Source organism: Xenopus tropicalis, chromosome 10 (genome assembly GCF_000004195.4).
Source record: "Xenopus tropicalis strain Nigerian chromosome 10, UCB_Xtro_10.0, whole genome shotgun sequence".
Taxonomy (NCBI): Eukaryota; Metazoa; Chordata; class Amphibia; order Anura; family Pipidae; genus Xenopus; species Xenopus tropicalis.
In genome coordinates, this window is record NC_030686.2 from 30,690,993 (window position 1) to 30,813,400 (window position 122,408).

The following is a 122,408-nucleotide window of genomic DNA, read 5'->3' on the forward strand; positions in this document are numbered from 1 at the left end:
CAAGATTGCAAGCTCTGGTGAATAATTAAAAACAAAACAATACAGCATTTGTAGCCATTTGGAAGAGCACTGTTGTTTCAACAAACAGGGATAATTCATGGTGAGCAATACACTGGCAGAAGATGCCTCCAATGAACAAGAGCATTCCGTGGGGAGAAGGCAAACTTTTTCACACTTTTACGCAAATCCACTTTGTATGGACATCATTAATCCACCCCTGCTGCTTATTTGCACTTTGGAGAGACAGCTGCTTTTACTACAATGCAAAATTAATTAATTAATTAAAAGGTTTTGGTCATCCTGATTTGGAGGATTTTTATCCTGAGCAACAGGGAGAAAGGATATCTAGACGGAACAATTTTTCCATGAAGAACAGTGGTAGCATAGTGCAAAGGAGCTTCTCTAACAATGTTGGACAATGTATAAGCTATTGCACAAAAATGATTTCACCTCAATTGATTTTCGCCTTCCCAATGACTCTAATGCATTTTGTCACAATTTTGCAGTTTTGTGAATTTTCATTCCACATAAAATGCCCTAAATTCACTCATTGGAGCAGTAGACTAATAGATGCTGCCCTCTCCCAACTTATTCAACTTATTCAACACTGCTTGAGTGAGGACCACTGAAGGTTTTTGAAATTCACGAGTGCTTTCTATAATTATTAGTGTTTGGGTTTCATATTATGGAACCTTGGGGTGCAACCAAATGTGATTCCATGTCAACCAGACATGATAATGGTCTTACATCACCCACAATACTACTGTTCACAGAGAGAAATAACCAACTCCAACTCTTTGATGATCCCAAAATGAGTCTTCATAGTTCTACCTTCAAAATGCTTTGCCGCTAGATCTTTCTGTAACCCAGTGATACATGTGTGTGACTATATTTCAGATGATTGCACTATGTGGTCCACTCCACACAATATTTGTTCAGCAAAGTGTACTTTTCCTACATAAATTATGTCTGCAGGGGGCGACGTGATGTGAGTTCCTTTGTATGTATCAGTCTACTGATTTTGTTTAGTCCTATGTTAGGACATAGCATTTCTGGTCCCTCTAGCAGTAAGGGATCTGTATTTCCTCCCCCACTTGTCTTTATCTTTCACATCTGTCTCTGGCTTCACTTCCAGCTCCCTCTGAGCCATTTCCATGACATGTGAAGCTCATGCTGCTATGAACTTAATGAACAAACAGACCACATTTGTCCTGCAAAATAAGTTGTCAGCCAGTTCAGATGAGTGAGGGAAACAGGACAATATGTTTCAGAACAAGAGTGGTTCCTGCCTGGCTGCCCACATTGTGTTTATTGCCATGTCACCATGTAAATCTGCCTCTGGATGAGTGTGTGTGTGCTTAATTATATACGCCCTATTTAGCAGTAAACTGTAGGATGCTTCATTATATTTCAACAGGATATGCCATTTTACAGCTGATTCCATGTTTCTTTAAGAATGTGTGCCGGCAGTATAACTAGAATGTAAGCTCTATATGTCAAACACCTTAATGCCACCATAGCATATCCATCCTTAGACAACATTGTGGTATGATTGTCCTAGAAGTTCTGTACAATACCCTTATGCACTTTTAAAAAGTGCATACACTAATATTTATTACATCATATTTATGGTGTTTGGAAGAAGACACTTATTTGACTAAAATGCCTGAATTCATGGGACATACAGGTGCATATGCCCCATATACACACTGTAAGCCTAGCCATTGTAATACTCCATTGCTGCTAGGAGACACTTATCCTGATACTTCTTATCTTGAGAAGACTGTAAGTTCGTTAGATACAGAAGCACTCTGCCAACTTCAGTTCTTACTTACACTTTTTAACACAGAAATGATTTTTCAAACTCAGCCCTCCGCCTTTCCCAGAAGGTTATTCAACGTATTCATCTGTCTTTTACTAAACTGATCTTTCCCTCCTTTGCATCTCTCCTCTAAACTGTGAAAATTGACATGTTTTAACTTAATGAATGCCACATTTTATTAATTATTAACATATCCCTACATGGGTCTCTCTGTGAGCTTCACCCCTAGCTAAACACAGGGTGGCCAGTGGTATACTAATAATATGCACGGCAGAGGCGTCAAATAGTCCGTTTGTTCCCTGGCCAATAATGATGCAGAAAGTGATAGAAGTTAAGGATGCATTGTCTTTCTGACTATAGAAAAGGCTTTCCCCTCATTTCTGGAATTCTTATTAGGGGTACATTCCAACAAGCTTGCTACCATTTTCCTTCATAAAACACCCTTATTTATGCCAAAATAAACCTAATACACTGCATCTTGGTCTTAAATCTGCCTCCCTCATTTTCTTAGGAATAGTTTTTCTGGTTAATGCTTTGGTCCAACATGGCAACCATCCTTGACCATAGTAATTTAGATAAGGGGACTGAAAGCACAACACATATTATTAAACGTATTAGACGTCCCCCCCCACCACCACCAAATGGGCTGTTGAGGTTGCTAAAGCCAAATTCCGGCCTACTAATCTTCTGATCTATGACAGAGATTGTCTAGGAAAATATCCCCAAAATTAAATAATTTGTACAACCATATGAATTATACAGTGGCCCTGTATGGTAAAAATGTTATGATTATGAACAATTACATTAAAAGGCCTGTGTTTATAAGTAAGAAAATGCATACTGATCATTTCTTTGCATGGCTTATATGATGTTAATAAAGATGGCCATACACGCACTGATGATATCGTAACAAACCTTGTTTCGTACGATATTCAGTGGGTATATGGGGGCTCCTCATTCGGGCAGGTTAAAAGATATTGATCGGGGGCCATTGAAGTTTGAAAATCGCTGCGTGTATGGCCACCTTAATAGCAGAAGACTGTATATAACATGTATCATGGGTAGCTATCATGTTTGACATATAAATGGAGCATATTTTTTCCCATTCCAAAGTCTACTAAATGCAAGCTTTTCTTTGTTCTGTGTTTTAATACTTTCCTTTTGGCTTTAATTACATGGCGTTGTTTTCTCTTTACATTAGTCCCCTGCAGTGCGTTTTTCATTTGGAAGTGGGAAAGATAGGTGAGGGTCTAAAGCTGGCCATACACGCACAGATAATATCATAAGAAACCTAGTTTCGTACGGTATTCTTTGTGTGTATGGCAAGTTGGCGAGTCAACTAATATCACAGCAGGCTGCTGATATCAGTCGACTCGTCGATCGGCCAGGTTAAAAGATTTTGATTGGGCGCCATAGCAAAATCTGCCGTCAGGGCTGAATGGGCAGAAGGAGGTAGAAATCCTATTGTTTCTACCTCCTTATCTGCCATTTCAGCCCTGAAGGTTAGTGGCAGATTTAACGATCTTTCGTGCGACCATCGATCGCAAATCGCCACATGTGTGGCCACCTTTACGGGTGTGCAAAGAATGCAGTGAACCCAGTGTATTTCTGTTTTTGGCAGTTTTAACTATAGAAACCATAGGTATATGTGTTAAACTGCATTGGTGCCATTGTAGTTTTTACAACTGGTAACAATGTATATATACAGCGCAATATATGCTTGCAGCAAAGCTATAGAGAGAACCCCCCAAAAAAGCATATACATTGTAACATAGTATATTAGGTTGAAAAAAGACACACGTCCATCAAGTTTAACCTTTTATATCTGTATAAAAACCTGCCTAACTGCTTCCTGTGCATCAACTGGCAGTTAGGCAGGTTTTATATAGACATAAAAGGTTGAACTTGATGGACGTGTGGGGTTCTTTATAAAAGTTTGCTGCAAGTATATATATTTGGGCTGTTAGTTTGAAAAAAGAGCTGTGAAGTTGTCAAACATGTTTTGTGTTAGGCTTGAAACCCGCTGCTCTGTATAAGAATAAGGACTATAAGTTGCATTGTACATGGCTAGAGATATGACATTAATCCTGTAATAAGTTGTGCAACAGTATACTGCTTATCATCAGCTGCATTGATGAATGAAGAAAGCACATATTTGGCAGGTGTTAACCTGTCCAACTTTGGTTAATGCTACACAATGAAAAAAACAAGATATATTAACCCACTCGTCACCAGCTTGCAGATAAAATTGGTCACCTGTAAACATAACAAGCAGAAAAAAAGATAATATTGATATTTATCAAAGTGTAGGTATTTATCAAAATATAAATTTGCACAGTATTCCCAGGTAACCCCCTCCACCAAAGTGTCCCAATCCCCATAGCAGGCCAGAAGAATGCAAGCTTTGTTCTAGCAAAGACAAATCTGAAAATGATCCCGAGCAGAAGGCTGGCCAGTGTGATTGTTATCTGACGACTTCTTAGTGTCTTTGGCTGGTGACATTGTCTTGTAATTTAAACTTCAACGTGCTTATTAGAAACCTAAGATAAGAGCCGTACAATAATGCGAATGGAAAAGAAAGCTGCTGGTTCTACCATAGCATATAATACTGGTGCAAATGCTTTTCTTTTACTCCTACAGTCTGCTCTGATTCTGACTTCACTTAATCCACTTAAATGAAATGTACTAATCCAAGACAAACCCTCGGTAGTGAGTCCCTTCAGAAGAAAATAGGTTACTATTACCAAGGTAGAGTAAAACCACTGAAACTGTAGGATTTTTTTAAGACAAGGCAAGTGGTCATTCCTCCATGCAAGATTATTTATATTGCAGACCAAATAGGCTGCTTGTTGGCCCAAATATGGGACCTGCCTACCTTCTTCCTACCAATATCTTCTGACAAAATCAACCAACTCTCGTTAAGTTAGAAAGAACAGTTGATCCTCTCCCAATGGGTCACCTATGCCATTTTGAACCAATTGTTGGCTCAGGGCGTTAGTGGCCAAATCTGTTAAGATCTTCTTGTTTGGCGAGGTAACCAAATGTGCATATGTTACAATGTATGCCCTACTTAACCGTATCTTTCTTGTGATGCCAAGGGGCTGTAAATAATTATCCATTGCGACATGAGAAAATCAAGTAATTGTGATGCTGTCTTTTCAATAGGGGACCCAGCCTGAAACCTAATTAGGTTTAATGTCTATAATATTATAGAAAATGACTGTTTTTATTTAATTGTAATTTTAAGCTATTAATGTCTCAGGTTGGGTGGCTTTCATTGCCCAGGTGTCCCCTTCTCTCTCTTGCTGTTTCCCTGTTTGTCTCCCTCTTTCAGTGACTTTAAAGAAAAGTAAAAATGTTGGCACTTTGTAGAGCAAATGCATAATAACATCCTGTTTTGCCTCCAAGAAATGAAGGTAGTGGCTGCCATTTGCATATCGGCACCAGAGGCTGTGAGGAGAGAGGGTGGGGTTCCATGTCAGGTGTGCTGGGATGCTCGCGGTGAAAGGGCACGATAGGCTGAATAGGCATTTGATTCTATGCTTGCCAAAATCTGCTGAGCATCATAGGTGGTCACAATATTGGATTACATGTCTGTTTGGGGTCAGGCTGTGTGCTTCCTACCCCGGCAAGTTTCATCCCAATCTTTCTAAATATTTTGTTTTATTGTGATTTATTTCACAATGTGTTCCTGTGGAGTCTGTCCTGATGAGGGTGAACAAAGGCTTGCAAGGTCCAGCAGGCTCCACTGGGTATATAAATACACTTGAGGTCCAGAAGTATCACTATTTCATTTTTTTGCCCATAGAAGCTTCCAATAATTCCAATCTCATCATCAACACTTTATTTTATAGTCACAATGTTTTGTGTGCTGTGGGTCATCTATCCCTCCCAGGAAAAGTTACAGGCTAGTGTTTCTTATGTGCAACATCTAGGAAATCAAATCAGTTTTTTTTTTCTTTTTTTCAAACAACCCTGATAACATGAGTTGCAACCTCTCTAATATTGGTGCCTGTATTCTTACTTTCTTACCTGAACTCTTACTTACCAAGATCTCTAAGGCATGTAATGTAGGCACTCACAATAGGCACAGGGAGACACCTGCCTGAGTTGTGAATGCCAAAGGCACTTTCAAGAAAAGACAAAAAGCTGCAGGTTTTTAGGGTGATCAAACAAACAGAGGTCGGACCCCTCAATAAATCTCCTCTACTACAGGCTACTAATCTTCTGAAATTGTTTTCCCACCAGCAATAATATCAATCGCCAGTGGTAAAACATATGCATTGCTTTGGCTTCGCAAAGTAGCCTGAAGTTGCCTCACTGGGAAACTTCAGGCTACTCCAGATATTGTTTATACTACCTTATTGCTTTGCACCTTCAGAAGTGTTGCTTTAAAGGAACAGTTACATCTAAAGTGTTTTAAAGAATGGCTATATAATGTACTGTTGCCCTGCAGTGGTTAAACCAGCATGTTTGCTTCAGTAACACCACTATAGTTATTATAAACAAGCTGCTCTGTAGTCATGGGGGCAACATTCAAGCATAGGATACACAGCAGATAACAGATAAGCTATGCAAAATCCTGTTGTATACTATAGAGTTTATCAGTTATCTGCTGTGTAACCTGTGCCTTTCTCCTTTTTGTCTTTGAATGGATGCCCCGTGGCTACACAGCAGCTTATTTATATAAACTATAGTAAAGTCTCTGAAGCAAAGACACCAGTTGTACTAGAGCAGGACGACAGTACATTATATTTAATTACTTTACAACACTTTTGATGTCATTTAATGGCGTTACTGTTCCTTTAATAAGGTGCTCTTTTTAGTATATGTTCTTTGTACTATTCACAAATATTAAAATGTTTAATTTTTCATAAATATTATACACTGATGCACACAATATAAATTTCTAGGACCAGTGTCGGACTGGCACACCAGGATACCAGGAAAACTCCCAATGGGCCCTCCTTCTCCTGACCATTTGGCCTGCTTCATGGTCATTCTTTATTTCTAGATGGGAAGAAAGAGGAGAAATATTTGGAAGAATAGATGCTAACATGTAAATAAAAGAGACTAGGAGAAAGGTTGGGTGGGGAAAGGAGGAAAATAGTTTGGAGAGGGCCACTGGGTTCCCAGTCTGACACTGTTTAGGACAGTACGGTTATGAGAGCATGTAGTGAGTATCTGGCTAGGATGTAGCTTGACAATACAAGTTTGGATACAGAGTATGGCAAATGTTTGTGTTATAAAAATGAGCTATGGGTCACCAATTGGATATTCAATGAAACAATACATTATTTGCCCAGTTTTGCATCATAGTGATGTAGTAACTGCAGTACCAGCCTTAGCAACTCCAGCATAACACTTCCCTTGTCATTTCTGCCTGGCAGCCATTAGACATTATCTGTAGGATTCAAGTTTGTCTTTTGATCATCAAACACCAGGCTGTAACAGTGCCTAGTAATGTTATATAAGAGAAAGTTATGCATTAACATGCATAATATGCATTGATATGTGTTCACAAAGCTAACAAGTTCCTGTGCAACTTTATTTTTTTCACACACCTGAGCAATGGCATAATGCCCAGCTCCTCTGAACTGTTCCAAAAGTCTTATCAGCACCTTGTTTTTGTGTATCAATCATCAGCCTGTTCCAGGTATCTTTCAACTGCTGCCTTTTCCACCAGAGCACGCTGGCAAAGGCCAGAAGGAATTTATTTCTTCTGTCTCTCATTCATTTGTTTATTGAACTGTAATTATAGCCTCCGAGCAAAGTGTTCAGTTTGGGGATAATGAGCCAAAGCATAATTATCGCTCATGGCCCGGCAGTGCTAAAAGACTTTGGATAGTATTGACAAGTATGAAATATGAGATTCTGCACAGCTGAGACTGTCGGAGCAAAACATGGCTACTAAGATGTAGGATATTTCACAAGAATAGTTAGTAGTGATTGGTTATGGTCACCATTGTGCATATAGCACATTATTTAGTCCACAGTGGTTCAATATCCTATGTGATCTCTGCAGTCTTAATTATTACATGATTTTTGGCCCTTAGGTCTATGGAACACATGATATTTCACATAGGAAACATGGGGATGTTTCATCCAATACTTATGCAATGGTCATGAGGATTCGTAAAGAGCCCAGGGCAAATTATGTATGGCTAAATGCACTTGCCATATAGTGGCTTGTGGCATATTCTAGGGCATGACACTATGGGGCCAATTCATTAAAATTTGTGTTTTTACCGCAATTCTAGATTTTTTGCGATAAAACGATTTTGATTTTCCAAAAAGCAAATGTTCAAAACATATTGTATGCAAAAAAAACTTGAATGTAAAATGTTGGCATGTAAAAAGCTTGCGAGTTCATGTAAAAGTCAATGGGAGTTATCCTAGCAAAATTCAAGCAATTTTTCATTTCGAGCTGTTTTTAATAGTTGGTAGATTCATTGAAAATGATGAGTTGAATGCAATTGTGCTGCCCTCAAGTTTCTTTTTTTTCACCTTTTTCAATTCAGGTTTTTAAGTAAAGTGCACATTCGAGTATTGTGAGATTTTGTGAGTAGTTTAAAATAAACAAAATGCCAAAACATTGAATTCTGATGAATAAGCCCCTATGCAGAGATTGGTAACGTTTAGCTCTATAGGAGCAAAAATAAATTTAGAGCTATCACATGTAATCACATGATTACCCTCTGCCCCACTAGGGACAGATACTGTACCTACCTACCTGGGACAAATATCTTCACACATTTCCAAATAGCAAAGCTCTCTGAAATGCATAGGAACACACCACATGACAACCACATTTCAAAATACCCATAGATATGTACCCATTAAATCCTGTGAGTAAGTTACTAATTACTGCACCAATGCCCTGTGGATGCTTGCATATGGAAGATCAAGTCACCAGATCCTTCTCTCATTAATTGTTTATTTAACATGTATGTTTTTCTTCAAAATCCAAAGGAATTACTTTACATTTATGAATACAGAACCTGTTTATATTCGAATTTCTCTGTTTCTCTGCAGATTGGAAACATTATTTTGGGCGGTGTTGACTCTTTGGCAAGTACAGGGTGAATAATACAAATTTCACTTTCTTTTCTGGTGCCAAACACATCACCTCTCATATGGCAAATGCTGCTGATATTCAGGGCACCCCAAATGCTCTTCCACAGTAGCACAGATGGCTCATCACAATTTCCCATACTCTTTGTATTGATTATAAATTTGCTTTTAAAAATGTTGTCTTCTTTTCTTGCACTCTGCACTCTGTGTTTATCAGCCGTAATGAGGCCAGCTCTGTTTTTAATTGCCCAAGTCCATAGTTTGGTGAAGAAGAGCCATTTCTGGGTGGTTGTCTTTTCTGCATTGACAATGACCTGTCATTTCTCAGCATGGTGCTGTCATGTGCTCAGCAATCAGCAGACCAGCTTAGTTCATACCATCTGTCCACCAAGCTTAACTCCTTACCTCCAAACTTTTTCTAAGGTTCTATCCAAATGTGATTGGGTGCTACAATTTTGTCATGTGGTCAAAGTACGGATGGATAAGTCAGCTGCTAGGCCTACTCGCAGCTTTGTATGGATTTAAGCATCCGATAATGAAAGCAAAAGGCAAAGTTGCTCTTCACAAAGACCAGTAGATGTATGAGTATGCAGTATTTATGTACAGGACTACAATATTATACAAGCTAACTCAGCTGCCTGCAGTAATCTCTGTTAGTGTATGCAGGTCTAACTGCACCCCATTTTGCTTTATAGATTTCATACAATGATGGAAAAAATGATTTGTTATTTTTTTGTTTCATTATTTGCCTTCTTCTGCTTTTTCCAGATTTCAAATGGGGGTCACTGACCCCAGCAGGCAAAAAACTATTGCTCTGAGAATTTTTCTGTCATTGTTACTTTTTATTGCTTATCTTTTTGTTCAGGCCCTCTCCTGTTCATATTCCAGTCTTCCATTCAAAGCACTGCCTGGTTGCTAGGTTAATTTGTACTCTAGCAACCCAATAGCTGATGAAATTCCAAACTAGAAAGGGGGTTAAACAAAGAGCTAAACAAAAACCACAAATAATAAAAAATGAAGACCAATTGATGGTTGGCTTAGAATAAGTTTTTCACAAATTACATTTTGTCCTTAATGTCTTAAAACATTAGGTTGCTTTTTATAGCCAAACAATGCAACTAACTTGTCCATAGAACCCCTGGACCTCAAAATGTTGTTGCCCATAGGCATGAGTTTTTACTGGTTACCAGCAGCAAAAGTTTTTGCCAGTCTGTGCTAGAGTTGTGTATTGGTAGAAAAAATGTAGTCTATTGCACTGGATAAAAAAATGCTAAAAAAAACCTTTGTTGTCATTATTATACTCCCTTGCCTTCCACATCAAACTGTGGGATCAAAACTCTCCCCAGCCCTCCCTCTGTCTATCTAAGCAGCTGTCTGAGTGCCGTGTTTGAAACAAATTAGCAATATGGAGGCCTTTTTTTCTATGAAGGACAGTTGTAGCATAGGGGAAAGGAGCAATGTACGGCAATGTGCAGTATTTGCTATTGCAGAGCTAATCTTAACCTCAGTATGCGGATATTGGCAAATTAGTACACCAGTTTTGTTTATTACTAGTTGCCATAACCAGACCATCATGGTGGTGGTCATTGTTTAAGTACAAAACACTATTTGAATATTCATTATACAACTGGAAATTGGAAGGAACACTTCTATCAATCGATCAGTTGTTCTATCAATGATGCTGAAAGCCTGAATTAACTGTGGGTTTTAGGGATTTATAGCAAGTAGATTGGTCTTTCCTTTAAAGGGATACTATTGTGATTTTTATGATATATTTATTATTTCTAAGTTACACTGTTTAAATAGCAAATAATTTACTCTACCATTTAAAATTTTATTCTTTAACCAACAAATGTATTTTTTTTATCTGTAATATTGGTGTGTAGGTGCCATCTCAGTGCATTGTGCCTGAGTCTGAGCTTTCAGAAGGAGCCAGCGCTACACATTAGAACTGCTTTCAGGTAACCTATTGTTTCTCCTACTCACATGTAACTGGAGGAGTCCCAAGCCGGACTTGGATTTCTTACTATTGAGTGCTATTCTGATACCTACTGGGAGCTGCTATCTTGCTCCCTTCCCGTTGTTCTGCTGATCTGTTTGTGTTTTTGAAAAAATGGATTTCAATGCAGGATTCTGCTGGATAAGCTCTATTAACTGATACATTTTGAAAAAAAAAGCATGTTTTCCCATGAAAGTAACATTAAACATTAATTTGGGATAGTCAGTGCATTCTGCAGGAGATTAAAGGGAGATTGTATGGGTGCTGCATAGAGTACATGAAACTTCTATAAGATTGTGTCTTCTTGTTCAGAAGTTGAAATAAATCTCAGGTTTAGCCCAAGTGAAATGTATCCCACCCCACACACCCCCCTCCCATCTTTGAGTTCCTTGGGAATCTTGTAATTAATTCAGGAGAAAATTAATTACTGTCGGATTATGCAACAAAAGGATGCTTTAGGATTCAAGAGGCCCTAGACAACTAAATCTGCGGAGCCTTTATCCCTTCAGAACTTAATTTAACCCATTCCCTGGCATGGCTCGAATGTCCTACTGGGCGTGGGTAACCGCTGCAGTGAGTAGCTAACCAGAAACAAGGACGTGGAAGCTCTGTTTCTCATTCATAATAACCTCTTCTCTTCCTGGCGATTGATACATGGCCTTTTTTTTCTTTAACTTGAGAAATTTAAGGTTGAGAAATAGGACAATGTTATCCACCTAAAAGCTACACAACTTTTTTTCTGTTTCACTGGTCCATGATACTGTGTGGCTGTGAACTCCCCTCTTATCCTCTCAGCATGATGCAGCCCCCTCCTTCTCTGCACACCCCTCTAATCTCATGTTGTGTTTGACTGCTATTATCCCCCTCACACACAATGGCTAAGCCCAATTAGGCAGAGCAAAGGAGGTAGGGGAAATAAGTGCCCGGGTGTCAGTCAGCCTTACCTGCCTCTGAGTGTAGCACTTGTACTACTGGGCTTGCTGAAAGACGCCTCTGAATTTACTTATAAAGCAACGGGTTCTGCCTTCAGAATTGGCCAATGAGTTGGATCTCCACCCAAACCCCAGTTTGTTTCCAAATGATACAGTTAAGGAAATAAAGGAAAAAATGACTAAGAAGATTCCAAGGCAAACACTCAAAATGGAGATTTAAGACCTTGGTTGCTAGATTGGTACTAGGACAGTTATATAATATGTATTCTTAGATGTTTTCGATAATAACGGGTTTCAAATTTTGCCAAATCAGAGCTTTGTTAGTTGTATATATATTGAAAATCTGCTTGTAAATGTTTAAATTGTCTTTTTAACCCAAAAAACTCTTTTAATTTGCAGCAGAGGTGCCGGTCAACCCTGGCAATGAGATGGTTAAACAAAATATTTGCTTTGTTTATTTATGCCATCCACCCGCCCCCCATCCTTCCCCGTACCATCCACTTTCCCATGCCTGAAGCCTGTAGACTGCTGAATTAGTAACCATGACAACAGTGTTACCCCCAAGGAGCGGAAAAGACAAAATAATAATATAAAAAAAAAGTTGGAGAGAGCTCATTTTGGCAGAAATTATTCTCACCACCCCCCCCCCAGAGCCTGGCATCCAATCAGATTGCTAGAATATGAGGTCACATCTTCCCTCCATCACCTGCCCTCCCTTGTTTGGGAAGTCTGTTCCTCACCAAACTCTCAAAGCCACTTAAAAAAACCAGTTGTACTGAGATTTGTTTTTGATATGCTCATTAACCATTTGGGTACTGGCGGGAACTGCAAAGCTCTGGGAAAGCTGAGATATCATATGGCTATTGCATGATGGGTGAAATTAAGGGATCTTTTTAAATCAGAACTCTTTTGGGAAATTGCAATGCAGCCCAATGATAATACATTTTCTTTTCACTATACAACATACAATAAAGATAAATAAAAGGGTTAATGAAAAATGTTTTCAGTAATTTAGCTGGTTAATTGTAAATCGTTTGTGAAAAGTTTTTTATATTATTGTGATTACAATATTGAGCATCACAGGGCAGAATTGTACTTAATACAGAGAAACACAAATGCCGATATCAGTGGCATATACAAGAGCGTATGGATATATGGTATATGATATATTGTCTCCTTGTGCCCTATATTTTACCACAGGTATGGGATCTGTTATCTGGAAACCCGTTATCCACCAAGTTCCGAATTATGGGAAAGCTGTCTCCCATAGACTCCATTATAAGCAAATAGTTCTAATTTTGATAAATTATTTCCTTTTTCTCTGTAATAATAAAACAGTACCTTTTACTTGATCCCAACTAAGATACAATTAATCACTCCTGTTGGGTTTATTTAATGTTTAAATAATCTTTTAGTAGACTTAAGGTATGGAGATCCAAGTTATGGAAAGATCCCTTATCCAGAAAACCCCAGGTCCCGAGCATTCTGGATAGTGGGTCCCATACCTGTACCACATGCCTGATTTCTGGCCCCTTTTCCCTCTATGTACCTTAACCCCTGCATATATAAATGCACATTAGCCCCAGTTTTCTTTAACTACTAATTGAAAACATTGGGCCACCCCAGTGCAATGGCAACCCCTGTCCTCCCTTGTAGTCATGTTTGTGTGTGGTATAGTGTTATATCATTTGTATGTAAAGGCTGTGAGTAAACTTGGAAGGATCTATGTAAAATAAATTCATTCTGCACTTTACCCAGTGGCGTAGTTGGGACCTACAGCCCCCCGCAGCCAACCTTACCCCCAGACAGCACTCCAGCAATACATGTAAAAGCAGATAATCATATTTATTTGTGCTTGTATGGCCAACATTAGTGGAACAGCATGAAATCACGTTGAATTCCTTTCCTGAAGTCAGTTGGCAGTTTATGAAAATAATAACACTGGAGATTTTCATATGTTTCTTACCTAAAAAAAAAGTCTATATTGTGCACTATATATAAACAGATGTTATGAAGTATCATGGACATTTTAGTCAGATGAATGTAAATGTCTTTCAGACATGCATTAATGGTTTAAGTCATATTTATAAAAAGGTAAAATGGATTCTATCCCCAGTAGGACAGTGGGGAAATTCATTTGCTCTACTTTCTACTGGATTTTTGCAGGCATATTTATTAAAGGCTGGAATGTTAGAGAGTTGTGCTTTTGTCTTTCATCAATCAATGTGATGCCAGTAGGGCAGTTAGGTCCTTCTATCTAATATGGTGACTTATTTACAATAGGTGGACTGATATAAATTGTCAGATCCTGTATATGTCTTATGTGACCACCTTGACCAACCTTGTTCTATAAGTGTTAATACTAGGAGGCTTGTATTTTGTGATGTGCTAAAACACTCCCAACCCTTTGCCTGAGATTGTGTACTGTAGCTGTCATTAATATAATTGCAGGAAATATATGCCACTACTTCTAGACTGTACAGCAGTGATCCCCAACCAGTAGCTCTGGGGCAACATGTTGCTCCCCCAACCCCTTGGATGTTGCTCTCAGTGCCCCCAAACCAGGGAGTTATTTTTGAATTCCTGACTTGGGGGCAAGTTTTGGTTGAATAAAAATTTCCTACCAAATAAAGCCCCTGTAAGCTGATAGTGTGCATAGAGGCTGCCTAATAGCCAATCACAGCCCTTATTTGGCTCCTCCATGAACTTTTATGATGCTTGTGTTGCTCCCCAAGTCTTTTTACATTTGACTGTGGCTCACGAGTAAGAAAGGTTGGGGACCCCTGCTGTACAGGATATGCACAAACTTAAGGTGGCCATACACGTAGCAATAATGATCTTTCGTGCGACCATTGATCATTCCCACCCTCCACTGACGTTCAGGGCTGAATCGTCAGATATGTAGGTAAAAATAATAGAAATTCTACCTCAGTCCTGAACGTAGATTTTGCTAATCTTTTAACCTGGCCAATCAAGAGACGACCAATATGCACAGCCTTTTGCGATATCGGTCACCTCTTTAAACTGCCATATATGCACTAAATCTCGTACCATATTATCGGTACGTGTATGGCCGGCTTAAAGGTGACCATACACAGGCCAATAAAAGCTGCCAACTCCGTTGCTCCAGACACATATATGGGGCCGACTGATTGGCCCATCTGTATGATATCAGGCAGGTTTGAAAGTCCAGTTGGACAAGGAGCACATTAAAGCTTTGGTGTGACCCTCATCCGATAGGTGGCCAAAGGCCTCACTTTCGGATCTGATCCTTGGCTCTTGGGAAAAATGGCCCTGCCCAAAAGAGCTTGTGCTAAGCACAACCAAATCCAAGTACAAAGTAGCCCCTAAAATAATGGGAAGGGAAGATTACCCATGACAACATCACTGAGCACTATTAATAAGCATATACTCAGGATATTCATAAATTTTGTGAGGGGTGTGGATAAATAGGAAATGTCAGTTGTTTGTACAAGGCAGGTAAGGGTTACTGGTGTTTTGAATCTAATACTCTAAAGAACTGCTAAAAAACTTAAGGGTTAGAGGCCAAATCCTTTTTTCTGACAGTGCACCTGAGAATGCAGGTTCCAGGTAGAGTTAAAGAAGGTGCATCATTGAGGAATGAATTAGCAATATAAACAATCTGCCCTAATCACTCATCACTGGGGCAATGTCACGTTTGGCTTATTCCTCTGTATCTTCTCTCCCTCCAATTCCCTTTCAGGCCTCAGCCCGTCCTGCCGGCTCTGCTCAGTAGCTTATCCAAACACCATGGTTCCTTTCAGAATTATCAGCTCTTTATCTGATCCGCTGTGAGGGGAGCATCTGGGGTGGCGTGGGGGGGGGGGGGGGGGTTGGGAGGGGGATACAGAACTTTAAGGTAGAACGGTTTGATAAATCTAATTAAGGCATCAAGTTCACCAGCAGTTCAGTCATTCTAGTTTGGCAAGCACAGACTCACTTACATGTCCTGCTGTGTCTAAACATTTGCACTGGCTCCATCTTGCCATTAACTAAACTATTGGGGGCCGCCATTAGAAATAATGCTTTCCTACCTGGTTTGGAAAAGAGGGTAATGTTATAGTTTCTCCGCACTGGTACCAGTAGCCCATTTGCAATGATTTTTTTCAATTAAATTCACATTAGGGAGGTGATTTGATGTAAATCCTGCTGTAATACAAATGATTGCTTCTTTATTTAACTGCTTTGAAAGCCAATAACATTGCTAATATTTGGAATGTACAAGAATAGACATTTAATTTATACATACCATATATTGTGTAAATGTTTTAATATGTTATAAAATGGCATGTGTTCAGATGTGTTTTGTAAAGTGCACTACCCGGGTCTGTGCACTTTAAAAAGCACAGGAGTTTATCCTTTGGGTGAGCAATAATATTAGCTTTAATAGCCACCTTTCTCTTTCTCACATTCGGTATATACAAAAGTAAAGTGAGTGAGAGGTAAGGAATAAAAAAACCCTAGCAGCAGCATAACTATTCCTAGCCAGGTCCCTCTGCAAATAAATCTTTGGAGAGGCCACAGAGTAGCAAACTCTATCAGCCCTTGGCCTCCTTCCCTCACCCACTATCTCTGATCCCCCAGCCTACTCGTGTATATCTCCCTGCCCACACTCCTATCTAAGAGTGGGCAGGGAGTGGGTAGGGAGGCAGGATAAAGCTGGCCTGGGGGGCGGAGAAAGAGAGGGATGGGATGTCAGAAAAAGAAGCACTCACTTCCTTATCGTCTGAGCAGGTAGAAACATCCCACCCACTCTCTCCTGTGACTGCACGGTGGATTGATAGATACAGACGCTACTACTGCTTGTGCTAGGTGACAGCCTGCTTGGATTTCCTGTCATTGAGACACTGCAGATCCAGGACCAGCAAAAGGGCTGCTGAACTTCTCTCATGGTTGGTGATGCAGCTCCTGCTGGTAGCAAAGTTTGGGGCTATCCTTTCTGTTAGGTAGAGGCAGCCTAATACTCATTCAAGTCAGCGAAGAACGGCAAAGCACAGTAGCGGCCTCTTATGGAATTCTGGCTTTAGAATGTTGCCTCGGGTTAGGCTGGCAAGGTCCTATTTAATTTATAAAATGTGAAAAAATACTGTGGCCATTTTCTCCATCTCTGTCTCCTGGTGTTTCATTAAGGTATGTAACCAGTGGGGTGCCTTAAGGTGAAGGGTCAATTGAAGAGTTCCCTTGTCACATGTTACCTTACATGGCAGGAGTTCCGTGATGCTTTTTAGGACTAGCTGGCCATTAATACCTGAAGGAAGAGGAGAAATATCAGAGCATAAATAGACAATGACCAAAAATTATAAAAGGCATTTCAGACTATTTTTCTTTAACCGGCTCCAGCACTTTCCATCTTAGTTGGCTCACATTATGTTTGGCTTCAAAAAATGTCTCAATACTGGGGTTTCGTTATGTGCATCAGGCTCATCGTTTCTAATGGCATTCTTATGTTCCTTTGTGTGTGTGTATTAACCGCTCTAGTGGTTTTGCCCACATACAGCATAGCGCAGGGACATTTCAGTATGCCCTTAGTCAGATGGTGGATATTTGGAATCTTAATTATTGATATGCAGCAATTAAAGTTCAAACAAGGGAACGTACCCAAAAAGGCCCCCTTTTATAAGCAAACTGTGTGAGTTCTTTAAATAAGTGCCCATATTCCTTATCTATCTGCTGCAGTGGCCAATATTGCCCAATGATTGTCTCAGTCTTATAACTCACATATTTATTTACAAATGTTAATCCATTGGAATTTGTTTGTTGCAGTTTTGGCCTCTGTACAAGTAAAGACTCACGTGTGGTATCCCTTACCTCACTGAGCACTTTATTTATTTTCTGGTTAGAGTAACCCTTTGCTTTAAATTGTTTTGTGAGATCAAATGCAGCTTGTTCAAACAGTACTTCACATGAAGCGATTTCTTAGCCCTTCAGTACTGCCCTATCAGTATGGCTTTAATAATTCTTGGATTATGAAAGCTTGTAGTGTGCAGTAAATTGTTACGATCCATTGTTTTATGATATAGCATACTATCAATAATTTTCACATTTACGTCCAAACAGCTAAGCTCAGTTTTGGACTGTTCTGTTGTAAATCTGCCTGTAGTATGGGCCTCATTGGCTACTGCCACCATCTGCTCAAACACATCAATAAGACCCTTACAAATTACAAAAATATTATCCGCAAACCAATGGTATTTCTTAATATACTGTAAATAAAGGTCCCCATACACAGGCCGATAGTAGCTGCCGATATCGGTACCTTGGACCGATTCGGCAGCTATTTGGCCCGTGTATGGGCATTACCGACGGGCCTGCCCGACTGATATCTGGCCTGAAATCAGCCAGATCTCGATCGGGCAGGTTAGAAAATCTAGTCGGATCAGGGGCTGCATTGGTTCGTTGATACGGTCCCCGGACTGACTTTGCCTATACCCGTCATTATAATTCAATTGTTTGGCCCCAGGGCCAAACAATTGAATTACCCTGGATTCTCCCGATATCGCCCACCCGTAGGTGGGGGATATCGGCAGAAGATCCGGTCGCTTGGCGACATTGTGTATGGGGACCTTTAGGCTGTTTCAAAAAGAAATTGGTCTCTATATAGGACATTATTTTTTTTTTACAAATGATGGAGCTACTGCAGAACCAACTGAAGTATTGCTGTATTATTAGCACCATGTTATTGCTGGGGTTGATGCATTACTAGCCCAGTGTTACTGCTGGCGTTGGTGCATTACTAGCCCAGTGCTTCTGCTGGGGTTGGTGCATTACTAGCCAAGTGCTACTGCTGGGGTTGGTGCATACTAGCCCAGTGTTACTGCAGGGGCTTCCTGCATTACTAGACAGGGACCTGAGCTTTAAGTTCCTCCGCAAGAGGGGGGCAGGGGGAGCCCCAAGCAGGGACAGGAGACAGACACATCACCTTGTTGTGTGATTCGTAATCACCCAATAAAAAGAAAAGTTGGTTCCAAGTGTCTTAAATGCAGTCACGGATCTCAAAGTCCACATTACTTTTCCACATGAAACACACAGATGGACATGGTGCCCGTTGATGCAGACTTCGGAGTTAGGGTTGCTGCCAGGGGCCGTCATGAGCTGAGAAACTTGCAGCCCAAGTTACCAGGGGTGGCAAAAAGCCACTCATTGGAACCTGAAGAGCTGAAATTCCAATTTTTAAATGAAAATTTTGGTTCTAGTAGTGCAGAGATCTGTTGCATTCTTGCTGCAGTAGTGATGCAACCCTCCTTGACCCGCTCCGAAGTGAAAAAATAGAGCATGGGAAGGTGAGGGGGTTGAGTTGCCAGCCTCAGGGCGGCACTGAGCCCTGACATGGTGCTGGTTGCCATCTTTTCTGAAAAAAACAACTAAACATTAAATACTGGCCTTCTTATAATTAAATGTTTTTCTCCTGTTGATAACATTGGCATCAAGCATCATTTTTCTAACCAGGCTGTTAAAATACCTGTCAGCGGAATTTCTATCCAGCGCCGGATTTCTGTTTAGGTCGCCCAGAGACTACCCCCATTCTCCGCCTCCCCTACCCCTCAGGATGCACATTCTTTAAGCTCACATACAGAGCATTGGGGACAGGACGCACTCAGGCCCGGATTTTGGGAGAGGCCCAGGCCTGGGCCTAGGGACGCAAGATGTTAGGGGCGGCAAACAGACCCAGTGTTCCATTGGTGATCAAATTTTATGTGCAGCTGGGCGGCATGCTGCCCCTAAATTTATGCCACCCTGGTGGCCTCGCCGCAAAATCCAAGCCTAACTCTATCCAGAGTGGGCTGAGGTTAGTGGTTAAGCTGTTTCTTGGCCTGTGCTTTTAATGCAGGCCGATAAACAGCCCATATATGTCTTAATATATGTCTTAACATACAGTTTGTCTCTTGCTTTGCCTACTGTGAGACTAACGAGTGAGAATTCTGGGTAGCACACACTTGAGTGAGGCGTTCCAGGTTACAGAAGAACCCTATCTCCCTCATGTACCTAAAGGAATGTACCCAGCCTCCTCCTGCATCAGCTCTTTTTGTCATCCGTCTTGTTCTGACTTGCCAGTCTGCTGATCCAGAAAAACTTTTTATTTCTGCCACATATAGTTCTACTCCTATCTCTTATCAATGTCTTCTGTAAACAATCCACACACTTCACTGCACAGATCTCACGCTCAATCTGGTTTCTTCAAACTTTAAAGGGCCAGTAAATTTAAACTAAACCAAGTGCACAATGAAAATGTATTTAGTAACATTATATTGCAAATATTATTTCTGTGTTGTTTATCCTTAAAGAGATACTGACACCAAAAATTAAACCTTTTTTACATCTATTATAACACTGTCTTTGTATGGTATTTATAACTTTCCCATAAAAGTATCTGCTTTTACATTAACCCCCATGTTTCTCTATGAGGGGCCGGCCATATTTGTCCAGCAGGAGGCCGTTAGCATTAGAAGCTATAACTGACAGGCTGAGAAGGGACCGTCACATTGGCAAAACAGTCAGGTTTAGGGACTTCAATTAACAATAACTTACAAAAGCAGCCCTATCGGCTAAAAACGATCAACATGGCCTATAGGTAACTTTTAATGTACAATTATATTTTGTAGTTTTTTTAAGTAGTTTTGAAGTCGTTTTTGGTGTCAGTATCACTTTAAGCCCAGCTTGAAGGTGGTGTCATTTTTTCGCAGCACCTTTCATGTGTTCTTTACTTGTGTTTGATGGAATCAGTGACACAAGGCATTTTTTTGTTGTATTATGATAAAATATTTCTTGGATGAGCCATAATGTTTGTTTTTGCTTTGATCCCTATATTTACATCACAAAGTTGTGATAGCCTTGCTGCTAATGTTAGACAGCCATGTGTGTTGAAAGAAAGGGAGGCTTCCGGGGACATAAACACAGGGGTTACTAAGACAGCATACATTTTATTTCCACCCTTCTCCCTAAGCAACAACACAGCAACAAAACAGAGCAGGTGAGTCAGTGGGCATCTGTAGCGCAGACATCCCTCCCTCCCGATCATCTGCAAAAGTCTTTAAAAGCAGGAGGAGGGAACCTTCAAGCACTGGAGAAAAACAAATCGACCAGAGAAAATGCTGGAAAATTTCAGGAGACTTTAAGACAAAAGGCAGTTCCAATCTGAGGAGCTGAATAGTGTTAAGGTGGCCACACACGTGGCGATTTTAGATCTTTCGTGCGACCATCGCACGAAAGATCTTACAATCTGCCACTAACGTTCAGGACTGAAACGGCAGATATGAAGGTAGAAACAATAGGATTTCTACCTCCTTCTGCCGATTCAGCCCTGACGGCAGATTTTGCTCAGGCGCCTTCTATGGCGCCCGATCAAAATCTTTTAACCTGGCCGATCGGCGAGTCGACCGATATCAGCAGCTTCCTGTGATATCGGTCGACTCACCGACTTGCCATACACGCACAGAATATCGTTTTGTACGATATTATCGGTGCGTGTATGGCCAGCTTTAGGCTTTATTGGAGACTGTCGGGGATTGGTAAATTGAAGCTATGGCTAGGCATAACTGGGCATGGCCAATGCAAAATAGGGTCTGCTGTGCTTTTAGTAGCCCACTGGGAGCTGAAAATAAAACTAATGTTGGGCTGTCTCTGTGTGGTGAAAGAAAATGGAAATGTTACCAATATTGTACTTGGCCTTTCCATCTGAGGTGCCTGAGGTGTTGCTTTTGAAGAACTGAATTGAAAATGGTGTCACTGCAATATTTTTAGATAATTTTAGGTGAGATTGTCTTCCTTTGCTGCTCATCATTAGTCGGTTCATCTGTGCATACACAAAAACATTTTTTTTGGGGGGGGGGGTATGTTTGTTCTCACCAAGTAGGACAATATCTCAATCACCATTGGAGAACTCTACAGATCTACTGTGGTGAATAATCGGTTTCCTGATAAATATGATTCCACATCCATACAGTATGAAATGTTCTTTAAGTACCACCCAACTTGTTAAACAGCTCTCTTTGCTTTTATATACAACTTTACTTTATATACTTTGTTGGTTTTGCAGAAATTAATTCTGTTGTGATTTGCTATGGGTTACTGCCCACATTTTTCCATTGTTAGTAAATCATACTTAGGGTAGGAAACCTAATCTGGCTACGAGGCATGGCTCACCTCAAAATAATAGAACAGGGTGTATCTATTAAATGGCACCTATCACCTAAAAATTGTTTCCCTCACCCAAGGTGCAGGCTAACAGAGCCCTACCTCTGGATGGGGGAAACAATAGTATTTTTCTAAGAAAATCCCCCTATCAAGAGGTTTTTCTTTGAATTTACTATTGTATAATATACTATTGTTTCCCCGTCCATAGTCTGAGATCTGTTATCCCACACCTCTGGTGGGGCAAACAGTTTTTATATGATGGGTGCCCTTTAACATCATTCACATAGGCGGGGGGATGCTCAACCTGAAAGCCAGTTAGAATGAGAATAGGGGGGGCATTTGATCTCCTAGATATACCTGAAAGCCCAGATTGAAGGTCAAACTAGGTTGAGCTTTGGGGTGACAATGTTTTTATGTCCTAGTTATTCTTGATAGCGTTGAAAATGAATGATGGATATGCTATTATTTTCATTTCATGGGCTAAGGGGGTCATGACCAAAAGTTGGACCTTAAAGGGGGACCATGGCCAAAGGTTGGACCTTTAAAACGGAAAAGATTTGACAATTGCTGCTTTAGGGAGTACATTATAAAGTATAAAAAGTACCTGTAGACCAGAACATTTTCTGCTTTTGTCTGGTTAATGTGCAGGAATGAGCAGGGGACAGACAAGGGTTAAGGAAACTGCTATTTAGTCCGACTCACTACTAACAGTTGCACCTTGGGTAAGTGTAAGCTGCTCATTCCTAAGGAATGAGATCAGAGGTGGGGATTTCCATCACTCGCACATCAAATACACAACCTGTGCAAGCAAAGTATCTACAGCACATATCACATGCCACAACATCCAGCTGTGTGGTCATTGTCAGTGGCCGAGTCTAATAACCACCATGATGTTCTAGCTTGGTGGGCATCCATCTTCATCATGCTAATATTGTATATTACGATGATACTAATATTAGTATCATTCACTTTGTAAACATTACTTCCTATACAAAAGTAAAGGCTCCCAGGCAGTTCCTCGATGCAAACATTTTTATTAAAAAATACACTTCAAAATTCTTAAATTGGTTATTTTGCATAAGGGTAGCTCTCCTACCGTGGCTAAAATTATACCAGCTTTAATGCTTTTTTAGTACTTGTGATAGTAGGGACATGACGTACCCCCCTTCCCTTAACACACACACTCAGTTCTCTGCAGCTGTGCCAGTCTCTGTTATAAATGACCATGAGGGAATAATAAAAACTATAGCAAGTTTCCATAGCAAGTACTGCAATGCAGAATAGACCCAGTGTGAATACATACATACATGCATCTCTTATGTGACAACAGTTATTCAGACTGCTTGCAGGGGCACATCCACACAGACTATGTGACTGAGTGTCAGCTCACTTTTCCCAGATCTGCATAACTCTGCCACTCTGGTGTGGTGGCGCAAATGGAAATACAAAGATACAGAAAACACACAAAAACAATAGAAGGATTGTGTGCCGGGGCACATTGATAGGCTGTGTGGGTTCAGCGTTGGGGGGGGGGGGGGGCTGAAATGCATTAGAATCAGTGTCAGTAATGTTTGTGCTGGTGGCAACAGGGCAGTGTGCCGAGGTGGCCACAACAGTGGTCCCACAGCTTGAACTTTCCGGTGGGTGCCACCTCCCCCAGTCCAACACTGAACAACAGCTATTTAATTTTTCATTTATTATGCAAGAAAGTATACTGAAGTAATAGACCAACTCCCAGCATCCTCATTGGCCTTAGGCCTTTAAACTATTTTATGGATATCATTAGAAAGCGGCACCTAACATTTTATTTGATTGACCAGGTGTAGCCTCTGTTTGACTGCTTTTCTCTTCCTGCTGTTCAGATCATTCAGATGGCTGCCCTAAACAAATGGAACAATACAAAGGTGGCCAATGATTGGCTGAATTCTGTGCCTGGCTGGCCCATAGAGGGCACCTTTAGTCACCCTTCTGGGTTCTAGTCATAGAACAAAGAGGGGGGTGGCACACAGCAGCCACCCTGTATCTTAAGCAATATGCATGACAATACATAAGTATTAATTCAATCATTTTCTATTTTATGCTTGACATCCCTATCCCTACCCCCAGTACCATCTATAACCCTAGAACCCTATAATCCTGAATGACAGTTATGAGTGAGGACAGAAGTGTTTGTCAAAGACCAATCCCCAAAATACTGAGACATTCTGAGAATTCCAGCCTACATGACTTGTTCTACCACTTGCCAGGAGCATTGCTATAGAAGAGGCAGACCTGTGACTGCTTGGGGCCAATGAGTATTAGGGGGCCTTGTGGGACACTTGTTCATAAGCTGATGTTGTATATATACATAAAAATGTCTCATTCCCAAAGTTTAATAGGTTTGGGGCCCTAAACTGACTTTGTTGTGAGGCCCAGTAAGCTTCTAGTTACCAGTGATACAAGATTTTGTCCTATCATGAGCATCTCAGATAGTTCTCCAGTCACAAATATCTGTCGCGGTGCATTACCCCCAAAGCCTCTGGTTTTTAGAAAGGCAGAAGGGGAAGGAACTGTCTGTCCCTCATTATAACGCTCGGCTAAACTGGTAGGTACTGAATGTTTTAGTTAGAATCTAATCTCCTTTAATAGATGAACGTTACATTTGCTCAGCTCTCCAGCGTGCTGCAACTAGCTCCGTTTATTTATTTTTCAGCACTTCTTTTTCCGCTGGCTCCCCTTAATTAAAATGACACCTCACCCGGCAGCTTCGGATGTTAATTATTGAGTGCCATGGGTGAGTCTCAGGCCGGCACGTAGGCACTGACAGTTGTGTGAGTGGATCTGGAGGCACGCCCCTGTGCTGGGGATGCTCACCTTGCCAAAATCTGAAAGGTGAACAGAAATCCATGAAAGAAAAGTGGAAAAAATGGCTTAATCATCCTGTTAATCTGCTTGTTTGTCTTCCTTCTGTAAATACCTTGCAGGAAAATCTCACCGTTGACCACAAAATCTCCTCATAAAGTTAAAAGTAATTTCAAAACTGTACCCCACCACCTGTGTTAATAGCACAACACTCTGTATCCCACGGATGGGGGGCGGGCTTTGGGATTAAGCTTTTTTCATTTATATATTATTTTCAGGTTGAGGTTACATTTCTCCTACCCTCTTCTGTAGCTACAATCAGGCTGGGTGATGCCAGTGTTAGTAATAGGCAAGAAACACCCATGTCTATGGTACATTTTTATGGCAGCATTTCTAGCTGCCAATTGCAGAATCAGTTCCATTCATGCCACTTTGCATTACAGTTCAGAATTAGAAGTGGCCTTTGGAAACCATCCCATGTCATGGTCACAGCTACCCAATCAACTAATCCAAAGCTGGCCATTCAAATACAAGTAAAGAAATACTTTCGAAATGCATGTGGTGTCCCAACAATCCTGAACAATATCTATGTGCTTTGAATATCGGTCAGTTCTTCAATCGGTCAAGTTTAAAAATGTTGCCATTGCATGAAGCATCTTCTGTAGCTCATCTTCACTCCCTGCTGTTCTGGTAAATTGGTTGAATATGGTACATGATTCGTCCATGCAACCAAAGTCTGGATATAGTGCAAATCCTTAAATAAATGCAGTCAATAACTTTATTATTAATAACTCTATTCTCACACACTGGGCCAGATTCAGCTGCATAAGGAAAACCTTACTTGGAGTCTGCTGATGGAGAAATTTGTTGAAAAAAAAAAGTGAGAAATGTTATGTAAACTTATGCAATCTCATTCACTGTGGTTTATAAAGATTTCCAGATAGAACCAGAAAAGTGTAAGCATGCTACTGTTGCTCTGATATACAACTTGATACATACAGAATCAGGGTTTGCCAGAGCTGTGCCTTGTATCTTTAATCTTTTTTGTGCTGTGATTACCAGGACCAAGCCTTCCCTAGAGCTCTGAAAGAACAAAGATGGAGGCGAATCCAGAATGCAGAAACAACAGATTGAGGCCTATAACTTCTATGTTCAGCATTGGTCACCCAGCCCTGGGGGTGAAACTGTAGGCATGACTGGTACCAACTGCCACCCATAGTAGCACCATATGGCACCCATAGCATAAATAATAGCCACAAAGTGATAAACTGTATTTCTAATCTCTTCACTTTTAATTGGGCCCAAAAAACGTAGGGGCCCACAAGGGTAATCCAACATAATGCTCTTATCATTTGGGCCCAGCTGAATGATATTTGATAAACTCAATACTAATTGCTACCGCTGAATGCTGGCAGCTGAGTGTCCTTCAAATGCAGCTGAAAAGAGAACCGAGCATAAACACAGAACCAATTTAAGGATTAGCGTCTGTACCGCAGTGTGCTGGCTGCATGCTCCCATCTCCCAGCCTGGCACACTGAGTAGCCCTCTCTGCTCTGCATTCCTCTGATAATGATATGTAATTTTGAGGAGGAGGAGAGGGGGAACTCCTTGAAAAGTTGGAGAGACCGTGGGAAACAAAGGTCCTCTCCATATACTGTAACACTCAAATAAAAAGTCAGAGCGTCTGTAAGATAAATCTGCGGTTTGTGTACCTGCCGAAACATGTTACAGGATGTGTAACTGCTCTTAGTATGCTAGAACCTGGGAGAACGACAGCATAGAGCCTGTAAGGACCACTGACTGTAAATCCACACAACATGCTTGCTGCTTGTCAAGGCTGATCCTGGGTGGCTGGCCATCTTACCTTTAGGGCTTGGCTCTTTGCATGCCTACCTGTGCTCCAGTGCATTGCAATGCATTTTGCCATAAACACATAGACGCAAGGGGACCATTGCAATCAGACATCTAGCCTTATGGAGATGCAGCACAACTAGTTTAAGAATAAAAAAAAAAAAATCAATAGTGAAGAAGTTATAAGTACTGTATTTTGCATACTTGGGGGCCCATTTAGTATACTGTGTAAAACAAAATTAGATGGTGTAAAAAGTTGTGTAAAATAAATGGCAAATTTATCACGGTGTGTTTTATTATATGCCGTTTGAACGCCAGATTTGACAACAGTATTTCCAGGTGGAAGTCACTCTTAGAAAAAAACAGGTAAGAAAATAAATTTGCCCCATAATATTTAAATAATTTAAAACCTATCCATTAAGAAATCTCACAGCATAGGCTAGGGTTGACACCTTGCTGCAAGTAAACTCCGGAAAGGGAGGCTGAGCATGACGTCACTGGGCAGGTCAGTGGGGCTGGGCTATGATGTGGCGATCGGCAATTGGCTAATTGTCACGTCAATCTTTTCCAAATTGGGAAAACAGGGCAGGCAGTTTTGGCCTGGACAGCTTGGTCAAAACCAAACAGGTGCCAATCATAGCAAAGGCAAAAATGATTGCCTAAAATATTACCTAATCAGTGGTGTATAATATAGGAGGCAGATGGGGGGACAGGGGAGACCAGGTATATAAATCCCTTATTCCTGCTGGCACTCATGTAGGAGAGTGGATGCCTCCAAAGATTTATTTGCGGGGGGGCGGCTGGCACATCATAGTTACGCCACTATAACTAATGTAACTGAACACGCATAAATGCTGCAATATGGTTTGCAATATGGTGAAAGAACTTCTAAGTAGGATAAGAAAAATCATCCACTATACGGACATTTTTCTCAAACTATGCAAATCAAAGGTACCTGGTACAGAACACCTATAATGTCTAGTGCTACAGTTTCCATATGGCACAATGACACAATAGCTCCTTTGTAATCGAACAGGGAGACCCATTTTTCTCACCCATTGCAAAAAAGTAAAGGCGTTGTTGTATCTTCTTAGCGAGGGAAGAGGAATTTACGTTCCACGTAAAATCTTCTGGGATATGAACTCCTAAAAATCCAATATCGCTAACATTGCCAACAATGGAGCCTTTTATGTGAGGTGGGCAATGAACTGGTTGGGATTTCCTAAAACGTAAGATCATCTCTTTAATTTTTTTGGCATTTAATCACAGATTGTCACCAAAATCACACCACTTTGCCAGCAGTTAACCTAATATTTATATGCTGGCTCAGTATTAGCACTGATGAGTCTAAATCCAGTCGTATCATCTGAAAATGTAATAATATGGTTAGAACTAAACTGTGCAACACAATCACATGTCAAGAGCAATGGTGAGAACAGGCATCTCTGTGGTGAGCCAGTACAGTCCATTCAGTTCAAGTCCCTTTGCACCGTACATTAATCAGGCAACTATATAACCCGGACACTGGTGGTAGAGTCCTGCACTGGTTCCAGTACCCACAGGATTTGGGGGGAATCCCAGATGTCCTGCCCTTTTGGGTGGTACAGGGGTATTCAGGTAGGCTGCAGGCAGTAATAAAATTCATCATGTGGCTGGTGTAAATGGCCACAGACCTGTAATCTACCCAAGTATTGGCAGCTTTGGAAAACACTATAGGGGTTTTTACTTGACAGAATGCAGTGTGCAAAAAAGGCTTCAATTGGCCATTTCTTTGCACTTTGCACAGTTTCTTCTGTTTTGACCAAAGCATCCCTCAGATATGGCAACCCCCTTACTTAAACCCTCTCTCGTGGTTATTGGGTTAGGGCAGCACATCTACCGCAGTAATTACAGACAATTTCTTTAATGCCTGCCTTATTATTTTGAAGTTCATCTACTTGAAGTTAGTTCTATCAAAAATCTCTTGAGGGAGTTGTGACCCAACAATGGGATCTTTGCTCTGGACCTGCTGATACCTTAAAGCAGTGCTGGGCTGACAGTATTCATTGGCCCCTTCATTCAGCACACTACAATGGTAGCCAAATCAGGTAATAGCCTCTCACTTGGTGATATTGCCAGACTATCAGGTATTTATTTGTATGGCCAGTTTTATATGGGTTGCAATAACACAGATAAGATTCTATTGGGACTGGAATAGAATTAATGCTTCTCACCTAGAGATCCCAGGTTAGAGTGGCCAGTTAAAGACCCCTGCCTGCCCCAAGGCCCTGGATCTCATTAGTAATTCAGTAGTTTGAACATCTATGGATGTTTTCATATCATTGCAGATTCCTTTCTACAGCCCCAGGGCCAAATATGTGTATTGCAGTTTATCTGGCAGTGTATAGTGCAGTCGCCTTTATGTTCCAGACTGTTCTGCAGGTATGTACAGATTGTGGGAAATCCAAACTACAGTTTATTTATGAAGATGGATTTTCCTTAGCACACTAGAGGCACACCAACAAAACAAGGCAAGTACAGAGGAGCTTAGATTTGATAGATAATATTCCAATGTATTTGTCATAGCGTAATAGATGTATTTCTAGGAGGATGAGGGTATTTATCAGCTCTACTATCTGTTATTCTACATACTGAATGTGAACTTATCAGACTGTTTGCCGAGGGCAGAATTTAAAGGAAACATGAGTTAAAATACAAAGTGCATTTGTAAGACACAACTATAAACAGATCTCTTCTTGTATTACTGCTCCTTCCTTATGCCTTGCTGAATACATAGGGGCCTATTCATTAAAGTATGATTGAGTCCCAATGGAAAAAATCGTATTCTTACTAACTTTTAGAACTGTGCGTATTTTCTGCGATTTTTTCGTTAATTTCCACGACTTTGTCGTGCTTTGCAACTATTTATGCAACAAAATCGTATTTGTCATAACGAGTACGAAAGTTTCGCATTCATTCAAACTTCGGTATCGTGACTTTCCTTGGGCCAGGTTGGAGCTGCAGAGTGCCATTGAGCCCTATGGGAGACTTTCCTTGGGCCGGGTTGGAGCTGCAGAGTGCCATTGAGCCCTATGGGAGACTTTTCTTGGGCCGGGTTGGAGCTGCAGAGTGCCATTGAGCCCTATGGGAGACTTTCCTTGGGCCGGGTTGGAGCTGCAGAGTGCCATTGAGCCCTATGGGAGACTTTCCTTGGGCCGGGTTGGAGCTGCAGAGTGCCATTGAGTCCTATGGGAGACTTTCCTTGGGCCGGGTTGGAGCTGCAGAGTGCCATTGAGTCCTATGGGAGACTTTCCTTGGGCCGGGTTGGAGCTGCAGAGTGCCATTGAGCCCTATGGGAGACTTTCCTTGGGCCAGGTTGGAGCTGCAGAGTGCCATTGAGCCCTATGGGAGACTTTCCTTGGGCCGGGTTGGAGCTGCAGAGTGCCATTGAGCCCTATGGGAGACTTTCCTTGGGCCGGGTTGGAGCTGCAGAGTGCCATTGAGCCCTATGGGAGACTTTCCTTGGGCCAAGTTGGAGCTGCAGAGTGCCATTGACCCTATGGGAGACTTTCCTTGGGCCGGGTTGGAGCTGCAGAGTGCCATTGAGTCCTATGGGAGACTTTCCTTGGGCCGGGTTGGAGCTGCAGAGTGCCATTGAGCCCTATGGGAGACTTTCCTTGGGCCAGGTTGGAGCTGCAGAGTGCCATTGAGCCCTATGGGAGACTTTCCTTGGGCCAGGTTGGAGCTGCAGAGTGCCATTGAGCCCTATGGGAGACTTTCCTTGGGCCAGGTTGGAGCTGCAGAGTGCCATTGAGCCCTATGGAAGACTTTCCTTGGGCCGGGTTGGAGCTGCAGAGTGCCATTGAGCCCTATGGGAGACTTTCCTTGGGCCGGGTTGGAGCTGCAGAGTACACTAGTGTACAGTGTAATTGCCCTTTATGAACTGAAATAGCCACATTTGGCTCTTGACATCATTGCTATAACAGAAAGCAGACCATCAGGTGTTTCTATGATTTATGTTCTAGCTTATTGATGCTATAGGTCACTGCTCTATTTTAGCTTAGTTCCTATGTTTCTAATTGATGACTCTAGTCTTTATATGACCTGTGCTTATCTCCAGTGGCCCCAGTTTTCCAACAAGACCTCAGGCTGCAATTAGAAGGTGCTCAAGAAACTATTATGTACGTTGGGTGGGTGGAGCTTAACCCTTTGACTGGCTATGAGCAAACTCTTTTTGTATAGTTGGAAGTCGGTCCGTTGGACCAGACTTTTTTTATGCACTAATTTAACTAAGTAAGGGAATATAAATCCTGTATAACAATGTTATCATGATGTTCTATTATAGTTAGAAAAGACCATGGTACAGTTTACTTGTAGGATATTGCATATCATTCATAATCATTTTTTAATTCAAAGAAATACCTGGGGTTGTTAGGGTCACAGAGCCAAGCAACCTTATAAAAGTTAACTTTAGTCTAAAGTTCCCCTTTGACCAAGACAGAAAGTGCCCTGTATCCGATTCAACCAACCCGCCGATTTGAACATTTGGCCCTCAGTACAAATCTGTTATGCAAAGAAAGTAGAGCTGAAAAAGTAGTTGAAAAGATTAACAGGCTCACCTCACTGCTGGCTTACTCTCCTCAACCAGTGGCAGGTATGGATAATCAGATGTTTGTCACAGGGGATTCCCCCCACCTAAATGCGTTAGGTGTTATGGGTATGCACTTTATACTGTACTGATTTTTGCTGTTTTTAATTTGGAAGAATACATGTTAATGTTTGAGAAGGATATGGATTCGGACTGAAATAGTGACTTTCGCTTCAAATTTGTATTTTGGAATCTGTAAAAATGGTTCTCAGCCAATGGCATTTCAGATATGGCCCCTGATAAAAATTGGGAAGGGTTCCATATACAGGCCACTGGACTGCTGAATGACATTGGGTTTTGAAAGTGACTTTTAATCAATATAACAGCACTTCCCAGAATGATTAAAAATCATATCAATATAAAAGTAGTAAAGGTCATGTGTACAGGATAGACAACGTTCCAAATCAATTAGGCATTAGAACAGAGGCAGCTGAGTTTAGACTCAGGGAAGTCCTTTTGCTGGTAAATGAATGCAAAAATATACATTTATTTGTATGATATGCAGCGTCTGGCTGAATAATACATGTGTGCCTAAATATATCCAAAGGGGCCACCATCGGGGGCAAAAAGAGATTTCTGCCCATAATTTCTTCCTGCTGAAGCCCCAGTTAATGACACAAACACACACTTTGGAAATGAAAAGGTGTTGAAAGCAGCTCATATCTGTATTTTCCTCCAACAAACATCCCTACATCCTGCAGAAAAAGCAAGAGGGAAAAAAATCAAAGCCTCTGCCTGGCATCCTGCGTAGAGCTATCAGAGTGAGGACTGAATGTTAGGATCAGGTTCCTTGAGCTACGGACGTGAGGGAGATTGCAGGGGCTGTGCAAGGCATGTCTGCGGCGCTCCTGACAGCTACAGCTGGGGAATGGCGCCTCTGAAGAAGGCCCCAGGATCTGCAGGGAAGCCATTAGGGGAAGGTGAGAAATCTGAGTCAACAGAGCCGGCGAAAATGAATAGCAGAGGAAGTCGATGGAAAATGAAAACCGGCCATTTGGGCACTTGCTAATCCCTCAACATGCTGCCGGATAACGTGGCCCAAATCATAAATCTGGAATACTGGACAGGGTATAGCTTTGCCAGGGTTCTGTGATGAATAGGAATCCAGAGAAAAGGGAATAATAAAGCAGGGTTAGGAGCGTGCTTGTGTTTTGCTGCACTATGGGCGGTAGCTATAATTTTGGAACATGCTGCCAAATTGTTCCCCAAAAAGTAACATTGAAAGGGAATTGAAGAACATTTCTGTGCTTTACACCAGGCCAGGCAGTATAGCAGAATGGAGAAAAATTGTGGGGTGGGATTCAGTCTTATGTATTGTACTGATGTTTCCACTAACTACCTTATTCCTGAAATAAAGCTTGGTATTTCATAGTCAAAAGGCTTCTAAAGTGGTATAAATAAGTTCTGCTCTACTTCAAACTGAATTATCTGTCAGTAAACAAGATGGAGTCGTTTAACAACTACAGTATATGTTCGTGGAAGCCAAGATTCAATTTTAAATGGATATCCAATTGTGGTCATGCATTCTGGGTATCATGGGCATAGAAGGCTACATAGAAGCATGTGGAGCCAAGACCAACAGCCGCATTGGGATACACACCTGGACATTCCATAGACTGTAAGCTCTTTGTAGCAGGGCCCCCATTCCAAGTGTATTTTAAAACTCCTAGCATTTATATCCATTAGTTTAATTTATATTTACTTTAGATATCTTTGTTTATGTCTTTTTAAGCATTGTGAACACTTGTGGTGCTAAGTAAATAAGTAACACAAAATAATATAGAGGTAGCAATGAAGAAGCCTATACTCTGACTAATAACACCTGCCAACTCGGCCCCAACAAGCCAAGTCGGAATCCTATTGGCCTGTGTATGGCGCCCTCGGGAGGTCCTATCTGATTTTTAGCCAGACATTAAGCAGGTTTTGGAATCTTGATGTTATCATGCAGTTTTTCCAGAGGGATCTTCATAGACTTATATTATCGTCCAATAACTGACCAGGGGGACCAATTTAGCCTGTTGAGTAGGTGACAAAAATTGGGTAAAGATCCACTCCTTCGACTTAACAAGCTTAATTGATCTAATGTTGTTCTTACTTACAATTTTTGTATATGCCCTCTGTAACATGAATGTCAGGATCGGACTGAAGGATAGTGAAAGCTGCATGTAAAATTACTGGGGATGCACCGAATGCAGGATTTGGTTTGGTATTCGGCTGAATCCATCAGGGTGGGTTCAGGGGTTTGGCCGAACCCAAAAAACTGGGCTCGGTGCATCCCTAAAAATTATATTAAGGATCCATTCATTTGTCAATGGTCGGTTTGTACAAACACGATGCATCTGGATGCCATACAGCCCCTGCTACATGAAACGTTGCTAAAAGACAATCACCGGAGAGCAGAGTTTCTGTGTTTGGCTGCGATGAGACGCTGCGTACAGAGAGACTGATTAGCATGAATATGCCCCCTCTGGGATGCCAGCCCTTCCTGTGCGAGAGATGTGCGCTCCTCCTGACAATTTCCTCCTACACAGCAAGGGGCTCATTTTAAAAGCAGGTCACCGGGACACATGGAACTCTTTTTTTTCTCAATGTTTATTTAGTATTTCTTACAGAAGATCCAAATCATTGTCACAGAAAAACAAAAGAAAATCAAGTTTTAGTCAAAACAGTGGTACAAAAACTGATCCTGGAAGAAGTGGTTGGATAACTTTTCACTTGGTACAGCAGTTGCAGACAGCTGAATACCACAACAAGGGTAGGGCCCCATATTACAGGAACAGCAACATTATCACAGCTTTATGCTGTTGATTGATGCAGAGAAGCTGCATACAAAATAATCCTCCAATGAAAATCCCAGCTGTTCAACTGATGGCGGCCCTTTACCAATGAGAATTTTACTGACCAAAATCGTAATTACAGATGCAAGAGAACTGACCAATGAGAACACTGATTCCCACTACTGACAGCTATCTTGCTGTTATATTACATACAGAGAAGATTGTGTTAGTTTGGCTTCATTATATGACACTAGAATCAGACATAGAAATAAAGGACAGACTTATTCAGTGCAGGGAAACTGTGCTTAATGCCCTCCAATTGTAGAAACAAGGAACAGGGAGCTAGATTTATACAGATCAGATGGGTTTCTCGTTGGAGGATTATTTTGCATTTTAATGCAGTTGCCCTGGAGAGCTGGATCTTCCTATCATTTGCATGTTAGTGTGACAACATGGCTACCCACACTGGGAACTCCCTCTTGTTTTTGGTGGCATAGTGCCTGTCAGGAGCATTTTTGCATTAAATGAAATTGTTTCCCCCAACCAGAGTGTGGGCTCTATAATTCTGCACTTCCAGTTGGGTAAACAATTTTCCACTGATAGTTGCCCTTTAATAGCAGCCACAGGGCTGGTATGTAGTTGGGGAACATCACTGCTCAGCCCTAAAGTCCTGACTGTGAGTATTATGACTCAACCGTATGGAAGGCAGATTGGTTTGGGACCCCGGGCCTGATATAGCAGCATAGAGGCATATGGGGAAGAGAATAACACACCTTTTTTAATATTTCATTCACATAAATAACTCTCTAGAACAGAATGATTTGCACTGTCCACCTTTTTCTTGCAGATCAACTTCTGTTACAATGGTAATGTCTTACATGAAGCTCTTGGAGAATAGTAGCCATGAAATCAATCTGGAAGGGCCCCATCTGGCCCCTGGCCCTATAGCTGGTTAGATCTGTTGCACAGACTTTACTTGTGAACACCATCTGGTGTATGTGATTATCTTGCGCAGAGTGCACATGGGCATTTAGAGTTTAACATAATTAAAACACTTATTCCTCTCACTAATTAATATGACCCTACTAGTAATTAATAGACCTGCATTTTGCAGTCGCAAAAGATGAACTCTTTCGTAGGTAATATTATGTGCTATCTAACTTAGCCATGCCCTACTGATTACCCTACGCATTACTCATTTCTCTCCTCATCTTATTCTGTATATCCACACATCAACAATGTTCACACCAAGAGAGTATAAAACAAGCTCTGCATCTCTTTCAGCGGTTCTGCTCACTTAAGCTTACAATCCATGGAGGAGACACAGTTACATCAACATAACCAAAGGCTTTTTGTGTTCTCAGTAGTGGAGAAGCCAAACAAGCTTTCCCAACTGATTTAGCAATCTTATTCCCAAACTTTCTGTGGTCTCCATATCCAGGGTCAGACTGGCCTTCTATAGTATCAGTGGATATACCTGTAGGCCCCATCCAAGGACAATTTCCATCAGCCCATTCTTTTTTGCACCCAAGTCTATATGACACCTGTTACATTTTGCCCTAGCCACATTAAACAAGAAGGAAATGTTAAACCACTTGGGGGGAGGCATTTCAGCAGAAGTTCTTTGGTGTGATCCATCTTCCTCTTCTCTTTGCCGGGCATGGGCATGAGTGAATGGACATGAGTGAAAAAGCCAGTTTTAAGTTTGGCTTTCACTTTTCTGCACATGTGCCTGCCTGGACCAAAACGAGAAGAGGACAGAAGAATCTGAAGAAGATGGCACTGAGATTCTTCTGTGGAAATACCCTGGGCTGGTGCATATTGTAGCGAACAGAACATCGGCCCAGGGTATAAAGCAAACGATTTTAATCATCGGGGGGGGGGGGTGCCTAACATTTTAGAACCCCTCCAGTGATTTAAGCTTTAGTTCTCCTTTAATTGTGGTGAAAGTAGGCTCTCCATCATGTGAGATAGTCTGGCAAACCCTAGGAGCCCCAGTCCAACATCATTAATATAACATAATCTGGAGGATACAGCAGGCTGTGCTGCTGACTTGCTGAGCTCTGTATAGGAATGCAAAAAGTGAATACTTGAATCTCTGAGCTGCCCTAGAGGTGTGCACGCCTAGTGACCCCTGTTCTACCATGTTTACTCTGCAGGATAAAGGAGTGGTGCAAGATGAAGTGCAGAAAACAGTGCAAGAGCAGCAAATAAACTCGTAGGCTTTGCCCCCGCTCCTTGCACACTCTTATCTCAGGTTCAAGGCGCCAGGCGTGGAGAGAAGCACAAAAGTAAGAGTGAAAAAGCTGAGAATAGCCAACCGACTGCTAATATTTGACTTTGCCAAAAGCAAACTAATAAAAAGCTTTCTCTGCACTGCGCTGCTTGTGTTTATCAAAGCCACAGGAAATCAGGCTAGTTAAACATATCCAAGCCAGGTATCTTAACCCTGGAAATGCCGCAGGAGCTGACAGCCTACTGGGGGAATTCTTGGTGTTTTGCTCAATACCAATGTGCTGGATTTAACCCAAGACAGAGCGGACAATTTTAATATTATCCATTATTCATATATTTCCAAAGTAACTCTTCAAAAAACTTATACATCATTCACATTATTCCCTGTCCCAGTGGAGCTTACAATCTAAGTCACACACTCTATGGTTGCTTTCATGAGGAGGCAATTAACCTGCCTGCAAGATTAAAATAAGGTCACACTGTATTAACACAGTTTATTTGTTTTTGTGGAGGTCCAATGTGCTCTTGTCCAGAGTTTGTTGTATTTAACCACATACATTAAGTAAAAGGGACTAGGGCCCCATTAGGTCCCTGGTAAACCTTCAAACCCCTAGGAAGCCTCAGAATTCATAATGGGACATGGTTATAAAAGCTGCAAAGTTTGCACTTGGTCTAGTAACCCATATGAACCAACCATAATGATCACTAAATGCTACGTGCTGATGCAATGGATGCAAAATCAACTTTTATTATGTGACTCCATTAAACTAGAAGTGATGATCCTTATACGCAAGGCTTTCTTACTAACCTAAACGGACATAAGGTGCCATGCATATAGTAGATCATTCTAGCCAAATCTTTTGTTGTGCTTTACTCACCCTTTAATTGCCAATCCCTTTATGAGCTATGAGGGCTCATCACATTAACTATAATCCCCTACACTGCAGCCAATGCCCTCCAGCCTGGCAATCAGTGAGTTTAAGAGGCATAGCAATACTTGGGTGTAACTGCGTGGGACACGTCACTGCGCTTCCCGTTGGCATTTCAGTCTCATTTAAAGACCCTTAATGACTGGATTCATTAGAATGGAGGGTACGTTTAATGAAAGAATTTTTCCTTTTCCATTTGTTTAATGAAAGATTCACGTAAGAAGCATTTTCAGGCATAAATGTTGTGTTAAATGCTCAACGTTTACTTTACAAAAAAATTGGGAAGATTTGCTTGTTGTTCCTGTTTATTCAGATATGGGGCAACGTGAGTCACAGAATGGTTCCAGGAAAGTATATGTAGTTTATATAATGAATCCCCTAATGATGCAAACTACTTCCATAAATGATGCCATTTCAATGTGTTTTATCACAACATCGTATGACCCATGAGCGCAACCGCCTGCCCACATAATTGTTAAAAAAATGAATGATAGGTGTAGTTTTTTACCTGCTCTCAAAGCTGGCAACGGCCTGGGCAACAAAATGGCCCATGTTGCCCAATCTGCTATGCTTTACCATTGGCTGATCTGTCAGCTACAGTACAGCAGTGATCTGGAACTGTGGCTCCTATTACCTGACTTATGTACTCAAAGCCAAAGATTTGAATTCTTAGAGGCACTAATGTACTGCACCTTCTGTCGCCTGGCAGTCCATTAGCCAATCACAGGCCCTATTTGGAGCTCATGGTTAAGAGGTTGGGGAGTACGTAAAACGGTATGACCACCTATGAAAGTGAGCAGTAACCAATGGGTGTAATACAGGGGCGATGGTTTTAAGTTACAGTTTAAGTCGAAGTGACACTTCAGCCACATCAAATAACTGCAAGAACACAATTGTTTTTCAATACAAAATATTTATTAAACATATTGAACGTTTTTTCTAATTCACAGACAGAAAATACCTACACAAAACCAATGTGCTTATAAGGATTTGCCACAGTATTAATATTTATTAATGAGGGCAGAATGTGCCTAAATAGGGCAATAATTATGTATAAAAGAATGATTATAATAGAGACTTTTGCAAGGGGTTAACTTGAGGGACTTATTGATATTTCAGATTCAGCAACTTACCATATATATATATATATATATAGTCCCACAAACAAACCCATATATTGTATATATGTTGTGGTGTTGCCGCCTGCATTTCACCCATTAATATATATCTCTGGAAATGCTGTTTTTTACTGACTGTGAAAGTGCCAAAATGCTTTCTTGATTAAAGGATCTTTTACTCCCCAACCACCCTTCTACAAACACACAACCCTCCCTTTAACAAACACTTCATGCATCTTCACTTTCACTGGGCAATGTTAATATAGAAAATAGAAACCCAGAGTAGGGCTGAACTAAGGCTAGGCAAACATGGACCCTAAAAATTATGATTCCATTCCAGTGTCATGGGTTATCAGAACCTTGTGGTCATATGTGGTATCTAACCTTGGTCTTCACAAAAGCACGACTGCTAGGCCAAACGTATTTGAGACAAAGAATCTCTCTGCATACACCACCTGTAAGAAGAGAGAACAGGTCAGTTAGTGTTCAGTCTACCCAATCGTATAATAATGATGAACTGTTCAAAAAATGTTTAACCAACTGCTTCTCAAGGCCCACAACCTGCACAACTACCCTATCATGGATTAAAGGTGTCCATACGCTGGAATAACAGCTCATTTTGCAAGGTTGCCAAACGCAGATCTTTCCCCGATATAGCCACCTTGAGGTGGGTGATATTCAGTTGATCTGATTGTTTGCCCTGAATCATACTGTTATGATGTAGGTTGTCAGGGTGAGGATCGCATCAATGAGCCAATGCTCTCCTTGCATTGGCTCGTTGATGCGATCCTCACCCTGACAACCTACATCATAACAGTATGATTTGGATTTTTACACCTGCCTGATTTTTGCCAATAAACTGATGACTTTGTCCGTCTTTATCAGCCCGTTTATGACCACCTTATGTCACCAAAGTGGAGGGACTCTGCTTGAAGTCTGACCTTTCAACCACCCAAATTCACATATTGGGGCCACTTTCTTGGCCTAAACTTGCCGGCTGTGTTTCATGTTGGCTGTCATCTCTCATTTTCTCCACAATCCAAACACCGCAGTAAAAAAGATCCCCAGATAATAATCACATAGAGCAGTGCTGTCCAACTGGCGGCCCTCTGTGTGGCCCCCCACCTGCCTGGCTGCTTTGATGGCTTACTCTTGTGTAAGCTTTAAATGGGTATCAGGACTGAGATTAACTGCCCCCCCTGCATGGTTCTCACCTCAGATTCAGGATGTAATCCCCCTGTATTGTTTAAATATGTAATCCCCTGTGTTTTTCACACCTTTTAATCTCTGCATTGTTCACCCCCTGCAGTGTTCACACCTCAGGCTCAGGCTGTAATCACCCCCATTGTTCCCCTGTTCACACCTCAGGAGCAGTAGAAACCCACAAATAATCCCTGCACACTACAAAAAGAACATATACTGAGGTGGTACTTCAATTAAAAAGTTTTTTAATATATAGTTATTGTGCAGACTGTAGGAGCAGTGCCAGCATTGTGTCACTGTAGGCTGCCTGTGTGTGCCATACACACAGGCATCATAGGGCAAGCAGAATATGGCACACACAGGCAGGGTAGGGAAGGCAGAGTATGGCACACACAGAAAGAGTATGGCACAGGCAGAGTATGGCACACACAGGCCAAGTATGGCACAAACCAGCCAAGAATGGCAAACACAGTGAAAGTATGGCACACGCAGGCAGGGTAGGGAAGGCAGAGTATGGCACACACAGGCAGGGTAGGGCAGGCAGAGTATGGCACACACAGGCCAAGTATGGCACAAACCAGCCAAGAATGGCACACAAAGTGAAAGTATGGCACACAGGCAGGGTAGGGAAGGCGGAGTATGGCACACACAGGCAGGGTAGGGAAGGCAGAGTATGGCACACACAGGCAGGGTAGGGCAGACAGAGTATGGCAGGTTTTTGCTGTACTACAACAATTAATATGGGTATGGTCATGTGATAACATGGGTGTGGTTTCAAGTGGGTGCGGTTTCAAAAAGGGGAGTGGTCAAAACTGGCTTCCATTATCGGCCCTCCACCACGTAGGTCAGAAAAATTCCGGCCCTCGGTACAACAGAAGTTGGACAGCACTGACATAGAGGAATGAGTAATGTTAGGGGGCAGTTAGTCCTTAGGGAGCTCCAGTCATTCTCAGAACAACTCTGCATACAGCCATTCTTACTGTGATCAAAAACCACAAAATGTGCTTGCCATTTCCTAGCATGGGTCCAGTGCAGTAACCCATAGCAACCAATCAGATATTTAGTCTTATTATTCTGTCTACACTAAATAGAAAAACACTCTGCTCAGGGGCAAATATACACCCACATTATTAACGAGCGCCTACAGTTTGCCTTCACTTACAACAGATACTTTTACAAATGGTCACTCGTTTCTGAATGTTGAAATGTAGAATTGCGACATTCAGCAGTTAATTGCTTGAAGTGGAGCCATTACTTAATTTGAAGGTATTTTTCTACATTTTTTTAAAGAAATGTTTTAATTTCTTTTTCTCTAAGTTCCTGCAATTAATTCCCCCACATAGAGACAGCGGTTGTGCTGATGGTTTGGAATCTCAGGAGAAGCCCCAGTCATCAACTATGACCACACTACTGTTTTTAAGTAGAAAGATGTAGTACAAATCACATAATGAAGAAGTGAACTATCACTAAAAAAACATTAAGAAGGCACCATTTTAGTCTAAAAACATATTCTATAAAACATTTTTATTTTGCTAAGAGAATAGAATTAAAATATAACCTTTAAAAGTGAATGGGACGCTCAACAAGTGATGGTCCACAATTTGAACAACCAAGAATTAAATGAACAATGGTGTAGAGCAGTAACCTAATGCGCACAACAGCCCTTAGGCTAAAGCCACACAGGGCTTATTATCTGCCTGCATATAAGTGCAGACCAAGAATCAGATGATCTCAGGCATTAGCTCAGTTCTGTGTCTGCACCCAGAGCCACTGTGCTCAGTGGCCAACTCAGTGGTTCCAGGTGCTGGCAAAGAAAGCTGCAAATGAGTGCAGGGGCTGTTTTTCAGCCTGCATTTATACACAGGCCAATGTAAAGTCCTGTGTGGACTTAAGGTGGCCACACACGTGGCGATTTGCGATCGTTCGTGCGACCATCAGTCGCACGAAAGATCGTTAAATCCGCCACTAATCTTCAGGGCTAAAACGGCAGATAAGGAGGTAGAAACAATAGGATTTCTACCTCCTTCTGCCGATTCAGCCCTGGCGGCAGATTTTGCTGAGGCACCTTCTATGGCGCCCGATCAAAATCTTTTACCCTGGCCGATCGGCAAGTCGACCGATATCAGCAGCCTCCTGCGATATAGGTCGACTCGCCGACTTGCCATACACGCACCGAATATCTGACGGAACGAGGTTTCGTACGATATTATCGGTGCGTGTATGGCCAGCTTAACCCTTGAGCTGCTCTTACATATACCAAGTATAATGTGGCCCAGTGATCCCAACCAATAATCTTGTATTACAGGTATTGGTCAATTCAAAGATTGAGCTTGGTTGGAAATCTAACCTGCAGTTGCACAATATCTGTGAAGCAAAGAAAAGTAACAGCTCAGCTCGGGTACTGAAACCATTGGTTTGGTTGTCAGGAATATTGGTCAGATACTAAGCATAATTAGCCATAATGCAACAGGCATTATAAAGAGCACAACTGTCAAGTCAGTAAAAAGCCACACATATGGAGGTGAAATGTACAAACTTCACACACACCATGCCCCTCAGCATCAAACCAGAAACCCAGTGTTATAATGCAGCAATGCTCCTCACTGTGCCACAGAGCTGCCCCATGGTAAGAGGTATCTGAGTGGCAGCAAGGGCCATAATATGCTACAACTGAGAAATACAGGCCCAGTGAAAAAAGTGGATCCAAAATAGGTAAAAAAAAATGTAAGTTCTCTTTTGTTTTTTTTTTTAAGTAACATCACAAATCTATGGAAATAAATCATCACTTTGTGCCCATTGAGAAACCCACAAGAAATGAGCCTTACTGAGGTACCACAGGACTGAGTATTTAAAGCAAGTCCAGTAAGCCGACAGTGGGTGGAACAAAGCTGCATATCATAAGTTTGTTTAGAGAGACACAAGAGGCCACCACTCAGCCTGACAGGACTAACAAAGAAACGGAATCCCAAGTAAACAAGGGAATTAAAAGGGCTTCATTGAGGTTGCCAGGAGACTAGAATTCTTGGCTTAAGACTGCACTTGAAGCGCGCACGGTTTAATGATCAGGAAACCAACACAGGCTGCATCATAACAGCCGGCGCATATTGATTCCCCTACCCTTTGGCTGCCAGGGGTTTTTCAAACAAATACAATTGTACGCCACTCAAGAATTGAAAAGGGCTTATCTTAAACTCCATTACAGTTATGGGTTTTGGAAGGAAGTCTGGTGACTGAGGAATCCATGTTTACCTTAAGATGCAAGAACTCTCCAACCTTCTTCAAGATTCTAAGGCAGAGGCCTATTTTGCCTTTGGCCCCCCAATCATTTAGTCAGGTCCCCAGCACATAAAGAGGTTACAGATATATGGAAACATGATTATAATAACTTTTCCTATAGTTCTAGTGATATTTGATATCCAAGGCTCCCCCTCCAGCTGGTATGGGCCTCCTACCCAGGCCCTGACTGTGGATTCTGGCAAATGCTAGAGAGGCTGCTGTAAGATCCCATAGACCAGTGCTGTCCAACTTCTGTGGTACCGAGGGCCAGAATTTTTCCGACCTACGTGGTGGAGGGCCGATAATGGAAGCCAGTTTTGACCACTCCCCTTTTTGAAACCGCACCCACTTGGAACCACACCCGTGTTATCACATGACCATACCCATATTAATGGTTGTAGTACAGCAAAACCTGCCATACTCTGGCTGCCCTACCCTGCCTGTGTGTGCCATACTCTGCCTGCCCTGCCTGTGTGTGCCATACTCTGCCTGCCCTATGCTGCCTGTAGCCTGCTCCTACAGTCTGCACAATAACTATATATTAAACTTTTTAATTGCAGTACCACCTCAGTATATGTTCTTTTTGTAGTGTGCAGGGATTATTTGTGGGTTTCTACTGCTCTGAGATGTGAACAGGGGAACAATGTGGGTGATTACAGCCTGAGCCTGAGGTGTGAACACTGCAGGGGGTGAACAATGCAGAGATTAAAAGGTGTGAACAACACAGGGAATTACATATTTAAACAATACAGCCTGATTACAGCCCGAATCTGAGGTGAGAACCATGCAGGGGGGGCAGTTAATCACAGTACTGATACTATTTAAAGCTTACACAAGAGTAAGCCATCAAAGCAGCCAGACAGGTGGGGGGCCACACAGAGGGGGCCGCCAGTTGGACAGCACTGCCATAGACAGTCACTATTTAAGGTGACCATGCATGTTTTGATTTTAATCATCTCACCACAAACATTTGGATATTATCTGTACGTTTAAATGCAACAATCTAAAACTACCATTCAGATGGAAATCGTAGGATTAAAGTCCTACAATTAATTGCCAGACTTATGGTCTCAACGAAAATTGTTGGGACCAAAAATCAGAGCCCACACACAACCCCAAAATACACTTCTGTGTGTATGGCCAGCTTTAGTTTAGTGGACCTGTGGGGGACTGTTTGGGCCTCTGTGTACTTAGAATGCCAGAGTATATTTTCAATCCCAGTAAAGGCAAACTGGAAATCTGGGCGGCTAAGTGGCAGATGAGATTTAATGTGGATAAATTTAAGGTCAAGCACCTGGGATGTAAAAATGTGCAGCCACTTATACCCTTAATGGGACTGCACTAGGCAAATCCATAATGGAGAAGGACCTTGGAGTCCTTGTAGATAATAAGCTTGGCTGTAGCAAGCAATGCCAGGCAGCAGCTGCAAGGGCAAACAGGGTTTTGAGCTGTATTAAAAGGGGTATAGATTCACGGGAGGAGGGGGTTATTCTTCCCCTTTACTGAGCGCTCCATCTATAACCGTTTTGGTCTCCAGTGCTCAAATGGGATATTACTGGTAAGAGGTATGGAAAGTCTCTGTTATGGGGAATAACTGACCAAACTGGGTCTGTTTACACTAGAGAAGAGGCACATAGTTATCAACGATAACTATGTATAAATATAAAAGGGGATAATATAACAATCTTTCTAATGTCCTTCCAGCGGACACAAGGGCACCTTAGGTTCCACCTAAATATTCAGAAAAGGTTTTGGGTTTTTTTGCCTTCCTCTGGATCAACTAGCAGTTAGGCAGGTTATATAGCAGGCTGAACTTGATCAAAGTCTTATCAACCTAACTTATTATGTTACCAAATCCCAAAACACAGGACAATTTAGGACATTACCCCAAGTTCGCCTGGCCAGGCCAAGTTATGCACTCATCCAGGTTCCTTTTCTGCTGGGCTTACTGGATAATAGACTAATAGGAGGTATAATATTGACTGTGGATGCAGATAATCGGAAGCAATCTTCATTTGATAAAATATAAAAAATTCAGGTAGCCATTTTGCTTTGAATCAAGGCAAATCATTTTGCTGTCACACTAGGGATGTGTTTTCCCTTTAGGTAAATTAACAGGTTGCACAATACCAACAATGTTTATATAAAAGGCTTTCTTGTGTCATATTTACTTGTAGAAAATGTCTCCAACTGTCTGAATTGATCAAAAGCAATTGCTCGGCGCTTGGCTGAGGCACAGTGTTTGCACAGGGTGCAGTAATGTTTAATAGATACGTCAGAGCCCCTTAGGAAACGTTAGGGGACCATCAATCATGATAAAAAAAAGCCAGATATATAAACTGAAAACCAAAAAAGCCAGTGGTCACCATGCACAGATATATGAATGGGACACTCTGTACAATACGCTAATCAGTGGCAGCAGGGTCGCTGGGCTTAGCCTTAATCCTATTGCACATTCCTCTTTATGTTTTGCACTCTAAGTTGCATACTGTACCGGAGAGCCTTTTCCTGCTGTATGGCTGTGCTTCGTAATGAGGTGAGTTTTAAAGCAGATATTAACCAGTCAATGACTCTCTATGTAGAACAAGGGTGCTCCCATGTTGCACAGATCCATTGTTAATACCAAGCAAGCAGTTTATCTGCAATGATAGCGAGGCTGCTGGGCGTCCAGATGTTGGAAGCTATGGGTAACATCTCAACACAGCAAGCAACATGGCACATTATAAAACGGAAATCCAGATAAATTAGGTCCTCTTTACATTATAACCTACACAGTTTCCAGATTTCTATGAAGCTACTAAAATCTCTCCAGGCAAGTACATTAGTTAGCTTCAGGAAAGCGTTGGATGCCTTTTTAACATGGAAGAGAATAGAGGGTTACTGAAATGGGCTCATAGATGGGCTCCTAGAAAGGAATTTCTTCCCCCTTTTAGGCAAATTGGAAAGACTTCCGAGGGGGTATTTTCACCTGTTTGTTTCAGCCAGAGGTTAGGTAAGTTTCACTTGGACAAAGGATTTAACTTTACTATAGGCCTGATATTATCATCCGCAGATGGAATTTGTTGCCCAGCCAGGTCAATATCTAATATGATCACAATAAGATTTTATTATGGAGGTTATTCTTTTAGACCCATGCAAGGGCCAGTTGGCTGCTAGGCAGTAGTGGTTGAGCTGTAAGCCAATATCTGCCACTGCTTGGGCAACTCAGTGGCTCTATGTTTCTCTTTGATTGAGAGTTGATCAAATAAACCATAAGGCCACCAGTCTAATTATTTATAATGAGAGGTTTGTATGTATGTAATATATGTATACTTTTTTTTTATATAAGGCTGTAAGTGGATTTAAATGATTCCCTGTATTTTATCAAAGTTATTTTTTCTATTTTATAGGACAAATACATAAATGGAATGCCTTCATGCTCACAGAAATAAAGAAAGAGCATAGGAGAAAGAGAATTCTGTGACATTGCCAGGTAGATATGCAATGCTCACCTGCAATGTGAGAACCTAGTTTACTTCATACTCTATTTGCCGTTTCCTTATCAGCTGACAAGGCCGAATTCCCAGTGTACTGAACCACCTAGCTTCTCAGGAATAATTTGGTTAAAACTTTCCAGTGACTCTACAAACCCCAATTTAATAATGAAATATCTATCAAGGTACAGCCAGGGCTAGGAGAGAGGGGACTTTGGAGATGCAAGAAGGCTGGGGCCTTAATTTGAGAGGAATACAATATATGGGTTAGTTTCTTGGAGGAGTTCAACAACAGCTAAAAAGTTGCAGGTTGGACATCCCTGATGTGAACAATAAATGTAAATATATTTAATACAAAATGTCTTTTGTACTCCACATTGTATCAACATTTTCCATCTTAGAGGTCTTACCCTGAATGATTTATTGCATTCCACAAAGTGTGTTTGTGGTTCTTAGTGTGTGCAGGAATGTAAGTTTGTTCCTGCATGTACAACCTTGTTAATGTGTGTGTGTGTGTGCAAGTGTGAGTTTGTTAGTGGGAGTCAGTAGCGTAACTGCAGGGGGTGCAGAAGGTCCAATTTACAGACATCCCCTCCCGGTGGCCCATTGGGAGTCTTTAGGTGTCTTTTAGTTTGCAAATGTGTGTATGTGAGTGCTTATGTTTAAATGTTTACATTCTTTCCCATGTGTGTCTGTCTGCGTATGTGCCTGAGAGTTTGTTAGTGGCTGTGTGAGGCTCTGTAGGTTTGTGAGTAGGCAGTAATGACCTTGTATCTCCCCATTTGGCTCTGTGGTGTGTACATATACACACAAGCTTTGGCGGCTTTCTGGCCCAGCTGTCTGTCTGACACTCTGCTTTCCATACAGGGTAAGTAAGTAAATCTGTTAATAACTAACCCCCGTCTGAGACAGGTGCTACAGGCTTAGCCCTAGGTGCAGCTTGACTCATTTCCCAGGTATGGCTTAAATGTAATGAGTAATAAACCTTTGCTCAGAAGGACCAGACCACCTCGTTAGTGTAGCTGGCTGTGTAATGCATCTAACGAGCTGATAATTTAGGAGTTTATTCTTAAAAGTGTTTTGGATTTGGTAGGCTTCCATTCTATTAACCTCTTACCTGGAGGATATATGTTGCCCAATTGGATTTTTGCACACCGGTGTATATAATTTAAGTAATGCATTTCTAGAACGAGCTTGAGCTGATCCTGAGAACTACGTGCCTAACTCTGGGGCCAGACAGGAGACTTTCACACGGTACTTAAGCATCACATGAAAGTCCCTGTACGTGAAATCTTTCCAGGGCCTTCTCCACTGTTGCGGGATCTCCCCTGTGCCATCTTTAGGTGCAATCTGTGTCCGTCCCAACCCCTCTGGTGAGGAGTCTTCATACTCCACCCATCTCAGACACCTCCATAGACCAAAAAGTTTTCAAAATGTGGTATTGGGCAGTTTTTTGGAAGAGCCCAGTCTGGAGAAAACTAGGGTGAAATCTAGGTGTTCTGGAAGCCAAGCTTGATAGCCAATACAGAGTTTTTGGAAAACAACCTTTTGGGATGACCGATAAATTACAGATAAAGCAACATTTTAAAATATCTAAAATAAGCTAAGGGAAGCTTTGCCCGATACTGGACCTAAAAGGGCTCAGAAGGAACATATAAACTCTAAGCAGATATTGACCTGGTAGGAATCTAACCTAAGGTCTGTGAGGCAGCAATGACAGCATGAGTCTTTCAGTCGGAGGACCCCTGTCCCTTTTATGGCTAATTTACAAAGGCACAGGATCTGTAAATCTGTAAATGTTTTGTCATGCTCTACAAGACAAATATAAAAACGGGCAGAAATAATCCCCACTGCTTCCCAGTGTTGGACTGGAGACCAAGGGCCCATCAGAGAACCTGACCTCAAGGGCCCTGCCAGCACTGACCACTTCTCCCCACTAGTGATGAGCAAATCTGTCCAGTTTCGCTTCGGCAAACAATTCCTGAAACTACAGAAAAATTTGTAAAGGTGAAAAATTAGCGAAATGCGGGTGTTGCTTGGGTTTTTTGTCACATGCGCCCATTTTTTAAACACAAAACAATTCGTCACTACTCCCCACCAGTGACCACTCCTCATTCCCCTTACCACCAGCAGCAACCACCACCTACTATTGCAGCCTCCCACCACTGCAAATACCCATCAGGTACGCGCATATCTGTCGCACACATCCCAAGTCATGTGACCAACCAGAATTCCTTCTAGTGCCCAGTGCTTCTTCTCAATTGTTTGGTAAAACCAGTACTAGCACTTGTCTGAAAATTAGAGCCTCAAATACAATAACGCTAAATAAAATGAAGAATCATCTTTGTAAAGTAATGCAGAATAAGATGGTGCTATATAAAGAATAATTGTATTTAATCAGATTTAAGAACCCAACACTACTAGTTGTTAACAGAATAAAAGCAGATGATACCATCATATGGTTACAAGAAACTATGCTTCCTCCTTCCCCCTATAATTTAAATCACACATGCAAGCAATATGGCATCTCCTATGTGTATAAATGCTAAAAAACAGAGAAACTGTGTTCTAAGCACATAATCACATATGTATTACAGTAGGATGTCTCACTCTTTAAAAATAAATAACAATTCAATTAATAAAGGGGTTCATGTTTCAGTTATGTGGCATAATGCCCATCATAGTCAAAATCGATGGTCTCATTGGTCCGTTTAATCTTCACTCCCTACATAGCCATATTGTACAACAGAATATAATATAATGAAAATGATAGAATGTTCAGGTAGATGACTTGGATGACTCAGACATTTAAAACAAATAAATACAAAAAGAAACAGCCAAATTGTGGTGAAATAAAAGCCAGTGTGGATATAAAAACAAGTAAATATTACAATAATATTAACTCAAGGCAGAAAATAGCTACATAGAATTAGAGTGCAGTCACATGACTTTTTGGGAAGGGAAAAAGTCAGACCTTACAACTACGAATCAATATTATCAGTGGCAAATTCACCAGAAACTGCTGAGTGAGAACAAGAAAACAGTAAAGATTTTAATTAAAGTTCTTGGTCTTACTGACTGCAGCAAAACTTTAATAAACAATGTTCTATTAGATTCCTGACTGACAGAAGAGAAATAATAGAACATGGTTGGCTGATATAACCATGCCTACAGCAACAGGCCAAAACTGCATCCACCCAAAGATATTTATAATTTTAAAAAAAATTCTAATGCTAGCTGTCAAATCAATGTCTTATTTAGAAAGCTCTGTTCTCCTTACTAATCAATACCATCCATGATGATCACAGAAATAACATAATAAACAAAGCTGTTGTCTTGGGTGAAATGGTGTAAAATGTGTCAAAAATGCCACCGCTCAATACATGTTTGCTGTTCCTAAATAAATTATGGAAAATAACAAAATCAAACATTCAGTCTTCTTATTCTTATGTTGTACTGTCATGGGGTTATATTAATGCTAATGATAAAATCATAATGGGGGCCAGGGTAGACTTGTCGGGGAAGGGCTGGATCAATGTGCTGCTCTTCTTCTTATCTGACAAGATTTTGCAATATAAAGAGTATCACGATTTCAGGCAGATGTTGGTCAGACAGGACGTCAGGGAGGCCCCCATATCTGGGTTAATAAACTGCCTACTGGTTCTATAGAAGTAGTGGCTTTTATCAGCTGGCTGGTCAGTATGGATCATCCTATAAACAATCCTACTATTTTACCTATTGTTCAGACTTGGTGAAATATGGTCTTCTAGTTGCATAGTCAAATTGCAAATTCTAGTCTATGCACAAATAGGGGCACATTTACTAACCCGCGAACGGGCCGAATGCGTCCAATTGCGTTTTTTTCGTAATGATCGGTATTTTGCGATTTTTCGGAAAATTGTCGCGACTTTTTCGTAGCCATTCCTAATGTTGCGCAAAATGTTGCGATTTTTTCGTAGCGCTGCGACTTGAGTACGAAAGATTCGGATTCATTCAAGCTTCAGTATGGTGACTTTTCTTGGGCCAGGTTGGAGCTGCAGGGTGCCATTGAGTCCTATGGGAGGCTTCCAAAATCATGCTAAGTCTGAAAGTTTCGCCCGCCGCTAACGAGCGCTCAATACGAAAAAGTCGCGACAAGATACGAGCGAATCGTAATGGCTACGAAAAAGTCGCGTTTTTTCGCGCAAGTCGTAATGGTTACGAAAAAGTTGCGACAATTTCCGAAAAGTTGTAAAGGTGACGAAAAAATCGCAAAAAATACGAAAAAGTCGCAAAATGTTCGTTTTCCAGTCGGAATTTTTCCAATTCGGATTCGAATTCGTGTCTTAGTAAATCAGCCCCATAGTGTTGCCCAAAACTACTCCTGCTTGATTTCTTCAGTTCCAAAATATACTTTGTATCCATAGTAGACCTTTTGTGCCTATGGTTGTTTACTCCTATATAGAAACATTCTGGAAGACCTTGTTAACCTGTAATACCTTAACACCCCTTTGACATTTCTGTACGATCACTGCCGCTGATATCTAAATATAACTTTTCCTGGTTTCTAACTAAGCGCATAGAACAATCAGTAAAATAAATTTACCCTCCCCTCAGGGTAAGGATGACACCTGTGTTTATGGTTAAATTGACTTCAGAATGGAAAAAGAAAACCCTGATTCTTGATGTAACAGTTGTTTTGATGAATGCATTGAGAAAACTAATCTCGAGGTTGCATATTTTTACAGTCTTAACCCTTGATTTGACTAAACTCTGTTTTCCATTCTTAGTATCATAGTATCATATCCCGACTCACCATCGATGGCCATAAACTTCAAATTAGGTGGGATTAAGGAAAGAAAAACAGCCATTTAACAACACTATTGCTTTCCTTCTCCTCTTGTGTCAGAGTTTAAGTGGCATTTCCTTGCTGTACCCTGGGCAAAGCTCATGTGACTCAAGATCTGGAACCCCATGTGGTGTATAGAACAGATGGTGGAAGTGCCAGCATTACGCTCAGAACCATTTATCAATCTGATGTCTCGCTGTGCGCCCCTGCTGTGCATGTTGGCATGTTGCAAATAAAGGATAATGTAACGGCTCATTGGTATCACCATGACAAAATGATAATTACAATCAGATTCATAGGAAAAAATAAGTTCCTTCCTTCAAGAATCAGCGCTCGTCTAACTGGCCATGACCAACATCATGATAGTCCTTTCATTACCTTAGATGTTTGTGGTATATCTCATAATCAGTGGGTTACATTAAACATACATTTTTTAGCTCTTTAAACACTAAAGAAAGTGTGTGCTCCAAAGCAATTCAGAGACTTGAACTTAAACTCTACAAACTCACCCAGAATCAGGACAATTCAACAGCCAACCCGAGCACAAGGTTGGGTGAAGAGGGGTACTTCCTGACCCCAAAATGGAAATTACAATCAATTTTCTGTAAATCATATTTACCGTATATACTCGAGTATAAGCCAATCCGAATATAAGCCAAAGTACCTAATTTTACCTAAGAAAACTGGAAAAACTTATTAACTTTAGTATAAGCCTAGGGTGGGACATGCAGCAGCTACTGCTAAGTTTCAATAATCACAATAAAAACCAATAAATTACATCAATTGAGGCATCAGTGGGGTATATGTTTTTAAATATTTATTTAAAAGAAAAACCGTAAACTAGCTCTGTAAGTGGAGAAGAGGGTCAACAAAAACAATATGAGTACTACCCCACGCTCATTGCGCATTGGCAAACTGGCAGCAGACCCAGTCCCGGAGGACACGTAAGGGGGAATAAGTATTGCGTGGGCCAGGACACTGGAGGGTCTGGTTGCAGGTGGCCTAATTTGCACACAAAGGACAGAGGGTGCTAGTCTGGAGGGACCCATGACACCCGACTCGAGTATAAGCCGAGGGTGACTTTTTCAGCACATTTTGGGTGCTGAAAAACTAGGCTTATACTCGAGTATATACAGTAAATAATTGAATTTGACAAAATGCAGAACTATGTCCCAACTGAAATCACTTAAGCCGAAAAGAAACACAGTAGAACCTCCATTTTACATTTTTCAGGGGACCAGAAAAGAATGGTGTAAAATCCAGAAAAAAATGTAACAATTAGGAAAATACTTCATGCATAAGTGGGGCCTCAAAAAGGTGTAAAATGAGGGGAAACTTAAAAACATAGTATGTAAAACTGAGGTTTCACTGTACATGTAGTACCACCGGGTATATTCAGAGCCAGCCTTTTGGGTTTTATACACAGAGGGAGTCACAGGGATGGGAGCTGCCAGACTAACCAGTCTCTTGATTATATAGCATTGCCACATACAAACATGCATGTAAACTGAATAGTTTCCATTACATATACATTTTTAGCATTGCTGACCCCGTAAACAGAAACTGATTAACATTCCTCGTGTCTAATGCAAATAAAAACCTAGAAAACAATGGGGTAGGTAGGACATTATTATTCTTTCTGAGCAACATTACAAAGGGAACTTAGCACAATGCAGCACTGGACAGTTACTTTTTTTCAGTGGATACTTTTATGGAACACTTATATAAGGATTATGACCATCCGACAAGCAGATTTTATTTTCAAATATTCTCTCGTAACATGTAAATTATATTTCCCTGCATGTGTTTATGGGTGCATATGAATGAGAGCTGCCATGCATGTTTTACAGAGATGGGTGGCAGTTACGGATGGTCCCAGGTATAGTATAAATCTCCATTTGATGGAGAGAGCACATGTAGTACATGAAAATAACCTATAGTTCTGTACAGAGAGACGTGACTTGATATAATAAATGACAGTTTTGAAAGATGCTAATAAGTTTGACACCATCTTTGAAAACATAACAGGTATTTTGTTGCATCTTTGATGCTCCCTATATTACTCCTGTCACTAAGTTGTTAGAAATTTCCATTCTGCGATGGAAACCTAGATCTAACACTGCCCCTAAGGAACATCTGAATTAGTTTTGTTTACTCTCAACATGTCGGTTGCCATTCTATAATGAGAAAGAATCTGTTGCCAAAACGCAGAAAGCTCTTACTGTACGACATCTGTGTTTATAATCCATCACTGTTCTGCACTGTGGTACATCTTGGCACTTTATCATTAATGGTGAAACCTGGGTGCTAATTGATTCCCTATGTTTGTTTCTACAATGTGAGCCCCTCTGGTTTCACACTTGTCTTATTGGCCCTAAGCTGGCAGTCCATCTCCCTCATGGGTGTGACTGACAGTCTTGGTATGAACCCAAGGGGGGCATCTGAGCAATAGGCAGTCTGGGGTATTTTACCTGTGGCCCTTCAGCAATTGCACCTGGAGCACCGTAACAGCGGTCTCTGTATTAGTAATTTAACAGTATACAGGTATAGGACCCATTATCAAGAATGCTCAGGACTAAGGGAATTCTGGATAAGGGGTCTTTCCGTAATTTGGATTTCCATACCTTAAGTCTACTAAAAAACCAATAAAACATTAATTAAACCAAATAGGATTGTTTTGCATCCAATAAGGATTATTTATATCTTATTTGGGATCAATTAAAAGGTACTGCTTTATTATTACAGAGAAAAAGGAAATCAGTTTTAAAATTCTAAATTATTTGATTAAAATTGAGTCTATGGGAGACGGGCTTTCTGTAATTCGGAGCTTTCTGGATAACAGGTTTCCGGATAAGGGATCCCATACCTGTACTAAGCGTCGTCTCATCCTATTTTAAACAGTTATTTACACCACAGTTGTGTTCATTAAAGCTTTAGCAATTAGATAAACAGAGTCTGAGTCTCATTTACCTTTAGTGGCCACAGTGCTAGGAGCAGAATCATATGCAAGTTTGCCCATACATAAAAGATTGCACCTGTGGGTCTGTGCCTAGCAGCAGTATACTCATTGTGGCTATTACTATGACTGATGGCACAGCATACAGAAGAACATGGCAGCCTATATACTTTACACTTGCTATTGGCCATCTGGCATGTACAGGGCTCCCTCTCTGAACTGTGGCCCTTATTCTGTGCCAGCAAAATGCAATAGAGAAGCATGAAAGTATATACAGGTATAGGACCTGTTATCCAGAATGCTCGGGACCAAGGGTATTCCAGATAAGGGGTCTTTCCATAATTTGGATCTCCCTACCTTAAGTCTACTAAAAAATCAATAAAACATTAATTAAACCCAATATTATTGTTTTGCATCCAATAATGATTATTTATATCTTAGTTGGGATCAAGTACAAGGTACTGTTTTATTATTACAGAGCAAAAGGAAATCAGTTTTAAAATTTTGAATTATTTGATTAAAATGGAGTCTATGGGAGACGGGCTTTCCGTGATTCGGAGCTCTCTGGATAACGGGTTTCTGGATAAGGGATCCCATACCTGTACCTATGCCTCGCTTTCTAGTGATACCAGTACTACTTGTGCTGTACATACAGCTTGCATCTATCAGTGTGTTCAGAATTTTGTAGTGCAGTACCCACAATTGGGGCTGGGGCAGGAAAAATGCATGGCAACTCACACCGACTTATTGCCCTTCATAATTTGAGCCATAAACTAGGTTGTGTATGTGACTGTTATTTGTAAAAAGTAGGTATTGCACTGATTCTTTTTAAATCCCACTAAGAGAACTGTTAGTGGAAAGATGCCAATCTTTATATGTCCCTTTAGGTCACCAACTGGCCCTTGAACCTCTGATACCAAGGACAGGAATCCCAGCATTTTTCTACTCATTCAAGACTCACTGAGCAATGTATAATACCACGCACTGCTAGTCACCCATATATTATTTTCAGTACCAAACACTGACATTTTTGTTATGGGTAAACACAAATAGGTTTAACTGTACGATCAAGAACATTTTGCAGTTGTTGCAACTATCAATGGTTTTAAAGTTATTTGGAAGTGTAATTGCTATTTTTAGAATCTTCTGACTCATGAATCAATGTACAAAGTAGGGCTTAGAGAAGCGCCCCCTTCATTGTTCCAAGAGCCAGAAGACTTGTTTGATGAATGGGTAGGGCTAGTGTTGCCGATGGGAAGTGGCAGAGCTAACCTAAGGCCTGATACAAAGCTTTATCGATTCATTAAACAGGGAACCCCCACTGACCACAACTAAACAGCTGGCCATCTTTTTGCCCCAACCCAGTGCTCCACTTCTATTGAAAAAAGGCCTAGGATATTTGGTTGCCGAGGGCAGCAGCTTCATCCTGTCCTTATGTGGGTACATGAAGTATACCAGTTTTAATCCATTTTTACTACTCAAGCGACCCTAGCCCCAAGTCAGTGCAAGGACTCACTAATTATAAACCACTATACTGCCTGGGATACTTTTCTATCTATGCACTGCTGCCATCTTCAAGAATTTCCCAGAGTTCCTTTGTGGTTGTCCAGGACCAGTGAATATTCTGTAACAGCTGCAAGGGATACTTGAGAAAACCTTCAAGATGGCAGTGAGGAAAAGTACCCAGAGCAGGTGGTTTTTCATCGCAAGCAGAGGTTTATGATTATATTGTCTAGGTGGGAGCCTAACAAAATGGCACCCCTATTGGAATTAAGTTTTCCTTCTGAAAATAAATGGAAGATGAGCACAGTTGGTATATTGGCTTTGTTTTCTTTGGTTGCGATGTCTTAACTAGAATAACTGGCCCCATCCCTGAAACAAATATCTGTTTCAAACAGAAGCCCAACTGGGTCACATCTCAGAGACTGCTGGAAAAATGTGAAAATACCAACATAATACTCCCAGAATCCTCAGCCAGTCGCTGGCAGCATATGCTATGGAATCATTCATTCAAATTCAAGGCATACTTTTTTAATTTAGGAGCCCAGCACCTTAGAACCAGGACCAGGCAGTGCATTTGAAAAGCAGTTTGCTAGAGGGCAGGGTTCCTTTAAATGTGCTTATTTAGATGGAATGCTGCTCAGAGGGAGTTAATGAGATGAAACTGCTTTCACATATTACGTCTGAGAAATAATTTTATATCTCTGAGCTGATTTGTATTTGTAGGGATTACCAGCATAAGTACAGATGTATTTTTCTCCTTTTCTAACCATAAGATGATTAAATTCCCCCCTCCCAACCACCCACGATACATATACCCCCTCGTACTGCTTTTTTTCTCTCTCTTTATCCATATGTGCAAATGAAATGTAGACAAGACCAAGCCTGCCTGAGTGGAGAGTGAAAAAAGTTCCATCATAACCTAATATCAGGCTCTTGCAAAAACATTTCACCTGTCAAAAGGTTTAACTGATTGTTATAGTTCATTTATAAAGATGCCGTTGGAAATGCTGAAGTGGGGACTGACAGTGTTTGGCTTTCTTACCCCTCTTTTATTGTAAGGTTCCAGGAAGCAAAGGGGAACAGGGCTGTAGGGGGGGAATGGGACTTTTTGAATAGATCCCCAGCAGCTGTTCCTGGAGTACTTTTAGCATGATGAGGCCATCACATTGCTTGAAATGACATAATGGAATAACGATGGCTCCGTATCATCAACAGTCTAAGTAGAAAAATGCCTGAGGTGAATTTACACAGAAAATATCATTGCCTTGCAAGGAATGGGCCTCCAAGATGCCTGTACACAGATGTAAGTAAGTACAGGTATGGGATCTGTTATCCAGAATGCTTGGGACCTGAACTCTTTTGGAGTCTTTCTGTAATTTGAATCTCCATACCTAAGTCTACTAAAACATAATCTAAACATTAAATACACCCAATAGGAGTTTGCATCCAATAAGGGTTCATTAAATCTTAGTTAAGATCAAGTACAAGGTACTGTTTTATTATTACAGAGAAAAAGGAAATCATTTCCAAAAATTAGTTATTTGTTTAAAATGGGAGATGGCCTTCCCATAATTCGAAACGTTCTGGATTAGGGGTTTCCGGATAATGGGTCCTATACCTCTACTGTATTGGCTTGTTTTGTCTGTATAGTTGACATGGCTGAAACTTCTAAGCAGAATGTTCATTGGGCAAGTTTAGTCATATGGCAAGACTAAATTGTATCCAATTGAAGGTGACCATACAAGGGCAGATTTAAGCTACAGACCTGAGTCCTCTAGACTGATTCAGGAGCTTATCTGCCTGTGTATGGGGCCCCCTCAACAGGCCTCCCCAATTGAAAATCGGCCAGGTGTCGATCAGGCAGGTTTGATTTTCCAATCAGATTAGGGAACACATCGGCTCATTCCTATACCCGCCAATGTCATTTGATTGCCCACCTTAGGTTGGCATATCAGGAGAATATTCACACTGTTTAGTTTACTTGACCATAAGAACCAGGTTGACAGAACAGGTTGTATGTAATAAACTCTCAATACAAAGGGAAAGACAACCGTTGACTGTTATTAACTAGTTTCAATCTTTAACCTGAAAGTTATTTTCATGATAGAAAAGCAATTCTAAAGACTTTTCAGACGTGAGAACACATGCAGCCCATGCAGTGCTACTAATGCTATAGAGCATTTCACAGGTATGTGGATTCTCACAAAGCTTCCAATCTATTGTCCGGGATCAGGATCAAAAGCAGGGTTGCTGTAAGACACAGCAGAATCAAAGACTTCTCTCCATCTGTCCAACTGTCATAGCCCAGCACTAAATCACAGGCAGTATCTTTTATACTGACATAAATAATAGAAGGAAACATTTTCCAACTGGAAGAAGCAGAGAACATGCAATCACGAGGTGAAGGTGCAGAATGAATGTATAGCAGATTGCTAGACAAGGTTCTCAGCAGATCTGCTGGAGGCGGGTTATAAATAAATACATGATAATGATGCTGGTAGGGAAAGAGTTGTGGGTTAATAAACACTCTAACAGGAAACAGATCACGGAGTCTTTCCCTTCCTTGTTTGACTTGTTGTTTACCATGGGAGGGGAGAGGCTGGACCATGCCAGCATCAAGGACTGAATGTCCCTTTGGCAGCACAGACACATAAAATGAACCTTAATTGTAATGGGATATCTTCCTGAAAGGAGTGGGTCCCCAGTTCCTTACCATGCTGGTCACAGCTACAACTGCTAATATACCAGTGATACTTTCCCCAGGCACTTTGTAAGGGATTCTGTCTGTCCACCGGGCAGGATAACTGGTCAAGTGGCCACAGCTGACATTCAAAAGACACCTAACAAAATACAAGATGCTGAACTCCTGCGGACAATTTTAAAGGCCTGGATCGTTACTATTATAGGGCTGATAAACCTATTTGTTAGTACGGTTAAGTATAGTTCAGTGTTTAAAATACGTATTTATTTTTAGGCTTTAGTTCTTCTTTAAATCACAAAGGGCCACTTTACACAAACAATGAACTGCACATGAACTGCTTCCCACCTCACTTTTTCAATACCTGTACCAGCGATAAAATGTGTTTTTCTCTCTATAAAACTCACCTTTTATACATTGAGTTCACCCAATTCTGACTGGAGCACAAGCGAATTATAGATCCATTTGATATATAAGATATAGTACCATCTGAAAAATATAAAGGATGAGCATTACTGATTATCATTAGTATAGAATTCTATAATATGCCATCCCTACTTGTCAGCCACATGAACAACAGACCTTTTGACATAGAATAACTAGAATAGTTCCTATCAATAGGGTACCTTAGAGGTATTTTGGACCAATAGCAAAGCCTGTCAGAAGGATGATCTGTTCTGCACGTGTATATTAAAACTGCACATCAGTCAGGATTCCCTCTATACTATGCTCCACCACTCTATGGATTTCTATTGTGACACAACTAATTGTGATTAGGAGCTTGCGTCTGTGCCAATGTGACCATGTATTGTTATCATGAGAGCTAGGTGCTATATATGCTGCTTTTATGCCCTGCCCTGTCCCAAACCCCAGGCCATGAAGAAGAATATAGGCTATGACTGAAAGAAGGAGCAATGGATCAGGAAAATGCTGCCCCATTGATGTGCAAAGAAATAGATGCCCGTGCCTTTCCCTTGCCCATGATCTAGTTTGTAAATGAAAAGAAACAAACCCTGTTCTAAAGAAGTTGATGTGCCCAGAGGCATAGGCACTGACAGTATTACACCACAAGAAAAAAAAGTGTCAGTAAGCAAATAGAATGTGTGATTGCATAACAAGTGCACTGGGGCTGCTGCCAGTATTCTCTTAGGCAAAACAAAGTGTTTTACTGACAGATTCCGCTTACACTTTCCCCACCCACCTCTCAATTAGCCCCCATTGCCAATTTACATTCTTAATGTAACTCTGGTAGAGACCTGCAGTTATTATCTGCACATATCTAAGTAATTAGCTTACCATTAAGATATATACATATACACAGATATTTGTACAATATTTGTTATGGGTGTGCTGGCGTACTGGGGCAGTAGCCATGCACTGATTATATCAGGGGGTTCACCATGATGGAAAATGTAATTGGCTGATACCCTATCTGCCAGCATATGGTACAACAGTAGATAAAGAAGAGAAGCTGTCGACCATTGGTTTCCGGCAAGTATTGGCAAGTGTATGGCTGCCTTAGGTGTCTACGCAGCAATTGCATATACAGTACTGGGTCAGTCTTTGCCACAACTGCAATGGGATTATTACAGATCATACAATCACAGCAAGTTTATCTGGGGTGATGACAATTTATGGGTGACAGCTTTTAGCAGTCACAGCCTTTCATCTTATGCCACAGCAAATAAACAGGCAATGAAAAGTCCTTTTATTTGTACTGGTTATTACTTCTAAACTACTTTGTTTCATAATTACCTTTTAACAACAGCATCTTGGTAGCTTGTCAAATACATGCCATAAACCCTGTGACAACCTACAATGTATCAGCAAACACCTATGGGCTCGTTCATACTTACAACCTTTGTAGCAGGACTGTCTCAATGAAATGCATGTGTGCACACTGGATAGCAGGGCTGGATCACCCACTTTAAACTCATACCTGCCAGCAGATGTTATAGGGTATCAACGCCCAAAAATAATGTTTTTCAATAACATATGTAAATCGGATTTGCCTAATTTTCTCCTCAGATGGGGAGAGTAAACTTTCTGTATCACTCTGTGAAGGGCAAGTACCACTAAAAAAAATAAAATAACATAAATAAAATAACATACTGGAATTCAAGAAGGATGTTCACTTGGCCTGTAGTTTAGAAAAGTCTGCATCAAATTTAAAAACAAAAGATGGCAGCAGAGACTAAAGCAAACATACTACAATAAAAGGCCAGAATGTTTGTTTCAACAAAAGGATTTTTAGGGTGAAGACACACAGAGCTACTAGTAGCAGCTACTTTTTCACAGCTACTAAATGCCAGAAAATCCCCTGCCATAGACAATACTGAGAATTGCCTCTGCTAAAACACACATAGAGACAGTTATCAGCAAATGATCAGCATTGTCTATTTTAGTAGCCATGACAAGTACTGCTACTAGTAGCTCTGTGTGTCTTCACCCTTAAATGTGCTGAATAAAAATAATGCGTACCAGTTCAAATACATGATTTTCACATTTTAGTTGTTACTGATCATTTCAAAACACAAGAACTCTTTTCAGCCTCTACGTATGAAGGCTTTAGATACTATCCGGCATGGAAAGGGTTCAATCCCAAAGTTGAAAAAATATCTGTTCCCTCTTTACAGGGCAGAGAAGGCGTGTTCTTTTAATTAATACCTCAGGGTCTGGCTCTCATTAGCAGGTCTCTGATTTACTATTTAACAAATCCCCATTTAATAACCTTCCCACCTCCTGAATCTAAGCTTACAGCTCTGCTTGTGGATTAGAGTATGCTGTCTGGCATTCAGTGGGTTCTGGTCTTGGAGGGGCAGCCATGGCTATAATATCATTTAAAGAGATGCAGTATATGCAGTATAACCTGTTCATATATACAGAGGTTTAGAATGTTACATGTGTATATAAATATATACTTACTTATATATCTTTCTTTCCCTATCCCATTAAATATTCCCAGAACCCAGGCCTTGAATCATTCACTAAATACTCACCTCTTCATCCAAGTTACCTTGACTAACAACCTGACAACCTTTTCCAAAATCCTTACTTTTCATCCCCAAATTACTGGTTTTCAAATTTTCACTACATTTTTACTGCCCATATCTAGATTAACAGAATCCCTTTAATGTTTAATATGTACACTTTTATATCTTTTGTTTGTGTTAACTTACTCTGTAAGTACTGTATAATACTACATACATGGCATCAGTATAAGGGACATGCAGTGTTTGGTGGGCATCCGTTTGGGGCAACTGCCTTGGGCCTTGGACATACTGGCCTATAAATAGGATTAGTGAATAAAAGCTTAGTAATTTTCCCTCCCTCTGCCCATCTAATGCATCACAGGGCTACTTCCCATGTACAGAATTTGTCATGGGTGAAGAAATAATTGAGATTTTTTCTTTTGGGGGACAGGGTGTCATAATATCATTTTTTTTTTTGCCTAACTGGCTCCTTCCTGTATTAATTAGTAAATGTATAAAGGTGTGCATACATGCAAAAATATTATTGTATGAAACAAGGTTTTGTGCGATATTCGTTTTTTTTTATGGTGTGTTGACAGGGCGACTGATATCGCAAAAGCCTTGGATATCAGTCGTCTCGTTGATCGAGCAGGTCTGAACATCGCCTGTACATTAATGCTGAATAATATGGGGTAGAATTCCTATTGCATGTCTGACAATTTAGCTCTTAATGTTAGTGGAGTGGCCGATCGTTATTGTAATGTGTATGGCCACCTTTAATGGTTAGTACAGCGTCACTTAAAAAAATGTTTGCAATACAAAATAAACTGATATTATACATCATGTATTATACCAATAAACCTATTATCTATGGAATAAAAGCTAGATGGGCAAACATATCTGGACACCTGACTGGCACTGACTTCATTTACAAAGGATGCTGTAACTGCCTCTACTTTAATGAGACTTTTTGGAGGGAATAATGGTGGAATTTGGATCCACTCAGCCACAAAAAGTATTAGCAAGGTTGGCCATTCTGTTTTGGGCATTGGGCATAAATTGTGTTAAAACAGAAAAGGGTCTTCCTCAAACTCTTGCCACAAAGTTGTAAACAAAGAAATGCCACCCTTGGCACCGGAGCTAGACATCACACGCACCTAAGTCACTCGCAGACAAGCGACTTGCTGGATTTCCTATGGAAATCTGTGGCAGAGGCTTGAGGCACATAGATATATATATATTTTTAAATTGAAAAATGAATATATAGGCACCTTAGGGCTGCCCCTTAAAACCTTCCACCCTAGGCACAGGCCTTGGGTGCCTTCATATAAACATGGCCCTGGCACCCTTCACTCATATGTGAAAGAAGTTTATTATGTCATGTTAAGACATACCCTTAAATCAATATGGGCAGACAGAGTATGGCACACACAGGCAGAAGGAGAAAGTGAAACCTATAATGACTACACAAGTAACTGATCATGACAACTCCAGTACATACAGTGACACAATGCCAGCACTGCTCCTATAGTTCAACAATGCCAGTGCTTACAATCAAATCTAGTTTGTGAACAAGCTAGGGCCTTGTAAGTGTGAACAATACAAGGTCATATAGGTGTGAACAAAGCAGGGCCTGAATCTGAAGTGTAAACAAGGCATGTGCCAATTAATCTCAGTACTGATACCATTTAAAGCTTACACAAAGGTAAGCAGTCACAGCAGCCTGACAGATGAGGGTGCCACGGGCCGTCAGTAGGACAGCACTGACTTTTATAGGGGATAATGTGCTTATATTAAGATTGGCACGAATAGTAGAGGTCACACCTAGGAAAATTCCATTAATTATACAAAAGATCTCAAACTGCAGCCTTACATATTTATATGGTCATTCAACTCATTAATGACTTATTTGACTATGTCTGATAGAATGGCGGTCATTATTCATTTTTACTTTAGGACACACTGATTTCTTCGCTGGAGGCATACCAGCATGCCTTCAAAACAGTGCACTATGATATGGCTTAAGGTCATTGAGTGCTGGCTAGTACATTGCCGCAATTCTCTGGTACAAACTCATCTACTTTGATTATGTTAGTCTTCTTACAAAATATATGCACCTATTTTTAGCAAGTCCCCACACAACATATCTGTGGGCATAAATATAGTAATATAGAATACCACACAAATTCTTGCCTTTAGGCCACTCTAGATATGAGGCAAGATACATTGTTTCTCTCTTACATGGGCAGTAGAAAGCATTAGGGATGGGCAAGCACCGAGGCTTAGGGGTGTAGGGGGCGGAAGATGTATAAAAACTGGAATGCCAAAGATTATCTCTGCAACACAAAACATACAGGTACACTGTTATCTTCAAGTCTTCTTCAGGTTCTTCAAGTCACTCAGCAAATAAATGGCTTGCCTTGAGCATAATGTAACTTCTGCTAAAAACTATGGGGCACATTTACTAATCCACAAATCCGAATCCCGAATGGAAAAAAATCGGATTGGAAACGAAAATTTTGTGACTTTTTCGTCGCCGTTGCGGTTTTTTCGTATTTTGCGCAATCTTTTCGTCGCCGTCACGACTTTATCGTATTTTGCGCGACTTTTTCATCGCTGTCGTGCTTTTTTCGGATTGAGCAATTGTAAACGGTGGAAAAACCAATCCGATTTTTCCGCGCCGGCGACGAAAAAGTTGAGGAAAATATATGATAAAGTCGTAACGGCGACAAAAAAGTCGCAAAAATACCGATCATTATGAAAAAACGCGTTCGGACTCTTTCGGTCCGTTCGTGGATTAGTAAATGTGCCCCTATGATTTCCTCTGATATTATGTATTAAAGGATAAGGAAAGTTACAATCAGTGGGGGTGCCAAAAATGCCCAAAAAGGCACCCCCCAGTTATCATATCGCTTACTTGAAACCCCGTCATCTCCTGTATTGGCAAATCAATAGAAGAAAATCTAAAGATATATAAGATAGGATCCTTAAACTCCACAGCGCTACTTTTTTTAATGTATTTGTATAGTCACGATTACTAAATGTTACCCAAAATAAGTCTCCCTTTTGTAAGATTTTAATTTAGATTGAGTTGAGATTAGATTGTAGTTGCCCTTAAATGCCAATAAAAGAGAAGAACTGCAGTTATTGATACAAACTGCACTTTTGGTTGTTATGCGGGTTTCTATATTATAAAGGCGTTAAACCCACTGCGCAATAGGGAAAGGCAAAAAGGAAGGGAGACATGCAGAGGGCAGTGGGAATAGGCAGAAATCTGACCAGGGCCAATGCTTTGAAGTCTGAGGCTTTTCCCTTTTTAATCTGAATATGCTCCAGCCTTGGCAACAGACCCCTGTGGTGGGGGAATTAGTCATTTCTCATGTCTGAAATATGGCAAGGGCCTGCAGCAGAAAGCATTACAAAGCCCTGACTAAGAACCGACTGCAAAACAAAGTACCTGTACTTAAGCTTCAGTGCACAGAGGACAAACATTCCTGAACATGAGCTGGGGAGCTCACATTGCACAGAATAAAGGAATTGGCCCATCTTGGATCTAGAAATCTATGCAGTAAAGTTATTACAGGTTAGAAAGAAACAGAAATCAAAAATAAAATCAGACAAGCTTGTTTGCTTCATTTTCATGATATGAATGACTCTGTACAAGACATGAACACTACCTGATGTGCATTAATCGTTCTACTGTATTTAGCCACCTGCAAGATTTCCAGCTCAGTATTGGGTTAGTAATGTGTTAGTAAGTTTGCCCATAGGTATAGGCCCAACTCTATCTTCCACAAACCCAGCCCCCTTTGTGATGTCAGAGATGGGCAGGTCGGCCATGGACCTATAAATACTGGTGACTCGCCAGGTCCGGTTGGGCACGGGTTGAGTAGCTCATAGATTAGATGTGGGTCCACTTTTTGGCGACCTGCACATAATTGGGAAGGGTGGCAAAATGCTTTAAACTGCCCCTTCATTAACATCACCTGGGACACTGCCACTGCACTTGCCGGTCAGGTTGGGTCTCTGCTTGGCCAGTATTTCACCAGCCCAACCAGTAAAACACTAACTATAGATAGTAAAACACATGTATTATGTATTTTCTGGCAAAATTGTAATTACCCATCCTTTCCACCCCTACCAAAACTGTTTAATCACCTGACGCAGACTTTAAAGCCCTCCATACCAACTCCCAACATGCACAGCTCCCTGACCTTCCCCAATCTGCCCATTTCCCACCCACATGGTTTACCAACCCCCCAGGTTGGTAATAGTAGGACAAAATGATTATTGCTTGGTAATGCAGGATTCATGTGACTCAATTTTGGAGGTAAAGCTTTTATGCAAAGATTTGACTCTCTATATCCTACCTGTACAGGTATAGGACCCCTTATCCAGAATGCTCGGGACCAAGGGTATTCCGGATAATGGGATCTTTCCGTAAGTCTACTAAAAAATCATTAAAAACATTAATTAAACCCAATAGGATTGTTTTGCATACAGTAAGGATTATGTACATCTTATTTGGAATCAATTACAAGGTACTGTTTTGTTATTAAAGAAAAAAGGGAAATCGGTTTTGGAATTCTATATTATTTGATTAAAATGGGAGACAGGCTTTCAGTAATTTGGAGCTTTCTGGATAATGGGTTTCTGGATAAGGAATCCCATACCTGTATCTGCACAAATGTGTGCAATTACATATGTTTTTATGGGGCTGCATTATTGGTTTATATTGCATGCTGAATTCTATATTATGGGACAGACAGAGCAATACACAGACAGTCAGTCTAGAAAATATGTGTGGGAACACAAAGGGTTACAATGTGAGTGAAACTGGTAATCGGAACACTACAAGAAAGAGAAAAAAAACACACAAAACGGAAGTGAGATTAATGGAGCGTTCAATGACAAACAGCGTCCTCGTCTCCTCGTCTCTTTCAAACCTCAGGTGACAGTGAAGGAATGTTATTGCCATGGTGCGTTACAGTTCAACTTTTATTGAAATAATCTGGTAAAGAGGAATGTTTCATGGAGTCAGGAGCTACCAATGGTCTGGCCTCTCTAGCACACTCACACCCTACCTGCTGGAAAACACTTACTTCTGAGGGGTTAATATTAGCAATCACTCTCAAATGAATTTCTTTATCTTAAAGGGCAACTTAAGTCCCAGAACACTGTTGTCACTATTTCCACAGAGAGAAACCCTATAAAAAATAATTCTCATCTTGACTGCCCCTACCCAGCCTTTTAAGCTGTACCATATCATTTGGTTAGGGTGCAGCCATGGTCCACAAAAAAAACAAAAAAGGAGGATACATATGGCCCCAAAAACACAAGCTTGACACGCCTGATTTATACTAAATATATATAAAAGTAATAAACCCCTTTAAAGAGAAATATGGTTTCAATGATCCTGTCCCAACGTTCTGCATAATGTAGGCCCCCCATTATCACCTTATTGCAAAATAAACAAACATGAAGACAAATTAGCTTTTTAAACAATTTTCTGGAGAACCACCAACCAGTCTCTGAGAACATCACCCCCACAGTGATCCATGAAAAGTCCTGATTATAACCATTTTAATTCAGGTTGTAACACAACAAAATGTGGACCAGTGGGGGTGAATACTTATGCCAGGCGCTGTCTGAAAAAAACAGGTAACTCCAGTAAAAAGTTTGATGCCTTTTGCAAAACGAGTAACAAACTGACATTCCATCATACATTGCATTCTCTGCTGACAGAGATTTACTAAAAATATGCCATTCGCTTCACTTTTTTAAACTTGTTAAACTTCCCATGTAGAATAAACAGTATGAAATCCACCAAACATAAATGCCACGCTCGGCCAAAGCATAATATTACGGAAAGATTACAGATCAGCAGGTGTACTTAGAACTATTTACATAATAAGCCCCATGCATACTTTCCTGCAGACCTAATGGTCTCAGCTATGTTAAAAAAAAAAAAAAAAAAAGGCTACATTTCCTCTAAATGAATACTAAAAAAATGAAGAACTAGCAAGGTTTTTCTAAAGCAGAAACAATGTACCTTAAAAAACTATTAATACGTCATGTTCAGCCTTTGCTAATTACTCCATAGGGCACATATATATGTTTGCACCATGTTTTTTCCCCGATAATAAAGTGTTTTTCCCCAGAATTCCAGAATCATTTCAGTCACTAGGGGATAATACGTCCAATTCTCGGAAATTACCACAACAACAAGCACATTTTGCTGCAAATCAGATGCAATATGGTGGAAGTCCGTCTGGCATTATTTCTGGTGTATTTCTGTGTGTGGGTGGCTTCTGTGCCAAATTTTATAGGTGCAAGTGTGCTGCGCCTATTGATGTTGGGAACTAAAGAAAACCTGGTAGTAGTTCCAGGGTTCCCCTGTGCCATTAGGTACAGCAGTGCTTAATTTGGAACAGAAGGCAAAAAGGACTGGCACCGAACACAACTACAAGGAGGGCATTTCCACGTAAGTACCCATAATGAAAATGGTTTTACACTTAATGGGTCCGCAACTGCACTTGCAGAGGTAAATGAGCCCACATGTCTTGATTAAGGAAGGTGAACATATCTACAGCACAGAATCCCTGGGATAATCGTAATTTTGATACTGATATAATATTATAAGTATGTTATGTTTTTCATAGAATCTACCATTTTATTGGTGCACTGTCAAATAGTCAGTTACTTCTCTAGAGAGAATACCTGCTGAATATAAGTGATGTATAGGGCCATGCTGGTTGGTCGATGATCTTTTTCAACATCTGTAGCATGAAGTCCATTCCAGGCAAGTATTGCAGGCCTTAACTTAGAACTCTACCAGCGTAAACAGTTGCACCTTCCCTCATTAAAGGGGCAGTATACATGCTTGCTCACCATGGGTTTAATAGCTAGGCCTTGTGCTGAACATACTTGTTGCAACAAGGAACATAGTAACATAGTTAGTTAGGTTAAAAAAAGACATACGTCCATCACGTTCAACCATAATGCCTATATATAACCTGCCTAACCTCTAGTTGATCCAGAGTAAGGCAAAAAAAACCCCATCGGAAGCCTCTTAAATTTGCAGCAGAGGGGAAAAAAATTCCTTCATGACTCCAAGATGGCAATCGGACCAGTCCCTGGATCAACTTGTACTGAGAGCTATCTCCCATACCCCTGTATTCCCTCACTTGCTAAAAAGCCATCCAACCCCTTCTTAAAGGAGAAGGAAAGGCTAAGTCACTTGGGGGTGCCAAAATGTTAGGCACCCCCAAGTGACTTAGAACGCCTACCTTGTACCCCGGGCTGGTGCCCCTGTACGGAGGGAACAGCACCAGCCCGGGGTAGCTGCCGGCGCTTCCTCCTTCCTCCTCGCTTGCGCGCGCATGCGCAGTAGAGTGAAAAGCTGAACTTAAACATTAAAGTCGGCTTTTCACTCAACTGCGCATGCGCCGGCCGGCGGATTTCGCCGGCAGCGCGCAAAGGAAGGAGGAAGCGGTGTCTACAGGTGCCCCGGGCTGGTGCTGTTCCCTCCGTACAGGGGCACCAGCCCGGGGTACAAGGTAGGCGCTCTAAGTCAATTGGGGGTGCCTAACATTTTGGCACCCCCAAGTGACTTAGCCTTTCCTTCTCCTTTAAAGCTATATAATGTATCAGCCAGCACAACTGATTTGGGGAGGGAATTCCACAACTTCACAGCTCTCACTGGAAAAAATCCTTTCTCAATATTTAAACGGAACCTCCCTTCTTCTAATCGGAGTGGGTGCCCTTGTGTCCATTGGAAGGACCTACTGGTAAATAAATTATATATATGATCCCCTTATATATTTATACATAGTTATCATGTCACCCATTAAGCGCCTCTTCTCCAGTGTAAACAGCCCCAACTTGGCCAGTCTTTCTTCATAACTGAGACTTTCCATACACTTTACCAGCTTAGTTGCCCTTCTCTGGACCCTCTCTAATTCAATAATGTCCCGTTTGAGCACTGGAGACCAAAACATGGAGTAGCTTCAGTTTACCCATTTACCCAGTTTAGTTTAAGAAATAATAAATTAGATTTTCGTGATTTAAACAATAGGGAAAAAGTATATTCAGCACAAGCCCTAACCATTGCATATGTCCATAATTGACATATTCATCACCCAGCAAAAACCACACCCTATGCTCCCTACCCCAGTACAGTGTCACTCACGCACCACAATCCTTTTTGGCAAATCTCAATACCCCATTAACATCTTCACCCACAATCTGCCCTGTGCCCATGTAGAAGTGTTTCCTATCCTGGGTATTCACCTCTGCATTGTGACTTTCCCAGTAAATCCTTAGTCCTTGGTTAAGGCTTCTAGGCAGAAAATCTACTTTAGCAGTAAGCACTTCTTTATTGTAGGCCACAGACTCCCTTGTACTGGTCAAGGTTGAACTCATTCTAGGTCTTCCAAAGGGGAAGTATAACAGGGAAACAAGTTAAATTTGTGCCTCCCTTGTTAAGATTTGTAAACTCCCTGTCACAGCTGATATCCTGCCAGGTATGCTCAGAATCAGAAGCCAAAATTCCATTTTGGTGCTGGAACACTTAAATTCATTGCTAGAGGTTACCAAGGGAGATAAAATGGGACTGATGTTTAAGAAAGATATATAAACTCATGGCTGTTTTGCTGTTCCCAGGCACAGCAGCCCCATGTAGAAGATACCTAACAGAATGCTGTACGGGCCTCCTAAGTCTGACTTGCGGGCATTGCTGCCTCCACGGTCACGGTCACCCGGTGATAACCCAGTGAAATGATTAATATCTGACATGTGCCTGTAGGAAAGGGGGTCATAGGAGCCAGAAGCCCAAATGGCACAACAGTGGAGGAAAGGGAATCCAAGTTCGCTGGGCTTTTAGCTGCCTTTAAACCAGAGCTTCTGACATTCTAGTAGCAGATCCCGGTCTGAATGCCATTTACATTGATATTTGGGGTTTATTTTATATACGGAAATATAGTAATGTTTTTATATGTGTGTGATTCTAGTTATGAGCTATGGGGGTTCCTAAACAATCCCCTCAACCCTCGCCTGTATTTACACCCCCAGCTGGGGCAGGGCAAGGGGAGTGGTTGGGCAGAACAAATGCTGGTGTCAGTTTGGGACTAATTGGCAGGAGTCAAGCACCAGACAAGCTGTGAAGATGCTTCTGTGGCCCCAGGGCCAGTGACACTGCAGCATCTGTTTAGCAAAAGGCAAGTGTCTCAAATCACTTATGTCTGATTCCAGCCATATTGCAAAAAGATGTTGGTTTATACAAGTCTGTCAGTGTGTTTGTGCATTGCATGCTGTGCATCCTAGCTAGGTAAGAATGCTGGTTAATGTAGTTCCCAGTAAATTACAACTACTCTGACAGTTATATGGAGAGAAGAAGTTAAATCTGCATACAAAATCATGCTTGCTATTTGCCCTAGCTTTCGGATCTAGGTGCAGTGGTATAACTTGTGGTACCCACAGCCATGGGTGCTGGGTCAACAGTGTTTGTATTGTACAGGGCACCCACTTCTATAAACAACAGCAACCCCTTCCATGCCAGAGTAAAGATATGGTCTGCACCCACTGTATAAAGCCATTGCCCACTTCACAAAGGGGTCTTTTCTTTTTGCGACATGGTTACAGTCCCATCTAGTGGCAACAGGGCTGTAATTCAGTCAAATCCACTGCAAGAAGAGTTAAGGATCATACCCGCTCTACTCTCACTATTTAGAGAAGAGATTTTCTGTGAGCTTGACGGTTCCACATAATCTATACAAGAGCTGTGGCCGAGAAGTCGATATGTGTAATACTTACTATAGCACCCACAATAACACAGCCACCCCCAAAAAGCACCCAGTACAGCACACGGTGTATGTGAGAAAGCAGGCACTACACTAACAGGTTATAACCTGGCCAACCTGTACAGTACTATAACAGATTGGCATCTGGATACCTCACAAAGGGCCACATTTGCATTGTTCTGTTCATTTGGGCTGACCACACAGACACCGGGGTTCAATACCGTGGCTGGAATGAACCTTCAGTTTTTCATGTGTTTTATTTAGTGTGATATAATTCTGTCTGGAATCTCTCTCATTATTATAAATCTCCTTTGACTTTCCCTTGCCTCTCTCCACTTCCACTCCTGCCCCATTGCTCTCCACTCTCTGCTCAACCGGTTATACCAATGCATTGTTTCACTTAGGATTATCTCTGTGGCAACCGCCAGGTAACAAGAGGAAAGAGAAACCCACCTGTTCTCACCCATAAGGAATTTGTGTGAATTTGTAACTGGGGCAGAATGTTACCCAAACCCATTTCTGCCGCAAGAAGAGTTTACAATCACATTGTTAGTACAGCTTTGTTTTTAGCTAAAGGGGCAAATTAAATAGCTACATAAGCACAGAAAGAACTATTATTAACAAATATTTATAAAACACCAACATATTCTGTACAACAGAAGCATACAGATAAACACAAATACTGATGGACCCAGCAGGTAAAGTGGGCCCTGCTCATTAGAGCTTGCAATCTAAAGACAGAGGGGCCCTATTGTAGGATAATCTAAACAGCTTTTCAGCTGCTGTTGGAATTAATTTGTACTTTTACTACCCCACCATCTTGCCTAACTGTACTAATCCGCCCTAGTCCTTTCTACATCTGTTGATACTGGGCACCACTACAGGCCAGACCCACGACCAAATACTGCTGTGTTTTGAGACAGGAAAAAAACGTAAGTGATTGTCAGCTTTAAATAACCAGTAGATCTATGGAATGTATTGCATTAATAAAATTAAGGCTTTCAGAACTGCTAGGCTCTTTTAAATCATAGGCTGGAACATTATAATTAAAAGGACAGAAAGAGAGAGACTGGGTGGGCCAGACACTTATCGGCTGTCATATTCACTGTGTGTCATGCCAACTCTTCAGGACAAATAATTAAATGAAGTGGAAAAAGGCAAAGTGAAAACTATTTTATGTTGAACTAGTGGTTTCTGTGCCTTTAAATGTGGCCTTGGGTCTGTAGGGGGTCAGGTCCCAGCTAAGCCTAGATTAGAGGGGCATTGTATCTTGTGTACTGCGGCTGCAAAATTAGCCTGACTGCTCAAACGGCTGCCTGATCTTCTGAAATATTTGGCATGTGAATAGCCACACGGACCCCAGGGCCGAAAAACACGCAGCGGATTAACTGCAGGAGCGGCCGAACCTAGCACTGCCACATTACCAGCTTCCCCTGTACCCGGAGCATTTAGCGCATAATGTGTTCTAGAGCCCAGAGACAAAACTCTTGTCTCTTTAGCGCCCCAGTTAAACCACTTAGTATTCAATTAAGGAGCATGTCTTTCTTCTCACTAGACTGTAAGCTACTTGCTAACTGCCATGTACTGGACTACAATTCCCAGCCAAGACTCTTTCAGCTAACAATAAATACAGTATTTGCTCGTGGAATGTAACCATGAGATTAGATCAGAAGTGCCACCTTACAGAAAACTGGGCATATATATATATATATATATATATATATATATATATATATATATATATACATACACATTCCTTTCTAAACACTGATGTATTTATTTACCAGTGTGGCTTTTGCAGGCATGCTGTGAGCTGCTGTGCATCATGGGACCTAGTTTATCCAGTGGGAAAACTCTTGACCACACTTCTTCCTACTCAATAAAAGGGGTGATGGAGAGTGCAAAATGCTTTGTTCTTTATTTTTTTGTTCATTTAATTTAAAATAGCCAAAGGACAGCAGGAAAGTGGTAATTGAAGGGACACTCATACTAAACTACAGACTGTTCATACTGTATATGGAATGCTGAAGATGCAAGTGCTAAAGCGCAACCGTGCCTATGGCATAGGAAGGTGCAATCTGCACTTTACACCTTGCACCAAATCCAGTGCACAATGCAAAGAACTTTGGACTTAAATATGGGACTCCCCGGCCCCACTTACTCTCCAGGCAATATTGCATTCCGTAAGATGCAGAAAAACTGATGCAGGCCGGCCTGAACCCACCAACTCTGCCCACGGCCCTTCCTGCCTGCAACAACAGTGTGCCTCTGTTCCTCTCTTCTGTCACTATATTTATATACTTAACTCTTCTAGTAATGCCAGAGATGGGTGGGCCAGGCATGGGTATTTAAGCAGTGATGGCTTACTAGGTAGTGTATGGCGAGGGCAGGTTAGGCTTAAGTATGTGAAAGCTTTTTGTCAACCCGACATCACTAATGTACAGCCCACTCTGCATACAGACTAATCTCTAAGATATAATGCTTTTAGCTCTGTTTAAGATGTTTTTTTTGGTTAATAAACCCTATAGATTGAAACTTCTGGTTAGAATGTAACCCCAGTATGACAGACAGACCATAATAACCTAACAGCAAGAAAATCGTGTAGGTGTAACCAGCAACAGCCCTGCTCTGCGTAGTGCCTCTGGCTTTAGCACAGCACTGCCTCCTTCATTAACAGTATTAGCTGCTGATTTCATAAAGTGCTTTGACCCCACAGTGTCTGGCAGGGTTCCCTGTGCCTCCGCATCCTGTTCCCAGCTTTGTATCCGGTTTGGGAATTCCACGAACATCTGCATTCTTCTGCCACCGCAAACGCAACGTGACAGCCAAACAGTTACCTGCACAGACCTGCCGACTGAACACCCAGCCACCCAGCCAAAGGCTTCACCTGCAATAGGATTTCTCCCAGGAGGGAAGTCTGTTGGCAGCACCCACGTATACAGACACCCAATATAGCTCTTTTTCTAGAGGACCAGCCTAAACTTAAACCTGCAAATGATTTAGGAGGGGATTAGCATCACAAGAACAACCCTGTATTAAAAGATTACACAAACCATCAATTTATATCCTATGTGTTTCTATCCAAATGATAAAGGATTATCAATTATATGAATTAAATACAAGACTTTGCCCCCAGTGGCACCCACTGGATACTAATAATTACCGGTAATCCATACCCCAATAACAAAAAATTTCAATACTGTGCAGTCAATCAACAATAAAAGCATACCATCATCATCTATTTCATTTTTACACACTATATAGTAACTAATGCTAAGCAAACATTGGGTTTTAGCACAGATATCAGGCCACTGGGATCAGAATAATTTAAAGGATAACTAGCCTCCCCAGACAAAAGTCACCCATCCACTGTCATTTAATAAGCCCTCTCCCTGCTCCATTGCTGCAGAATCTACTTCAGTGAAAAGTGTCCCTGACAGTAAAGCTGACCTATACAGAACAGCACAGCGGAGCTAGCAGGCGCCATCTTCTGAATCAAGATACTCCATGTCGCCAAACTGATCTGAAGGTTTAGGAGATGTCACCTGCTAGCTCCACTATTCTACTATTCAGCGCTCAGCCTTCCAGACTCTATGCATCAACCCCTAATACAGTGATCCCCAACCAGTGACTCAGGAGCAACATGTTGCTCACAGTTTTACTCCAAGCAGAGCCTCCTGCAGGCCAGAAATCCAAATAGCCAATCCCAGCCCTTATTTGGCATCTCCAAAGCACTTTTTCATGCTTGTGTGGCTCACCAACACTTTTTACATCTGAGTGTGGCTCATGAGTAAAAAAGGTTGGGGATCTCTGCCTTAATAGATGGAGCTGCATACTCACATAAACGCATCAGGAGAAACTGTCATACACAACATTTTTTGTGTCCCACGTGTGTCTTTATCAAGTGTCACTTGATGAAGGGTAAAGAGAAGACATTAGTGACACATGCTAGTTTACATGAGGCTCAGGTGGGTTCGTGCCAGCAAACTGCCACTAATAGAAGTTATGGGAAGGTTGTGGGGCAAATGGCATGACCCCACCTCTATAGGGATGTTATCACTGATACCTTGCCCCCCTTTGGTACTGCATCAACTCTTTAGGGTGTCATTTAGAAAATTCAGGATGTGCTAAGTTAAGCTTGGGGATGATGAGCTAGGCTCAGGAGGGGGCGAGTTGGGTTGGTGTGGGTCAGGACATGCCTAATCCATAACCTTGGACGGGTCTACAATGGCCACATTGCTGCTTTCTTTGTGTTTCCAGCAATCCCTTTGCACCCTGAGCTGTGGCACAGTATAATAATGGTTCCAAGTTTACTATACTGAACATGCTTAGGCTAAGGTAATGCAAGGAAAAACTAAAGAAGGTGGCACTCTCTATATAAAGAAGATGGCATTCTCTCTCTCAGCTGATCACTGAGCTTATCACACTTATAGCAGATATTGCATTATTCTGTAATCACTTAAACTACACTGGGAAACTGCCTATGGGTTATTGTAAATATAAGGGAAAAGTGGATATGATCGATTACAGCCCTAACTGGAATGGGCAACAGCAGAGCATCTGCATTTACATTTTCCTACCTTGGCACAGAAACACTTGCCCACACACACTGACAAAAAAATACAGATGTATAAATTACATCAAAATTATCATTGGCTCGTTATTATTCTCCCGGTGCTGGGACTTTCCAGTCCTTTGGCCCCAGATCTCCAAGGTCTCTTTCTACATAGGGGCCAAGCGCTGCAGCTCCATTCTCCCCATAGTTAATCCAGCCCTGCTTAAAGTCAGATGTGCAGAAGCCACAGGCACAGGCTGGAAAGTGATGAGAATGGTGAAGCAATAGCTGAATGCCGGGGAGAGGGATGGCGCTGAAACTTTAATAGTCTCACTGCTCAGCAACATGTCAAAAAGCTATATATATCGATGGAACACATGAATTCAGTGAGGGAGCAGCAATAACCAGGGTTGGGAGAGCTCACTGATCAGCTGAGCAGGGAGAGAATGTGTGGAACAGACCAACAGTGGAGAAGGGGGAGTCCAGGAGACTGAAACATTGCTTCCAACCTGTACATAGCACTTTAGAAACCTAAGAAGCATAGCAATGATAACCACCCAGAAGAGCTTGCAGTCTACATGGAATAAAAAAAAAAAATACAGACACAACTTCAAGTCAGCAATACATGATTCTGGTAATCAGATGGCTTCTGCTACATTTTTTCAATAGTCAGAACCACCAGGGGAGAAAACAGAAAGGGACAGACAGTAATAGATTTCACAGTTTCTATCTTTTTGACTAACAAAATGTATTCCTATGTGACAGGTTTCAAAACGTCATACAAATGGCACCCATGACAACATGGCCTCACTGTTTCTCTGGGGGTTTTGGATAATGTTTCAATTATTGTTTAGATTAAGAATAAGAAGTGCCACAGATCACCAGGTACCTGCTCAAAAAAAGTTCCAGAAGATAATCTCATTACAGGTATGGGACCTGTTATCCAGAATGCTCGGGACCTGGGGCTTTCTGGATAAGGGATCTTTCCGTAATTTGGATCTCCATAACTTAAGTCCATAATAAGTCTGCTAAATATCATTTAAATATTGAATAAACCCAATAGGGCTGTTCTGCCTCCAATAAGGTTTAATTATATCTTAGTTGGGATCAAGTACAGGTACTGTTTTATTATTACAGAGAAAAGGGAATCATTTAACCATTAAATAAACCCAATAGGGCTGTTCTGCCCCCAATAAGGGGTAATTATATCTTAGTTGGGATCAAGTACAGGTACTGTTTTATTATTACAGAGAAAAGGGAATCATTTAACCATTAAATAAACCCAATAGGGCTGTTCTGCCCCCAATAAGGGGTAATTATATCTTAGTTGGGATCAAGTACAGGTACTGTTTTATTATTACAGAGAAAAGGGAATCATTTAACCATTAAATAAACCCAATAGGGCTGTTCTGCCTCCAATAAGGTTTAATTATATCTTAGTTGGGATCAAGTACAGGTACTGTTTTATTATTACAGAGAAAAGGGAATCATTTAACCATTAAATAAACCCAATAGGGCTGTTCTGCCCCCAATAAGGGGTAATTATATCTTAGTTGGGATCAAGTACAGGTACTGTTTTATTATTACAGAGAAAAGGGAATCATTTAACCATTAAATAAACCCAATAGGGCTGTTCTGCCCCCAATAAGGGGTAATTATATCTTAGTTGGGATCAAGTACAGGTACTGTTTTATTATTACAGAGAAAAGGGAATCATTTAACCATTAAATAAACCCAATAGGACTGTTCTGCCCCCAATAAGGAGTAATTATATCTTAGTTGGGATCAAGTACAGGTACTGTTTTATTATTACAGAGAAAAGGGAATCATTTAACCATTAAATAAACCCAACAGGGCTGTTCTGCCCCCAATAAGGGGTAATTATATCTTAGTTGGGATCAAGTACAGGTACTGTTTTATTATTACAGAGAAAAGGGAATCATTTAACCATTAAATAAACCCAATAGGGCTGTTCTGCCCCCAATAAGGGGTAATTATATCTTAGTTGGGATCAAGTACAGGTACTGTTTTATTATTACAGAGAAAAGGGGAATCATTTTTAAAAATAAGAATTATTTGCTTATAATGGAGTCTATGGGAGATGGCCTTTCTGTAATTTGGAACTATCTGGATAACGGGTTTCCGGATAAGGGATCCCATACCTGTACTGAGTAATTAACATAGCTCCTTCACTGGGCAAAGCTGTGCCTAACCTCTAGAACTGTTAAAAACCAAGGTGCTTTTATGTGCGAAAGTAGCCTATAAGGTAGTTAGTAGTCTCTGCAGAGATGAGGAAATGAGAGAGATTAATGGGGGACGGCAACTCAGCAGAAAAACTTTTTGGTGGTCTGGATTTGTATCTAGACACATAATTCACCCCTTTCTATTCTGAGCAAAGTCAGGATCACCTATGGGAAATCTCCTTATACAATAACAGAAAAGGCTGGCCAATAGGGATCAGGACAAGCGGTAACCATGGGGTCACACTGGGATAAAGAGATTTAATAGGTGAATCCTCTTTTTATGTACTGGCATTTTAAAAAACATTAAAATGTATTAATTCTAATCTATGTTTCGGGAATACTTTGACATAAAAGTGATTTTTCCTTATTGTTCTCTTGGCTTGATGAGCTTTTCCTACAAAATCTGGACTGTAAGCTTTATGGGGCTGTGGGGAATTTCAATGTAATTTTCTTAATGACTGCAACAGGTGCCTAAAAGCACAGGAGCTGCCCATGCTGGCTGGCAGAAGATGCAGAGAGGAAAAGGATATATTACACAGATTACTCATGGCTCCTGGGTATGAGGGACACATCTCGGCCACACCATGAGCCCAACCTCAGTGCAGGATGGATTTAAAATAAAAATAAAAAAAATACTGTTAAAATAAAAAGCCACACACAGCCACACGTTCCGTGAGCTTCTCCAACAGAAACACTGCATAGGATATTTCCAGTACAGGGCACAGAGCGAGTCACTAGAACCCTAAATGCCGTTTTATAAAGGCCATAAAAACTCATTTAAAAGTGATACATTGTAAAGAATCCAACAATATTAATGACACCTTTTCAGCCTTAAATGAGACCAGAGAAGTTAACTAGTAACACTGGAATATTCAGATTCCCCCTTGTTGCATTTGTACCATGCTGAAAGGGACAGAGGGCAGCAATAACCTTTAGTTCTGCCACCTTAAAAACTGATTTTTAGCAGAATGATAAAAGCTTTTTAATGCATTTCCCACATGGAAACACAGGGGCCCATTCTTTTCTATGGTTCCTGTACCAATGGGACTGCATGGATGCAACATGTAGTACAGGTAAGGGATCCCTTATCTGGAAACCCGTTATCCAGAAAGTTCCGAATTACGGAAAGCCTGTCTCCCATAGACTCCATTTTAATCAAATAATTCAGAATTTTAAAACTGATTTCCTTTTTCTCTATAATAATAAGACAGTACCTTGTAATTGATCCCAACTAAGATATAATTAATCCTTATTGGATGCAAAAAAATCATGTTTTAATGATTTCTTAGTAGACTTAAGGTATGGAGATCCGAATTACAGAAAGACCCTTGGTCCCGAGCATTCTGGATAATGGGTCCTATAGCTGTATCTCATATTTGATCAGTGCTTCATCTTCAGTCCCCTCTTCACCCTACTGACCGGAAGGCTGCCACAATCCACTACAGGTACAGGTATGGGACCTGTTATCCAGAATGCTCGTGACCTGGGGTTTTCCGGATAAGGGATCTTTCCGTAATTTAGATCTCCATAACTTAAGTCTGCTAAAAATAATTTAAATATTCAATAAACCCCAATAGGATTGTTTTGCCCCCAATACGGATTATTTATATCTTAATTAGAATCAAGTACAGGTACTGTTTTATTATTACAGAGAAAAGGGAATCATTTAACCATGAAATAAACCCAATAGGGCTGTTCTGCCCCCAATAAGGGGTAATTATATCTTAGTTGGGATCAAGTACAGGTACTGTTTTATTATTACAGAGAAAAGGGAATCATTTAACCATTAAATAAACCCAATAGGGCTGTTCTGCCCCCAATAAGGGGTAATTATATCTTAGTTGGGATCAAGTACAGGTACTGTTTTATTATTACAGAGAAAAGGGAATCATTTAACCATGAAATAAACCCAATAGGGCTGTTCTGCCCCCAATAAGGGGTAATTATATCTTAGTTGGGATCAAGTACAGGTACTGTTTTAATATTACACAGAAAAAGGAAATCATTTTATAAAATTAAAATGATTTGCTTATAATGGAGTCTATGGGAAATGGCCTTTCTGTAATTTGGAACTTTCTGGATAATGGGTTTCCGGACAAGGGGTCCCATACCTGTACCTAAATCAGAAGCTGTCACCTTGTTCATCCCACAAAGGTATCTGTGGTTTACTGTTCCGCTCACCATAATAAATATACCCCCAGCACTCACCAGCCTGTTGACAGGTGGTGCCCACCATGGAAATATTAACCACAAGTACCAGCTCCCACATTGACAAACCCTCAGAAATTATATGAATTTTGAGAGGGTTATAAATATTCTGTAAATATAAAAATTCAACCTGTGGCCCTCCAGCTGCTTTATAGTAAAAGCTCCTGGCACCCCTGTTTAGCTGAATTATATAACAGCCGGAGGGCTGCAGCAGCAGACATCATTTGCTATTGAGGCTACAGAGAAAAGTCGCTGGCCTGGCCATGGACAGGGTTTAGCAAACTGACTACTATAATCTGTATTCCAGGGTTTGCACGCCCCACCTTTTTAATGAAAAGCAAGTTATATGACTTTTAATTAAATGCATTTATTAAAAGGGTGAAATATTTTGAAAAGGCGCTTTTTATTTTTTTCCCCCCTTAGCTGCTCCGAACACATTTTCCAGAACCACGCGAGCTGTCTGCATCCGTTCGCCTTAGGCAGCTTTTAATTCACAAATGAATCCCAGCCAGCAAGTGCTGACAGAATCTTATGCAGTGTGACAGCACCAGGGGAGTGAAACTGCCAGGCAAGAGGGGAGAAGGAATTCGGCCCAGTGTGGCTTTCAGGAGTCTGCTACGCTTAGGGAGAATTATACTTCAAAAAAAAAAAAAAAAATCAGAATATCCACTCTTTTCAGACTAAAATGTATCTCTTACACTGGCCAAATTGTTTTGTTTCTGTAGCAGGCTATTGTGTAAGTCTATTGGGGGATATTTTCTATGCCACTGTTTGCGCTAAACAGACATTTACACAATTTCAGTTGTTTAAAATTTATTTCTAAATGTTATTGCTCCTAAAAGCAGTATTGGCTGATCCCTTTCTGCAGCAATGTTTAAAGAATCAATTCTCCCCTAAGACTGCTTCGCCTATAGTGTTTCAAGAGTCAGAAAAAAACACTACACAGAATGTATACAGCCAGACTGTGGCAATGATATCTGGAAATAACAAAAAAATATATATAATTTTTTTATAGAATTGCATTTTCTCATCATGTTTCTCTTAATTCACTGTTTTATCAAATCCCTAGAAAAACTCTGCAAGTCAGCTTCATGGCCCGAGTAGCAAATTACAATTAACTATGGAACCCATTATGCAGAATGCTCAGGACCTGGGGTTTTCCGGATAAGGGGTCTTTCAGTAATTCGGATCTCCTACCTTAAGTCTGCTAAAAAAAATTATTTAAACAGCAATTAAATCCAATAGGATTATTTTGGCTCCAATAAGGATTAATTATATCTTAGTTGGGATCAAGTACAATATACTGTTTTATTATTACAGAGAAAAAGGAAATTATTTTTAAAAATGTTAATTTTTGATTATAATGGAGTCTGAAGATGACCTTTCCGTAATTTGGAACTTTCTGGATAATGGCTTTCCGGATAAGGGGTCCAATACCTGTACCTGCATGAAAATGAGAGCATGGGCAATGTTGTACAATTCTCACCTGAGAAAGTGCTTGTTTGTGTATCTGCAGAAAAGGAAATATTAATTCGTGAAAGGTTTTGCCTTAGGCGCTTAGAAAACAGAAGGGAACATGCTATTACTACAAACTCTAAATATACTGCACATATAAACCATAGTAAATGAGGGTATATGCTATTCCTATAATAACAAAACTCCAGCCATATAAGCATAAGCAAAAGAAAAGAAAAACCAAAGGTGGCAGAGACGACGAACCTTTGTTGCACTGACAACCACTATGGAGAAAAAACATTTGCAGCCTTACTATTTATTAACTGTGTTTTCCTTCAGTTTCATCCCCCATGCTTCTAGCTGGATACATTCTGTAGCCATTTGCCCTTTGTTACCCAAATCAGAGCAGGTTATAATAAGCAGCTCACTCAGGTGCATGCACTTCTACAGGTAAGGTCCATACACAGAGACGCCAACCCAGACCTGAAGAGATCCCGGTGCACCTTGGCCATGTCCTCTCCAACCAGGCTACACCCCTGATCTTGTTTAATATGCTTTTCAGTGGCAGTGGTAAGCAGAAATGTGTGCAAGTTACTGACAGCAGGTGAAGTTCAGATCTACATACACAAATGTGTAACAAAATTGTGCAATGCTTCGGTGCCGCGCTAACATACCGTAAGCTGGTATATTTTATAAAGAATAGAACAATATTAGTAGTAGTAGTGGTGAGATACTAGAGCCACTGGGGGAGTACCCAGGCCTGCATTGGCAATCTGTGGGTTCTGGCAAATGCCAGAGGGGCTGCTGTAAGTACCCCTGGAGATATTAGGTTTCTGTGTTCAGTAAACGTAGCATGCATTTGATATATATTTTAAGAAATACTGGGAGATGCATAAAACACCCCATACAAGTGTATTCTGGTTGCATTTGTGTTTATATTTGTTTGCATTAAATGTTGGCTATGTTACAAAAGCAAAAAGTTGATGGCACTTGCACTGTGGGCACTTTAGGGAGGTGCTATAACACCTACAATTATCTATATCCTTCATTTCTGCCTTGTGTGTGAGGCAACACACAGCTTTGTACAGTGAGAAGCGGTGGATTCTGTGTATGCAAGGGGTGTAAATATAAATGGATATTACGAATAGGCTACATTAGTACAAGATTTGTTTCTTGCCTCTTGATACGTGTTGACTGGACAGCAATAGGCGATAAATCAAAAATAATTAGCCTGTCAAACATCAGCCTTCAGACGTTGCTTATGTTGGCTGTTTCTGCGTCGCTGCCAGCTCGCCGTGCTTCGTTAAGACGGATCGCTTGCTCACCAGGCTGGCAGTAGCCACCGCTCACTGCGATTCCTGTTTATGGAGCACAGCTGACAATTAAGTGGTGTCTTAAAATACCACCCAGGTGAGTCACACCCTCCTCTAAATCCTGCGCCACTCACCACCGCAGCTCAGTCTCGTTTATTTTTCCGAGAGTTAAACACGTACCTCAGCATTACTGTGTATTTTCAGCAGGAGATGTTGTGCTGGTTGTAATTACAGCCATCCCTTGGGGGGCTCTGTTTAGTGCCTAGGTAAGGACGTTGGACACTCCGGGCATCTGATGTGGATCTCGGGTCTCCTGCCCACATAGGACTGAATTAAACTAATGACAGTGCTGGGCTTGGTTTGATCGCTTGCACCAAGAATTCACTGATTAAATTTTAACCTAAGGAACTTCCAAAGCTGCTACGGCTCCAGGATACACGGATACATGTTTGCTTGCGCTGTGCACAACAATAAGCCTTATATTGGATAAAAATAAATGAATCCCTCCTAGATTTAGCAAAGCACCCTCGATTTTTTAGATCTAACCTGGTGACAACTGGCACCGACAAATTCTTATAAGTTATCCCGTACATGCTCAACAACAATCATTTCATGATAAAATAGGCTGCAAGGAATAGTGATCAGTGGGGGGCCCAACAGCCAAGTTATGTAATGTGGCGCCCATTGTGATTTATACACCATATACAGGGCCCACTAACTAGGCAAAAAGCATAAGTCACATAATAAAATTCTGACACCCCAGTTTTTTAAGCAAATAAATGAAAACTGAACTTTTACTATGCATTATTACAGGAGACATATATGATAACTAAAAGACCCTGTCTTGTAGGCAATGAATACTATATGTTCTTGGTTTTACTTTGTGCCAAAAATTAATATTATCTTTAAAAATAGACCATTTTATTGGAGCTCCTTATAGATCCTCCCTGGTCCCTGTTTCAAATGAGGGGAGGTCCCAACGGTCCCTGCCTGAAGTACAGTAGAAGGGGATTAGCCAATCACAGCCCTGCAGTCACACAAGCTAAGGCAGGCTTCAGTTCCCTATCAGGTCAGCCTAGCTGCTGATTGGTTCCAATCCTTTTGCAGAAATTTTCAATAAATCAACCCAACACACTAGTTTTTAAAACACATTTCTTCTATATTAAAGAGAGTACAATGCACTGGCACATTCTTGATTTATACACGTCCCCTTTAAAATACATACATTATATATATAGGATTAACCAAAGACAGATCATACGCAATACCCCTGCATAGTCCCTACCATTAGCTGTTTCGCACAACTGGTGTCTGACTTGCTGGTGTGTTTGTTTAAGGGAGCAGTAGGCTGAGCGTTATCGGCCGGCACAGGTTTAATTCGAGTAATATTAAGCATGAAAGAGATTTATATGATAGGGCAACGTTTGTAACAAAGGGAGACAGATTCGCTAAATGTTCCTGCCATCAATCACCTATCTCCTGCCTCAGGAATATATGGGTTTTAACTTGTAACATTCCTCACCAAACTCATTTCTGATCCATCCAGATGAACAGTTTAAAGGGAACCTATGGCTCAGCTATAAATTCTTAATAACATACATACAGGAGGGGCCAGATGGGATATCACTGTTCAAGTTATTTTGTGAGCACGCAGGTCAGATTCAAAAGCAAACTAACTGAACAGTTATGACCCATATGGGCTCCCCTCAAGTCACTGATTGGTTACTGACTGCTAGCAGCTTAGAGAGCTGAAAGCAGAAAATAGTGTTCTGGCTATTATGTTAGACCTCTACCCACTCCAGCCTTTATAGATATACATTTTTGCCTAACTATATTACAAATATTTTTTATTTTGCGCAGTCTGTCTATTTTACCCAGTTTCATTTTTACACTGGACTCTTTCTTTAAGGCAGTCAGAATTGTATTTACTCTAAACTCAAAACCAAACTGTGGATAAATATTGAATTAAACCAAAAGCCACCAGAACTGTAATCCAAAGAAAACGATAATATCAGTGTAAACCTACCCATACACTGAAAAATCCTTGTTTGGCGGCGTTGGCAATATCAGATTGATCGGCCCTCGGGCCAAATACTCTGATCAAATTAACAGGATGCAGACTGTCAGGGCGAGGACCACAACAATGAACCAATGTGCTCCTCGCCTAATTGGGCTGCCTGATTTTCAGCCAGATATTGGTCAGGCAGGCTCATATAAGGGCCCCATACACAGGCTGTTAAACAACCATCTCTGTCCGTCGGCAGCTTTTATTGGCCTGTGTACGGCCACCCAGAAAAAGTGCAAAGATTTCTACAAGTCTAGTCTCCCATCTGGCACAACTGCATGATATTGGATCGGGTTTATATTGGGACAAATGGGCCAAACAATCACACAGATGGCTGAATATAAGCCCATGGGCCAATGAGCAGTTCCCATGCAAGAGTTTGGGCCCTAAGGTGAAGCGGTATGAAACCTATACCTTATACAGTATTAATTTGGGCTGATGTTTCCCTTGACACAGTGATACCACAGATTGGAGCGATCAACTACGTGAACAAATTGACCCAAATGAAAGATAGGCAACAGAACGTGAAAAAATGGCTATTTTCTGGGCAGCCATAACTCGGCACAAAATATCTCCTAGATTCACAGCATCTTTGGGCAAGGACATTTTACTTACATGCACCTGAAGGTTACATAAAGATGGTATTCTACACAAAGCCATTTTAGCAGTTTGTCATTGTCCATCATGAAAAAGTGCCTATGGGTAGTATGACTTGGCCCATAACACATATATCCACTCTGTGCTGGTGTGAGAGGGTACATTTCACTGGAGCCCTTGTTGGTAGCCCCTCATGCTGTGTGCTGGCCGCCCTCCAAGCCCAGGTAAGGAGAGGCTGCAAGGAAAAAACAGGGGAAACTGGCCACACTTCCAACTGAACAACAAAATTAAACAGCTGGAGCTGCATCTGTGAGCAGACTGTTTAAATATGGGTGAAATTCTGGCCACAGATTCTGCTTTCAAAACGCTGAAGCAAAATAATTCCGCCACATTTTTCAATATTTTTTTTCCACCGCAGAGGCGTCAGCGAGGCCCCTCTGGAGGGAGGGGGGAACACTTCTCTCCCAGAGCCCCCGCTCCCTTCCCTCAGCCTACCTGTGTCATGCATGGAAATGAAGGCCAGGAGGGTTAGCTGATATCCCCAGTGAGCAGGTCTTGCTACAGCTACTGCACCGAGCAGATAAAGGTTCCTTTGAGAGCTATGGGTAGGTCTGCCAGCTTGGCTTTTCCTGCCTGGGACAATGCCACGTTTGGAGCCCTCGAAAGATCGCCAGCTTTACACAACATGGGCCGAGCCGCCAGGATGTAACCTGGTCAGGAGACCCCCGGCTCCAGCAATAATGCTGAAGTCATACCTCAATTTCCCTTCAACGAGAGAGAGAGAATTCTGCACAAGAATAGCATTCTCTGATGGCTGCAGCCCCCCATAATAACCTTCCCATATGTACCACACAGAGTGGGCTCACTGAGCTTTGTCTTTATTCTACCCCCTTACCTCCATATTCATTTAGTTCTTCATTATCCACTAGCCTGATTTATCCAGTAAGGGGCATTCCAAAATGTGTCGCTACTTATGTAGCTATCCCCTATAATCCAACAATCAGGGTGCAAGGGTCATTTTGGGGAGTCCCAATTCTATGGCCATCTTTTCAAGGTGATTTGGCACTTATCTTGGAAGGAGTTTCGGCTTGGAAAAGTGTGTATAATATGGAAAGATGGTGTCAGGGCAGGGGTTGTAGCTGTGGGGAACTGGGAATAAAGAGCAAGATGGTACAGGGCACAAGGGTAACTACTGGGGCTGGAACTGCGGGGTAGTGTGAATTCCAGGATGGTGTCAGGGACAGTAACTATGGAGCAGATTGTATATCATGGTAGAATGTGCTGAGGGACAGTAATTGTGGGACAGTGTGTATGGCATGGCAAGATGGCGTTAGGACATATAACTGTGGGGCAGATTGTATAGCATGGCAAAATGCTGTTGGGGGAGGAACAGTAATTGTGGGACAGTGTGTATGGCATGGCAAGATGGTGTTAGGACATATAACAGTGGGGCAGATTGTACAGTAGGACAACTGTGGGGTGGGGTATATAGTAGGGCAAGACCGTCTCAGAGGAAGAAGGGCTTTAAATGTTAAATATTGTAAATACAATGTAGGATGGTGTTAGGCAATAGGGTCAGTAACACTTTACATTCTGTCTGTCCAAGCAACACATTCTAGCACAGAGATCCCCAACCAGTGGCTCAGGGGCAACATGTTGCTCCCCAACCCCTTGGGTGTTGCTCTCAGTGCCCCCAAACCAGGGAGTTATTTTTGAATTCCTGACTTGGGGGCAAGTTTTGGTTGAATAAAAACAAGATTTACTACCAAATAAAGCCCCCTGTAAGCTGATAGTGTGCATAGAGGCTGCCTAATAGCCAATCACAGCCCTTATTTGGCACCTCCATGAAGTCTTTTTACATTTGACTGTGGTTCACAAGTAAGAAAGTTGGGGATCCCTCGTCTAGCAACTGCTGGCCTATAACCAACTGCTATGGTCTGTTGGAAATGCTGGGATGTGTAGTTCAATAACAGCTAGAGGACAGCAGATCACATAATACCCAAACAGGGCACTTTTATTCTGGGCTTGGCCACCACTAAAGTGTAGCTTGGGGCAGTACAGAAATGGAGGGAGAACAAATAGTTCAGCATTTTAGACTGTAAGCTCTATTGAGCAGTAAACTAAATGTAACTATTACTATATTACTATGTCAGTGTCAGTTTGATGTATACACCTTTCTATTGTACAATGCTGAGGAATACATCAGTGCATCATATATTAATACTAGCACTTCCCTAGGAGAGGGAAAAAGTTGCTGGCTGAAAGGGTTAATGAGCGGCCAAGCCGTCAAGCTGGGGTGGGGAATGAATGTTATTTATTCTCTCCCAGAGGCATGGCATCATTACAGTTAGAGGGCAGGAGCTGCTGGGATCAATGAGCGGCCTGTGCGAGACGGGAACGCCGCAAGCTGCCTGTTTGCAGCCCTGTCACTGCTACTTAGCCAGGACATTAATCTTCCGGCCACAATCACAAGCCTAACTGCCTGTGACTCCCCACTCCATGCTGGGACTCGGGGGTTTGGCAAGGGGCAGGGTACAGAGAACCTCTTGCAGTTACTTCTTCCATCATTAACATCTGAGACGCTGAATGGGCCACTGTGGGGCCACCTATTCCATTAGGGCAGGAGCACCAGGGGACGGTCAGATGGGCAGGGAGAAGTGTTACATACAGGTGTTATTTGCAGAGTCCCGGGCACAACATTTTATAGCTGTTATTTAACTTTTAGTCCTAATACTGACAGCTTTCAGTTCAGGTTGCAGAGAGTTCTTCAACAACAATGTATGGGCATTTATATAATGGGCATATGCTGGCATCCTATCAAGCGAAAACCATCTCTCCCTACTATACCTGCTATCCCACAGCCACAGTCCCTTCCCAGAGGCTATTATCCCCCCACTGCTACTATAGGCACCATCTCTCCCTGCTATACCTGCTATCCCACAGCCCCAGTCCCTTCCCAGAGGCTATTATCCCCCACTGCTACTATAGGCACCATCTCTCCCTACTATACCTGCTATCCCACAGCCCCAGTCCCTTCCCAGAGGCTATTATCCCCCCACTGCTACTATAGGCACCATCTCTCCCTACTATACCTGCTATCCCACAGCCCCAGTCCCTTCCCAGAGGCTATTATCCCGCCCACTGCTACTATAGGCACCATCTCTCCCTACTATACCTGCTATCCCACAGCCCCAGTCCCTTCCCAGAGGCTATTATCCCCCCACTGCTACTATAGGCACCATCTCTCCCTACTATACCTGCTATCCCACAGCCACAGTCCCTTCCCAGAGGCTATTATCCCCCCACTGCTACTATAGGCACCATCTCTCCCTACTATACCTGCTATCCCACAGCCCCAGTCCCTTCCCAGAGGCTATTATCCCCCCACTGCTACTATAGGCACCATCTCTCCCTACTATACCTGCTATCCCACAGCCCCAGTCCCTTCCCAGAGGCTATTATCCCGCCCACTGCTACTATAGGCACCATCTCTCCCTACTATACCTGCTATCCCACAGCCACAGTCCCTTCCCAGAGGCTATTATCCCCCCCACTGCTACTATAGGCACCATCCCTCCCTACTATACCTGCTATCCCACAGCCCCAGTCCCTTCCCAGAGGCTATTATCCCCCCACTGCTACTATAGGCACCATCTCTCCCTACTATACCTGCTATCCCACAGCCACACCCCCTTCCCAGAGGCCATTTGCTCATTGTTGTTGCTACTGAGTGGAGGTGCTCTGAGTGCTCTGTGGAGTTGTGACTTTCTCCCAGGCCCGGCTGGGTCTGGGGGTTAGTTTTTGTGGGTATTTTTTCTTTGTTTTTTGCTGTTTTTCCCTGCTCAATGGGGAAGAAAGCGATTAAACCGTTTAGCCGGGTAGTGAAAACCCGTTTGAGAAGCAGCAAGAAGGCCACTGGGTCCAACATTGTGGTGACAGTGGAGCGCACTGCAGAGGGCAATGTTTCCTGCTCTCTTAAAGGGAAGGAAAAGAAAAGCAAAAGCTGTTCCCAAAGCGGCATGGAGAGTGACTCTGAGGACCTGGACGCCAGTGTTGGAGTAACTGCAGGGAGCTGCGGAGCTACAACAGAGGCAGACCAGGAGGTGAGAGGAGAGTCTGATGACTGCAAAATGGCTGCTGGCAGTGAGGAGCTTGGAAGCCATGTGGCCCTGGAAGTTGCAGAAAGTGCTCTGACCAACCAGGAGATGGCTGCTGCCTGTGAGGAACATGGAAGCTGTGTGGCCCTAAAAGTTGCAGAAAGCGCTCGGAGTGACCAGGAAATGGCTGCTGCTTGTGAGGTGCATGGAAGCCGTGTGGCCCTGGAGAGTGAACAGGTAATGGCTGCCGGGCCCCTGGGGAAGGCTGGGGAAGTGCACAAAGGTACTGAGACTGTAATACAGTATGATACAATTATTAATGCTTTGAAGGAGCTGCGGTGTTTGGAGGAGAAGCAAAACAATTTAAACAGAGACATTGACAGACTGATAAAAAATCAGAAGTTGCTGAGAGGAGAGAGGAGAACTCAGTACATCAGGGAGTTGGCTTTCCTCAATAAGGAGCTGGAAGAGACTGAAATTAACATTAAAGACATTCTGGCTGTTATAGAGCCATGGAAGGAGCTGTATGACAACAAACAGAGATTTGAGCAGATGAAGGAGGGCAATGTGACTGCTGAGAGACTGCTAAAAGTTGCTGAACTGCTCAAAGAGACTGAAGTTTCAAAAACTTTTACTGAATGTAGCGTTGCTACTAACATTGTGCATAGTAACGGTCTTTCCCATACTGATAGTGTGTGTGCAGCTGCCGTGAGTGGGGTGAGTGCTGGGGGCAGTGAGGGGCAAGCAGCTGAGAGTGGTGCAGCTGAGGTGCAGGTGATTGCAGGTAATGCAATGTGTGTGAGTGAGGGGGGAGGGGAAGGAAAAAATGTTGTTTATTCTGCTGGGGAAAGCAATGTGCATGGGGGGACTGAGAGTGTTGCTGGGGCTGCGGGGGGCAGTGTTTGGGAGGGAAGGAGATTCTTTGCACGTGAGCAGGATGAGGAGTTTGATGATGAGTTTGATAAGAGGAAAAATGTTGTGAAAATTAAGTGGGAGAAAGAGAGGGAGGATTTCCCGGGGCGCAGGTTTGTGGGCAGAAACATTATTAAACAGTTGCTGGGTTTTACCCCACAGGATGTTTATGCCTTGCTGAGTGTCACAGACACAGAGTTTGATTTAAGCTATAAGTTATCCCAAGGGTTAGAGGAGTTCTGGAGACGGTACCATCTGAGTAAAGAGGCCAAGGAGTGGGAGGGGTTTAGGGTAATACCGGTGTCCAAACCCGAAACCAAACTGGTCACCATTATCATGAAGAGAGAGACAGTGCATGAGCAGGACATCCTCATATGGCTCCGGCGCCAGTGCACTGTCCTATCCCCCCTGGAGCCGGTGTTTGATGAGGAGGGATTCTGGGTAGGGGGGTATAAAGTCCAAGTGAAACTGCATGTGGATCAGAATGTTCAGAAACATCTCCCAAATTCCTTTTTCATTGGGAAAGCAAGGGGTGTCTGTTTCTATGTGGGCCAGCCCAGGCTATGCTATAAATGTGGGTCCAACAGGCATTATGCTGTAAAGTGCAACATACAGAAATGTGCTTTGTGTGGGGAGACTGGGCACCCAAGCAAGGAGTGTGTAAAGGCCATAAAGTGTAACCTGTGTATGCAATCCGGCCATGCTTATAGGGCCTGCCCCGACGCCTGGCGCAACATTAGGAAGGCTTGTCCCAATCTGGAAAAAGTAATGAGTACCCCAATGCCAGGGGAGAACTTGCCCCAGACTGAGGGCAGGTGGGGCAAGAGAGACAGACAGGGGGCGCCCAACAGAGGTGAGAGGGAAAGAGGGGGAGAACAAACAGGCAAAGGCACAGGCAGCGGTACAGGCAGCCCAAGAGGAGGGAGGCGGAGGGGATGGTTGGATAGTGGTGGGCAGCAAATCAAATAAAGCTAAGGAGGCTCAGTGTCCGGGTGTAATTACCCTCCCAACTGAAAATAGGTTTGTTTTGCCAGGAGGGAAGTCGTGGGGGGATATAGCAGAGGAACAGGTAGAGTTGGAGAGAATGGAGGAGGAGGAGAGGGAGAAAAGGGAAAGTCTCTCATCTGATATCATCTCCAGCAGGAAGAAGAGCAAAAGAGAAGGGGCTTTTCAGTCTCAGGGGGCAGAAAAGGAGTCACTGGAGGAAGGGGAGTTGGGGGAGCAAGATGTGATGGAGAGTCAGGGGGCAGGTGTGCGGGTACAGGTTAAACGGTCTGCTGGGAAATGTTTGGACAATTCTCAAAAAAAGAAACATAAAGATGCCTCTTGATATGTGTTTTATAATGATCTGTAAGAAATAAGATGCTTTGCAGGAAGGTACGTTTTGTTTTTGATGTAATATTGATTTATATTTTTTTTGTTTTTTTTGTTTTTTGCTTGATTGAAATGTAATTATTGTTTTATTGTATTTGTTAAATATATTTTAATAAAATTCTCTCCCTACTATACCTGCTATCCCACAGCCACAGTCCCTTCCCAGAGGCTATTATCCCACTGCTACTATAGGCACCATCTCTCCCTACTATACCTGCTATCCCACAGCCCCAGTCCCTTCCCAGAGGCTATTATCCCACTGCTACTATAGGCACCATCTCTCCCTACTATACCTGCTATCCCACAGCCACAGTCCCTTCCCAGGGGATATTATCCCCCCACTGCTACTATAGGCACCATCTCTCCCTACTATACCTGCTATCCCACAGCCACAGTCCCTTCCCAGGGGATATTATCCCCCCACTGCTACTATAGGCACCATCTCTCCCTACTATACCTGCTATCCCACAGCCCCAGTCCCTTCCCAGAGGCTATTATCCCACTGCTACTATAGGCACCATCTCTCCCTACTATACCTGCTATCCCACAGCCCCAGTCCCTTCCCAGAGGCTATTATCCCACTGCTACTATAGGCACCATCTCTCCCTACTATACCTGCTATCCCACAGCCACAGTCCCTTCCCAGGGGATATTATCCCCCCACTGCTACTATAGGCACCATCTCTCCCTACTATACCTGCTATCCCACAGCCCCAGTCCCTTCCCAGAGGCTATTATCCCACTGCTACTATAGGCACCATCTCTCCCTACTATACCTGCTATCCCACAGCCCCAGTCCCTTCCCAGAGGCTATTATCCCACTGCTACTATAGGCACCATCTCTCCCTACTATACCTGCTATCCCACAGCCACAGTCCCTTCCCAGGGGATATTATCCCCACTGCTACTACAGGCACTGTCTCTCAAGTCTGCTGTGAGCCTGTCTCTGGGGGTTCTCCAGTTGCTCCCTTGCAAGTCTGACCCAGTTCAGCTAATCCCATGTTATAAGGGTCTTAATGATCCAGTACTAGATTTATAAAAGTAATTTATTTACACTGGTAACATGAAATACAGTGTCAATAATGACCAGAGCAAATTATTATCACCCTGTTGACAAGGGATTCTCTGCCCCCCCCCATCTGCAAGTGGAAAGTTAAGGGGAAGCAGACAATTACCTGGTGCTTCTCTATATTTCTGCAGATATAAAAGTGTGTACCTGCATCAGTTCAAGTCAGTTCAAATCCTACCATAAATCTAGGTTTATTGCATTCATTTTCCAGTGTACCCTGGAGGGTGTGATTGTTTTAACTCTTAAACTGACAAAGACAGGAAACTGTAAGGATCTGCTGCAGCCAGTGGGCAGGTTGCCTATCCGTGTGTGCGTGGAGAGGGTTAAACAGATGAAGGGAGGCCGACTGCTATCAAGCCAAGGGCTGAGACTGGAGGCACAGGGCACTGGTACAATTAGCCAGATCAGCACCCTGCCTGCACCTGCTAACTTTATGGCTGACAGGTGAGCAGAGATAGGAGCTACAAGCCAGTCATCCTATTCCATGGCCCAGGGGGTAGAGGTTATTAGCATTGGAAACAATTTTGCAGTAGCTCTATGCAAAAATAGCTATACTCCAACCATGGACCCAACCTGCATCCGTCCAGCTGTTGGACTAAAAGGGTGCTGGGAGTTGTAGTAGCAAGAAATTTTGTACTTAATACAGCATTTTGCCACCCCAGCTGTTATGTGTTCTAAAGCAATGCCTAAACCCAAAAGCCAAGAAGTGTCAGTTTATTAATTTAATTGTTCTGTGTTATCCTTCAACCAATGGTATTTCTATTTATCATAACAAACCAGAGCAAATACCAAACTACTGATGTTCTATAGGTATGAAACTGACTGCCAACTAAGCACGTGTCTCTGCTGATCTGAATTCCTGTACCCATTTCATCCTTTGGACGAATAAGTCCTTTTCTGGCTTTCCCAATATGAGGGGTCACTCTTAAAAGATCCATTTGAGGGATGAGGAGAATCACTAGGTCACAGAGCTGAAATCTATATACCATACCCTGCTAGTTACAAGTATAACTGTATGGCCAGAGTGGAGCGCCACTTCCCCAGCGTGGATCAACACTGCCCTCAAGTGGTCATTCCCAATGAAAGCAAAACACTCCACAACCATAATATCTGGCTCAATGACTATTATCAGAATTTATAAAGGGACAATATGTTCTGTAGCACTGTACAATACAAATTTACAGACAAACACTGACCGATACAGAACAGACAAAGGGCCATAATCAGCAGAGCTTACAATCTAAATGATAAACCTTGCTTGAGTAATGTTAGAAAGGAGCACACATCATATTTAAAACACAAAAAATTGTCAGTGATGCCTAAAAAGACAGATAAAGACTTCATTATTTAGACAGACAAACACACCAACCCACATCCACTACTCCTGTGAGCACCACTAATTACATAGGGTTGAAAAATGACCAAAGGCCATCAAGTTTAAGCCTTCCAAGTGACCCCAGTACACACACAGACCCAAACCGACCTATCTATATACTTACATAATGTGCATAAACTAAATATACCAACATCAATACTAATTGTAGATATCACAATATCAAAACTAGAATCACAATAGCCTTGGATACTTTGCTTGTTCAAGAACTCACGCAGGCCCCTTTTATAGGCATTAACAGAATCTGCCATTACCACATCACTAGGAAGGGCATTCCCCAACCTCACTGCCCTCACCGTGAAAAACCCCCTACGCTGCTTCAAATGGAAGCTCCGTTCCTCTAATCTAAAGGGGTGACCTCTGGTGCGTTGATTGTTTTTATGGGGAAAAAAGAACATCCCCCAACTGCCTATAATCCCCTCTAATGTACTTGTACAGAGTAATCATGTCCCCTCGCAAGCGCCTCTTTTCCAGAGAAAACAACCCCAACCCTGACAGTCTCACCTCATAGTTTAACCCTTCCATCCCCTTTACCAGTTTAGTTGCAGTCTCTGCACTCTCTCCAGCTCATTAATATCCTTCTTAAGGACTGGAACCCAAAACTGCACCCCATACTCAAGGTGAGGCCTTACCAGGGACCTATAAAGGGGCAAAATTATGTTTTCATCCCTTGAGTCAATGCCCTTTTTTATACAAGACAGCACTTTATTTGCTTTAGTAGCCACAGAATGACACTGCCTGGAATCAGACAACTTGTTATCTACAAAAATCCCCAAATCCTTTTTAATTAATGACCCCCCCAACACACTACCATTTAGTGTATAACTTGCATTTATATTATTTCTACCAAAGTGCATAACTGTCCACTTGTCACCATTGAACCTCATTTTCCATTTTGCTGCCCAGTTTTCTAATTTTATCAAATCGTTCTGCAAAGCGGCAGCATCCTGCATGGAACTTATAGTTTTGCACAATTTAGTGTCATCAGCAAAAATAGGTGGAACTTCTCAGTGTTCTCAATGTTCCATTGGGTGCCCTAACTAGCACTTATTGGCCCAGAGGTACATAAATGAGCCCAATGCTGCACTGGAGCAATTCATAGAGCAAATGAACTGTTCTCTGTCAATCATCAGACCCAGACCCATAGGGATCATGGGAACATAGACTGGTGATAAATAAGCAGAGATCACTTTCACTGCTGCTATATATGATGTCACTGTTTTTTCCATTGGCCTCGGGGTACAACTGGATTTCCAAATGTTGAGCATCTTCAGTTTACAATTGCTGGAGAGAAAGCAGGTATGTAGAATGGAATGTAAATGCACAGAAGGGCTATAGTAACACACATGGGAGAGGGGTGCAGACAGGCACAGGGTAAACTGGGGGCACAGAGGGGCATGGGAAGAAGGGCAAAAGGCTAACAGAGGGGGGAGAAGGCAGCGAGGTACATGGGGGTGACAGAGGGCTAAAAGGTGCAAAGAGGAAGGGAAGCGCAGAGAGGGACATGGGAAGTGCAGGGAGCAGAATCCAGAGAGGGTGCAGGGGGTATAAGTGATAAAGAAAGTACATTAGCAAAAAGATTCAAGGTGTGTAAAGGTACAATGGAGATTTAGTGCAGGAAGAAAATGGCAATGAGCTGGGGGGGGGGGGGCAGAGAGACATGTTGCTTGGGTAAATAAGGTTGCAGGGAGTCAGAGAGGAGCAGAAGAGCAGCAGAGAGTTCAGTGGGAGAAAACTAGAGAGGTTAGAATAGAAGAGAAAAGAATCAACAAATAGTGGCAGAGTTGAAGGATGAAGGGAATGATGCACAGAAAGGCAGAGGAGTAGGGGGCAGCTGTATGGAAGGGTAATAAAGGTACAGAGGAAAGTTGCAGATAAGGAAAAAGTGGGACCTGGTGCTGGAGAATCGAGAAGACAACAGAGGAAGTGAAGAAGAAGTGCGGGGAGTGTAAGGGTTAAACTCCACTGTGTCAGATCACAGAAGGCATCTTGCAAGTTGAATGTAGTCGCATGGGTCAAACTATAATGGGACTGATCTTACAACCCTGTGTAACTATGTAACAAAATCTAATGTGATTTCTTACATAGTTACACAGTGTTGAAAAAAGACCAGAGTGCATCAAGTTCAACCCTTCCAAGTAAACCCAGCACCCACAACCTATACTTACCAATCTATACACTCACATACATAAACTATATATACAACCACTAATACTAACTGTAGATATTAGTATCACAATAGCCTTGGATACTATGCTTGTTCAAAAACTCATCCAGGCCCCTCTTATAGGCATTAACAGAGTCTGCCATTACCACATCACTAGGAAGGGCATTCCCCAACCTCACTGCCCTCACCGTGAAAAACCACCTACGCTGCTTCAAATGGAAGCTCTGTTCCTCTAATCTAAAGGGGTGACCTCTGGTGCGCTGATTGTTTTTATGGGAAAAAAGAACATCCCCCATCTGCCTATAATCCCCTCTAATGTACTTGTACAGAGTAATCATGTCCCCTCGCAAGCGCCTCTTTTCCAGAGAAAACAACCCCAACCTCGACAGTCTCACCTCATAGTTTAACCCTTCCATCCCCTTTACCAGTTTAGTGTTTCATCCCTTGAGTCAATGCCCTTTTTTATGCCCTGTTGCACAACACGCCTGCTGGAAGGCCATTCCCATGCTGCCTCTGCATCCAGATCTGATTTGGTCCCACAGACTTTTTTTCTCATTGTAAATATACTGACTGGCGAGTGTAGATGCAGGAACAAAACACTCTATCCGACTCTATTTGCACTACAGCTGTGGGGATGAGATTTTGTAGGATCCTATGAGATCTCGTGCTGGGGTTGTGCCTTGTGCCCCCAAGCAATCCTGTTAGGGAGTCAGGAGAATCTCGGGTGCATGGGGAATGTGCTTTGCTGTATGGGTGCCCATTGCATGTCAGGTGATCTGCCCATTAGTGCCATCCCATAAATAGTTAATACTGCGCAGCAGGAAGAAAACAGAGAATTGCTGCCACACGGTGCCATGAACCAGCCTGCCCTGTAATCACTTGCTTTATCTCTATTGCGTACTGATTAGGGTATCGCCCTGGAAAGCACCCGTATATTCTCCTGCTATCGAGCAGGAAACACAGAGACCGGGGGCAAATATACGCACCCTACACTGGATTTCCATTCTAAAGGAGGCTGGCTATACGTATGCAAGCGTATATCTAGTAAGGGTCCTAAAATAAAGTTTAGCAGACTTGGTCACTTTTTTTGCTGGGTAAAATAACCCATGTTTCTAAAGCTGTGTAATAATTTCATGTCAATGCGTAACGCTGATAGGCACGTGGAACCTTATGTGGGTTATTATAGTGTGTAAGCCAACATCACCAGTGATGATGCCCATAGCAACCAATCAGAGCTTTGCTTTTGTTTTCTAACTTGTAGGTGAGAATTGCTGATTGGTTGCTATGGGCAACTTAAACGGTGATGTCGGCTTGCACACTATAATAAATATGCCCCTAAGGTTCACTCTCTGGATAGTAACTGACATTTTTACAAGCCCTTTAAGAGGGCAATGGCCATACAAGTAGTAGACAATGTACCTGAATTGCCAGGGCATATTTTAAATCCTGGTAATTGTGGCATCTTACAGCAGCCCTGTGGCATCTATAGACTGCCAGTCTGGGCCTCTATATACAGAGCCCTTACCCTGGCACTGGGCACTCTCCTTCGTATATGAAGATGTATCACTTGCTCGAGAGTTTATGTATCAAAATGTTTCACCAGCACAAGCACAGGGAAGAGTTATAAAATAAATAGTTACATTAATTGTAACACAACAGCTTCAGTATACTTATTAACTTGTATGAGCTGTAACATCCAATACGTGGGATGTACAGCTCAACCTTTAAAAAATTGTATACGAGAACAAATAAATCAGGTTAATTCCTGAAGTGAGGCAACAACAGTTACACGACACTTCTCATGCTGTAATGGGGGAAATGTATCGATGCTACGAGTTCAGGGCATCAATAAGGTGACTATACAGAATAGAGGAGGTGACAAGCTAAAAAAACGTTTAAAACTTGAAGCCAAATGGATTTTTATTCTTAATACACGGGAAACACAAGGGCTTAATGTCGGATGGGACCTGAGTTGTCATGTATAATAATGTTGGAAAAAATCTTCTCTCTACCCTGTTTTAAGTTTGCCTTTTTTTCTGAGATTCATTTAATTGTTTTTTTTTTTTTTTTTTTAATAGCCTGTCAATTCCCCCCCTCTGACTTTTTTAAGGGATTTTCTTTAAAGGATGGTATTTATTTAATTATTTATTTAATTATTTCTTTTTCTAACTGACAGCCTGTTCATTTCCCCTCTGACTGACAGTCTGTTAATCTCACATATTAATCATGGCATATATGTATGCCAATATTAAACATATTAATTATTAAACTTGTAATTGATATCACCAATAGATGCTTACACTGTTTATATTAATGGATGCTTATAAGGTATAGGACCAGTTATCCAGAATGCTCGGGACCAAGGGTATTCCGGATAAAGGGTCTTTCCATAATTTGGATCTTCATACCTTAAGTCTACTGAAAAAACAATAAAACATTAATTAAACCCAATGGAATTGCTTTGCATCCAATAAGGATTAATTATATCTTAGTTGGGATCAAATACAGGTACTGTTTTATTATTACAGAGAAAAGGGAATCATTTAACCATTAAATAAACCCAATAGGGCTGTTCTGCCCCCAATAAGGGGTAATTATATCTTAGTTGGGATCAAGTACAGGTACTGTTTTATTATTACAGAGAAAAGGGAATCATTTAACCATGAAATAAACCCAATAGGGCTGTTCTGCCCCCAATAAGGGGTAATTATATCTTAGTTGGGATCAAGTACAGGTACTGTTTTATTATTACAGAGAAAAGGGAATCATTTAACCATGAAATAAACCCAATAGGGCTGTTCTGCCCCCAATAAGGGGTAATTATATCTTAGTTGGGATCAAGTACAGGTACTGTTTTATTATTACAGAGAAAAGGGAATCATTTAACCATTAAATAAACCCAATAGGGCTGTTCTGCCCCCAATAAGGGGTAATTATACCTTAGTTGGGATCAAGTACAGTTACTGTTTTATTATTACAGAGAAAAGGGAATCATTTAACCATTAAATAAACCCAATAGGGCTGTTCTGCCCCCAATAAGGGGTAATTATATCTTAGTTGGGATCAAGTACAGGTACTGTTTTATTATTACAGAGAAAAAGGAAATCAATTTTAAAAATCTGAATTACTTGATTGAAATGGAGTCTATGGGAGACGGGCTTCCCGTAATTCGGAGCTTTCTGGATAATGGGTTTCCGGATAAGGGGTTCGATACCTGTACTCGTTTCACTGCTTTATTATTGTTATATGCATATGGTTTCAAATTTCATAAGGAAGCGACATCCCGAATGATGCTACATGTGTATGCCTTTTAAACCCTGAATCGTTTGTTATTCCATGTACCTATGAATACGTGTGCAGTCACAGGAAACATGTTAGGTTTTTATCTTTAATAAAGCTTTTTTTAATTTTTATCCGCTGTCTTTGAGTGCGACGAGTGCATGCTGTTTTGTTCTGGCTCTCCTTCAGCCAAGACTACATTTCCCACAATGTTTTTTTTTTTTTTTTTTTTTAAAAACTTCCACTACATTATTTCAATGTTTCAATTATTCAATGGATTTTTCAGATGATGCGGACAGTTGTTATTTTATAGAAATGTTTCATACCATTGTAATTCTGTATATTTTTATTTACATACTTCTACCTAAAATCACTGATTCAAGAATCAAGAATACTCAAGAAATAGCCTGGCAGCCCCCAAAAACCTACTAGTGGCACCACCAGGTGACTAGAAATGCTACATTTGATTGGGCAGCTCTCCAGCTCTGATTAAAATAACCAGTTACAATTAAAAAAAAAACCTGCTCCTTTGTAGCAGTATATGACTATGATGTATACAGATTTATGTGCTGCATACCCCCATTACCTAGCCCAGACTTACCTGCCCTGTATGGGAAAGGCAAGTGCACTGGCTCATGAATGGGTTTGTAAGTTTCCCTGAATAATAAATGCCCCAAAACGCAATATTTTTCTACTGCATGAAATCACCACCAGGTGGAGACATACAAAATCCAGTGGCTTCTATAAATATAATATATTGTAGCTATCAATTAAAAAAAATACATTATATTTTAATGTCTATGAAGATTTTCATTCATCCAGGTCATGGTATATCTAGTATCACACATCCATTCATGCAACTCCAAAAAGTAACACCTGTTTGAAGAGTTGCATGATACTTGGGTAATCCTTTCAAAGTAACTCCACGGCATTCACACCTCTGTGAGTTTCAGATGTCACCTTTCTGAAGAGTTACAAAGTGCCATTGTGATTGGATTAGTGGAAGAGTATATATGCTGAGGACTTCCCATACCAGTCAGTTGAACTGAAGAAGCTGCTCGGATGAGTAGTGAAACGTCTTCAATGATTACCAAACAAGTCCAGTTGCTTTAAATTTATTTATACTAGATATTATATTTTAATATTTTCTGCTACCGCAATTAGTATCTGTGTGTTATACATAATACACCCTCTATATGTAATATAAATAGCTGCAATATTCTAAAGTCCAGGAGAATTTAGTGACTTCCCTAAGATCACCAGCAGGGGGAGACAAAACACCATGAGACAGACATAGATCAAATACATCTTTTGTGTGCACATTTTTTTTAAATTAAGAATGAAAATGCTTTCCTTTTATTTTTTTGCCCATAATAGTTATCAGTGTGTAATGGGAAATAGGGCACTGAACACTGCAAATTCCTGATAAGAACTTACATTCCAGGCTGCAATAATAATAATTACAAATAATTACAAATTCAATTACACTGGATTATTTTACATGAAATATTAAATTCTATTTAATAACATGGGTCTTGTTGCAAATACTGGGCAGGTGTTTGGCACACAAACAGGCAATGCCAGGAGGTGAGTGGCCAGAGTTGGCTGTGTAGTGAGGTGTTGGATTCCATTACTCTGCTCCATTACGGGGTCCCCTCCCAACCTACTCATCACTAGGGGAAATCTCCTGTTAGCTCAACAGTACCTGTCCTGCATGTCTCTGTCTAGTTGGCCACATCCAGGGGTTCAGCTCTTGGCATGATCAGGAAGAAGTGTGCAGAGTAAGGCCCTTTCCTATACAGGCCATTGTTTGGCCTGGCTCCCTCTTTTCAGATGATCTGCTTTGGTGAAGTCCCGCTAGAGATTAATAATAATAAATATGCCTGGAGAAAGGTTAACAGTTTTCCAAAGTGAATCCAGGGAATCGTGTAAAAACCCTGTGCACTTTGGGCACAGCATAGGCCACACCTACGAGCTGCCCACTTTCCCTTGAACACATCTACTTGAGATTGTGGCTACAAAGTCTCATTTATAAAACAGCAGAATATAAATCTGTAACCATGTTATACGTGCAGCTACTGCCACTGCTGCTGTCAGTTCAAAAGCCACTCTCCTGCAATAGAATCGTGGGGCACATGAGCAAAACTCCCCCATAAAACAGGGACAACAAGCCAATAGTTAAGGACGGAGACTGTGCAGGACCCTTTTTGCCAGGGCCTATCCCCCTGAAGCAGGGACTGAACCCTACCCCAGAAGCTGATATGCCATACTGATCATCTCGGGGTACCAGATTTCTTCAGGAATGGAAGAATCAGAACTGCAGGGTCGAGGTCCTAGCACACAATAGCAGTTCATGGGGCGCAGTCAGGAAGGATACATTTTGGGGTGAATGCACATTTAGTTCAGGACAGCTGCAGCTTGTTAAGGGAATAACACAACAATCTCCATTATCTGTGGCAGGAATCTATTTAACATTATTGTAGCCCTATTTCTTGCATACAGAAGCAGTGCCCCCCTCTCTCTAACCAACAAGTAGGGTTTATACCTTTTCTTTTCTCTCCTTTGGTCACATGCCCCCCAACCCCAACAAACACAAATACCAGAAATGTGCCAACCTGGAGCTTTTATATTTAGAGGACCTGTTGGTCCATACTGCATGACACTGCCTGTTTCCCTGCAATTGGTCATTTTGCCTGGAACACTACTTTTCTTGCTGCTCCCAGAACAGCTTACAGCCGATAAGGTTCATTTATGACCACACTGGCACAGCACTACACATACATATTGGTACAGATTTGCTCCAGTCACGTACTTATCCATGGAATGCAGCGATATGCCAGTTGTGCCTGCTTCGAAGAATTTGCTGGAAGGCACAGGGCACTTCTGTGATGGGGAGCCCTATATTTTTCTCTCGCCTTAAGTTAATACTGTAATACTTATATAAATAGTTATAAACACAACTGCACGAAACTGATCAAGATTCAAAAAAATTTGGGCAAAAATCTGTGGTATTATATACATAGCCACACAAACATATACATATCTATAGGGGGACCTCTTGTTCTTTTTTATGTGAAAAAGATACCCCGCTAGTTGTCTATAATGTCCTCTGAAGTACTTGGGCAATTTCATTGTTCCCTATGTAAGCTATTACAGGTAAGTGTTATGATCAATATCTCCAAATGCATTTTAAAATGATTTAAAAATTGCAGAAGGCGTAAAATAGGTTGGATTTAAACCAATATTAATATTTTTGCTTTATATGAACTGCCTTTATAGTTGTGTTTTCTCCAGTAGAGGGTGCTGTTCCCTAACTATTGGCAACATAAAGTCCCCTGTATGCTAACACTGGTAAAATACCTGTCTTTATAAAGGATATGATAGGTTTTCTCCAGTAGAGGGAGCTATTTCCAAACTAATCTTAATTACTGTTACTTGTTTCAACAGCAAAAATGCATGTATTTTTTTTTTTGTAGAGGGCCATTAATATTTATTGTATTTACAAAATTAATGGATATGAGATTCAGAGAAATACCAGGTAATAAAAATAGTCAATCAAGAGAAAAACAAAAGAGACTTTTCATCGTAACCAAAACAATCAAGGAAAAAACCCTCAGGCAAGTAGGCAACTTACAACTGATTGCCCTACAAGTACAGGTATACGACCCATTATCCAGAATGCTTGGGACCAAGGTTATTCCGCATAAGGGGTGTTTCCGTAAATTGGATCTCCATACCTTAAGTCTACTAAAAAATCAATAAAACATTAATTAAACCCAATAGTATTATTTTGTATCCAGTAAGGATTCATTATATCTTAGTTGGGATCAAATACAAAGCACTGTTCTATTTTTACAGCGAAAAAGAAAATCAATTTTAAAAATCTCAATTATTTGATTAAAATTAAGTCTATGGGAGACAGGCTTTCCGTAATTTGGAGCTTTCTGGATATTGGGTTTCCGGATAAGGGATCCCATACCTGTGTAAGCAATATTGGCACTGCCTCTCAGACTGGATACCGAAGAAAGGCTTCAGATATGAAGGGACATGACACGTGGGCAATCACTGAAATCTAATTAGAGAATAGCATAGAATTCCCCTGGTTAACGATGCACTTAAAAGGCAAAGGAAGCATGGAGTAATCTTAACGACTGCCTTAGGAAGCTCAGATATGGGGGGGGGGGGGTTGCTGTATATGTTTGCAGGTAGGTGTCACTTTAGATATTGGTAAATCTGCCCATAAGGCTCCCCTGGTTATCCATAGGCTTTTTCTGGGCAGTTACAGAAAATATTTGCAATATCAGGATATTAAAACTCACCTTCTGCTCCCATGGCTTTAATATGCATTCTCCTATCTTTATTAATTCCTATAATTACAGAACTCCCCAGTGACTTCTACTGATCTCATATTTAACTGTGGGGGATACATTACTCTATACTATTCCTATAACTCCTATGCCTTATGCAGTGACCTGGGTTGTGTGCATTTCTTACTAATTAAAATACCCATGACATGTAATAATAATAATAATGTTATGACAAGTTCTCTGGGTAATGGCTATGCTGGCACAGAAAGAGTTAAATACATTTCCTACTTTGCGGTTGCCCCTGGCCTTTCGCTTTCTGCCCTCCCTCTTGTTTTTCCATCTGCTGAACATGCTTTTGCCCCTTCAGACTGCAGCTTGCCAGCTGTTTCCCAGCGCTGGGCTCCCGGCTCCGCTCGTAGCCCCCCTCGCCCTGCCAGCTTGGTGCCTGCAGGCCAGCATGAGAGGAGGCCATTATTTATATCCCAACTATTTCATCCTCCGTCACCCCCTTCCAGCTCCCCATCCCTCTCAAACAAACGTGTTGTGTTAGTAGGCTGCTCCGCAGGACAAAGTGTGCGTTTGTCTCCCCTCTAGGGAGAAATGAAAGAGGGTCTGTGTCCTCCGTACCATGCTGGGACCTCAGCTCTTTATATTCCCAGCTCTACGGGACAAATGCTATCTGAGGAGACACAGAGATCCTCTTCAGAGCAGAATGGGGGGCTTGTTCTGATGGTCCTTTAATGGGGACTTAGGGAGAGAAAGTTAGGACAGAGGGTCTGTGTCCACCCTTCACAATGGCCTGAATTATTACAGCCTCAGACTGCAGGGAAAGTCTGTGAAGGGGGAGCTCTCGTTTATATTATTAGAGGAGGGGGCTCTGCCAAACAATAAAAGATGTCTTTCTCCCCCTGGAGCATTTGGGGATTCATTCAAGGGACCCTTTATCTCTTCCCTATGCAATGGGAAAAATAACTGGTTTCTCACCATCAAGAAGTGTGGGCAGAAGTCTTAATTAACCCCAATTCCTGCACAAGATGACAGGGGAGCAGAAAGGGTTAAGAGCGTTGCCCAGGCCTTGCTGTGTGCAAAACAGTCTGTTCATGCATAAGGAGAATATATCACTGACGGTTGTGCTTATAAGCGAGTTTGTGAGATCCCCCAGATCAGGATACACCACATTGGGTGGCCATGGGGAAGGAGCAACTGAACTGCTCATCTCAGCTGTAATTGTGGGTTATGGTACAGTCCAAAATCTTGGCAAATCCTTTTACACCAGGTGAAAGGGGGTCACACAGTCCCCAGCCCAGCCATGTTGCAAGTGGTCACATTAGCGCAGTGTGACGTGAGGGGCATCAGGTTGGATATCTCGGATGGTAATTGAGCCAAAAACACCTAGGTATCCTACCAAACAACATGGTGCCTAGGGATTAGCACCAACACTAGTCAGTGCCCACCCATCGTGCAGCCCAAGCTGTGCTCTGTACCTTGTGCTTAGTTATGAAAGGGGTACAGTGGTGTGAAAAACTATTTGCCCCCTTCCTGATTTCTTATTCTTTTGCATGTTTGTCACACTTAAATGTTTCTGCTCATCAAAAACTGTTAACTATTAGTCAAAGATAACATAATTGAACACAAAATGCAGTTTTTAAATGAAGGTTTACGTTATTAAGGGAGAAAAAAAACTCCAAATCTGCATGGCCCTCTGTGAAAAAGTGATTGCCCCCCTTGTTAAAAAATAACTTAACTGTGGTTTATCAATTTCAATTTTCAATTTCAATATCAATTTCTGTAGTCACCCCCAGGCCTGATTACTGCCACACCTGTTTCAATCAAGAAATCACTTAAATAGGAGCTACCTGACACAGAGAAGTAGACCAAAAGCACCTCAAAAGCTAGACATCATGCCAAGATCCAAAGAAATTCAGGAACAAATGAGAACAAAAGTAATTGTGATCTATTAGTCTGGTAAAGGTTATAAAGCCATTTCTAAAGCTTTGGGACTCCAGCGAACCACAGTGAGAGCCATTATCCACAAATGGCAAAAACATGGAACAGTGGTGAACCTTCCCAGGAGTGGCCGGCCGACCAAAATTACCCCAAGAGCGCAGAGACAACTCATCCGAGAGGCCACAAAAGACCCCAGGACAACATCTAAAGAACTGCAGGCCTCACTTGCCTCAATTAAGGTCAGTGTTCACGACTCCACCATAAGAAAGAGACTGGGCAAAAACGGCCTGCATGGCAGATTTCCAAGGCGGAAACCACTTTTAAGCAAAAAGAACATTATGGCTCGTCTCAATTTTTCTAAAAAACATCTCAATGATTGCCAAGACTTTTGGGAAAATACCTTGTGGACCGACGAGACAAAAGATGAACTTTTTGGAAGGTGCGTGTCCCGTTACATCTGGCGTAAAAGTAACACAGCATTTCAGAAAGAGAACATCATACCAACAGTAAAATATGGTGGTGGTGGTAGTGTGATGGTCTGGGGTTGTTTTGCTGCTTCAGGACCTGGAAGGCTTGCTGTGATAGATGGAACCATGAATTCTACTGTCTACCAAAAAATCCTGAAGGAGAATGTCCGGCCATCTGTTCGTCAACTCAAGCTGAAGCGATCTTGGGTGCTGCAGCAGGACAATGACCCAAAACACACCAGCAAATCCACCTCTGAATGGCTGAAGAAAAACAAAATGAAGACTTTGGAGTGGCCTAGTCAAAGTCCTGACCTGAATCCTATTGAGATGTTGTGGCATGACCTTAAAAAGGCGGTTCATGCTAGAAAACCCTCAAATAAAGCTGAATTACAACAATTCTGCAAAGATGAGTGGGCCAAAATTCCTCCAGAGCGCTGTAAAAGACTCGTTGCAAGTTATCGCAAAGGCTTGATTGCAGTTATTGCTGCTAAGGGTGGCCCAACCAGTTATTAGGTTCAGGGGGCAATTACTTTTTCACACAGGGCCATGTAGGTTTGGATTTTTTTTCTCCCTAAATAATAAAAACCCTCATTTAAAAACTGCATTTTGTGTTAACTTGTGTTATATTTGACTAATAGTTAAATGTGTTTGATGATCAGAAACATTTTGTGTGACAAACATGCAAAAGAATAAGAAATCAGGAAGGGGGCAAATAGTTTTTCACACCACTGTATATATTATGGGTATATTTATCGTGCTGTGTAAAAAGTGCAGTAACACATTACTCATAGCAGCCAGTCAGAGGCTTTACTTTGGTTGCCCTGTACAACATCACCAGTAATGCTTCACTCAACTTTTTTACACAGCATGATAAATATACCCCTAAGTGTTCCTTATCAAATGAAACTCCAGCAAGAACATGGGGTAAACTCACCACACAGCACATGGATAAAATAGACAGACTGCACAAAATAAAATATATTTGTAGGCAAAAATGTAATCTATAAAGATTGGAGTGAGTGGATGTCTATTACAACATAATAGCCAGAACACTGCTTCCTGTTTTCAGATCTCTAACCCTTTTAGTTAGTCAGGGACATTAGGAGGGGCCACATGGGACATAAATGTTTAATGTTTAAAGGAGAAGGAAAGGCTAAGTCACTTGGGGGTGCCAAAATGTTAGGCACCCCCAAGTGACTTAGATCGCTTACCTTCTAACCCGGGCTGGTGCCCCTGTTAGGAGAAAAAAGCACCATCCCGGGGTACCTGTAGGAAGCGCTTCCTCCTTCCTTTTTCTTCTCCCGGCGAAATCCGTGGGCCGGCGCATGCGCAGTAGAGTGAAAAGCCGACTTTCTTGTTTAAGTTCGGCTTTTCACTCTACTGTGCATGCGCGCGCAAGCGAATAGGAAGTAGGAAGCACTCGCTGCTACCCCGGGCTGGTGCTGTTCTCTCCGTACAGGGGCACCAGCCCGGGGTAAAAGGTAAGCGATCTAAGTCATTTGGGGGTGCCTAACATTTTGGCACCCCCAAGTGACTTAGCCTTTCCTTCTCCTTTAATGTTGATTCAAAAGCAAACTAACTAAACCGTTATGTCCCATACGCCCCCCCCTTCAAATCACTAATTGGTTACTGACAGCTAACAGCTTAGAGAGCTGTAATGGAGGAAGTAGTGTTCTGGCCATTATGTTAGACATCTGCCCACTCCAGTCTTTATAGATGACATTTTTGCCTAACTATATTGAACATTTTGTTTAGTTTGCGCATGCAAAACATTAAATGTTTCTTGCTTTAGGGGCACTTAATCGTAAGCTAAAAGTAACCCTGAATACCACACAGTAGTTAAATCAACCAATCACGGAATAGTTTTCCAAAGACCAGAGGATAGTTTCAAAAATACTTCATTTGTAATGTAACAGAATAGAAGAAATTGAATTTGGGCTCCACTCGGGCCTCACACCCAGACTGCAATCCCTGGTCTGCCCGTTTCTGAGGATTTTTGGTGCCTTTTTTATGCTTTTCAGTGGCTGTGGGAGATGTTGTAAGAGGTGCCAATTATCAATAGCCGGTGACTGGGCGGTTACTAAGGGGGAGCAAGTTATTGGGGTGGGCCAAATCAGGGTGACGCCTAATAAGTATGTGTGAGCTGCTCACATATCTGTCAGTTATATCGTAGGTAGGTTTAATGCATGGCGCATTGTAGACAAAAAAGCATGGAACTCACCTTGACCCAAGAAGATTTTAGGCTAATGTCACACGTGTCATTTTTCTTTGCTGGTGCAAAAAAAGTGCACGGTGGATACCGGTTACATGTGTGAAATTAGCCGTAAGGTAGCATCACAATCAAAAAGCATGGACTCCACTTTGGTCAGTTAAGACACAATCTGCCATACATGTCCCACACCATCATCCATTTGCTCACATTGATTACATAGGAGTGTTGGTATAAAGAATGAATCATTCACATTTAAAGGAGACATATTGGATAAATGGGAAAACCCTAATTTTGTAGGCAATTATGAATAATATACGGTGCTGGTTTCCCTTTGGGCTAAACATTAACCCTATCTGTAACAATGGCCCCTTTATTGGAGCTCCCTATAGATCCTCTCACTTCTCTGTCCGAGTTTGAAATGAAGAGTGGGCGTGTCCTAACGGTCCCTGCCAGAAGCACAGTAGGAGGGGGAGAGCCAATCACAGCCCTGCACTCACACAAGCACAGACAGGCTTCAGTTCCCTATCAGGTCAGCCTAGCTGCTGATTGGTTTCTATCCTACAGTGCAGGGTACGGAGGGCCGCCGGCTCCCCAGCTCATCCAGAGAATTCAGCCAGCAGGAAGTGGCACAGATGGGCGGGGCTAGTGGGGTTTTGGTGGAATTTCTCAAAAAATAAGTCAGAAACACAACTTTTTAAGCACAATCCTTCTATATCTAGAGGAGTATAATTCCCTGGCACATTCATCATTTTTATAGGATATGTCTCCTTTAAAGGTGAACTTAACTATATAACAGGCTGTTACAGCCACTCCCTATCTTCTGATCTTGTCAGGCCACGGATTCAGTGTCAGTGGCACTGCACATGCTCCATATGCTCTGGGCTGCTTTTAAGAAGCTTAGCTTTGTCAGAATTAGCATGCTGTATACTGTGAGTCAAACTCAGTGATGGCAGCCCAGAGCATGTGAATATGTAGTAAGGAAGATGGCTGGGGACAGAATTTTATTGCCAAAGGGCCGTTACAGAAGCCCAAAATACCAGATATAACATTTTAAGCCTACGTCACCTCTGGTTTCTGAGTATTTGAAAACCTGTTATTCAGTGTTTTCATTCCAACAACAAAAAAACCACAGTGATCTAGGATGTTCTCCTATTTTGTAACAGAAAAAAGAAGAGGTCTTTTAAGTTCTTTGGAGGGTTTGTGTGTGTTCCATATGAATAATCACTCTCTCCTTTCCAAAGTCAGCAAATTCTTCATGAGTGAGTAAAAATCACAGCTCGGGCCAGAAACCAAAAGATGAAAGAGATGACACTTGGCAACCTCACACCGAGCAATGTGTTGGGGCTACAGGGAGAGGCTCCTTGCACTGCTGGGCCCCCAACTCCCTTCACCTGGCCTGGAACAGGTTAATATTAGGCAGAGAAAGATATGGCTTGGGGGTAATGCAAGAAGTCTCACAGGACAATAGAAGAGTATTTGAGGTTAAACTGAGTGAGGCTAAGCACATAATCAGGTATGATCAAATCACACAAAAAGAGAATAGTCCATTAAGAAAAGAAGGAGAGTAAACTTCAGACAAAATAAACCAAAACTTCCACTGTCAGTGCCCTAGTAGTACATTGGTGACCCCACAGGTGCCCTAATGAAAAGTTAGTAGCGCAAAGTTAATTTCTCCAAATACAATAAAGATCCCCCCAGAAAGCTAAATATCACAACCAAAATTGTACAATTCTGCTCATAAGCAAACTGCTCGAGAAAAATGGTCAACCTGAAAAAGGGCCTGATACCTAGACCATATTATATCACCCATCTACAGCTGCTATTATTTACTACAGCCCTATTACCTGCATCTGCTATAATTCTACAAGACTTAATATCGCTACAACTTTTCTAATAAGGGCAACTGTACAACCTATATAAAACTATAGTTGCAGTTGATGGAGAACTCTAGCGGCAATACAATTTATCCAGCTTCTATCAAGCCATAATAGTAAGTAAATGGACTGCTGAACAGTGTATATAATGGGAGGTTTTCCTCTGGGATTTAATAGCAGTTTAAAAGTTATTCTGGTACAAGCATATTCTTCTGTATAGGCAATTCCCTATGCTTCAAACTACAGAAGAACTCCATATTGGAATTGCTGCAGTTCAACAACAGCTGGAGGACCACAGGTAAGAACATTACGCTCCCAAGTCTTTTATCGTCCTTATTTTTGGTGTCATTAATTTTGTAAGGACCAGCACTAGTTGTTATGGAAATTGATCGCATTCTGGTGTCCCCATTACAAGCATTATCTTTGTCACATTTACACAGACGTTCTCAAGAAACAGACACCTCCCACTTTAGATATGCACAATATAATACACAAAAAGTCACAAATAACCTGTATAATATAAAGGGCCGTGTATATATATCTATATATCTGTTGAAGCGGCCACACTCCGAGCCGGTCTTGGATTATTGCAGGTGCTGGGTCAACGCATAATACATCACAATTCACAAGGACCCACATTAGGGCCTTTATAAAGGATAATTATTTATCAATATTTAATATTTTTTTTAATTTCATCATAATTCATATTATTTATGTATTTTATATATTTATGTATTGCGCATGCTCTGCCTGCGCAATACAGAAGCTTCACTACATATGCACCAGTAATTGTTTTAAAATATGTACATACAAACTGGCCATACAAATCGGTGACTTCCAATAACCTAATATTTTAACTTATATTCTTACATATATACCACCTGTTTCATATTGCTCTTCAATGATGTCACCAGTATCCTATAGTATGAATGGGACCCCTGCAAAGTTATTTTTAAAAAAATGTATATAAAAATATCTAAATCATATATTTGTATATTATACAAATACATTAATTCCAGCTTAAAGGAACAGTAACACCAAAAAATGAAAGAGTTTTAAAGTAATTATAATATAATGTACTGTTGCTCTTACTGGTAAAAGTTGTGTGCTTGCCTCAGAAACACTACTATAGTTTATATAAATAAGCTGCTGTGTAGCCATGGGGGCAGCCATTCCAGCTGGAAAAAAGGAGAAAAGGCACAGGTTACATAGCAGATTACAGATAAGATCTGTACAATACAATGGTGTTTTATATGTTATCTGCTAAATAACCTGTGCCTTTTCTCCTTTGAATGGCTGCCCCTACAGCTACACAGCAGCTTTGTTTATTAAACTATAGTAATGTTTCTAAAGAAAATACACCAGAGCAGGAGAACAGTATGTTACATTGTTATTACTTTCATACACTTTAATTTTTTCGTGTTACTGTCCCTTTAACAGCAGCCACCCACAAAGTAGCGCCAGTCACAACTAGCATGTATTGTGCCAATGTGGTAGCCAATTAGTGTCTGTTTTGGCAAATCAAGTTTTGTCAATTTTCTTTGTTGCTGTGTATAAAAGCCATACCTTTTAGGCATCTACTGTCAATAGCGCCATTAGTATCCGATTTGCTTGACACAAGCTGCTAATACAATCCTGGAATTACTGTCAGGTCAAGAATGCCCTTACACCTATGTGCACAACTGTGAGTAATTCAGAAGAGAAGGATGGTGCATTGGTGTTTGCTGCAAGATGCAAAGGATCTATAGCCCAACAGGGTAATACCCTAACATTCATGTTTTTACAAAGCAGAGGTACAACTTTGCTATCGGCTTATTTTCTTTCTTATACCCTAAAATTAAAAAAAAAAAAAAAAGCTCATGCCCAAAGATATTTTTTTAATAAACTGTATGACATTACCTAAAGTTTGTTCCCTCTCATATGAATTTGGAGGGCAGTAGGAATGGAGAGTAAATGGACACATGCATGGAAAGGACATAAAAACTCCTTGCAGACAGTGCCCTGGCTGGACTGCAGCTAGAACCCCAGTACTGCACGGAACCAGTGATAATTATTCTGCCATGGTGCCATCACAAAATGCCATCAACAGAGCGAAGCAACCATGATCTTTCCACAGTTACTGGCAGCCAGTCTATGTCAATGGACTCTCCTGCTGGAAACCAGCAGAACTTGCCCCTACCTGTGTGAATGTGAGGATTGGCACACTAGGGGGCACATTTACTAACCCACGAACGGGCCGAATGCGTCTGATTGCGTTTTTTTCGTAATGATCGGTAATTTTGCGATTTTTTCGGTGTCTTTACGATTTGTGCGTAAAAACGCGAGTTTTTCGGCGTCTTTACGTTTTTTGCGTAAAAACGCGAGTTTTTCGGTGTCGTTAAGATTTTTGCGTAAAAACGCGAGTTTTTCGTAGCGTTAAAACTTGCGCAAAACGTCGCGCCTTTTAAGTTTTAACGCTACGAAAAAGGCGCGACTTTGTGCGCAAGTGTTAACGCTACGAAAAAATTGCGACTTTGAGCAACTTTCGTAAAGACGCCGAAAAACTCTCATTTTTACGCACAAATCGTAAAGACGCCGAAAAAATCGCAAAAAATACGAAAAAGTCGCAAAATGTTCGTTTCCAATCGGAATTTTTCCAATTCGGATTCGAAATCGTGTCTTAGTAAATCAGCCCCTAGGTAATTGTATTTACTCTGTTAGACTCTCCCAGCGAGCACCCAGCAGATGCCAATGACATCACGTCTTGGGTAGAAACACAAATGCCTCAAATCATGACAAAGAAAGGTCTCAATGGATAAGTCTTTCTGTGCCCTAATTTATATAATTAACCCCCCCTGATAATCTAAAGAAAGAAAGCCTGGAATCCCAGATCAGTATTTATCTACTGTAAGATCACACAGTAGCCAACACAGCTCACTAAAGAAAAACATGGTGCAAGGAAGATATATAGAAAAAAAGTTCTATTTCCATTAATGCTTTTCATTACTATAATATGACCTGTGCCTGGCAAGGCTCAAGCGGCACCATGGTTAAAAAGGAACAAGTGCACAGCACACTACAAATGGCAAAGCCTGATCAAAATGAGTTTAAAGGAACAAGGGGTCCATGTGCCATGCAGGTCTACTTATAAGCACTGGCCAAAGACACTGACATTAACATTCAGTGCCCCAATGGACACTATAATGGATCAGAAAGAGGTGACTGTTAGACAAGCAATAAAGTACTCAGAAATAGGCTGCACACATTGGTACATGAGAATTAAGTGCACAACAGTGGCTTGCAGTCGGACTTCACTCCTATCGCATGCTATGCCAGTGCCCGAGGCTGCCACATTCCAGTGAGGGATCATTGCTTTGCAACCACCAGATTTGTGTTTCTGGGCCTGAGAGCTGTGGTTACGCCAAACTCAGTTGGTTAGGACTATTACGTTTACACAAGGGAATACAAAAAACATAGCAACTCCAAGTTAAAACCAGTTTAGGTTGCGATGGTCTCAACATGCGAGTGGTACTGCTAAAGTTCTATTCTCTACAGAGACTGTCCATCAATAACAGTAGCAGCCAGCAGTATTTTTCCTATCACATTTACACACTATGGTCAATTTTATCATTGGTAAATTAACCTTTCAGTATGTTTGAGTGTGGGAAAAACAATCAAGACCATAAGAGAACATGAAAACAGTATCCTAAATTTGGGTCCCTGGTGCAGGAAGGGAACAATGGCAACCACTGTGCTACAGTGCCAAAAATTCTTGATGGTAAATTGGTCAAAATAGTGAACATTAACCCATATAGGAGGCACAAATGCCTTATAACTACAGTGTTATCCCATGGTGGCACCCTCCTGGTCTCTCACTCTCCTTCATCTACACTTGTTTGATCCCATCAACTACGACAAACCTCTCACAAGCTGGGTCTTAGATCATCCTTCCCTCTTAGCTACCCAATCAACCAGCTCTTTCCCTTTCCATTTCTCCCTCTGTATGTGGTTCTCAGGGCAGAGAGACACAGACAGGCCACTCTTTCACTATGCAGCTTGGCAGGTCTAGACAGGCTGCAGAGCATCAAACAACAAACAGGAGGATGCCTACAGGACTCTCCTAGGCCTGACAGAAAGACTTTTGTGCCAGCCCAGACAAGAGAATCCCTTTTCAGTCCCTACATACCTACACAGTATACTGTGTGAATAGATCTACTGATCAAATGAAATATTCTAACAATAAATATGGAACGTTTTATAGGAGATTGGTCCTCCCATCTGTGTGAATCCCAAGTGGCTTCAAAAGAGTTAATTGGAGAAAATCTTTAGCCAGGGAGATCAGCACACAGATGAGGGCTGAACAGAGCAATAGACACTGTAGTACACACTGCCGACTTGTTCTGGACTCTGGGTAAATGCCATGTCACATATGAAAGAGCCATAGACACACAGGAGCAGCTAAGGTCCTGGGGAAATTCCTGTGACGCAGGCCAAAAAATACAGGTTGTGATAGCCTAGGAGATAAAATCAACAGAGTCCTGTTCTCTGGTGCATGAATGGAAGTCCCATTGTTCATGTTGCTTATGTCTGGGGCTCAGCTTGGAACATTAAAAAGTTCCCCATATGGGGTACAATTCAGCCTCTCTGACAGGATTGGTTCCCATGTACAAAACTAAAACCAATGCCTCTGAGGTTTTTAAAATATGAATTACTCCCCTCTGCTTTACTAGGGGCCTATTGGTTGTTGTGTAAAAATATGGACCAGGTTAGACTCATTCCTAAATCCAGTACTTTTACTTATTTATACAATCTGCTCTAGTTTCTTATCCCTCTCCCCAACAGCCATTGGCTCTCAATCTCTGACTGCAGAACTTGTTGGCTCTCATAAAACTGTTATTTGTCTATTTATTTGGAAAAATGTAATTACTGATATCTATTTCCACAAGTGTGGAAATACATCAGTCTTGCTGATTTGGTCCACCACATTGGTGGCAAGATCATCTCATTTAGAACAGTCTCAAATCTGTCAAACAGAATTAACCTCAAGAGCTTACTCTCTACACTCTCCATGTATAAGAAATAAGTTGGTTTGTCCTTCAAGTAACCCCTCAATACTGCAAAAGGAATCTGAAATATGTAAATATTTATGCTCAAGGCCATTTCCTCGCTATGAAACTCTACACTCTGTAAGTACAGGAGAACCTACCAGGCCTTCTTGAATCACAAGGCTTTTATTTAGACATAAAGAAGAGAGCAGCATTTCTTACTCCCTGTATGGCCTGAAAGTCCAAGGTTATATAATGCACTGAAGGTCTGTTCACTTCTTTGTTTCTAATTAAGTCTAACCCCTTTATATTGGAAATGGGATTTATTAGCAATCTAGCCCAACTACTCTTTTGGTTATCAGAGGCACATTACAAGGCCTTTCTGGATTATACATTTGGTAATTACAAGGCCTTTCTGGATTATACATTTGGTATAATTGGCACATTATGGCAAACACTGTAGTCAGGTAGAAACAATGATGGTAAAAGTGCCCTTATTCACCTGACATTACTTTCTATAGAGATTATGAAAAATACTCTGCGTAAGGCAAACCTGGCCTAGACAGGCACACCACCATTTATTGAGATAGTGCCATTAGCTTTAGGTGTTCAAAAGATACAAAGCTGCCCAACAGGAGACTGGTGGACATAATGTAGCACTTTGTTCTGGAATAAAAGTGTATCCTCTATACCTCTGTCTAAGAGTTATTTAATCTTGTCTCCCAACATAACTTCCATTGGTAGCTAATTATATAAATCACCCAACTACACTGCACAATAATGAATTCCCTTCCCTGAATAACATAACATATATATATATATTCTATTATCTATCCCTGAGCGGTGGCCTTCTGGATGTGAAGTGCCTTTTTCAAACTATAACAATGGACCATTGGGAATAGGCTGTGCTTTGGGGCTCCTTTATCCATCAGAACAATACAGACACAGGAAAGGCTGAGTGTGATTTATGGGGAAAATGCCAGATTTCGGAAAGGATGGTCCTCTGTCTGTCTGCTTATAAAGGTGGAGAAGGGCAAATATGAAAGGAATGGGCTTTGCAAGCCTTTTTCACTGTTGGTGAATGATCATTTTTGGAAGGGAACCTTTTCACACAATAAACAAAGGTCATTGTCTCTCCTTTAACAAACATCTGTTCCTTGTACTCAAGCCTGGATTCTCCATTGTGACTCCCAGACAGATGTAGGGGCATAACCTCTGGGTCATCCTTGCTGGACCCTATAACATGATGCTGTTGATATATCAGATTCCACACTAGCAGATAACTGGGGGGGGTGCAGTTCATGGTGGAACTTATGTTTATGACATGTTGGCTAAAAATGACAGCCAGTCATTACATGTGTAAACCTCGAATGTGTTAAAACTTCTAGACAGCAGATCTATTCTTCTAAGCATGGGGGATTGACACTCATGACAGTCATTAATATCATTAAAGGGTAACTAAGGATCAGAGCCACTTTAACTTACTCTTTGTGTCCCCTAGTATGGCCTCTAAGTGGGTATCATTAGGGTATCCATTCCGGAACCATACCCATAGACCAGCAGTAGCATCAGCTATATTAAAAAGTCTTTCATGACATTCGCCCAATTAGCTGGTTACTGTACTTACTTGCTATTCTCATTTGTTTGAATGTTAATATGAGTGATGAATAGGGGAGGGCTTGACCAGAATGAAAAGTGATCACTAATTTTAATAAAAAAAACTTTGCCTTTCATTGTGCTCTCTGGTTGACAAAAAACACAATTATAAATCCACACAGACCAACCACCCTAAGCAAAATATTAGGCGGGTATTTTTTGTTCTTTCAAGCCATGCCAGTGATTTCTCCAGTCACAAAAATACATTCTTTTAACTGTTACAGCACAGAAACTATGTAATAAAAAGGGAAATAAAAAATATGCAGTTGGTAAAAAAAAGTTTTTATGGTGCAAAAACATGCATTTGCTCACGTGAGTCATACGGCAGGTACTAGCTGAGCAATGAGATACTGTCAAGACTAGTCAGTAAGTTATATGATAAAAACCTTTATACCAAGTCTGAAAAAGCTACATTAGTAGCAACAATTCTAATCCAAACAACAAAACTGGATTTTTTTATACACTCAGTTGCCCATTTCATATAGGAATAACTGAGCAGGTTCCTAGTATTTTGCCACATTCTTACAGCTGGGTACAGTGGGTTTAGGTTTACAAACAGAGCCCCAGGGGAAAGGAAACAAGCGCCAAACCATGGAATGTGGAAGAAAACAGTGCTACATCCGCAGCGCAAGTTACTTACAAATTAGAATATTCCACTTCAAAGGTCTGTGGCATCAAGCAGCTGTTTTTACACAGCCTCGGAATCAGGTTTCATAGGTTTCTCCCTTTTGCTATGAAATACATTTTTGGCTAACAGTGAGCCAATCAAACTATCACACACAGAACAGAGAGATTGTGGGGAAATGTGATTGGCTGCAAAGTATGGGACCCTGAGCAGGTGTCTAGTGCAGAACTCCGAGAGAAACGAGTGTCTGGGATACAAAGTAATTCTACGGCTGAACTACTTGCACTATGACACAAATATTTACCATATAGTACACAGCTTGAAGAAACAAATGGTGTCCTTTAAAGAAATATAAACCCAAACATCAACATTTTGCCTAATAGAGTAATTATATATTTTTTATATAGCAAATTTTTATTTCAGTGGTTTACACTGCCTGTAAACTAAAACTTTATGTAACATGAATGATCAGCACAACTACATGTACATAAGGCAAGTATAAATAGGGTATAGTAGCTAGAATTTCCAGTCTGATTAATATTTTATATTGTACAAATAAGAGTTCATTATAAGAAATCTGCAGGTACCCAACTATTTATTAATTCCATCAGTCAGAGTAAAGGGCTGAAGTGCAACACCTGGCACACTCAGAGGTCGGCCATAGCCTACGCAAAAAAGGAGCTGCGAGGGTAATAGATCAGGTATGTGAATATCACACAGAATACCGGGGAGTGTAGCTCAGATAAGGAGTTACCTGTTGCAGACAGGATACAACCAAGTGACTACGACAGGATATATAATAGTGCAGCTAAACAAGATGTTTTGTATGAATTTGTGTCTAATAACACTGCAAATATGCCTACATAGCTCTTACTAACCCATGTGTACTTGTCCCCAACTAACTACCTATCTCACCCACAAGCTCTTCCTATCTCTACTTACCTCCGCCTATCTAACCTGGGTGTTTGCCTATTCATACCAACCTATGTATATTTGATCCTGTCCACATCATACTTACCTACTCAATGTACACTTATCTCCCCTATAGGTAGGTATTAAAAAGATTGAAGTGATATATAAAGATGATATAAAGAGGTAGGTATAAAAAGATTGAAGTCATATATATAGATGATATAAAGAGGTAGGTACAAACAGATTGAAGTGATATATAAAGATAAAAAGTTTGAAGGCATATATAAAGATAAAAAGATTGAAGTGATATATAAAGATGATATAAAGAGGTAGGTATAAAAAGATTGAAGTCATATATAAAGATAAAAAGTTTGAAGGCATATATAAAGATAAAAAGATTGAACTCATATATAAAGATGATATAAAGAGGTAGGTACAAAAAGATTGAAGTCATATATAAAGATAAAAAGACTGAAGGCATATACAGAAAGATTCAGGGTACCTTACCATATATAGGTTATATATATATATATATATATACGCACCTTCAATCTTTTTATACCTACCTCATTTGCTCCTTCCTACCCCATAGGTACATAACTACCTTACTTGTATCCTTATACCTACTTACTCATTACCTCCTCATCTACACAAACATACACACTAGTTAAGCACCCACCTTGCCCTACTTTCAATGCTTGATGGGTGATTCTCCCTAGCCCTGCCAAGCCTATGAGTGCCTTATTACCCCCTGAGTTAAGACAATGAGTACCTACCTCTATGTTCCAGTAGAGGCTAAAACACACAATCCACAAGTAGAGCACATATTTATATCCATTATCCCATGTGCAAATAAAGAGAGCAAGGCTAAATCCAATACATAGCGCATCCAAAACGTAAATCCGACATAAGGGTATTTGACATATAGGAGATTTCCAGCTCTGCTAATCCACTGCTTTCTGTAGCCATAAATAGCATATTCCTCCATAATGTGTGCCATAAATTGTAGGTATCCATAGCGCCGACAGAGTTGCAGCATCTCCTTCCTACCCAGCAGGAGTGTCTGTGCCAAACAGCCATAGCATCCCGTACCGACCCGACGTCCTGCAGCTCCCAAGTCCCGGCTCTCACTGCTCATTGCAGCTCCGCTCACTTCACAGAAGAGTGAGCCGCTCCAGACACGCCCCCTTGCGTAAGGGACCGTAGTACAACTACCATAGTCTGTGCGAAAGAAAAGACTCACTAGCAGCAAATAGAGCTCTATTGAATTACCGCTGTAGCCTGATCCCTAAATGTTTTTTTTTCTTCCTCAGCGATGCAGAGACCTGTAAGGCAACTTGTAAGTGAATGTGTCCGTAGTAACAGCGCTTTTCCTCATCACTATACGAAACTGTCTTGTTTCTTAAATGAATTGTGCTTCCTAGAGGGAATCATACAGTTAGAGCAAAGCGCTTGCAGTCTGATAGTCTAGTCTCTATTTTATAGGCCATGCAAGACAGATGCTTCTGATATTCACATATTTGAAAGAAGTGGGTATATTATTTATTGTAACATCCAGGATTCAGTAAAATAAATTACAGGACAATGAAACCCAAATTTACAGGAGCCACAAACTGCAGCTTCCCACAGGTTACAAGGTGTTGCGAAAAGCTGCTCCTGGGGTATATTTATCATGCTGAGTGGGGTGAAGCATTATTGGTGATGTTGCCCAGGGCAACCAATCAGCAATTAGAGTTTAACCAAAGCAAAGCATCTGATTGGCTGCTATGACCAACGTCTTACTGCACTTTTTACACAGCATGATAAATATCCCTCTAAGAGACAAGAGTCTGTTTTTTAATATTAAAGTTCTCACTGCTGTAGTAATGTGGCCCCTCCTCATGTCTGCAGGGGTGCAAAAAGGTATGGGTGGGGAGGCAGCATCACATAGGTCACCTCAGGGTGGCAGTGAGGGCAGAGTCCTGCTAGTGGGGTCAATGTGGGGAAGTTTCTATTGCAGCACACACCTCCATCTTATCTTTCCAGCCAGGGCCAGAACTAGGGGTAGGCAGAAGAGGCAGCTGCTTAGGGCACAACGTTTGGGGGGGGCGCCAGATAGGAGCCTCTCCTGCCTACCCCTAGTCCGCGCTCCTTTGTCACTGCCCCCGTCGCTTGTCATTAACGGTGGGGGGCAATGACCCATCGCACTGCGAAAAGCACATGCGAGGGGGTGGGAAAGGTGCCGGGGCGAGGTGGCCAACCGGGTTGCTTAGGGAGCCCGGTCGGCTTGGCCCGCCCATTTCCAGCAGTCCCTAAGATAGACTTAAGGGCTCATGTTCGTCCACACACTTTCCCCACACTCAGCTGTACGTAAAACCACTTTCAGCAAATTTACTTGCATCAAAACACCTTCCCTGCAATAGTTGTGCTCAGTGCTACTCAGTCCAGCCTGCATGCCATTTTGAATTGAGTGCGCCTGTGCCAGTTGACGCAGAGAAACCCTGGAGCTATTACAACCTCTTGACCAGGAAGTGTCTCCAGGGCTCCCACAGCACCCTATGTCACTAGGCGCAGTTCAATTGTGCCAAAAGAATAGGGCGCATATGTCACTCACATGTCAACACATACTGCAGATGTGGTTCTCACTCCAAAGGTAAATCAAACCTACACAATCGCTATGTGATCAAGTCAGCTGCTTTTATTGGCCCATGTATGTGTATGTGTATGACTACCTTTAGGGTCAAATACTTTTAGAACTTTAGTTGTTGCAACAATGGCCAGCTTGCATTACTGCTCTCTTTCTCTTAAGGAAGCTGGTTTATGATTAGATGACAGTCAGTTCCATGTACTATGTACAGCGGTCTGCCATTATATTTAACACACTAAACCTTTGTCAGGTCAATAAAAGGAATGATGAAACTGAAGCAGCCCCTACACAATAGTAGTTTAGAAAACAAAATTGCATGATGTATGATGCAGTGGGTGCTGTGCTTAGCTTTCTTTTATGCCTTCATTCTTAATGTTATTCAGACTCATACAAAATATCATATTATTGGTTGAATTAGCAAATGGTTAAAGATAATGGCACATTGGGAGATTTTTCACCCACAGTTAAATCTGCGCTACCGCGAGTGACATATCTCCTTAAAAAAGCTTTCCCACCGGCAGTAAAGTAAATTGAAACTGAAGTCACGAGGAACCACTCACACTCAGTAGTTATTGTTTTAGGATTTATTTATTGTATATATGGTTTTTAGGAAAACAATAGGCTAAAGCTAAGCTAACATCTATCAAGTTTATACTTTTACTCAATTAAACCCTGCCTAACTTCCAGTTGATACAGAGGAAGGCAAAAAACCCCATCTGTGGCCATGGGCAATTTACCTCAGATGGGGTAAAAATTCCTTCCTGACTCTAAAACGGCAATCGGACCAGTCCCTGGATCAACATCTTGCTATGAGAATCAACACCAGTAACCTGCTATGTACTTACCAGTTAAAGGCATCCATACTCATCTCATTGTTCCTGATAAGCATATAATAACTGAAGGCAACTGTTCTAACCCTAATAGTACTGCTTTAAAAATAAAAATATATTCATATAAATACAATC

The 122,408-nt window shown here is 41.5% G+C and overlaps 1 long non-coding RNA gene across 1 annotated transcript; it reads right to left on the bottom strand.

Annotated features, from left to right (window-relative positions):
• Positions 1-38,135: 38,135 nt before the first annotated feature.
• On the bottom strand, positions 38,136-119,964 carry LOC108644523. The gene is made up of 3 exons (XR_001923251.2): positions 119,594-119,964; positions 58,702-58,783; positions 38,136-38,812 (listed from the first exon to the last, which is right to left on the bottom strand). It is a non-coding gene; the product is annotated as an uncharacterized LOC108644523 (long non-coding RNA).
• Between the last annotated feature and the right edge of the window lie 2,444 nt (positions 119,965-122,408).